At 45.3% G+C, this 116552-nt stretch overlaps 1 protein-coding gene and 1 long non-coding RNA gene across 2 annotated transcripts; one reads left to right on the top strand and one right to left on the bottom strand.

Annotated features, from left to right (window-relative positions):
* Window positions 1-1645: 1645 nt before the first annotated feature.
* On the top strand, window positions 1646-114745 carry ENPP6 (ectonucleotide pyrophosphatase/phosphodiesterase 6). The gene is made up of 8 exons (XM_025933109.2): window positions 1646-1952; window positions 57348-57527; window positions 81766-81877; window positions 88384-88525; window positions 89448-89627; window positions 92540-92677; window positions 106525-106648; window positions 111201-114745. The coding sequence occupies exons 1-8, from the start codon at window positions 1712-1714 to the stop codon at window positions 111404-111406; spliced, it is 1323 nt and encodes a 440-aa protein (XP_025788894.1). The 5' UTR covers window positions 1646-1711; the 3' UTR covers window positions 111407-114745.
* On the bottom strand, window positions 108011-111216 carry LOC147581471 (uncharacterized). The gene is made up of 2 exons (XR_015249941.1): window positions 110379-111216; window positions 108011-108125 (listed from the first exon to the last, which is right to left on the bottom strand). It is a non-coding gene; the product is annotated as an uncharacterized LOC147581471 (long non-coding RNA).
* Window positions 114746-116552: the final 1807 nt, after the last annotated feature.

The raw sequence follows: 116552 nt of genomic DNA, 5'->3' as shown, positions 1-116552 counted from the left end.
TTTGGACCCTTGGACAGGAGGAAAGTCTCTTTAATGTGTGTCATCACTGCCTGCACAGACCACCAGCTCATCAGTCCCTTTCCCCTTTCTTTTCTCTCTCCTTCCTTTTTTCCCCCCAGTCTTCTGTCTTTCCTGCCTGCCCACCTTCCCTCCCTCCTCCATCTCCTTTCTCTCTTTATTTCCCTTCCCTTCCCTTCCCTTCCCTTCCCTTCCCTCCCCTTCCCTCCCCTTCCCTTCCCTCCCCTCCTTCTTTGTTCTGTTTAGAATAACAGTAATAACCCACAGCTCAAAGAAATAAGAATAACATTATGTTTTCAAACTAACAAACATTAAGAAAAATCTCCCCTGGTTTTCTCATTTTTTTTTAATTGTAAAAATCACTGATTTTGTTAGAAAAATGAAGTCTGAACCTTGTCTAAGTCAGCTGAAGCAGGAATGGTAATTGGGCCGATGTGTTTCCTCTTTTGCTGTGCAATTTAGAAATGATCTCGTGACTCTACACGCAGTAGTACAGGAGAAGAGAGGGCACACGCCGAGGGCAGGGGTGGGGGAGGCATTTTAGAACTGACCGAGATCCGAGATCGGGTGGCTGGTGGCTGGCTACTGTAGGTCCCTGTAAAGCTTTGCCTGGGCCTTGCAGCGGAATCTGAGCAGTGTTGTAATGCTAATAACAGCTAGCATTTGTTAAGCTCTTACTATGGGCTACGCACGTTTAATAAGCCTTTCCATTTAATTTTCTGCCGAGTGAAAGACCCACCCTGGGGAACCCCGGCATCTGGATGGAGGCCTAGCCCACCTGCGCCTTGCAGCCCTTCCCTGATCTCCTGGCCAGCCTCCGAGTCCCTCCTCTGCCCAATCCTCCTTGTCATGAAGCCCACGTGGTTATATCTGCTTCTCCATCGTGGACTCTGGTCCTCCTGCTCTCTATCTCATGGCTGCTGTCTTGGGGCAGGGCTACCTCGGACCCATGTGATAGTAGCGGCCCCCTGTTGTTCAACTCTGGAACTTTTTCCTCTAGTTCCACAGCTCTGCTGAGCCCCACCTCCTCCTGCATATGGGTTTGAATACCAACAACTTGAAGAATACAACAATAAACATTTTGTTATAGATGCATTGGAAAAAGGTGGCTGAGACATTGACAAGTAATTTGTTTCTAAATGCTTGCATGACAGAAGCACTGCTGAAAAGTTCACAAATATGCCCACCTAATTTTATCATCTCTTGTTTATATACTGAATTAGGAGGTTCGTGTTCCTAAATCGTAAGCGAAAAGGGCAGTAGGAGAGTTTAAGTGGGGCAGAGACGTGGGATAGCAGCAAATTAAAAGATTGTTCTTCTTGGTTCCACCCTTTGGTTAGCCCAACTGCAAAGTTAGTGTTGACTTCTGTCATCTTCTAAAATTCTACCTATCTGTGGGTTCTTGTATTTCTGGAACACTTACCCAAAATAATAATGTTGCCTTCTCTTCCCCGGTGTTTATTCTGGGTTGTTTGGAGACTCAGAGGAGTTAGTCTCTGGTCTTTATAGTAAAGGGTGAGCATAGATGTTTTTTAAAGGGGGTGCTGTACCTTTAAATTCTGAAAGTGAACTTGGCTCAGGAAGGCCAGCAGTCAAGGTCCAGCCCCTAGAAGAGAGAATAGCTACAGATTCTCCATCCTCAGTCTTTGCAAGGGGACGGCTGTGCCAGCCGAGCGGGCAGGCTCCTGGCAGCATGGCAGCGAAGCTCGGGGCCCTCCTGCTGGTCCTCGCGCTCAGCCTGGTGCGGCCAGCCTCGGCTGGCCGGAAGCTCCTGGTGTTTCTGCTGGATGGTTTTCGCTCAGACTACATCAGTGATGAGGCCCTGGAGTCCTTGCCCGGTTTCAAAGAGATTGTGAGCAGGGGAGTGAAAGTGGATTACTTGACCCCAGACTTTCCCAGCCTCTCTTACCCCAATTACTACACCCTAATGACTGGTGAGTACTGTGTCCTCTTCTGGCTGGTGGAGCTCGGGGGATGGGGGGGGGTGGGGAGCTGGAGTCCAACAGGGAACGGTTAGCTCCTGGCATTAATGTCTTATTTAAATGTTCAGGTTTCCCTGGTCTTTTGGGACACCAAAATTCTTGGCTGAGACTTTTTTTTTGTTTCCACAGTAGTGTGGTTCTCCAAAAGTTATCCCAAGGACCTGTTTTGGATTCTCCATGTGGAGAACAGAGAACCACATGAATAGAGGATTTTAAAAGTAGTTGTTTGCTTTACAAACAAAAATTCTGGTTAACTCCGTACTTTCTAAGTTCAGGCTAAAAAGTCAACAGGTCCTTGTGTGTTTGTACCAAATTCCTTCTGTCCCTTTGCTCTGCAGTCATCTGTCATCCTGGAGGTATTTTAGCTTGTTTGTCATTGTGCTAGACTATGAAAACTATATGTGGGGTTCCAGGATTACTGAGAGAGAATTTTTAGGTTGTACATTGAAGTATTACTTAGCAATGCCGCTGGCCCCTCTTTTGTCTTCTTGGACCAGGTAAAATGAAGTGGGGAAGAAAAAAAATGTTACTTAGTTGAGATTCCCATCTTTAACTTTTAGTATGTGTTAAAACAAAACAAAAGAAAACAACCCTAGTCAACCCAGAGTGCGCTTGGGTTTGGGAAAGCTGATTTTTGCCTAATTGGTCTTCATCTGGGACAGCCAGAACGCCCAGTGTGATTCCACAAACTTGATCCTCTATGAGTGCAGTGGAACATACTTTCTGTTCACACAGTTGGATTCCCAGCGTCCAGTTTGTTTTTTTCGCTAATCTTTGTAAGGGCCAGCGAGAGGCTCTCAGAAAGAATTTAGCTAACTGTCCAGGGAGGCTGTTAAGAATGCACTGTGATTGCTGCTTATGCAGGATTTAGCTATATGCTCTGAGCACAGGGAGAACTCTATAAATCATGTTCATGGGAAGGGGATGAGAACTCTTGTATCTCACTATGGATCTCCATGCAGCGGCAAACCCAAAGGAGTCTGGAAGACAAACTGATATCTCTGACTTCATGTGCGGGTCCTGGATGCATGTGTATATAAAAATGCCATAAAATTAAGGTGGGAAGATACTTTGGAGAGTTAGAAATGAAAGCATGGGGAGAAAAAAAAATCCAGATGACACACAAGCAAGGAATTTATTTGCTTATTTTTAATCCCCCCCGCCCCGCCCCCGCCACAAACAACCAGCAAGTGTAAGATAAAAAGGATGAACAAAAGTCCTCTCGTCCTTGCTTGGCATGTGTCTCCCCTCGCAGGGAGTAGGTCTGCAGGCTGCTGGGTCACACATAGATGTTATTGTGTGCCACAGCCCGACCTCAGTTCTGTGCAGGGAGGCTCCCGCATGCAGGCCACCCCCACTCCTGTTGTCCTTCAGAGACTTGTTGGGAGGCCCAATTCATAAACTGCCACGTGCAGTTTTCTCAATCTGAGTGGAAAATGAACAAAATCCATTTGAGAAAGCCAGCCTCCAGTGAGTAAAAGGGGACCGTTACAGCCTCCCCATAGAAACCAAGCCAAGGACATGGCCTTTTGTTTGTCAGACCCACAGTCCTGATATTGGCACGGGGAATAATGGTTGCGAGGCCTCAGTCACGCAGAGGCGAACCTTCTTTTCAAGCTCAGGGTGTTTCCACTTGTCCAGTCATGACAGAAGAGACCTTCCCATGGTGGGATGGGCAGTGCCCATTGGCGTTTGGCAAAATTCTCACCTTCAGTCTCCCCCGAGGAAGCCACAAGGGCTCCATACACATTACGCTTACAAAGTTTTAGATGTTGAATGCATTACTTCATTTGAAAGCCTACTCGATGCTTACACTGGCTTTCCCACTTTTATAGAAGTGATATTGTACACAGAACGTGTCTAGCAAGGCTCATGTTCACGTGCACATGTCTCTGGGTTTGATTTGTCTTGTACCTACCGCATGAACGTGATGGCTTAGAGAAGGCACCTCTGGGAGGTGCCAGGCCATGAGGCTGGTATCATCTCCACCGCCCTGGAAGCGACTCGTGGCTACATTTAGATTACTCCTCCCAATATCATGTTTATTGTCCCACCTGATGTTGAAAAATCCCTCTGTTTTCATTTAAGGAAGGATATATCCATTGGGAGTTGTACTTAAACATACGGTTTGAGCATTTGAGCATTTTATGAATCAACAAAAGAAGTACGCTGGATCCTTTTGGTACTAAAAGATACGCTGTTATAAGGTTCATCAGCATTCATAAGAGAGACTATGATCTCACTTCATTACATAAATTACTGCCCATAAGACATAAAGCCCTTGGTGTTCTTATTTTTGCATAATGAGGAATATTAGGGTATTGGCCTTGGAGCTGGAAAAAGTTGGTTGGAGTCCTCTTGGGGCAACTTCAGGCAACCCACTGCACTGCCCTGAGCCTGTTTCCTCGGCTTCCAGGTCCGAGTCAGGTCAGGATCTCAGGGACTGCCAGATGCAGACATGCATAGGGAATTAGCCAAAGTTAAGACTGGCACCTCTTGGGAGGTCTAACTGTAAGAAATTAAGCAAATGACTAAAACTCTGTAGAGAGGAGAATTTTTTGTGAAGCCACACGGATGGTGATGGGGCATGAACAGTCACGGGATTTGTAAGCAATCTGGGAAATCATCTAGCCCAGTCACTGACACGAAGCTGCCATGGCTGATTTTTTTCTCCTTCAAAATATATCTGCATCAGGGCAAATGTGAACAACATTCAATAGTATCAGGAAGACCCATCGAGCCATTGATTGCAGGAGATACACAGAATCTTAAAACAGGGCCTTTCATCCAGGGAGCCTGCAGTCAGGTTGAGGAGAGACACATCAGGTACCTACTAATATTCTAAAATGCATGCAAAGGGCTTAACTGTTTCCCTCCAAAATTTCTGTGTTGAAGTCCAATCCCTGGTAGCTCAGAATGTAAAGTAGGTAAAGATACGGTCTTTGAAGAGGCGATTAAGTCGAAATGAGGCTGTTAGAGTGGGGCCCTATCCCATCTGACTGATGCCCTCTGAAAAGAGGAAGAGACACCAGGAATAAATGTACACAGAGAAAAGGCCATGTGAGGACACAATGAGAAGGCTGCCATCTGCAAGCCAAGGAGAGAGGCCTCACCAGAAACCAAACCTGCTGACACCTTGATCTTGGATTTCCAGCTTCTAGAACTGTTGTTTGGCTACCCAGTCTGTGATATTTTGTTATGCAGCCCTAGCAAACGAATACACAAAGGACCAGTGGGTGCTTTTCCTACTATGCGACAGAAGACCAGAAGGGAGGAGAATTTTCTTTCAGTTGGAGTAGGATGTGAAGCATTTTGAAAGAGGTGGGCTCTGAGCTGGAATAAACAGCCACAAGCACGGCACACATATCATTATATCTTACTTTATGTGTAAGCTCTCTTTCCAAAGAGCTGTGTCTGAATCAACTTAATCTTGGTTAAGACGCAACCACAGTGTAACTATTCTGCTTTCTGTTTTAATCTCTCTTACTGTGGATCTTTTCGGAAAGCTCTTCTCTGTGAGGTAAATCCACATTGAAGTGAAGTTTAACATAAAATCCATTGAAGAAAAGCAGTGATTCGGTCAATCCAGACCATGGGTAAGAGAAAATGCTGGGTAGTCTTAAGGCAGCATAACTTAGCATCATTTTGTCAAGGCCAATGGCAACATTTGTTTGTAATTCTTGAACACTCCTGATTAAGCACTTGGGGAAAGTAGTCCAGAAATGCTCTGAGTAGCAGGGAAACTGGTCTAGAATTTAATCTTCACTGAACATAATCTACCAAGAGACAAACATATGCTGAAATTAATTTGCTCTGCAATCTGTTATTATCAGTTCAGCATTTAAAAACTAGTAAGTAAAGTACAGGGAGGTTGGGCACTTCACTCCAGACACCAAAGATTGTCAGTAGCAGGACTGAGATTAGAGAACAGGCGTCAGGGACCAGATTCTCACACAGCAATTAGCAGGGCCCTGACCCCAGTCCTGGAGTTCCCAGGAAGTTGTGCATAGGACCTGGGACCCAGGGACTGAAGTCTCCTCAAGAGCAGTCCAGGAGGCAATAAGAGCCTGAATAAATGTGCTTTATTGATCTTCTACTGGGATCAAAGCCAAACCAAGGATGTTAACCATTAGCATTGATATTTGTGCCAACATATTTCCTGTTGCACTCCTAGAAATTACACAGAAGCAAATTCTCCCCAGATATCAAGGATCCAACATTCTGGAGGAGGAGATGGCAGGTTAAAGCATGCTTTTCCCTGCCTTTGCGAAAATAGCTGATTTAAATTAAAACGTCATTTGGACCAATGGAAATCAACGCAGAAAGTACTTGAGAAATCATGTTTTGAGAAAAGCCCACCTCCTCAGTCTTCTGGAGAATTCAGGTTTTACTTGTTGGGCTGCCTGCAGACCTGTGCACACCCACAGCATAAGCAGCGTGGACACGGCCTCCAGGGCTCCCTCTCCTCCCCTTCTCTGAAGATCGGCATCTGCTCAGGGACAGTCACCCCAGCATGTTAGCTTCCCCAGACTGAGATGCTCCTGGAATGCATGATGTCTAATATGCCCTCGACTTCTCCTCTCATTCTCTCCTGCTCAAAACCCAATCCCACTATTGTTTTCACCAAGGGCCTCCTCGTGGTCAAGGGTCAATCCTCAGGCTTTGATTTCTGGCCCAGGAACAGTGCTTAGCTGGACTATGCTCCTCCTCTGGACGGCTTTCTTGGGTTCCTCTTGTTTTACCCACGGCTCCTTGTCCCCTCTGTTGTCCCCTTGGTCCCCTCTGTTGTTCCTCCACCTCTTCCCCGCCTCCCTTTCTGCCTCAGCCCGAGTAGGCTGTACTTTCAGAAAGTTGGATGGCAAATCCTGTCCTCCCCTACCTCCATCCCTGGAGTCTGCACCCTCTGCTGCCCAGAGCTCCCCAACAGCCCCTGCTCCCTCCAACCTCTCTGCCCTGCCTTCTGCCTGTCTCCACAGACGACCAGAGTAGTCCTTCTACAGCATGTGTCCGATCGTGTCTCTCCTCCATTCAGACTCTCCAGGAGACTCTGCTTCCACACTAAGTAAAATCTGAAGTTCTCTGAGAACCCATGTGGCCACCCCGACCCTTTCCGGCCTCGTTCCTGACTCTCTTCTTCACCTGTTCTGGGTACATGGCCACCTCAGGACACTTCAACTTGCCATTTCTTCTGGCTGGAATGCTTTTAACCAGAAAGACCCAAGGTTTGCTCCACTGGTTTTTTTTCAGATTTCTTTCCTGAAGTCACTGGAGTGGATCTGCCTTTCTTGCCCTCTAACTGAAGAGCCCACATGATGCCGTCATTCTCTCCTTAATTTTCCATCTCTGCACCATGGTTTATTTATCCTGTCTTCTTCAAATAAAATTTATTATTGTGAAGCAGCATTATAATAATGATTAAGGGGCACCTGGGTGGCTCAGTTGGTTAAGCGTCAGACCTCGGCTCAGGTCACGATCTCACGGTTCATCAGTTCGAGCTCCGCCTGGTGTCTGTGCTGACAGCTCAGAACCTGGAGCCTGCTTTGGATTCCGTGTCTTCCTCTCTCTCTGCCCCTCCCCCTCCCGTGCTCTTTTTCTCTCTCAAAAATAAACATTTAAAAATTATTTAAAAAATGATTAAAACATTCAGAGTTTCAGGGAACTTGTTGATTATTCTTTTGGTTCCAGATACTCCTAAACCAATAAGGAGGAGAAAATACTGAAATTATGCTTTGCTTTAGGAAAGTAATTAACAGCCATTTAGGTGAACTGATTACTATTTGTTTCTAATAGTCTTAAGTATCTCAAAATATGTCTATCCATTCTGTTTTGAATTTTGACTGTAAGGTTGGGGCAGCAAGAGGGTTGAAAGGAGAGTCAGCCATGAGGAGGGGGCTGTGCCAAAGTAGGGAATCCAAGGCCTGGGGTGTTGAGAGGAGATTTAACCAGAACACTAGCCATCAGCAAAGCCCAAGAGAGAACCTAATTCTCGCCAAGATTGCTGAAGCCAAGAAAGCAGAGGCAACAGTGAAGCCTGAACAAGGCAAACGGTTCAGAACCATCTGAACTAAGAACATCTGTAAGAGGACAGGGAAGGCCAAATGTCGTGTGGTCCTGGCTGTCAGACCCTGAGACGGGTCTGGCAGGGCCATCCTTATGTTCTGAGCCCCCCATCCCAGATTGCTTAAGGAGCTAGGCTGTGAACACAGGCATCATGAGTCTCCTTAGATATCTGAATGCAGGAGATAGCACTGTGGGCTGAATTCCACAAATGTGTGTGTTGAAATCCTTACCCCCAATGCCTCATTTGGAGATGAGTGTCTTTAAAAAAGTAATTAAGTTAAAATGCGGTCATTCGGGTGGGCTTTAACCAGTATGACTGATGTCCTTGCAAGAAGAGATCAGGACACAGGCAGGCACAGAGGGAAGGCTATGTGAAGACACAGGGAGAAGACGGCCATCTAGAAGACAAGGAGAGGGGCGCCTGGGTGGCGCAGTCGGTTAAGCGTCCGACTTCAGCCAGGTCACGATCTCGCGGTCCGGGAGTTCGAGCCCCGCGTCGGGCTCTGGGCTGATGGCTCAGAGCCTGGAGCCTGCTTCCGATTCTGTGTCTCCCTCTCTCTCTGCCCCTCCCCCGTTCATGCTCTGTCTCTCTCTGTCCCAAAAATAAATAAACGTTGAAAAAAAAAAAAATTTTAGAAGACAAGGAGAGGGGCGCCTGCATGGCTCAGTCAGTTAAGCGTCCGACTCCTGATCTCAGCTCGGATCATGATCTCACGGTTTGTGGGTTCGAGCCCTGCATTGGGCTCTGCACTAATGACGCGGAGCCTGCTTGGGATTCTGTCTGTTCTTCTCTCTGCCCCGCCCTAGCTTGTGCGCTCCCTCTTCTCCCCCCGCGCCTGCCCCCCCTCAAAATAAATGAATAAACTTAAAAAAAAAAAAAAAAGAAGAGAGAAGCCTTTAGGAGAGACCAACTCTGACAATGCCTTGATTTCAGATTTCTGGCCTCCAGAATTGTGAAAAATAAATTTCCGTTGTCTAAGCTACCTAGCCTGTGGTGCTGTGTGATGACAGCTCTTGGAAATAAATACAGACGGGATGGTGACACCAGGCTGCTGACAGAAGAATGAAGTTATCCCTAGACAGACTTTTTCTATCCCCCACATGCAGAGAGTTTCCAGTGGGTTCTGCCCCCAAATCGAGGTGGCCATGGTGTGCTGCTGTCCAAGGGCTGCTGTATGGGTTACAACAAACAGGGTGGCTTAAAGCAACAGTTTATTCCTTCACAACCCCGGAGGCTGGTAATCTGAAATGAAGGTGTTGGCGAGCCTGCGCTCTCCCTAGGGGCTCTAGGGGACAATCTCTTCCGTGCTTTTCTCTGAGCTTCTGGTGTTTCTAGCAATCCTTGGTGCTCCCTGGCTTGCAGATGCATTGATGTGTCACTCCAGTCTCTGCTTCAGTCGTCACATGCTGCTCTCCCTGTGTGCCTCTACGTGTGCGTCTTCTCTTCTTCCAAGGACACCAGTTATATTGGATGGGGGCCCACCCTCAGGACCTCATCTTAACTTGAGTACATCTGTTTCCAGATAAGGTCACACTCACAGGTACCAAGGGATAGGATGTTTTGGGGGAACACAGTTCAACCCGTAAATGCATCATGTAGCGGAAAGAGCTGTCAGTTTGCTGCAGAAGACCTAGTTTCCTCTCGTCTGTCCCCTTTTACCTTTCAGAATTGGAACAGGTTCTTCTGTGTTTTAATATTATCTATCGGTAGAATGGCGAAAGTAACACTAAGCCGGTAGGCTTGTTGGAGGACAGAAGGAGACACCTAGTGTAAAGCCACCATTACAAAAACTGTACCTATTACACACTTTAGAACTAAGATTAAGCTAAATTATGTTGTAGTAACAAGCTGTATCAGAGGCTTACAACTAAGGTTTATCTCTCACTCATGAACATGGAGTTTAAATTTTTTTTTTTTCAACGTTTATTTATTTTTTGGGACAGAGAGAGACAGAGCATGAATGGGGGAGGGGCAGAGAGAGAGGGAGACACAGAATCAGAAACAGGCTCCAGGCTCTGAGCCATCGGCCCAGAGCCTGACGCGGGGCTCGAACTCACGGACCGCGAGATCGTGACCTGGCTGAAGTCGGACGCTTAACCGACTGCGCCACCCAGGCGCCCCTGAACATGGAGTTTAAAGATTAAATCTGCCCCACTTTCCTCTTCATTTTGAGACTCAGACAGAAAAAGCAACTTCTAGATGAGATGTGCTGTTCGTGTGGCTAAGGGAAAATGGCAGAATGACGTGGTGGTGCTTAAGACCTCTGCTCAAGGTGGCACATGTCACATCCCTCATCCCGTTGGCCAAAGCAAATTATATTGCCAGTAGGTCAAGGGTGCGTAATCCTCTGACAGTGGGGGCGGGAATTATCTCGAACACCGATGCAGTGTATTCCACACACTGAATGGATACTAGTTGCATTTTATAAGAAGCTTGTGGGTCTTACTGAAAAGGAAGGGCATAGAAATAAGTGTCTGCAACTCAGGGGCGGGAAGTATTATTGGCAGTTACAATGGACTTGAACGTTTCCAGGGAGAAGGTGGATCTAGAACTAAACATTGAGAGATGAGTGGAAAGATTTTTAGTAGGAGGTGAATCTTGAGCCAGATCTGAAGGAAGAAAAGAAGAAATCTATGAAGACTGTGAGACGTGAGGGCCATAGGCACAAGCAAATCAGAGAAGCACAACCAGGCAGGTGAAGAGGGGCTGAACCCATTCACCACTTGGTTGTGGGTGGAAGGACTAGACAGAGATGATTTGTTAAAAAAAAAACCAAACACATGCAGTTGATGGAAAATAATTGGAAGAACCAGTAAGCTCCTCCTTTCTTCCTCTTCCACTTCAAATGTTCAAGCATCTCTTCCTTGTGATGGGCTGTTAAGTGAGGAGTTGAGTTTGAAGAGCATCCTGGTGGCAAGGCTTGCTGGCTGGGCGATGAGAAGGCATGGAGGAACTAAAAGGAAGGGAGCCTGAATCAGCTCCACAGGCAGGAGGTATTCGGAGTCTGGGGCTCCTGTGTGCAGACACCGGGGAAAGTTTGGAGGGCTGTCTGTTTGGGGAAGTAAATTTTCACCAGAATAGATTTCACATTGGCGTAGGATATTCACTTGGAGTTGGCCCTTCAGGGGATCAGAGAAAGTGTCTTAAAGGAGAGTTCCAGAAACATGAAGAATAACCATGGGGGTAAAAGGGAGAAATTGCTCCTGTGGATCCCAGTGGACCCACAGTAAATGGACTTCTTATCTCTCTGCCTTCCCCCAGCCTGGGGAGGATATCTCTGACAGATGCACAGTCAAATCTGTCTTCCCAGCTGCATGAGCTTTGTCTACATCTCATCACTTACTTCCCGGGGACACTTAACCACATCTTCCCACGTTTCAACTTAAAGCTATGGTATGAGGGTGCTTGGGTGGCTCAGTCGGTTGAGGTCTGACTCGTGATTTCAGCTCAGGTCGTGATCTCACTGTTTGTGGGATTGAGCCCCATGTTGGACTCTGTGCTGACAGTGCAGAGCCTGCTTGCAATTCTCTCTCTCCCTCTCTCTGTGTCCCCCTCCCTCTCAAAAGAAATAAATTAACTTAAAAGCAACCTACAGTCTGTATAAGGTGTCCTGATTACGCTGCCTGAAGACGCAGGCTGGCTAGGTAAAGTAGAGGGCAACAGAAGCACGTAGAGGACTATTCGGCTCATGCTCACAGAAAAAAGTGTGTTCCAGGAATTCATAAAAATAATCTCTCCTGGCACGTCATTATTTAAGCTCCCATCAGCAGAGCTCTCTGCACCAAAGTGCCACTTTTCAAAAAGTATGTTTCTCTTGGCTTCCATGGTGATGAGAGAGAGTTCTTGTTACATGGCATTCAGCTGCTGGAACGTCACCCCCTGAAAGAAGGGAATGGTTAGGATGGTGGGTAAAGCTTAAAAATGTGGTGAAAGCTTTTGATTATAATAACAGCAAACCCTTTTCCAGAAGGTTCACCCACACTGAGCCACTGTGGTCTTCAAACCATGGCTGGCCTCCCCCTCCCCTCCCCCGACCCCAGTGTTGATTGATAGGACCATATGCCTCCTGCCAAGGCTTCTGGGAGTTTGGCTGAACCATGCTGCTCTCAATACCTGCTTCATCATGAATGATATGCCAAAAATGGGTTAGAGGACATTTAAAATTATTTTGGAGGGAGCCTGAGTCAGCATGTTAACATTTATTTCAAAGACACTTTAAACATACTCAAGTTTCAGAGTCCCCTTCCATGAATAGGGCCGTTGTGTCCACCATTTCCCAGGCGAGGACCTGGGGCAAGTCTGGGGCTCCTCTGGATCCCGTGTGTAGCATTTGGCTCTTGTTGGATATTGTGCTTGATCATAACCGGCTCCTACCTTCAGCCATTTCCACAGCAGGAAAAATGGGTCTGGCAGACAAGTCACGGAACCATGTGGCCCAGGACTCATTCGGACAAAGGGCTGCTCAGGCTGAGATCACAAACAGACTTTGGGTCGGGGATACTGCAGATATTTTAGTCTTTTTTTTTTTTTTAATTTTTTTTTTCAACGTTTATTTATTTTTGGGACAGAGAGAGACAGAGCATGAATGGGGGAGGGGCAGAGAGAGAGGGAGACACAGAATCGGAAACAGGCTCCAGGCTCTGAGCCATCAGCACAGAGCCCGACGCGGGGCTCGAACTCCCGGACCGCGAGATCGTGACCTGGCTGAAGTCGGACGCTTAACCGACTGCGCCACCCAGGCGCCCCCAGATATTTTAGTCTTGATGAAGTCACTCCCCCGGGGCGCCTGGCTTTAAGGGCGAGAGCCTCTGTGGCTGCCAGCTGTACAGCAGGGAGATGAGTGGCGTCACTGTGAGACTGCATGTAAGTGTCTGCAGCAAGGTGTCCCAACCTGGGTGCTATGGGCCATGAATGGGTTGTGGCTATGCCAGGAGACCAGGTTCCCTGCCCAGTCACTGGGTACGAGCAGCCTTGTGTATTCCTCCCACGTTGCCCAGCGAAAATGCCTGATGTGAAGCAGGTTGGATGCAGAGCACTGGGAGACCAGACAGAGCTCAGAAGGGAGTCAGGGTGGCACATTTCTTCTCCTGAGTGTGCCATGGCCCGCCGGGATGCTGGATAAGTCGTATCACCTTCCTAGTCCTGAGTTCCCACAGCTTTAAGACGACAGACCTGGGGAGAGAGGAGCCCTGGGGTCAGCTGGGCACTTAATGAGCACTGAGTATGTGCTGGGAATGTTCTAAGTGCTGTGTTCTAGGTGCTGGCAATAGTCATGAGGCTCAGAGGAGATTCTCAGGGGCCACGGTAGAGTGGAGGGAAAGGGTGACCTGACGGGGGTCTCGATGGCATTCCGCATTCTTCCCCTGTTATGGTCACAGTGAGTCCACTTTGACCTCTTTTCACATTTGAGGAAAGTAGTCTGCAGTTCATTCACCCCTTGAGCTGCTGATGGCCCCTGACAAGGACCCTGGCCTGATGGAGGTGGGAGGCAGCAGATGGAGGTCCCCACATCTATGGGTGTAGTGGGTAAGCCACCCACGGAGTTGGCCTGAGGGGTCCCTCGGCTTTGGCTCTTCTTCCGTATTCCACACACAAGTCTAATATGTTAGCCCACTGGCTCTGCAGCATGTCTAGTCTTCCCTGAAAAATTATATGTCTGTATAAGGATTGGCTTTCTCAGGTGGGCTTGGGAAAACATTCTGCCTTAATGGTTGAGGGCAAAAACCTTAAACAAACCATGGGTGTTTGGGAGAAAACCTCAAATATTGGGCTTCTAGTCATTCAGTAGCAGACCATAGGCCCAGCCTAGAACATGCTTCCCATGCCCTCCAGCCCCTGCCCCTGTAGGGGGTAAAGGTAATGGGAACCTACTCAAGGGCTAGCATGTCTGGTCCACCCTCATTGGCCATGAAAATTCCATTTCTAGACTTTGGTATGTTCTCATTTGTAATGGGGGTGGGCCCTCTCTAGGGTATACCCGTGGCCTGCAAAACAACCCACCAAGAGTCCACCAAAGACGGAAGATGCGAGGCTAGGCCACGTCAGGCCACGAGGGCACTTCAGAGAGGTCACCGGGGTCTACACTCCTGAAAAAGGCCCCTAAGTCACTCACCCTGAGATGTTACCAGAGGCCAGGCCATGTACTGTGTGTGAGTGGTCAGTTATTTTATTTTTAAAGTTTATTTATTTATTTTGGGGGGAGAGAGAGAGAGAGAGAGAGAGAGAGAGAGAATGAGAGAATTCTAAGCAGGCTCTGTAGTGAGGCTCTGATGCGGGGCTCAAGCTCACAAAGTGTAAGGTCACCACCTGAGCCAAAGTTGGACGCTTAACCAATTGAGCCACCTATGTGCCCCCAAGGGGTCAGTTTTTTTTTTAAAAACCCTTCACACATGTCCTCCCAGTCTCTGGTCACAGGCACTCCAAGGTGTAAAGGCAGCCTCTCTCCCACCCTCTATCCAGCCAGGCTCCACCAGGAGGCAGGAGACAACAAGAAGCCTCTGACGGGAGATAGCACCATTCACTGTCATTAGGGCCCAGCTAAGGACTTTTGCCAGTTAGGGGAAAAACAGGTCTTTAAAGACACATAAGAAAGTAGAACCATGGTTCCCTATTAGAGATAGATGAGAGAGAGACAAAGATGGGAGAGAGATGTCTTGTTGCCTTTTTGAACAATATGATTTCTCTATTAAAAATATTAAATGAAAAATATATCCATATCCAGTGGAGCTTTCTCATCTCTGGTTGAGTAATCAGACATTTTAATTTAACACTAAGCTCCCTGCTTGACTCCAGGCTGCTCTAGTAAAGAACCATAGGTTGGGTAGCTTACAAGCAATAGAAATTTATCTCATGCCGTTCTGGGGGCTGGAAGTCTATGATCAGCATGGCAGCCTGGTCTGATTCTGGAGAAGGTACTCTTTGGGTTGCAAATGACCATTTTCTCATTGTACCCTCACATGGCAGAAAGAAAGAAGGTGAGAGAGTTAGCTGGAGTCTCTTTAATAAGGGCTCTAATCCCATTCATGAGGGCTCCGTCCTCATGACCTAAATCACCTCCCAAAGTCCCAGCCTCCTAATGACATCACATTGGAAATCAGACTGCAGTGTAGGAATTTCTCAGGGAGACTAGCATTTGGCCCATTGCACTGCCCTTGTGATTTAGAGAAATGTATTCACATTAAGAGAGTTTTTAAAAAGATGTCTTGCAGCCTAGTGGGCATAAAGCAGTGTTTTGTGGTTTGGTCTGGTTTTCCCAGTCTGTATTGCAGGCTTACAACCACCAGCCGGGGCTCAGGGGACCCATAGTCAAGGCCACTGTCGTCATCCTTCTTTGAACACTGTTGCTGCATGGGAACTGCCATGCATCTCTGAGAACCAGGACTGAGGGCAGTCTGTCAGGCCCCACCTGTGTCTGAAGTCTTTCCATTCCCCAGGTGGGTCCCTCGAGCTGCCCGCGTAGACAAAGCCAGTCCACACAGCAGTCCACCCTGCTGTTGGTCTGCACTTGCTTGAGGGCGGTGGAGTGTGGGCAGTCCCTGCCTCTGGGTGCAGTGCTTGCTCAGAAGAGACACCCGATTCATGTTCGTTGGACCTCGCTGGTTCAGCCGGTACCTGGACTTCTGTCTGACCCCACTGCAGAAGCCTTATGTTATCTATCTTTTCGGTAGACCCTAGAGTTTCGTTGCTGAACCTCACATACTAAGGTTCCCCTGTCGTCTAACAAACCACCGGCACATTCCTAGTCCTGCCTTGATCTCGCTGGATTCTGGACTCCTTCTGGCCGCTCTCCATAGGCTTCTCCATTCCCTCCTTTGCCTTCACACTGGATGTGCTTCTCCTCCCCGGGGCCCAGAGCAACACCACTGCCACTGTCAGCCTGTCGTCCCGCACTCCCCAGCACCTGGGGCGCCTTTTCGCTGGGCTCGGTGGGTGCATCTGATTCCGCGTTCCCGTTACTCCCAGTCTAGCCCCCTCCCCTGCAGCTTGGCCAGCTGGCCTCGTCCCAGACCAGGACACCCCTCCCTGTACATTCACAGTCCATTTTAGCATGCATTTGTCAGTGTAAAATATAGCATGAAAACTATGTGGAATGAGCTGGGGAATATGTAACAAAACCCGCTGTATCCCAATCCAAAATTTCCTCCAGAGGCATTCAGCATTACAAAATGTAAAAAGCAGAAGCAGCCGTAGAAATGCTAGTGCATTTATCGCCTCGCTGCGCAGAACAGGAGACTGAGGCCTAAGCTTCAGACCCAGCTAGAAGAAGAACCTCACCAAGCACAGGTGTCCGAGGCCAGCCTCCCTCAAATTCACAGGGACAGAAGCCCAGGCGTCCTTTGCACCCCTTCCTGCCAGCTGTCAGTCCGGTTGACGTCCCTGCCTGCATTCCCAGCTTTGCTCTGGGCCTGCCACTCACTCACCATGGGGCTCCCCTGCCTGGGGGACTTTCCCTTCTCTTCCCTCCTTGTTCACATCTCCCAGGAGGTATCAGCGGAAATGGAAGGAGATTCAGAGAAGATTCGAATCTGTGTAGATTTCATCAAGGATCTGATCAAGGAGGAGGTGGAACCGCCTGGAAGATGGGAGGTGGTGGTGTTCGGACTCCTCCCCACCATCCTCCCTACTTCCCGGTGCCACGGATGATCATGGAAGTCTGGCTCCTATTCTTTAAGCTCCTTAAATAATCTCACCAAGTTCTCATGGAACAGATAAGAGAATCACGTTCCAAAGAAATCACTTAGACTGCATCAGCATGTATTGCAACATCTAGCTACCAGCTAAAATAATCACATAAAAACAAAAATGACTCTATTTACCCAATCCCAGCTGCCTGTTTGTTCTTTTGCAATGAGTCGCCAGCTGTGTGGGTGTCTTGAAAATTCACCTCCGGGGTTTCCCTCAATGGACATCGGACTAGTTCCTACCCTTCAAACACAGGGGATGGTCAGGGGCCTGTTGGCCTGTTGTGAAACCCCTGTTGGAATGGAATTCTGGAGAATGATCTCTTCACCTCTCCCTTGTCACCTCCCTGTTTTTATTGGAGGCCTCCCTGGGAACTGCTAGTCCTTCCCTTTGCTTATACTGCTTATTACTTCTGGAAGGGCTCTTTCATCCTCCCTGGAACCCCCAGGCCTCTGCTCCAGCCCATGTGCCAGCTTCCTTCTCATCTTTCTCTCTCCCGAGCCAAAAGATGTCTCTCTTCTTTTTTATTATTTTTATTATTTTTTAATTTTTAAGTTATTTATTTATTTATTTATCTTGAGAGAGAGAGAGAGAGAGAGAGAGAGAGAGAGAGAATGAGCAGGGGAGGGGCAGAGAGAGAGAGAGGGACAGAGGATCCGAAGCAGTCTCCATACTGACAGCAGAGAGCTTGATGTGGGGCTCGAACTCATGAACGGCGAGGTCATGCCCTGAGCCGAAGCCAAATACTTAACTGACTGAACCACCCAAGCGCGCCAAGATGTCTCCCTTCTTAAAGGCCTTGACCCAGAGATAGTAACCATTCAGAGCTGAATGATGCTTTGAGAACTTATTTTCATTCATATGCTGCTACTCTACCACTTACTGTCTGAACCACAGAATTTGCTAACTGCAACAGCTTTATATGAATATAATCTATGCAAGAATATATCGAACATTTACGATTTTATTTTATTTTATTTTATTTTTTTTTCAACGTTTATTTATTTTTGGGACAGAGAGAGACAGAACATGAACGGGGGAGGGGCAGAGAGAGAGGGAGACACAGAATCGGAAACAGGCTCCAGGCTCTGAGCCATCAGCCCAGAGCCCGAAGCGGGGCTCGAACTCACGGACCGCGAGATCGTGACCTGGCTGAAGTCGGACGCCCAACCGACTGCGCCACCCAGGCGCCCCATAACATTTACGATTTTAAATAAGCCACTGTTCTAAATTTCTTTAAAAATTTTTGTTTTAAATGTTTATTCATTTTTGAGAGAGAGAGAGAGAGAGAGAGAGAGCGAGCATGTGTGCACAAGTGGGGGAGGGGCAGAGAGAGAGGGAGACACAGAATGTGAAGCAGGCTCCAGGCTCTGAGTTGTCAGCACAGAGCCCGACGCAGGGCTCAAACTCATGAACTATGAGATCATGACCTGGCCGAAGTTGGACACTGAACTAACCGAGTCAGCCAGGCACCGTAGTAAGCTGCTGTTCTAAAGATGGCCGGGACATAGCGTCTGTCTTGGATGAGCGTGCAATTAACTGGAGCAACCAAGTATATGTTGAAATACGTATAATCACAGGACAGAATAGAACAGGCACAGGGGATACAGAGGCCATTTCTGAAAGTGTGTAGTGAAGAGGAAAGGCTCGCTGAGGTGCTGATATTTAAGTAAAGCCTGAAGGTTTTGGACAGGTTGAAACCTGGAGGAAGGGCCTTGAAGATGGACGTTATCACACAAGTCAAGGGACAGACGTGGAAATGAGGGGGAGCATGTGGAGAGCAGGACTGGGCTTTGGGATGATTACTCTGACATTACTGAGCAGTATGAGTCTGGGGGAGGCCATCCAGGTCTGGGGTGAGAATGAGGGGGCCTGGAAGTAAGGTCCGCAGTGCCGGAAGGAACCTGGGTTTGAGGATTTGAGAGGCTCTGTGGAGAGAGAATGGGCAAGACTGGTTGCATGTGGAGGACCAGAGAGAAAAAAAGTCTCAGTATCAGACAAGAACTCAAGCTAGTCTTATGGTAACAATGAATTCATCTGTGTATAAGGTGCATCCAAGTTCACAATCATGAATGTACAAGAAATAGTGTGTTTATTTTCTTTAAAAAAAAATCTAAATCTATGGGTGAATCTGAAAACATACTAAGTCAAGTAAGCCATAAACAAAAGGACAAATGGGATGTGATTCCACTTACATGAGGTGCCTAGGGTAGTCAAATTCATGAGGCAGGAAGTAGAATGGTGGTTGCAAGGGGCTGGGAAGGATGGGAAGTTAGTGTTTAATGAGAAAGAGTTTTGGTTTGGGATGAGAAAAAGTTCTGGAGGTGGATGGTGGGGATGGTTGCACAAAAGTGAATGTACTTAATGCTGAACTATACATTTAAAAATGATTAAAATGGTGAACTTTATATTATGTGTATTTAACCACAATTAAAAGAAAAAACTAATTCTGACTCTGACTCCCGTCCCACTGAGCTCAGTGGATTTTCAGTCTCAGTCACTACTGGGTGGTGGGTTGTGAGATGACTTTTCTTCCTCGTCTAGAGTTATGGGCCATGGTCCTGGGCCATATGTGGTCCTAAGGCATTGGGACAGCAGCTCTTGTCATTGGTCTACCCTGGTTCCCACCACATGCCCACATGTCAATCCATGTGGCTCCAGAGACCAGGCTCTGCTGCTTTGAGCTAGAAAACCTTGTGCCTTGACTCCAGCCTCCCCTGTTGTGTCTCTTGGATGTCGGTGGTCTCCATGGAGTTCTGCCACCAAGCAGTACATCATTTTCTGTTCTCATTGGACCAGCAAATCCTTCTTATCTCTCCCTGGTCTGCAGGAAACATTTCCACCAGGACTAGTTTCATGGGTATGTGACCTATGAAGTCACACTGGGCCCCATGCTTATAGGGACCTTGTGCTTGCTTTCATGCTCTACTGTCACCATGTTGAAATTCTTAACAATTTATGGACACAGGATCCCACATTGCCATGTTGTACTAGGTCCTGCAAATTATGTAGCCCATCCTGTCTGTCTTCCTTGCTTCCCTGAAAGACATGTATACCTTCCTTCCTCCTCTCCCCTTCAGAGACATGTACACAGTGTGTTCAAAGGAACTCAGTTTGAGATGATAAAAAGCCCCAGAGGAAGGAGTGTGTCCAGCAAGCAATATCAGCTATTGTTCCAGAAACACAGACCAACTCCAAGGACAAAAGGGGCCGGATGCCTGCTTGACACACAATGGAGGGGAATATATAGGAGGAGAACAGGCTAGTTAATATTTCAGTAAATATCTCAGTGCAGTATCTAAATCAGTTGTTTATATTCTCATACGTTGGGCACTTGCAAGATCATCTATCTGGGTGGTGATTTCTTTACTAGTCGTTTAGAGAAAGATTTCAGAGTTGTCCTCAGAGAGGTGGGGAATTATGCAAGCATACCAGGCCCCTTGGGAAGATTATGGCAAGAGAAGGAAAAGAGGTCAATATGAAACCCTTGAGGGACCTTACTTACATTTGGGGAGCATGATGTAGACAAAGAAACACCAAAGAAAACAAGGAAGAAGCACAGACCATTCTAGCAAAGACTCAAAATGAAAATCAGGAGTCAAAGAGGGTCAAAGTAATCAAGGAAAAACTAATTTTTTCAATAGGAGGCAGTCAGTACCATCAAGCAGAAGAATTAAAGAAAAGAAACAAAAGTCATTCTCTTGGGATGCCTTGTACATGGCAGTAGGGTTTGGAGACCACTGGAGAGATGGAAAGGAGGGACAGTGCTTTGTAGGTGAATTCTGCATGGAGGATTTGGGGGCTGACATTTGTCTGTGTCGCTGGGAATGTGGAAGATCTAACTCAGTCTGCATATGCTGACTTATGGATCTATCTATCTATCTAGATGTGATCTCAGTTGATCTTTTAAAATTATTACTGATGGTTTTGCTGAGGTATACCTTACATACCATAAAATCCATGCATTTATAGTGTACAGTTGAATGATTTTGGTATCTTTACAGGGATGTGCAACTATCACCACCATATAATCTTCGAGTGTTTCCATCACCCCCCAAAAAAACCTCGTACCCTGTGGTTGTTCCTCATTGCCACCTCCAGCAACCACATTAGGCAACCCCTGATCTACCTTCTTTCTCTAAAGATTTGCTTTTATCTGGGCATTCTATATAAATGGAACCATAGATGTGTGTGTGTGTGTGTGTGTGTGTGTGTGTGTGTCTGGCTTCTTTCACGAAGCATAATAATGATTTTGAGGTTCATCCATGTTGTATCAGCACATCATTCCTTTTTACTGGCAAGAAGTATTCTGTTATACAGATAGACCACATTTTGTTTATCCATTCACCAGCTGATGAGCATTTGGGTTGTTTCCACTTGTTGGCTGTTGTGAGTAATGGCGCTGTAGACATTCACATACAAAGTCTTTGTGTAGACATATGTTGTCATTTCTTCTGAGCAGGTACTTAGGGGTAGGATTGCTGAGTCATATTGTAATTCTATGTGTGACTTTTGGAGAAACTGCCAAACTGTTTTTCAAAGTGGCTGCCTCATTTTCCATTCCCACCAGCAGTGTATGAGGGTTCCCATTTCTCTACATCCTCAGTAACACTTGTCATTGTCTTTTTTCATCGAGGCCATTCTAGTGGGTGTCAAGTGGTATCTCACTGTGGTTTTGATTTGCATTTCCGTAATGACTAATTAGTGGCTATTTGATAACTTCTTGGGAAGAATGTCTATTCAAATTCCATTAGCCATTTTTAAAAACTGGGTTATCTATTATTAGTTGTAGGAGTTCTTTATACATTTTGGCTGTATGTTTCTTAGAGGATATACGATTTGCAAATATTTTTCTCTTAGGAGTTGAACTGTTTTTCCACTTTCTTCTTTTAATGTTTATTTACTTATTTTGAGAGAGAGAGAGAGAGAAAGGGCAAGTGAGCAAGCATGCTTGGAAGGGGCAGAGAAAGAAGGAGAGAGAATCACAAGCAGGTTCTGCATTGTAAGCACAGAGCCCAATACGGGGCTCGATCCCACCAACCGTAAGATCATCACCTGATCTGAAATCAAGAGTCAGGTGCTTAACTGACTGAGCCATCCAGGCGCCCCTTTTCACTTTCTTAATGGAGTGGCTGCAAGTGTAAAAGCATTTAATGAAGTCCTATTCATTGATTTTTTTTAATCACTTGTATTGTGTCATATGTAAGAAATAATTGCTTAAGCCAACATCATGAAGATTACTCCTGTGTTTTGTTCTGTTTTAAAATTTTTTTTTTCAAGTTTATTAGTTTTAAGAGAGAGAGAGAGAGTGAATGGGACAGGGACAGAGAGGGAGGGGAACAGGAGTTCTGAAGCAGGCTCTGTGCTGACAGCAGAGAGTCCAACATGGGGCTTGAACTCACAAACCATGAGATCATGACCTGAGCCGAAGGCAGAAACTTAACTGACTGAGACACCCAGGCACCCAACCTGTGTTTTCTTGTAAGAATTTTGTACTTTTAGCCCTTACATTTAGGTTTGTGATCCATCTTGAGTTAATTTTTGTGTATAGTGTGAGGTAGTCAGCTCTTTGTTGAGGAGTATTCCTTTCCCACTGAATTTTCCTGACACTTTTGTTGAAAAGCAACTGACCATAAGTGTTAGAGTTTATTCCTGGGCTCTCTGTTTTATTGCATATGTCCTTCCTTAAACCAGGACCATACTGTCATGATTACTTAGCTTTGTAGTAAGTTTTGAAATCGGGATGTGTTTTTCTCCTCCACTTTGTGTTTGTTTTTGAAGATCGTTTTGGCTATTTTCAGTCACTTGTATTTCCAAATGAATTTGGGGATGAGCTTAACAACATCTGAAAAAAGAAAAAAAAAAAAGAAAAGAAAAGTAAATCCAGCTAGTACTTTGTTAGGGATTGTTTTGAATTTCTAGAACAATTTAGGAAGCGTATCTCCCTGGCAATACATCTTCCAATTCGTAAACATGGGAGGTCTGTCCAGTTATTCGGGTTCCAAACTCTTTCAGTACTATTTTATAGTTTTCAGTGTGTAAGTCTTGCACTTCTTTTGTTAGCTATTTCTAAGCCCTTTATTCTTTTTGATATTGTTGTGAATAGAGTTATTTTCTTAATTTCATTTTTGTGGTATATGAAAACATGGTTGGTTTGGGGGTGTTGATCTTGCATGAATTTGTTTCATGCAACTCTGCTGAATTTGTTTATTAGTTCTAATAGTATTTGGAGATTCCATTGTATTCTATGCATACAAAAACATACAATACCATGTTTACTGCAAACAAAGACAGTTACTCTTTCTTCCTAATCTTGACGCCTTTGATTGATCTTTATAATCACCTTGCGCATTTTTGCCCAAGAGAGAACTTCAGGGTAGAGAGGGTAAGCAGCTTGCCTGAAGTCACCTAGGGAGTGAGTAATCAGGACCAGAACAGAGGACTTCTGCCCTCCATCCATCACTCAGCATTTTCACCACTCCGCTTCTGGTTGGTAGCGAAGACAATGGATGGCCTCTATCTCTACAGCACTCCCATTGTCTTCCAGATTCAGTCAAGCAGGGAGCAGAATGTACATTTCCCAGATGTCTGCAGTATTTGTGTGTCTGTATACCCTGTAGCACTCAGTGCTAGGTGCTTTCCAATACTAAGTCAGTCAATCCTCATAAAACCCTGTATGATAGGCATAGTTACCCCCATTTTACAGATGAGGAAACCAAGACTGCGAGGTAGTAAAACACTTGCCCAAGATCACAAAGCCCATAAAGAGTAGAACCATTAGTACAAAGTCCTGTGCTCTCCCGTGACATCATGCTACCTCTCCTTTCCTGCTCTCAAAGAAGTGGCTCTTAGGGCAGCTCCGTCCTGTGTGGCCATTTAAGTGTCCGTCCCTCAGACGGGGATCTCATAGTTGTGTTATGCACATGGCGTATGCCTGCACACACAGACACCCATAGCGCACGAGTCACTGCCTTTCCAGGCTTCCTCCAGACTAAGCAACCTCATGGGCAACTATGTTTTTAAATCCTCCTTTGTGAGTCTCAATGGACAATGTGAACAATAAACGCTTCTGGGGTTGAGTATAAAAGAGAGGATTCAGCCTCAGACACTTAGCTACTTATCTCAAATGGCCGAGGCCGAACAGTTGTGAGGGATGGTTTAAACAGACCTCTTTTGATAAGACACATCTGGCATCCTGACCCAGACCACCAAGATGCATCTCTGGACTATTGCTTCTAATCACACTTGGTTCTGGGGACCCGGGACGCCGTGGCAGCCCCTCAGGGGGGAGGGAGGCCGTGTTGCCCCACATCGCGCTCACGCTCTCCGACACTCGGTAAGAACTCAGTAAATGCCCCTTTGTATCTGTTTTAAAGTTACTTGGAATCCGCTTTATCTTAAACACTGGGCCAGTTTCTCTCTTCCCCATCCCACCCCCACTCCCAACAGAAAGGGAGGCCCTGTGGCCAGGCTGTCAAGAGGGGCGTTTTCAGTCTCACAGCAGATGAAATATCCCAACAGAAGTGGCAAAGATCGCCTCGGACAGGGCTCTACGGTTCCCTTTGCCCTCTTCTCCCCTAGGCCACTTCACACCCAACCCAGGACAGGCCCTAGAAATACAAAGCAGAAATGCGTATCATGAAGTATCTTACAAACTCAAATATTTTCAGAGGCGAGCAGACACCCAACTTAAAACTCTTATGGTTTGCCTTTTCAGTGAATTCCAAGTGGGTGAGTAAGGCAGTGCTGTGGTGATTTAAAACAACTGCTTTTGTATTCCCCAGAGGTCTCAGGTTTGGGAGTTTAAGCCATTTATAACAGAGAATCTGGAAAAGTTCTCAGAAACAGCAGTTCCCTCAGGCGACACGGTGTGAGGTAGAAGGTATCGTGCTTTAGCTCCGTGTCGACTTCCAGGTGGTTTTGTGGTCAGCAGGAGAATAAGAATTTGTTAATAACATGAAATAAAAAGGCAATGCTTGTGCCAAAATAGGATTGCTTTGTATTTTGCTTAGCCATATTTAATATTTTTTCAGTTCATTGCCAGATCCAACCACTTCTCCCCTCACATGAGTCCCTTCCTGTCCACATTAATAGCCCAGTGCTGGGCGTTGGCCTAGTCACTTCTCTGTCTCTTGGAGAGATCTGTGTGGAGTGAGCCATGGGCGGGAAGCAAGGTCCTAGTCCGGGCCATGGCACTATCTTGACTTTGTGGCCTCAAAGCCTTTGTGGGTTCAAGTTTTTGTTTTGTTTTGTTTTCTAAAGAGAGAGAGAGAGAAGGAGAGACTTGAGGGCTCTAAGGAAGTGAATCCCAATGCCCCAGCAAGGTGCTCTTTCTTAGCTGTTGTCGGGATCACTTCTGGTGGGCTTCTCCCTAAACTTTCCAACCCTGGCTCCTGCCAAAGGAAAGGTGATGCTCTTTGACCTTGTGTTCTCTCTTCACTGCCGTCGCTACTGAACCAAGCCAGAACTGCAGCTTTGGTTAGCATTTGAAGCCATGTGTCCCTACATTTACTTTTCAAAGCATGAATTTCGTTTTTACACACACCGTTCGTCCTGTTAAGATTCGGCGTTACGATTTTAAGAAAAGGGAAAATGGCCTGGCTTGAGGTAGGATTTGGGGGATTAGAAACCCAGGCCAGAAATTTCTAGTTAAAATCACATCCTTCACTAGCAATTTCCCAGAGGAATGAAGTTTAATTCTTTTTGGGGAAACATCTAATGGACTCTATCCCCTTCTGATTTCGCTGGAGTAATCCCCATGTCGAGTCATGGCGGTGAAAAGAGGGGCAGCCAAGGGAAGAAATCCCCCGTGTGACCGCGAGGAACCACTCATTCTCTCAGCCCCCACGTACTTCCCCAGCGCAGCGTGCAGGCTGGCTCGGCGCGCAGTGCTTCTGGGTTCCAAGCCTCAGCCCCCGAGACAGCCTGAAAGGCTGAGTGGCCACCCTGGTGGGTCACAGATGGAAAATCCAGGAAATTGAGTTTTGAAAGAATGGCAAATACATTTGTCTGCTGGATCACCTTATCTGTCCTGTTGATTCCTATCAATCTTTCTAGATTGATTTGGTTTCAAGTCCAAGTGATAATAAGGCCAGAGGTTGACTTCTGCATGGCGATCAGTACCTCTTCTATCACAGAAGGGAAAACATGAAATGCTAAAATGGCTTTATCAGTGGGCCCAGGGGATTAAGAGTGAATCTTGTGTTTGCGGTTTGATGTTTTTATTTTAAAACGTCTCCACCATTTAATTGGCAGTGTATTCTGAATCTTTTCTCATCATAATCGCTACTCCTCGGCGCCACATTGTTCATAAGTTTTCAGAGCTCTGGAGCTACATGGCCTCAGTTTTCACATGTGGCTTCTTTTGAACTCTTTTACCTCTTCCATGAGACGTCTGTCTCGGGTCCAATGTAGAGGATGCCTAGTGACCAGCAGCAAACACAGAGTGGCAAGACCAAGCTGAAGCTTGTATGGAAGGTTCTCGTCATGTACCTACTAATGACACCAGTAGAGCATGGGTTCCCACCTCTTTAGATAATATCGGGAAGAGCGAAAATGGCTGTGAATAAATGACCTTTTTCACTTGGGGCAGAAACCTCAGACAGTGTTTGATTTTGTTGAATAGAATTGGGTTGGTATTTTAAGAAAATGTTTGCTTTGTAAATCTCGGAATTTAGCTCACAGAAGCCAAGCTCAGTTAACGTTTTCATAAGGAGACACCATTGGGAAAGGCTTCAGGCACAAGGTAAACCAGTGCCTGACTTCTAGAATTAAAATATAAACTCCCGGATAAAAACAAAGACCGCTGGGCTTGTTCAACCCACGGGCCATGTTACATTCTTTCCTGGGATAGTCTCCTATAAAAGCATGTTCCTTTAAATTTTTTTTTTTTTTTACATTTATTTATTTTTGAGAGACAGAGAGAGACAGAGCACAAGCGGAGGAGGGGCAGAGAGAGAGGGAGGCACAGAATCCGAAGCAGGCTCCAGGCTCCAAGCTGTCAGCACAGAGCCTGGCATGGGGCTCGAACCCACAAACCGTGAGATCGTGACCCAAGCTGAAGTCAGCCGCTTAACCGACTGAGCCACCCAGGCACCCCCAAAAGCATGTTCCTTTAAAGTTAGCCTAAAGGAATTTATGACAAGATACCTCTGCTTTGCAAATGATCTGTTAGGCTCTAGCATGTAGTCATCGATCTTTTATTTTTATTAAAGAACGTATGCTCCATGACATCAGGGACTTTGTCTTGTTCAGAGCTGTATCCCCACCTCCTGGAAAGTGCCCAACTCATTCATTCATTAATAAATATTCTCAGAGCACTTGCTACGTGGACATAAGAGGTGTTCGTCATGCCCTTATCGTTCATTCAGAAAATATCCAGTGCCTTCCATGAGCCTGGAGATACACTCTTCTGAGCACTGGGGACACCCATGAACAAAGCAGGGTGAAGTTTCCACCCTCATGAAACATCTGTCCCTGTGAAGTGCCACAAATAAACCAACAACTAGGTTATAAATAATGCCAGGTGGCAGCGAATCCTATGGAAAAAGTTAAAGAAGGTTAAGGGCACTGAGAATGATGACAGTGCCATTTTTTACACAGAGTGGTCTGGAAATGCCTGCCTGATAAGACGGAATTTGAGCAGAGACCTACAGAAAGTAAGAGGGCTGGCCGCGTAGATATCTGAGGGCAAAGCATTGCAGGTAGAGTGAGTAGCAAAGACAGAGGCTCTGAGGCAGGCACACCCTGGGGATATTGGAGGCAAGTGACGGGGAGAGTGCCAGATGAGGTCTGAAAAGTAACAAATGGTGCGGCAGCCATGAAAATGCACTGTTCAGATTTCCTGCTCAGATTGCCAGATTTTATAGTTAACCCCCAGGCCACCACTGTGTTGGTGCCACAGGTCCACTTCTCACAGGCCAGTCCTGACCAATGACTGAGCAAGGCAGGGGTCGGAGGGCAGGCCCATTCTGCTGCTGCTGACTTTGGCTGAAGGCCCCCTCATCAGCCTGGCTCAAATTTCTTAGAATTGTGAGGTCCTTTCTACCCAAACCCTTTCCTTGTCCATCTCCGTTCACAAATGTCAGTCCTTCCCAAATAAAGGAGTTTCCTGCCTACTCCCATGTCTTCCCGTATGTCTGTCACAGATGCCTCCCCGAGTATGTTTTACGTGTGTCTAACCTTGGCTCAGTGTCCTTCTCAAAGGATCTGAACTGACCCGAGGTCACGTCAGGTCCCTGTGGGTCATGATGCCTGCAGACTTTGGATCTTATCCCGAGGACAGAGAATACCTGTGGATGGTTTTGAGTAGAGGAGCTTTAATTTTAGAAATCATGGAGATTAGGAATCCACTAGGGTCAGAGTAGAAGCAGGGACACTGTTCGGAGGCCTCCACTCAGACCAGGGTTGGGCAAGCAGATGAATGTGGATGTCTGCTCTTCCTAAGTTCACCCAAGACCTTCTAATAGCAAGATCCAGCGACATCTTTCAGCATCTCTGTGGTCTTTTACCTTTTGACCTTGCCCACTTTTTAGAGATTGTCTCTGTTGGCTTCTGAGTTTCCTCTCAATCTCACCTTCTAGTAACTTCCACTGACCTCTTTTTTGTCAGTTCCTTCACACCGGGGCTCCTCAGAGTATTACTTGTTCCTCTTGTTCTCTCTTCTCATCTCGGTGGTCCGATCCCTCACGCACGTTTGTTGTTCACTCCCATTTGTCACTCCCCCTGCCCCAGACAACCACTAATCTACTTTATGACTTTTTAACTTTGCTTTTTATGGATGTTTCACATAAATGGAGTCATTCAATATATGGTCTCTTGGGTCCTGTTTCTTTTATGAGCTGAATAATTTTGAGGTTCATTCACATTGTAGCATGTTTTCATGGTTTATTCCTGTTTTTTGTATTGCTGAATAGAATTCCATCCTATGGATAGTTCTCAGATTTTTATAATAAAAAATCTTAAAGCCGAAGAAATACAGAGAGTATTATGGAGTTGGGGAGTATTCATGTGCCTTCATTTGGTTCTCTGTTCACATTTAGAACGTTTGCTTCATTCTCACTTGAGAAATACCAGTTTCTGTTTTGTTTTGTTTTGTTTTGTTTTTGAACCAGTTGGAAGTAAATTGCCAACATCGTGACACTTCCCCCCTAAATAATTCAGCGTGTATAGAATCTTCTCCTATGTAACCATGATTATTTTCACATTTTCTCAATTGCCCCCAAAATATCCTTTATGACTTTTTTGAAATAAAAATTCTAATCAAGATTCAAACAGTACCTTTTGTTGCCATGAGTTTTGCTCTCTATAAGACTATTATCCTTGCCTTTTCATCTTGTTTTGTTTGAATTCTCATAATGTTAACGTTCTTGAGAAGCCCAGCCAGTTATCTTATAAGCTGGCTGCATTTTGAATTTGTCTTATTTTTTTTTTCATGGTTAGATTCAAGTTAAACCTTTATTGGGGAAGAATACTATTTTTTTTTTTTTAAATCCCAAATCAGGACAAGGTATCATGTAAGTTGGGAGAGGGCAATGTGTTTAAAAGGGTCTGAAGGTGTTGGTATTATTCTAGAAGAAGGTCACAAGTTTTCTCCCTGTGCTGCCCAACACACATGCTGGACCATGTGGCTCTTTGTAGCATTGGTTGGGTTGTTCCCAAAGGCTTCAACCTTGAGGTCCACGGGATACTTTGTCACTTAGTTTTGCTGTAGATGCTGTTTGCCTTTATGGGGGGATTGAGTGACATTCAAAATCTATGCAATCAGGACACTTTTGAGAATGAAAAAGGAGCTAAGAATCATTATTTTGGAACCATGGGCATAAACCATGACTATCTGGGGTAAACTCTACCAGTGACCAATAATTCTACTCCCAGGTATATACTTTGAAGAGAGGTGTGTTCTGCATTCTCACTACAGTTTGTTTTGATATGAATTTTGGTATTACAATTTAACCTGCTTTTTTTATATGCTGTGATTACCTAAATAAATATTCATGTATTTCATCAGTCGGAAAATTATCAGCCATTATCTCTTATAATATTGATTTTTCTCCAGCCTCTCTATTCTTCCTTCTGGGTCTCTTATTAGATGTAAATTAGAACCTCTCATTCTGTTCTTCTTATCTCTTAGTCCTTGTATTGGTTTCCTAAGGTGGCCATTAAAATATCACCACAAACTAGGTGGCTTTAGCCAACAGAAATTTATTCTCTCACAGCTCTGGAGGCCAGAGTCTAAATCAAGATGTAAGCAGGGTTGGTTCCTTCTAGATGCTTCTGTGGGAAAGTCTGCCTGTGATTCGCTCCTAGCTTCTCGTGCTGCCAGAATCCCTGGGCTTGTAGATTCATCACTGATCCCTGCCATCATCTTCACTTGGTCTTCTTCTCTTCTTTAAAAAATTTTTTTTTATGTCTATTCACTTTTGACAGAGAGACAGAGCATGAGCGGGGGAGGGACAGAGAGAGAGGGAGACACAATCCCAAGCAGGCTCGAGGCTCCCAGCTGTCAGCATAGAGCCTGATGCGGGGCTCCAACCCACAGACCGTGAGATCATGACCTGAGCCGAAGTCAGATGCTTAACCAACTGAGCCACCTAGGCGCCCCTCTCCTCTTCTTGTGAAGACCTGTGGGTGACCTAGGATGATCTTCTCTCAAGACCCGTAACTTAATTACACGTGTAAAGATCCTTTTCCTAAAAAAGGTCACATCCACAGGTTCTGGGTAGACATATCTTTTGAGGAGCCACCATTCAAACCCTCTACAGCCTTTCTGTCATATTTTAATCTCTCTTCCTTATATGCTGACTTCTGGGTCATTCAGTTATATCTTCCAATTCACTGTCTTTTCAGCTGTGTTTATTCTGCTAGTAGCTGATCACTAAAATTTTAACTTAAATGGCTCTATTTTTAATGTCCCCAATTCCTGCGGTTATTTTTGATAGTCTTTTGTTCCTTGACAGTTTTGATTTTCTTACATTAAACATGTCACAAATCTCATTTTATATGCTAGATATGGTAATCCCAAACTTTGAAGCTCCTGGTGCTAAATTTGAGTTTATTGTTTTTGCTGACTCTCACAAACTGATTAGTTAGTTAAGGTCAGACTAACTGCTGCCCACTTAAACTCCAAAATCTCAGTGGTTTAACATTCTAGATCCTTTTTTCTTACTTACATCATGTCAAGTTGGTGGATTGAGGTGGGACTTTGTTCTACACAGTCATTATGGGACCCTGACTGAGGAAGGCTATGCCACATTTGACATGTGACCTCCAAAATCACCCTGGGCATGAACATCCCGCTAGTGGATAGGGAGAGACTGCAGAGAATCACAGGGGTAGTGTCTGTGGACCAGGCCTAGAAGTTTTTACCACTTCTGCCTTCTTCCTGTTGGCCAAAGCGCATTTGTGGCTCCATCTAAATGTAAGGGTGGCTGGAAACTGTCATTGTTGGCTGGGCATTTGCTTCCCAGCAAGAGATACTGGTTGAGAACTACCTTCCTGTGCCACATGATTTATTTCTCTGTGTTTGGTCTTTTTTTTTTTTTTTTTTAAGCTCATATTTGATTGAACTTAGTCTGTAGGAAATCTGAGGACTTAAATTGGAACTTTCCTTGAGAGAAGATGTTCAGTTGCTTCTTCAGGAAAGGAGACATACTACTGATCTGGGACCATCTGTAAGCTTAGCAAAATTTTAAACACTGTGTGTGTGTGTGTGTGTGTGTGTGTGTGTGTTTGGTATATCTTATCTAGCATCTGGTAATATTGTATATTGTAGTTATATTGTAGAGGGAGAGCCCTTCAGAGTATCTAACCTGCCCAACTTCCTATCGGTTTTTCCTCATATGCCTGTCAGTGGTGGAAAGTATCTGTGCTCATAATATTCACGCTCAATGTCCTTCATTGGCTGTGCGATAGCTGGCAATCTAAAATTAAAAGCTATTCACTTATTTCTACATACTCAATATCTGCCTAATAAAATTGTCTATTCTGGTTACATTCCATTAGTCTGACAATCTAGTCAGTCTAGCGCTAGGAGGAAGCGTACCTCTCTCCGTGTGATAATATATACGAGCTTAACACACACATTGTACACACAAATATCACATCATGTTTCTCTAACACCTTTCTTTCATAGAGCTGTCAAACATCTTCATATTTATTAACTCGTGCATCCTTAGGATTTCTTAACTTGCTGTTCTCATATGGTTCTCATTGGTGCAAAGGGGTGAGATTCTTTTAGTCCCATTTTAGAGATGAGAAAGCTGAGCCTCAGGATATAGCTGAAGACCAAGTCTCTCAGGGCCAGATTCCATCCTCTTGCCCACATTTCCCCCATAGGTGACCATCAGGACCTGGCAGAAAAAATGGTGTGCAGACAGTATGTTTTGAGGTTTTCATAGTCTCTATGTTCATTCTCATCACGAAATTTTCTTAACTGAGTCACTTTGAAAAAGGTTCAGTAAACTCTAACAGGTTTTTCTTTAGGCCCCAGCAGCCGGAGAGTACCCAAGGTAACAACATTCATCACTCACAGATCACACATCTGTACAGTTGGTATGTAGAGCTCTGATCCTTAGCAAAGTCCTTCCCCTCCTGCCATTCCAGGCACAAGGAGATGTGCTCCCTGTGGCCCATGGAAAGGCAGCATGGCACGCCGCTCAGGAGCCATAACCCAAGTGAGATGGCCTCTGTGCATGCTTAGATCCGTCCCTAGTCACCTTGAGTGGGCCACTTTACTTCTCTGGGTTTCCATCTGTTCACCTAGATAAAAAGAAGATGATGATCCATCTACTTCACAGGGTTGGGGTGAGGATTAAAAACATAATACTGGGAATGCACGTTGTATCCTATTTGACATAGACTCCGTTTTTGGTGCCTGTTAGCTGGGATGGTGAGGATGACACTTGGCACAGCCTTGCTCGGTTGGCCCGGGGGCTGGCTCTGGAGTCAGACTCCTGGAGTTGGATTCGAGCTCTGCCATTTAACAACCACCCAACCTTGGGGTATTGACTCAACCTTTCCTTGTCTGTTCTTGGAGATTCCCATTTCAGAGCTGGCTTTGATTTTCCCAGTGGTGTGAGAAAATGCCCTCCTCTGCAGCAGTAGCCCAAATGAAGGGCTTTTCTGCCATTTGCCTTTGGCATCAACTCAGTAGTCGTGTTGAAGAGAAAAGAGCAGGGCTGTTATGAAACTAATAGCCGCCTTTAATTCGGTGACTATTATGCAATTCATTTACATGTATCTCTATCATCCCCTGTGAGAGGAAAAAAGTAACATGTGATTTATAGTCCTCCACTGATTTTGAGGGGGGTGTAGGTCCTGGTTTACTCAAGCGGAGACAGGTGTGGGTCTGCAGGTTTGGAAACTGGGACTCGTAACAAGCTGAAGGCCTCTGACCAAGGTTAAAGAGAGTTTAAGAGGCCTGGGGAGCAAGGGGACATATCTGGGTGGGAGGGAGTCAGGAACCCAAACTGAGCAGTATGGGGTCAGGGATAGGAGAGAGACGGGTCCTGGGAGGTGCCAGGCGAGAAGAGAGACTGAGAAGAGAGACTAGAGCGGTACATCTGTATCTCCTGGGGGTTTTGCATAGGTGCTGTGCACAGTGTATTGTTAGGAAATCTTCAGTAAAGGGCACATTGTTTCTTAATGCTTCTGTGGGAGTGGATTGTTTCCAGTGAGTGCACAGAAGTGCAAAGTTAGCGGGGTGGGGTGCATGGACTACATTACCTTCATCTCAAAGATGAAGAAACTGGGAGGCCCCCAAGGTGACCAGCCTGGATGATTGGTGGAACTAGACTGCAGCGTGGGGCTCCGTGGACTTCAGGGCCTGTGCGGTCACATGCTAAGTGTCACCACCTTTTCCCCTTCATGCCCCCTGGGAAATTCCCATGGTACCTGAGGACAGGAGCAGTAAACTCAAGGGCATGTACTCCATTACAAAATAATATTTTTAAATACTCTTGGGTGCAAATTAAATCTAGATTGGTTCCCATCCTGGCAGGGGAACTTACACAACTTACTTAACTGTCTGAGCCACAGTTCTCCCATCTGTAAACTATCTGCTCTATAAGGCTAATGTGCAGCTGTGATGAGATAATTCTGGAACTCTCTGAGCACTGTGCTTGGCACACAGTAAAAGCTTCTGTTCTCATATGGTTCTCATTGGTTGTTACTAGGTATGTTGCAGGCATATAATATCATGTATATTTCATTAGGTTGGCATAGGATTAAAGCATTAAGATCTCTTATATTATTTTGCAATCGATAGGCTGATCGACTGACACCCTTTTTTTTTTTTTTTTTAAGTATTTAAGGCCTCTTCTAAGAGCTTCCTCTTTCACCATCCAGTAGAGGGGTTCTTTATATCTTGCCCTTTCCTCCTAATTTGTCCTAATTTCGAACTCAATTGTAATTGCACTAGAGTCTGAGCCTCTGTCATCTCCTTTCTTCAGAGTTAAAAGAATTATAAACTGCAGTGTCCCTCAGACTTGACTAACCAATTGTGTCCCTGGGCGGATCTCCAATACTGGGATCGTGTCCTACTGATCTAGTATTCACAGCACCTAACATTGTGTCTTGAAAACAAATACTCCAGAAATGGGTATTTAAACCAGGATGTCTCTAAGACATTCTGTGTATTCCCTCTTTGTGAACCTAGATGGACCTTAGCGATAGCTTTGACCAACAGAGCACGATAGAAATGGTGCTGTGTGACTTCTGGGTCCAGGTCATAAAGATACCAGCTATTTCCGCTTTGCTGTTTCGGGTTTCTTGCTCTTGGAACCAGCAGCCACGCTTTTGAAGAAGCCAAGCAGCGATGTGGAAGGGCCACATGTGGCGTGGCAGCTGACAGGCCCAGCTCAGGTCACAGCCGACATCAGTTGCCTTCAAGTATTTCCAGCCCCCAGGTGTCAGTCACCCCCAACCTTTGAACTGCCGCTGCTCACGCCGCATAGAGCAGAGGATTTTCCTTTAGAAAGCCTACCCAGACTGCAGATTTGTGAGCTGAATACATCGTTGTTTTTAATCACTTAAGGTTTGAGGTCATTTGTTATACAGCAGTTGATAACTGATACATCCACCCACTTGATCAGAAGGGATATACAGGCCAAACAGAAATTCCAAAAATAACCTGTTTCCAGAAAATTGTTTCACTTAGGAAGGGAGGGGTTTTGCAACCTTTTTAAAAGGAATGGGTGTAGGTGATAATCATCAGTGATTGTTGCTAAAATCAGTAGACGAAGGTTGGTGGGAAACTTGATAGTAAATGGATTAGGCTGAAACCATCCAAACCCACAGATCCAGCTTATCGAAGAGTTAGATAAGCAGACACTATGAGTACACAATGTGAAGTAAGAGCAAGTGCCAGTCCCATCTATATCTTGCCTTAAAAAAACCTGAACCTGAATCTAATCAGACCTCTAGATTGAAATACTAGTTTTCAAGAAATACAGGAGATAAAGGAACATGTTAATAACACCACAAGGATGTGATAGGCCAGATCTGTAATATGTGACATTTTCGGGACAAAACACCCTGTTTTCTCAATTAAAAAAAAAAAAGGAGAATAAATAATAAATAAAATAGAGGAGAACTCTTGTAGGTTAAAGGAGACTAAAAGCCAAAACCAAAAAATGATAATGTGGTTTTGTGTGGACCCTGATTCAAAGAAATCAACTGCACAGGCATTTTTTGAAATAAGTAGGGAAAATTGAACATGGGCTGGGTTACAGATGATATTGAAGAATTATCATTTATTTTACTGGGTGTGAAACAATAATGTCATTTTTTAAAAAGTTCTTAACATAGGGGTGCCTGGGTGGCCCAGACTTTTGAGTGTCCGGCTCTTGATTTTGGCTCAGGTCATGATCCCAGGGTCATGGGATTGCCCCACATCAGGCTCTGTGCTGACAGTGCAGAGACTGCTTAGGATCCTCTCTGTCCCTCTCTCTCTGCCCCTCTATTGCTTCTCTCTCTCTCTCTCAAAATAAATTAATTAACATTAAAAAAAGTTCTTCAGTGTAAGAAATAGGATACAAGTATTTGAGTTAAGATACGATGTCTGGGATTTCCTTTAAAAATATTCCAGTGGGGGAGGGAAACATAAAACCAAGGCAGAATGTTCTTTGTTGTTTTTCATCCTACTGTTTTTGTACATTTGAAAATTTCCATAGAAGAGAGCTTTTAAATTTTATCTAAGGTCTTCAGAAGAGATAAACTTATATTTGGCCCATGAACACTTTTTATTTTTTAAATATAATTTATTGTCAAGTTAGTTAACATACAGTGTGCTCTTGGTTTTGGGGTTAGATTCCCATGATTCATTGCTTACATACAACACCCAGTGCTCATCCCAACAAGTGCCCTCCTCAGTGCCCATCACCCATTTTCCCCTCCCTCAGGCCCCCCGCACATCAACCCTCAGTTTGTTCTCTGTATTTAAGAGTCTTTTATGGGTTTGCCTCCCTGTCTGAAACTGTTTTCCCCTTCCCTTCCCCCATGTTCTTCTATTAAGTTTCTCAAATTCCACATATGCGTGAGTGAGCACTTTTTTAAAAAAATTTTTAAAGTTATTTATTTTTGAGAGAGAGAGTGAGCAGGGGAGGGTCAGAGAGAGAGGGAGACACAGAATCTGAGGCAGGCTCCAGACTCTGAGCTGTCAGCACAGAGCCCAATGCAGGGCTCGAACTCACAAACCACGAGATCATGACCTGTGCCGAAGTCAGACGCTCAACCGACTGAGCCACCCAGGTGCTCCGAGTGAGCACTTTTAACGCAAACTCGACTGTGAGATTGGCCGTGGGTGAGCGGGCTTGGGGGAAGGGGCTAAGCAGCCCTGCTGGGGCCTGGTGCTCAGAGCCCGGCACCACCCAGGTCCAGGGTCTCACTCTAAAGCATCCTGAGGTGGGGCCCTCAATGGCCAGGGCCGGGGCCAGGCGCTGTGGGTTCAGAGTGAGGAGGGCCACGTGGCCAGAAATGCACACAGAGCCTGTGTGACGACTTCAGGGAGACGATACCTGGAAATGGTAAAGGACCCAGGTGGTGGCAGTCCAAGGCTGCTGCTGTAGACACAGAGAAGGCTCTGGTGGCTCCCCCTGCCCAAAGGCACATGGCAGTGGGGCTGGGAGCAGAGCTAAGGACAAAACCCTGCCAGGATTGGTCTCCGTCTCCGCTGCTCCCCTCCCGTGGCCCAAACCTGCCTCTATTGCAGCCTGAGTTTCTCCTCCCAAGGAACACGTCTTTACACTGGGAACACTTCTTCGCGGCCTGGCCACCAAAAGGAATGGGTTCTCCTGCATGGGAATGCAAGGGCAGGTGTCTGATCTGCCCAGCTTGGACCTTGGAGCACCTGTCGCTGCAGTCAGGAGTGGGGTGCTCTAGCCCAGCTTGGGATAGGCGGCCACCTCCTTCCCACTCACTGTAGTCGCACATGTCTGGCCATATAAGCTCCTGCGAGGACCGCGTGTTGTGGGGAGGCGTTTCCCAAGGGCCAGGGGTAGCTGCTCCTGGCAGGACAAAGGGGTGCTGGAGAAGTTAAATGCCCACTGCAGTGACCGTTGCAAATTGGGGTTAAAAACTCCTGACCTGAATTCACCCAAAGAGAAAGGAAGAGGAGGGTGATAAAGGATAGGATAATAAAATACAGAGTAGAAGCAAAATTCTAAAAAGCAAAGCAAAACAAAACAAGGAGGATGGGAGGCAGGGTGGGTGAGGACATGGAAACACAACATGAGAACTAAAATGCGTAATGTTCAGACAGCGCGATCTCTCCCGGTTCTGCAGGTTCGATTTTGCTGTGCCGGCAACTGAAAGGGCTTCCCTGGGTGCATGGCCCCCGCGCCTCTGGCCTCGCTTCCTGCCTTGGCCCAGATTCTTAACATGTTCAGCATCTTCACAAGCAGCTTTAAGAATTCTGGGGTGCCTTCACATCGTGACATGCAAAACCAAAATGAGAGGCTGGCACAGGCACGAGGCTCTTAGCATCACCCTGATGTAGCTGTGGGTGGTGGAGTGTTTCATAACCGCCAGCAGAGGGCAGTGTTGGGCCAGGCATCCCCCCCGCCCCTGCACAGGAGAGGTGTTATCTCAGCCGTCATGAGCCCCATGGTTAGTTTCTGAATGTGAGATTCACCCCTTCCAAACTTTGCAGAGCAAGGCATCTATATGGCAGTGCTTCTTTTCTATTTCTTCTGCCTCAGACCGTGATGTGTATAAGACGAAATAAGACTCTTCTCTGCTCACACTCTTCTCCCTAGAAGCCATTGATAACTGCATGCTGTTTGATAGCATTGCCCTTTATTTTTGTTTACTTTTTAAATGTTTACTTATTTTTGAGACAGAGACAGAGTATGAGCAGGGGAGGAGCAGAGGGAGAGGCAGACGCAGAATTGGAAGAAGGCTCCAGGTTCTGAGCTGTCAGCACAGAGACTAGGCAGGGCTTGAACTCACGAACTGCCAGATCAGGACCTGAGCGGAAGTCAGACGCTTAACCGACTGAGCCACCCAGGCGCCCCTAGATAGCATGGCCCTTTAAAGGGGGATTTAGGTGGTGTCGTGCATCTACCAAATGCCTACTATGTGCCTACTGGCTGCTAATGTTCTACCTACCCAAATTATTTAACCCTACTTGAAAGTGTGATTATCTGCATTTTTCAGATGAGGAAATGAAGGCTCATTAAAGTTAAGTGACTTGTGGGAGCTCCCCTGGCAGGGGTAAGATCCCAGCTTTGATCTGGTGGGTTCCAAAACGCTTTCCCCTAGGCCACATGCTTCCCGTAGGTCCTCAGTTCCTGCCAGTTCTCATCCTGAATGAGCTTCTGTTTTTAACTCACAAAGCTCCTCTGTTCCAGTGGTATCTACTCCTTGACCTGGGACACTATCAGTACATCAAAAAGATACTGCTCACACTTAGCCGAGGGATGAACCGCTCATTTGAGTTACTCTTTCATCAGTAAGGCAAACTCTTTCAACACATTTTATGTATGCTAGGAGCACCTGAGGAAAGTTATATACACAAATCATTAGGTGAGGCATAGTGTCAACTCCAAAGCTGCCCAATTTACATGCTGATTGCTAGTGCTCATTGATCGGAGCAGATAAACTATGGCTACAGCGATGACCTAAACTGTTTTTCCTCCTGTGACTTGGGAAGTCGGTCTCACTTCTCTGTGGCCATACCTGGCCCAGGGTAGTGAACTTGGACAGACCAACATCATACCTCACACAGTCCAGCAATGACAAACAAAGCTAACCATGTTGACAAAAATGAGTTTTCTTCCAGCTGCTTTCTACCAAAAAAAAAAAAAAAAAAAAAAAGGCAACGGTGGGGTGGGACGGGTTTTATTTTTATAGATGGGTTGGTCCACACAAGATTGAGCCATTGACACTGCTGGTTACCTCACACCCCTGAACAGCTGAATTTGATATTTTTTACCAGTTTCTGGAATTAATGGTCGATCCAGTAATATTTTGATATCTGGTCCTTGGCATCAGAGGTCACCCATTGGTCATCCCGGATTCTACACCAGTTGAAAAGCTGGATTGGAAGATGTGGGCTAGATCCAAGAACTAAATGTACCTTTGTTGTTGTTTTGTTTTGTTTTGTTTTTGTTTTTGTCTTTACTGAGTTGAACTCTCCTTCCTTACGCCCCACCCCCGCCCCAGTCACCCCCTCCCCAACTGAAAAGCTGGAGAAACCCGATGCCCTGGCAAGAAAGAACTCCTGTCCCGGGTAAGAGGAGAGAATGCAAACAGGGGCCTCACACTGCCTGCAGGCAGACAGTGTGAGAGGGGACTCGAGCCTGTCTTATGCCAGAGTAACCACCCCATTAGATGTGACCGATCTAATGTCACCGGGTGGGGAGACACGGAGGGCTATATCACTAGAGAGAGGGTGGCTTCAGGATAGAGGTATTGGCTGAATTTCACTCACACATGGAAGAGTAGGAGCCAGGAATGAGAAGTTTCTCCCTCCAAACACCTGCCATCTTTAGAAGTCCCTGCAAGCACTCCCTAAAATGGGAATGTACCTCAAAAGAGGTTCCATCTTAATGCGGTAATTAATTCAGGCTTATTTCCAACTTTGCACGGAGGTGAGGATAGATTTAATTGTTTGGAAATTTCTTTGAGCTTTGATAAAAAAAATAGCTTTCCAAAAATAAAAAAAAAAAAAGTTTAAAATAAAGGCTCCAAAACGTACATTTTTGTCCTTACACAGGAAAAAAAAATTTCTTTTCCTGTATTCTAGTTGTTAAATAATTGCACCAAGCTAGTATGTGCCAGAAAAACAAAACTGCGTTGTTTTTTTTTTTTTTTTTTTTTTAGTCCAGTGACCTCAAAACTATGAGTGTGAATGTCTCTAATAAAAACTGTCTCTCCTTTTTAATGTTTGGGGTTATTTTTGTTGCAATCCCTACATTTCACACCATAATCAAATCAAAGCCTGTTATCTTGGTCTTGCAATATCTGTGACTCAGACTCTAATCATGACTGTGTCTAGCACATATATCAGCAGATACATTTAAAAAATGTGCAAATGTTGAGCTCTTCTTTTAACTTGATCTTGCATATTTCATTTGAAGCCCCTTCTTTAACATACCAAATTCTGTCTTAGAACAAGTTAAGAAAATAAGATGTATTTCCCAACGGAAGTTATCCTGAAAACGTTTCAACTTGTAAGGTGCTTTGAGGAATACATTGTTAATTCTTTCAAGTTTCTTGGGTATCAGGTAGTGTTTTGAAAGTTCACCCATCTAAATAGGGTCTAAACTATTCTCTAGAGCCTCCAAATGCGTAAGGAGAGGTGCTGAGAGGTGCCTAATAGTGGAAAAGTCTGCATCATAGCATTCTCAGGCTGCCTGGTTCTGAGTCAGGTATATAGTTACTTCTTGGAGCCACATCAATTTGAGGTGATGTATATACATTCAGTCTTTAAAATGTACCCATTGGGGCGCCTGGGTGGCGCAGTCGGTTAGGCGTCCGACTTCAGCCAGGTCACGATCTCGCGGTCCGTGAGTTCGAGCCCCGCGTCGGGCTCTGGGCTGATGGCTCAGAGCCTGGAGCCTGTTTCCGATTCTGTGTCTCCCTCTCTCTCTGCCCCTCCCCCGTTCATGCTCTGTCTCTCCCTGTCCCAAAAATAAATAAACATTGAAAAAAAAAATTAAAAAAATAAAAAATAAAAAATAAAATGTACCCATTAACTTGAGACCCCCAGATTTCAGACCTTTGGGAACCTCTCTTTTCACAGCTGGACTTTTTCCAGAGGGGGAGGGAATGCATGATCCCTCTCTGCTTTGTGAGTATCTGTTGTCGGGCAGCATTCCCTTCTTTAGAGATATTTATGATAATGTTTATGCATGATAGTCGATTATAAAAGACAGCAGTGTCTGGCCTTCTGGAGATCCGTGCACCTCCATGTGGTTACCTTGGTGAGACTCTCAGAAGCCAACCTGCGTTATGAGGCAATTTCTGTTAAAACAACCAAGTCCTGGTAGGCTGGTAAGCAACCTCGTGGCTGGAGGGGAGCGGCTGCTGGGAAGCATGAGGGCACTGGATCAGCGGGTCCTGGCTTTGAACTGGGGCTCTGCCCTCTCACCAGCTGTGTTCCTACTTTGAGCCTTAGTTCTCCACCTGTGAATGAGGATAATAGTAGCCATCCCTTAGAGCTATGTGGGAGACTAAGATGAAAACATAAAGCACCTCATTCCAGATACACAGGAGGTGGCCCAGAACTGGCAACTAGTCTCATTACTAAGCTGATCAGTCTTATTGCTGCATTTATTACCTGTCAAATGTTCAGACCTTTGGCCTTCAGGTGCTGAGCGCTCTTGAGTCTAACTTGGCCTCTAGCCCACCCATGCATTGCCCCCGTTAAAGTGTTTCCTGAATAGGCTGACCCCTGCAGCCTTATACCTGGACCGACTGGGGCCCCTGAAGCCATCCTGTGTTTGAGGGTGGAAGCTTTCCAGATTGCATAATAGCAAGCACAGCAGCAGCAGAAGCACCCTTCTCATGGACTTATTAAGTGCTGCGGATCGTACCGAGTGCTAGTTCATACGCTGGTGAACTAGCGTTAGTAGATTGTACTGATTAAGGGCGAGGACTCTGGGTCCAGTCTTCCTGAGTTGAATCCCGGCTCCACTACACTTGCTGGTGAGAGACTTCAGGAAAATTAACTCCCTGGGGCCTCAGTGAATTCACCTATCAAGTGGGCTAACAATAGTACTTATCGCCTAAGTTACTGCCGGGATTAAAGGCTGTATAAGTTTCCTAGAGTGCTATAACAAAGCACCACACTCTGGGTGCCTTAGAGGAGCGTGAATTGGAAATCAAGGTGTTGGCAGGGCCACACTCGCTCTAAAAGCTCCAAGGGAGGATTCTTCCTTGCCTCTTCTAGCTTCTGGTAGCTCTTGGTGCTCCTTGGCTTGTAGACAGCCATCTTCTCCCCGTGTGTTCACAGTATCTTCTGTCTGTGTGTGTCTGAGTCCAAACTTCCCCTTAGGCCAACCTAATGACTTCATTAAAAAAATTTTTTTTAGGGGCGCCTGGGTGGCTCAGTCGGTTGAGCGTCCGACTTCAGCTCAGGTCACGATCTCACAGTCCGTGAGTTCGAGCCCCGCGTCGGGCTCTGGGCTGATGGCTCAGAGCCTGGAGCCTGCTTCCGATTCTGTGTCTCCCTCTCTCTCTGCCCCTCCCCTGTTGATGCTCTGTCTCTCTCTGTCTCAAAAATAAATAAATGTTAAAAAAAAAATTAAAAAAAAATTTTTTTTAGTGTTTATTGCTGAGAGAGAGAGAGAGAGAGAGAGAGAGAGAGAGAGAGAGAGGGCATGAGCAGGGGAGGGGTAGAGAGAGAGAGGGAGACACAGAATCTGAAGCAGGCTCTAGGCGCTGAGCTGTCAGCACAGGTGTCCCTGACTTCATTTAGATGATTCTCTATAAAGACCCCATTTCCAAATATGGTCACATTTTGAGGTATTAGGGGTCAGAACTTGAGCATATCTTTTGTGGGAGGACACAGTTCAACCCATAACATATGAACTTAGAACAATACTTGGAACGTAGCAAGCATTGTATATGTGTTGACAGTTTTTATCTTTAATACCACAATCCAGCCAGGGAAGTACTGTTTTTCCCATTTTAGAGATGGAAAAACGAGGCTCTAGGAAGTTACGGATTAGCCTCAACTTCCACAGCTAGAAAGGGGGAAGACCCCTTAACCCAGACTCTGGTCTGTGTGAGTGACCACACGCTTGTCATCTTTCTGCTGTACCCATCATTTCCCAGAGGCAGACAGACTTCCCACAGCCTGGTTCAGTGTGCCTATCATACATGGTTGTGACACAGACTTCCAGTGGGTGGCCCCAGAGGACTGCCCGCAACTCTGGACTCAGCCTCACGAGTGCTGCCTCTGGGTGAAAATGTGTATGTTTTAAAACAATCATTTCCCAGATCTGTATTAGTATTTTGTAATCTGTATTTATATCGCCACGTTTCAACTAAATTGATGTGCCTAAAATGTAACTTCATTTTTCACTTTTCAATGAGCTGTGTTTTTTAAAAAAATTTTTAACATTTATTTATTTATTTTCGAGAGAGTGAGAGAGAGACAAAGCACAAGCAGGGGAGGGGCAGAGAGAGGAGGGAGACACAGAATCCGAAGCTGACTCCAGGCTCTGAGCTGTCAGAACAGAGCCCGACGTGGGGCTCGAACCCATGAACCATGAGATCATGGCCTGAGCTGAAGTCGAACACTCAACCAGCTGAGCCACTCGGGCGCCCCGAGCTCGGTTTTTTTAATATTTATTTTTGAGAGAGAGAGAGAGATGCAGCAGCAGCAGAGGGGTAGAGAGAAGGGGGAACAGAGGATCTAAAGCGGGCTCTGTGCTGACAGCAGAAAGCCTGATGTAGGGCTCGAACTCACAAACCATGAGGTCATGACCTGAGCCAAAGTCAGACGCTTAACCTAAGACTGAGCCACCCAGGCGCCCCTCAGTGAGCTGTTTGGACATTGATTAGACATGGCCACACTCATCTAATGAAAACACACACGGACCCCAGAAAAGTACAATGAATGACTTTAGAAATTCAAGATTAATATCACTTTGTAAAGATGATTATACATCAGAATTAAGAAAGCTTTTGTATAATAGAGAAATTCCTCTTTTGGTTCCTCATTGGCTGTGGAACCTGTGTGTTTTGTGAAATAATAGGCTATATGGTTGTTTTCTGCATTGTATTTATAGACATAAGTAAATGGTTAAAAAAAAACACAAAAAAACCAAGAGGTCCCCCTCCTGAAATCAGCATAAATGTATGTTCCAGAATACAAATATGACCACTAACTCTATTGTAGTCATGAAGAGTGAAGAGCAAAGAACATTCTATTGACAGACAGATAATCAGAGTTCAAGTTGCTTTTGTTCCCTTTGCGCCTACACCCATGCACCACTTATTAGCACTGTGACCTTGAGCAAAATATTCACCCCTTACACACCTAATGCATACATAACAGAGAGTTATTCCTTTCCTCTGAATTTACAGGTAGAGGATTAGATCAAGAGGCCACCTGTGGCCTTATGGTCCCTTTTCTAAGCTATATGTGGGACCATAAGCACTCACAAGGCCCTGTGGTGATAACATCAGACTCAGGTGGTCCCTAATATTTAGTTAAGGGCCTACTCGAGTGGTGAATGTGATTTTCTTTTCTTAATTTTTCATTTTATTTTAAGATTTATTCTTATTTTTTAAAATTTAAATTCAAGTTAGTTAACATACCGTGTAGTCTTGGCTTCAGGAGTAGAACCCAGTGATTCATCGCTTAACATGTAACATCCAGTGCTCATCCTGAAAAGTGCCCTCCCTAATGCCATCGCCCATTTAGCAACCCCCCCCCCATCCAACAGTTCTCCAGCAACCCTCAATTTATTCTCTGTATGTAAGAGTCGCTTATGGTTTGTCTCCCTTTCTGTTTTTTATCTTATATTTCCTTCCCTTCCCCTATGTTCACCTGTCAGTCAGAGAAAGATAACAATGTGATTTTTTGCAAAAAAAATCTGTCTTATGGTTTCCCTTGGCTGTTGTGCTGGGTCTTCTCTGTTTGTGTATTTGTCTGACTCCACCTCCTCTAGTGCTCCTGGAACCCCAGGAGGCTGAGCTTCTGGATGGCCTCAGCTGGACAGAGGGAGGAGATTGAAGTCACGAGAGTGGTCCTGACGCCCCTGCTCAGTGCTGGCCTCACTCCTCTCCTCCTTGCTCAAGCCTGGGTGGGGGTGGGGGTGGGGGTGCTGGCTCCCTGCTACAGTAATCTTGGGTTGCTTCACCGTCTGCAGTTGGTTCTCCCGAACCCTGGCCACCCCTTTGTTCCCTCTTCGGGGGCCTGGACCATCTGTTTACTGTGCCAGGACCTTGACTGAGTCAAGCCATGACTACCTTGAGTTGTACCAGCACATCGTGTCATTAAGAGCATCTCGCCCTGTGAGGAAAGTGAACACAGAGTGATAGAAAGTGAAATTCTGCATCTGACCTAAGAAGTATCCCCTCTCTCATCTGTTCATCATTTTATGCTTGCCATCACCTCGGTGCACATGAAAAGTCCTCCCTAGCTTTCAAATCCTAGCTCCTCTAGAAGCTTGCCCTGACTCCTCCAGGCCAACTTGGCCTGCCCTCATCCCTCCATTCCTGCTGGGCTCCACGGGTACCTCCTTTCGCGCTTCTCAGGCTTCACTGTTACTGCGAAACAGCAACAAAGAAAGGACGCCTCGGCGTGATGGTTGAGGGTTGCCAGGTAAAATATAGTGTACGCAGTTACATTTGAATTTTAGGTAAACAACAAATAATGCTTTAGCACAAGTCTGTTCCACAGGGTTTTTGGGACGTACTTACAGTAAAAAAAAAAAAAAAACATTGTTGTCTGAAATTCAAATTTAACTGGGAGCCTTCCATCTTTGTCTTTTTTTTCTTTTTTTCCCCTAAAATAAACCTGGCAACTCTAACTACAATGGCCTTCTAAAGTGGGTGGCTCCTGTTTAAAGAAACTTTTCTTTTTTCTTTTCTTTTCTTTTCTTTTCTTTTCTTTTCTTTTCTTTTCTTTTCTTTTCTTTTCTTTTCTTTTCTTCTCTCTTCTTTTCTTTCCTTCCTTCCAGCGTTCTATGAGCTAATGAGCCTGCAAATTTGGGAGTTGAGCAGGAGCTCTGGAGGGCTGAATTGCTTTTGAGAAAACTGAAGTCTGGAGAGAAATGTGGCCGGTAGGTGCTGTGGAGCAGAGGGTGGAGAAGAGGCGAATCAATGAGATGGACAAGGCTGGGACCTTTATAGTGAGGGGACTGAGGAGGAAGCCTGGGTGGGGGAGCTGAGCGGGCTTAGGAGAACTTTGTGTCTGATGCTCAATTTGAAGTTCTGCACATTGTTCTCCAGCCCCCACCCCCACTCCCCTGAATGCCCAGTAAAGTTCACCCCCTCGTGAATATTTTGTGTGTGGGGTTTCTTTGTAGAAATGTAACACAATGCAGTAAAAGGCTGAGCTCCATTTCTGGGGTGTTATGTATTATGGAAGCAGGCGTCTCGAGGTCGAAGTGCCTGCAGTTTTGTGGGGCTCCTGGGAATTTGCAAGAATCTTGGTGGAAATAGGGTTGGAACAAACCATGTGGAGAGCTCAAGAGAAAGGCGGTTCCAGCTGATCTCTAGATTACATTTGATTCTCTACCCTAATAATAACAACATAAGTTCATGTTAACAGCGCTTACTGTGCTGTGTGTGTGTGTGTGTATATATATATATATATATATATATATATATATACACACACACACATATGTATGTGTGTGTACGTATGTCCACGTATACACAAACACACCCCTCACTTTGTTCAGTTTGAGTAAACACAAAAATCCAGTTACCACAGTTTAGTTAAATAATACCAGCTTCCCAGAAAGAGGATTCTAACTTGAGTTGCCCCCTATATTAACTAAAATAAATATGGCAACCTTAACTGTAGCTCTCGTAACGTAAAGTGTAATTCACTGCTGGCTCCTCAGTCCACAAATCACTACGTAAATAACAAATGTGCATCATGATCAGTGACCAATCGTATCACCTCTTTCAAAGTCTGTTGGTAATTGGTTGTTGGACATGTTGCTTAGTTCGTGCACAGACAGCAAAACATACCACTGTTTTGCCTCCTCGCCTGCTGGTATAATTATAAACCCACATAATTTGACTTTAAATTAAATGCGACAGGTCACCCTCGTTCTCTTCCACCCTTGAATGAAGATGTGAACATTTCCTTTTGACTACAAAAACATTTTCAATAATCCAGCAAATCGATCAAGGAGCTATTTCAACTTTTTAAAAACCTATTTTCTTAGGCAAGCTTTTGACCAGCCTATTGATGCTACAGTGGGAGATCATGAAGTTTCTTTAGCTAAGTTTTGGAAGAAATATGACCTAAAACATGCAGCTGAAAGCATCCAAGCACGATGGAAGCAAGTAACGTGAGTGCAATGTGGCAGGAATATCCTGAATTGTGCAAATGACTCTGCAGGATCTGAATCAAAAGTCGTTGGAATCCTAGAGGAAATAGTTGATCACGGGGATACTGACACCAGCATCACTGGGACCTGTCGCTGTGCAGCCAGAGGAACTTACTGAAGGTGAACTTATTGACATAAATGAAGAAAGCAGTTGTAATGAAGAGGTTGAAGCTGTCCTGACGTGACACCAGCAAAAATTTTCCCATTAAAAGAATTCTCAGAGATATTTCATAACATGGAAACTCAAAGGATAAAATGTTTGAAGCTGATCCAAACTGAAAGGGTAGGACAGGGGCGCATGGGCGGCTCAGTCGGGTAAGCGTCTGACTCCTGATTTTGGCTCAGGTCATGATCACAGTTTATGAGTTTGAGCCCCGCATCGGGCTCTGCACTGGCAGTGTGGAACCTGCTTGGGATTCTCTCCCTCCCTCCCTCTCTGCTCCATGCTTTCTCAAAACAAATAAATAAACTTAAAAAAAAAAAAGGGTAGGGCAATTTGCTAAGGCAAGGAAAATATGCTCACTTGTATTGTGTTATATCTTGGGATGAAGCAGCCAAACAGTGTTCAAAACATTCTGATAAGTTTTTTGTATTTACAAAGACATAAGACTCTTTGGCTGTTGATATTTCTAATGTTTTAAATTGCAATGTGCTAGTAAGTATTAATTTTACTATTTTCTTCATTTCCCTATCATTACTTACAGTAAGAGTTTTTAATATTTAAAAAAAATTTTAATATTTTAAATACATTAAATTATTTTAAAGTTTTTAAAATATTTTAAAAATAAATATTTAAATATTTAAAAAAAATTAAAGGCGATGGAACAATTATAATTTTTCCCACTGATTATTAGGATAGTTTTGCATGGTTTAAGCTTGCATAGTCATTTTTAAGAATTTTAATTCCAGTTAATTAACATGCAGTGTTCTATTAGTCTCGGGTGTACGATATAGTGACTCAACAATTCTATACATTATTCAGTGCCCATCATGCTAAGTGTTTTTTTAATCCCCTTCACCTATTTCATCCCCACCCCTGTAACCATGTGTTTATTAAGAGTGGTTTTTTGTTTGTGTCTTTTTTTCTTTGTTCATTTGCTTGTTTCTTAAATTCCACATATGAGTGAAATCATATGGCTTTTGTCTTTCTCTGATTGACTTTTTTTGGTTAGCATTATTTTACCCTCTACATCTGTCCATGTTGTTGCAAATGGCAAGATTTCATTCTTTTTATGGCTAAGTAATATTCCATTGTATACATATCCCACTTCTTCTTTATCTATTCATCAATTGATAGACATGTGGGCTGCTTCCATAGTTTGGCCTTTGTAAATAATGCTGCAATAAACATAGGGGTGCAAGTATTCCTTTGAATTAGTGTTTTCATATTCTTTGGGTAAATACCCAGTAGTGGAATTACTGGATCATATAGTAATTCTATTTTTAATATTTTGAGGAACCTCTATACTGTTTTCCACAGTGGCTGCACCCATTTGCATTCCTGTCAACAGTGCACAAGTGTTCCTTTTTCTCCACATCCTCACCAACAATTGTTATTTCTTGTCTTTTTGATTTTAGCCTTTCTGACAGATGTGAGGTGATATCTCATTGTGGTTTTGGTTTGCATTTCCTTGACAATGAGTGATGTTGAACATCTTTTTATGTGTGTGTTGGCCATCTGTCTATTTCTTTGGAGAAATGTCTATTCATGTCTTCTGCTCATTTTTAATTGGATTATTTGTGTTTTTGGTATTGAGTTGTAGAAGCTCTTTATATATTTTGAATATTAACCCTTTACTGGATATGTCATTTGCAAATATCTTCTCCCATTCAGTACATTGTCTTTTAGATTGTTGATTGTTTCCTTCACTGTGCAGAGCTTTTAATTTTGATGTAGTCCCAATAGTTTAATTTTGCTTTTGTTTCCTTTGCCTCAGGAGACATATCTAGAAAAATGTTGCTATGGGTGATGTCAAAGAAATTACTGCCTGTGCTCTCTTCTAGGATTTTTATGGTTTCAGGTCTCACATTTAGGTCCGTAATCTATTTTGATTTTATTTTATGTGTGGTGTAAGAAAGTGCTCCAGTTTCATTCTTTTGCATGTAGCTGTACAGTTTTCCCACGCCATTTGTGGAAGACATTGTCTTTCTCCCATCGCATATTCTTTCCTCCTTTGTTGAAGATTAATTGATCAGATAATTAGGGGTATATCTCTAGGTTCTTTATTCTGTTCCTTTGATCTGTGTGTCTGTTTTTGTGTCCGTACCGTACTGTTTTGATTATTCAGCTTTGTCGTACATCTTGAAATCTGGGAATGTGATACATCCAGTTTTGTTCTTCTTTTTCAAGATTGCTTTGGCTATTCAGAGTTTTTCTGTAGTTCCATATAAATTTTAGGATTGTTTGTGCTAGTTCTGTAAAAAATGCTGTTGGTATTTTGATAGGGATTGCATTAAATGTTTAGATTGCTTTGGGTAGTATGGACATTTTAACAATATCTGTTCTTCCAATCCATGAGCATGGGATATCTTTCCATTTGTTTGTGTTGTCTTCCATTTCTTTCATCACTGTTTTATAGTTCTCAGACCTCCTTGGTTAAGTTTATTCCTGGGTATTTTACTCTTTTTTGTGCAATTGTAAATGGGATTATTTTCTTAATTTCTCTTTCTGCTACTTCATTATTAGTATATAGAAATACAATGGATTCCTGTATATTTAATTTTGTGTCCTGCAACCTTACTGAATTCATTTATCAGTTCTCATAGCATTTTGGTCGAGTCTTTAGGGTCTTCTATATATAGTATCCTGTCATCTGCAAATAGTAGAAGTTTTACTTTTTCCTTACCAGTTTGGATGCTTTTTATTTATTTTTGTTGCCTGATGGCTGTGGCTAGGATTTCCAGTATTATGTTGAATAAAAGTGGGGAGAGTGGACAGCCTTGTCTTGTTCCTGACCTTAGGGGAAAAACTCTCAGTGTTTTACCATTGAGTGTGATGTTAGCTGTGGCTCTTTCATATGTGGCCTTTATTATGTTGAGGTATGTTCCCTGTAAACCTACTTTGATGAGGCTTTTTATCATGTTTGGATGTTGTACTTTGTCAAATGCTTTTTCTGCATCTATTGAAATGATCATAAGGTTCTTATCCTTTCTTTTATTAATGTTATGTGTCACATGGACTGATTTGCAAATATTGAACCACCCTTGTATCCTCGGAATAAATCCCACTTGATAGTGGTGAATACTTTTTTTAATAAATTGTTGAGTTCGGTTTACTAATATTTTGTTGAGGATTTTGCATCTATGTTCATCAGAGATATTGGCCTGTAGCTCTCTTTTTTTGTAGTATCTTTATCTAGTTTGGGTATTAAAGAATGAATATAGAATGATTATGGAAGTGTTTCTTCCATTTCTATTTTTTGGAGTAGTTTGAGAATAATAGGTATTAACTCTTCTTAAATGTTTGGTAGAATTAATCTGTGAAGCTAGCTGGCCCAGGACTTTTGTTTGTTGGGAGTTTTTTGATTACTGATTGCTGGTAATTTGTTCAAATTTTCTGTTTCTTCCTGATTCAGTTTTGGGAGGTTATATGTTTCAAGGAATTTATCCCTTTCTTTTAGGTTGTCCAATTTGTTGATTTATAGTTTTTATAATATTCTTTTATAATCCTTTGTATTTCTGTGGTGTGGGTTATTCCTCCTCTTTCATTTCTGATTTTGTTTATTTGATTCCCCCCTCCCTTTTTTGATGAGTCTTGCTTAAGGCTTATCAATTTTGTTGATCTTTTTAAAGAACCAGCTCCTGGTTTCATTAATCTCTTCTACTGATTATTTTAGTTTCTATTTCATCTATTTCTGCTCTAATCATTATTGTTTTCTTCCTTCTACTGGTTTTGGGTTTTGTTTGGTCTTCTTTTTCTAGCTCCTTTAGATATAAATTAGGTTGTTTATTTGAGATTTTTCTTACTTCTTAATGTAGACCTGTATTGCTATAAACTTCCCTCTTAGAACAGCTTTTGCTGCATTCCAAAGATTTTGGATCATTGTGTTTTCATTTCCATTTGTCTCCATGTATTTTTTGATTTTCTTTTTGATTTCTTGGTTGACCCATTCATTGTTTAGTAGAATGTTATTTAACCTCCCTGCATTTGTGTTCTTTCCAGAGTTTTTCTTGTGGTTGATTTCTAGTTTCATAGCATCGTGATTCAATCTTTCTGAATTTGTTGAGACTTGTTTTGTGGCCTAATCTGTGATCTGTTCTGGAGAATGTTCTATGTGCACTGGAAAAAAAAAATATGTAGGGGCACCTGGGTGGCTCAGTTGGTTAAACGTCCAACTTCAGCTCAGGTCATGATCTCACAGTTCGTGAGTTCAAGCCCCACATTGGGCTCTGTGCTGACAGCTCAGAGCCTGGAGCCTGCTTCGGATTCTGTGTCTCCCTCTCTTTCTGCTCCTCCCCTGCTTGCACTCTGTCACTGTCTCAAAACTGAATAAACATTAAAAAAAATTTTTTTTAATGTGTATTCTTCTGTTTTAGGATGAAATGTTCTGAATATATTTGTTAGATTCATCTGATCCAATGTGTCATTCAAAGCCACTGTTTCCTTGTTGATTTTCTATTTGGATGGTCCATCCATTGATGTCAGTGGGGTGTTGAAGTCCACTATTATTATTGTATTACTGTCAATTACTTTCTTTATGTTTATTATTAGCACTTTATATATTTGGGTCCTGCATTGTTGGGTGCATAAATATTTATAATTGTTATATCTTTTTGTTGGATTTTTTCCCTTCATGATTATATAGTGTCCTTCTTTGTTTCTTGTTGCAGTTTTTGTTTTAAAGTCCATTTTGACCAATATAAGTATTGCTACCTCAGCTCTTTTCACTTCCATTTCCTTGATAAATGCTTTTCCATCCCTTAACATTCAATCTGCATATGCCTTCAGGTCTTAAATGGATCTCTTGTAGGCAGAAAATAGATGGGTCTTGCATTTTTATCCATTTTGTCGCCCCATGTCTTTTGATTGGAGCACTTAGTACATTTACATTCAAAGTAATATTGATAGGTATGTACTTTATTGCCATTTTGTTACTTGTCTTATGGTTGTTTCCATAGTTCTTCTCTGTTCCTTTCTTCTCTTGCTCTCTTCTCTCACGGTTTGTTGACTTTCTTTAGTGATATACTTGAATTCATTTCTCTTTGTTTTTGTGCATGGTCATTTTTATGGTCCTGCACTACCATGCAAAGGGAGAATTACATATCTATATGTATCTATCACCATAATTATTATCATGCCCATTAGATAAGAAAATTGATGCCTCAGAGAGTCAAAGCTACTTGTCCAAAGTCATACAGATAGTAAATAGTAGAGTTTGAATTTATACCTATGCAATCTGCCTCTAAGACTTGCCCCCTTAACCATTATGCCACACTGTTGCCCCCACCAAACTATGAGCACTTCAAATACAGAGGCCATAATTTGTGATCTTTAAATGCCTGGCATGTAAACATTTGAAGTGGCGTGAATGAAAAAAAAAATGAAATAAGAAACTATAAAAGGAATTAACATTTACTGTTTGAAAATAATGAGAAAACATTAAGACTGCTTGAAGATGAAGTCGTAGCAACAACCTTATAGATGTCCTTCAGTTATAGATAAAATGGACAGATCCACAGCTATCTCATTTGATGTGAAGGCCAGCCATTTCTGGGATGTCTGGGAACATATAACAGGTGCAGAGGATTATTCGGGTATTTGCCAAGAAACTTCTGGTGATGGTCATTACATCAGAACACACTTGACTGAGACTTTGAGGAGTAAAAAATGAAGGTTTCCTATCCTGCTCCTTTCATACAACAGTTCTAGGTGTGGAAACTGTTCCACGAGTATCCTCTGAGACAGGCAGGCAGTAGCCCCCATGTTTGCCACTGGCCTGAGTAGCCACTAGCTGCTCCCAGTTAAATGCAGCAGCTCTTAAACTGAGGTGACATCTATGGATGGGCTTCAAGAGTTCACAAGTCCTTCAGGTAGCAGGTTGATTGCCACATTTTGTGTTAATAAGTTTATAAACGTTTGGGTCTTAGGGATAAAGGAGGAGAAAAGAGAAAAACATTCAACTGTATTTGGAAATTTTTCTACCGGGAGCTGCCCTCATTTTCACAGTGAGTAATACACCTTCTGGAACAAATTTTAGAGCCCTACTTAGCTGTCACTTGGGATGAGCAGAAGTAGACCTTCTTTACACCATGCCCGAAAACCACCTGAGATTTGAGATTTGTGGTTTGTGTCCATGTCAGGAAAGTTTCTGTTGAAGTCTTGAGGAAAGGGTCCAAATAATGAAACTATAGCAAAGCTCTGTTTGGAAAGCCCAAACCAGAGGAAAACCAAGGAGAGTTGCAGATGTATAAAAATAGATGTGGGTCAGACAGAAATATGGAGATGAGAGCTTGTGGGCTGCAGAAGCCAGTACATTGTGTTTTGTTCTGTTCTGTTTTTATAGCCACCACATTTGCCCAGGCAATAAAAACAAAAGAGCGAGAGAGAGAGAGGGTAGGTAAGGAAACCAGCTTGAGTAAGAGCGGACTCATACTGTTACAAGCACAGACTGCCAGCCTTAATATATTCATGGGAAGAAAATCAGCTCATCTGGGAGAGAAGATTCAGAGCAGACATGAGATGGGAACATACAGCCTCCTGCTGACTTCCCAGAACAAAGGAATGCCCCTGGGGACTAGCACAGCATCTATAATTGAGCCTTTGAAGAATACACCTTCTCGTTTTAACTCAAGGCCCTAAATCCACCCAAAGAATAAAACCTACTTTCTAAACAGAGGTCCGAGGATAACCTCCTTGTTGAAAGATCTCCACTGACGGGGCGCCTGGGTGGCGCAGTCGGTTGAGCGTCCGACTTCAGCCAGGTCACGATCTCGCGGTTCGTGAGTTCGAGCCCCGCGTCAGGCTCTGGGCTGATGGCTTGGAGCCTGGAGCCTGTTTCCGATTCTGTGTCTCCCTCCCTCTCTGCCCCTCCCCCGTTCATGCTCTGTCTCTCTCTGTCCCAAAAATAAATAAACGTTGAAAAAAAAAAAAAAAAAAAGAAAGATCTCCACTGTTAACAGAAACCCATTAACTCATGTAGGGAGAACTACTGGTCCCCGGATCTTCCTTAGGTGCCCTTCACTCATAGGAAGTGAGCAAGAACCTCTGTCCCAGCACATCACTCCCAGCCTTTGGAGAAATGTTGACTTCCATGGGTCCAAGTTTCCTTTAGAATGGATGAACCACTCTGGGCCAGCCTAGACCAACCAGTGTGCTAGATGGGAGCAGGAACCAAAGCCATCCTTGGGGTCCTTGTGTTAAAGATGCCTCCCTAAAGAATGCTGTAATTATAAAGTTATTGGAGCTCCCTTGAATGAGTGGGCACCACTGATTCGACTGGTGTATAAAAGGAGTACCAAGGCTAATGCCACATCCCACATAATGGGGAGGAGAGAATATCCAACATGAAAAAAGCTAAAGGCCTCAGATAACCACAGGAAACAAGATATCATCATTTGAAAATTTAAAATATGCCAGAACTGTGTTACCTGCACACATAGATTCTGTCTCTCCTTCAGTGAGGCGCTATACATGTTTCCAAAGAAACGTGTGGAAGAGGTAGAGAATTTAATGTAACAGACATTCTCTAGAAGAATGTTCTCTCTCTGCCTCTCCATCTCTGTGTCTCTCCTGCACAGACACCTTCCACCATCCAGTCACATGGCAGCTCTATAATCCACAGGAGGCTCCTTATAAATTTTTACCCGGAAAGCAAAAGAAGGCAAGAAAGTTTCCACCCTTTACGGTCTAGACAGTTGAGTGAGAGTGTTAAAAAAAAAAAGAAAAATATTTTACCAAATGATATTGTGGCATTTCTGAGATATACAATAGAGGTTATAAGTACTTTTAAACATTATTTTTTTGTTGCTTCATCCTTCTCTGCAAGTAACACCTACTGGAAACTGAATCACATGAGGCCCCTGCTTAGATTTGGGTTTCAGGCATTTCTTCTAAAATAGTCAAAACAGTTCCAAACAAAAGCAGAGATTCCTACACCCCTCCCACTTGGTACCTGTCCCCATTATTCCCATACCTGATATCCCTAGCTTTTGCAGCCCTTTCCTGTGACTCACCTAGAAACTTCTCTTGGTTTACTGACTTCAGTAACACTTTCGACACCCCTTTCCAATTTTGCACCCTTGCTCAGTGTCTGTAACACCAGCTCCAGATGAGATACCCCTGCCCTTAGGAGGGCATTAGAGGACATCTACAGGGGAAGACCAGAAAGGGCACATTTCCCAATGAATATTGTCACAATTATCTTGCCTTGTGAAAAGGATAAGTGAGCATTAGTAGGATAATAAAAAACATTTTAGGTACAGGATGCAAGTTTTGGGTAAAGAAAGCAGGTAAGAAATTATACTCGTGAGAGGGTTTCTCTTGATATTATTAAACTTTGATACACTAAAAACAAAAAAAGTAACATGGTTAACCAATAATGCTCCTACTTTCAATGAGTTAGAACACACTAGGAATTATCCTCAGCAAAAGAGTGGGTGAGAATCCTTACAATTCTTAAGTTAAGTTGGCAGCTTGGTCCCCTTCTTAGTCCGGGCCCAAGGAAGCCTGTCTCTTTTATGCAAAAGGACCTCTGTTGAGTATTACATACAGGGCATTGGAGGATGGGGACCACATGAATTTATTTTGGATGTCTAAGCTTATCACAATGCAGAGCCCATAGGACCCTGACTAAATGTTAGTTGAAGGAATAACTAACCATTGGAGAAATTGCTTAACCACTGGAGAAATCTTAACCATTGGAGAAATTGCTCAAAGTTATTTACTTTATTTTTTAATTTTATCAGTCCACATGTGAAAGCTTTGGCCAGGGTCAAAAATCTAACTCTGTAGCCTTGGGTAAAAACCTTTTTGTCTGGATCTCTGGGCTTTAAATTCAAAGCATGATTTGTAGAAGGCCTGGGTTTCTGTGATGAAATAAAAGGTTTTCCTTTATAATATTTTGTGTCTCCAAATTTTCAAAATTGTATTTTATGGTTTCTCCTTGCTTTCATTCAAAAACAAAGTGTGTGTGTGTGTGTGTGTGTATGTGTGTGTGTGTGTGTGTGTGTGTGTGTGTGTGTGTGTGTGTTGGGGTGGGGTGGGGTAGGGGTGCTCGGGAAGAAAGAACAACAGCAAACAAACAAAAAAATCCACTTGGATTTAGCGTAGTTAGTGAGCTCGGTGAAGCATATTTCATCATGATGCCAAATGACGCTCACTAAAATTGCAGCAGTTTTTGATGCACTTGCCAATGTTTGTGTTATTTTTACTTTAAAGATGTAGCAGATTGCTCCAAAATAAATAATTTAAGCCTAACGTTTCAAAAGAGTCCAAGCACTTGCGTCTTTCACTTCTGGCTTCTCTTCTGGGACTAAGCTGTGCCCAACAGAAGCAATCCTCATTTCTATATAACACTCCATTTGGAGGGTTGTTTTCTTGCTTTGTTTTCCAAAGTTGAATCTATTTTTCACCATTCTGTTCCAAATGTCGTAGATCCTATCAGTGCTCTGTGCTGAAGCGATAACTCCTCTTATCCAGGGAAACAAGGGAATAAACCCCCCAGCATCTAGATTCGTGACTGTGTGGGAGCAGAGCTTTGGAGGGGTGCTCTGGGGTGAAAAGCTAAACCAAGCCCTATGGGAATCTACAGTTTTCGTACTGATTCATATTTAGATTTCAAGCTGTGAACAATGGGTCAATTTGTGCACACAATGTCCTCAGTGTAATTTAAAATAGCTTGGCAAGTTAACTTCACAAAAAATGACCCCATCCTCAATTATTAGACTACTCATTGGATTGTTCTTGTGGTACAGTCTAAGAGAGAAGAAATATCTATGATGAAAAAGTCAAAAGAAAATCTTCATGCTGTTCTGTACTTAACTAAATGTGCATGAATGGCTTTTATAAACAGAAAAGAGAAAATGGCTTTTATAAAAAGACCAGAACAATAAACTGACAGCCTTGTGTTCTCATTAACATAGGCCGCCATTGTGAGGTCCATCAGATGATTGGAAACTACATGTGGGACCCCAACACCAACAAGTCATTTGACATTGGTGTCAACAGAGACAGCCTGATGCCTCTCTGGTGGAATGGATCAGAACCTCTGTGGGTCACTCTGACCAAGGCCAAAAGGAAGGTCTACATGTACTACTGGCCAGGTGAGTGTGTTGGCCTCCAGGCCCCTCTAGCCTTCCAAATCTCAAACACCATGGAGTCTCTGAAGACAAACGACGTAATTGTCATGTTCTAAGACCAAGCCAAGGTTTGGAAAGTGGGAACACTACAAGAAATATGTTTTATGGGCATGGTTTTTAAACTTTTGTTTTGAGCTCTCTAGCATTGGACCAGACACCACGCCATTTCCTGATTTCCTTTGTTCAGCAGTACTGCTGCGGTATATCCTGCTTTTCCATGTGCAAAATTGTGGATATACAAAAGAGATAAATTAGGTGTTGCTTCTCTGCTTTACAAAAGAATCTGGCATACTGTTTCTATGGATTTTGAGCTCCCCTACAATGCTGAAAACAGGACTCAAAGCTCTTCCAACTTTTGGGTACTATAGTAAATGAAGTCTCTCTGCATTTATATTCCTCCTGTACATAGTAGATCAATGAGAAACTAAATTACTTTACTTACTGCAGTGAGGTAAGTCATTGTGCAAACTACCCTGACTCCTGTGAGAAGTCTTCAGAATACTCTAGTCTTGGCAGTCAAAACCCTTTCACTACGGATGAGAGGATTTAGTGATAATAAAATAATCAACTTACAGGTGTCTTCCCATTGGTGGGATTCGTTCTTTAGGTGAGTGGGCAAATTGACCTTCCTATGTACGTGGCCATAGATGCTTTTTTTTTCCCAAATTCTTAATGGTGTTACACTGCTGATTGCCGTCATGGAAGAAGATATCAGGGGAGGCCTGGAAGAAATAAAGGGATTAATGGGGAGAGACAGCTAGGGGAGCTCACTGGCAGCAGCCTGATAAAATTGTGAGAGCACGGTGGGTTGTGGGAGACCATGGCAGGTGGAGGTGGGGGAGGACGGAGAGAAGGATGAGTAAGCCGAGGCTGAACCACAGATGGCCCACATTGAGGGCGTGGGCCTTCAGCAGGAGTTTGGAGAACGCTGGTTGGAGGTGGTCACATGGAGAGCTGCTCGGGGCACTCAAGACTGTGCCAACTCTTAGAGGAGCATAGCACACAGACAGATGGAGACTGTGGAAAGCAGACCCCCAGCCGAGCTGGGGTAAGCGCCCGGAAAGCTGCCACAGAGCAGAGACTAACATCCGTAGGTGAGCCCGTGAAGGCCAGAGCAGACCGCATGAATTCAAACTGGGCATGAGAACCAGTATACACAGGATGGCTCTGCTGGCAGATGGAATTTCAGGGGAGTACTGGAGTTTCTTCAGAAGACACCTGGGATTCTGCCCATAGCAGCTACTCAGCTGACATGAGAAGAAGCTTTCAAGCAAGGGAAGGGTTTAAGAGGACTTTATTACCTTAAATGGAGACCCAGCTTTTCTCAGAGTTGGACATGAGATGAAGGAAAGAAGTCAGTGCCTCAGCCAAGCTAATCAGAGTTTCTAGAGGATCCAAGCTCACGGGTCAGTCCAATGTGATGAGGTCTCAAGCCAGAAGATGCACTTTGAGGTCATTCTTGGAAATAATTATCAACAAATAAAAGGGCTCACATGCATAGGCCTAGGAGAGGGAACAGACTGGGCATGCGGCCTTAGGGGCCACCTTCCACAATCTAAGGGCAATCAAGATACATGTCGCGCCACTGCCGGAAGGGCCATCTTCCATGGTACCTGGTTAATTTAACTTCCTATGTCTTGGAACTTGAGCTTTTCATATGCTCTGAAGAGCACATCCCGCATAATCTCTCCCCAGCCCCTCCACACGGTGGCCTTTCAGATAGCCGTGTCTGGCAATGCACACGAAGATGGGGACATGTCCTGAAGGGAGACAGGACCTCTCTCTGCAACCTTGAAGAGCATTATTCTCATCCTGGGGAATCTGGCCCCTTCATGCTAATAGACAACTTGAAGTTATATATCCCTGAATATCCAAAAAAAAAAAAAAAAAAAATCTCAAAGCTAACTTGCACGTAAAACGTCGTGTTGCTCCTTCAAAACAGCTCCTTAAGGGCAAGAAAGGGCCAATCACTTCCTTTGATTCATGGTTCAACAGCTAATATGATGTGACAAATATGCCTTAAGATCAGTTTATAGTGTTAACTATTAGGAGGAAAGAAGCTAAAAAGAAAGGCTCCTAGAATTTTCTCAGCAACCCAAATGAAGATTAGCTAAAGATATAGCCATGTCGAAGCCTTGACAGAAATTGGATGTAAAGTCTCTTGTTTTTCAGACACTGTCCAGTCCTTCTAAGCCGGAAACCCAAATAAAGGCTCTCTGAGAGCTAGGTGTTTCTGAAGGGCTCTTTCTCGCACCCTCCATTCTTCCCGGCCGACCGCTGAGGGATTAATGGTCACTTCCATCCTTTCTCCCTCCACCTTGGTCCTCTCCAGCCCCTCCACAGCTAATAGCCCCATGAGTGTTCATTTGTCTCTGCGAGATTAAGTGAAGTGCAATGGCATTTCTTCTAAACATGACTTGATTTTATTTTTCTTCTCAAATCCTCCTCTTCCTTCTCCACTTCCCACAGGACATTGTACAGACCTCTGGATGAGGCCTGGAAAATCTTCATTCCTCCAGTGAGCTGTGTTATGACACTTTGAGTCTCGCCATGAAGTCAATATTTAGAAGTGCAATTTAGAGATGGCAGTAGTTCAAGCTTTCCTGTCAGGTAGATAAAGCAGCAGACGGAAAAATTCATCAGTGGTGAAGAGTCCAAAATAGCCCACCTCAAGTCTCAAAGGAATTTAATATTGTAAACAGACCCTTTATTGCCCCACCCAGTGATGCCATTGAGTTGTGCAGGGAGAAGTGCACCATGGGAAATGATCCCGAGCCCTAAATCAAACATCTCTTTGGGAAGCCCAAAGAGATCATCCAGGAACTGCATAGCTGGGGCCTAGTAATGTTCTGGAAAGGACAAGAGCTGAGCATGTGTCGTTCACTAACTGTATCCCCTACTCCATCCCTCTAGTTTGAGATCAAAGAAATTTTATTGGGGGAAAAGGAAGAGGCTCCAATAGTCACTTCATATTAAGGGGAACCCAAAGCAGAGGAGGAGGAGAAATGAGGTGAAAATGGCAGGATAAGTAAGATACCGTATGGAAACTGAGTTTGAGCTCCTTGGACAGTCAGTGCTGCCATACGTAGTGGCAGTGGTTTTGAAGTTTGTTCTTATGGCTCTCATGAAATACAAAAAAGGAACAAAAATTAGCAACTTTTTAGGAGTCTATGGCTATAACTCTTTGGAGTGTTTGAAGACTCTAAGCTCTACGTCATTTATCATGCGTTTTGCAGTGTTAGCTCCCTATGGCCAAGGACTCATGGGGACTTGAGAGCAATCAAGTCAACTGGCCCTGGGCAGTGTTGGGTGTAGGTCTGGGCTCTTCCTGTCCTGTACAGGTGTTCAGATAAACAGAGTACCTTCTGTGTGGGGAAGGACACATTTCCACCTGGCCTTCCCTTCCCTACTTGCCAAAGGTGGGCTGGGTGGGGGCTTTATGGGTGGGTATCTGACTCAGCTCCTGTTGACTTTCAGTTGTTACAAGCAAGGTGATTTCATCTGCAGGTGTAAAGAGACCCGTATTGACTATGGATGGAGGATTGGGGATTATTTACAGCATCTTTCCCTTTCCTGTTGGGCTGAACTTAGATACATACACGGCACAGGGAAAATTAGGGGCCCAGCATCAATTCTACAAATGTGTGAGTTAACATTATATATGGCTCAGTTCTTTGACTCTATGAACAGGACTCCAAATTACTGGATAAAAACTGAATTTTTTTTTTTTTTCAGAAAATACTTGACATTTAAATGCAAGGGATTCAGAGTCTCACTAAATTTTCCAATAACATCACCAATTTAGCATTACACTTTAAGATGTATGTAAGTTTGGAACCCAGAGAGGCCTTAGTATGTAGTTCGCTGATTCCTACACTTGTAAATGAAGACCACATTAGGAAAATGACCAAAACTATGGATCCCCTTTGCAGAAAAACACACCCGTGCATACCACACTGATAATTTTGTGCTCATGCAACCCAAGTGACAATGATGAGGACTGGTAAGTGGTCTTTGACATAGCAACACGTGCACATCTAATCTATATCTAATTGATTTGATTTTTTTCATGTGATAGAAACATATGTTAAACATTACCACAGTACCAAGTGAAATCTGGGGCCCTGTAATTAATCTTGTTTGGCCAGAGCGGGCTTGGGTCACAATCCCGTAAGGCTCTTTGGGTTGAATTCACCTTGAGTCATTTCCTTTGTCTGTCGTAACTTTGGTAAGGTCTGCATCACTGATGTTTCTGTCTGTGTCAGCAAGAAAAAGATTACGAATTCTCATTTCAAGTCGGAGGTTGTCTTAAGAAGTGATCTTCAAAAGCATCCTGCAGGGTTCCTAGGCGTCAACCACTTGTGCTACAGAGAAACTGAAGAGGTGGTGTCTCTCTGGACCGCTGCCCGCAGGAGCAATTCCTCCAGTTCTCATAGCTGTCCAGCCGCATCCAGTCTCCTTCTGCAGGCTGGCGTCTCGGCCAAAAGGGCTCGTAGTTTCTCAGCAGCATCCATTATGGTAATTAGAGAGCCTGAAAGAGACATCCAGGGATGAACTTCTATTCATCACAAGTCGTGGCAAATCTGCTTCTTCATAAAACATCTTAAAAGGGTGTGACTCCAGGCCCCGGAATCAGCTCTTAGGAGACAACTATGAGGAAAACCAGATACAGGCTCTCCTTACTCCATCCTCCCCTCCCTCCAAGAACTCACCATCCCGTGGAGGAGACAGATGATAATCTTATACTTGGCCAGATAAATGCGTATAAAAACCCACTTGCTAAAAGCATAATAGTGAAGAGTGTATTGCACTGTGACATCATCTAATAAGAGAGGGTGACACCTTGGGTAAGTTGGGGGATCGATGGGAAGGAGCATGCAGGCTGCGGGAGCAGCAGTGTGAAGGTCTGGAAGGGACGGGAGAAGCGTGGCAGGCCCAAGAAATGGACAGGGAGGATGGGTGTGCCGTGGATGAGGTGGAGAGAAGGCTAGGCCAGGCCAGGTTCTATGGGCCAGGCTGGAGAATTTATTCCTACCCTGAGAGGAATAAGAAAGCACTGGAAGGCTTTAAGGAGGAAGGCAGCAGTGTCATCCTTGCATTCTGACAAGACCACTCTGGCTGCTACGTGGAGAATGGAATGTGGCACCCAGAGTGGATGGAATAGTCTGGAAGCTATTGTGTGGACCTCGGAAGGAGGTGAGAATAGCTTGGACTAGCGTTACAGAGGTGGTGAGAAATGGGATGCCTGGGGACACATTTAGGAATTAAAATCACCAGGACCCGGTGATGAATTGGACTCGGGATTGAGCAGTGACAGGCATGACCCCTGCTTCTGGCTAACAGAACTGCAGGGATGGCAAGTCGTCACTTCAATGGGGAAAACTGAAAGAGCAGTGATTTGGGGGCAGAGGCCTTGGGTTGACGCTGAGACATGTGCAGTGGGCACGTCTAGAGCTCAGGGAAGAGAAGCTGGAGGCACAGAGGTGTGGTTCGGGGCGGAGGCATCAGGGGTCATTGACGCTGTGGGCCTTCTGGAAGCTTACCCAGGGAGACAGCAGGGTGAGGAGAGGAGAGGGTCCCAGACACAGCCTTGAGGAAGTTAATGATAAAATGGAGGTGGGCCTGAAAAAGAAACAAAGGAGTAGCTTGAGAAGCAAGAGAAAAAACAGGAGTTGTGAAATGTCTAATAACAGTGAGGGGGCCTGGTCAGGCGTCGGACTTTGGCTCAGGTCATGATCTCATGCTTCGTGAGTTCGAGCTCCTCATCGGGCTCGCTGCTGTCAGCACAGAGCCCACTTTGGATCCTCTGTCCCCCTCTGTCTGCCCCTTCCCCCTTGCACACTCTCTCTCAAAAAGAAAGAAATCTTAAAAAAAAAAAAAAAGAAAGAAAAAGAACGGTGATATTCCTTTTAAAAGGTGCCTAATAAGGGACTTGATCTCGTCTGAGAAGGCAGGGAAAGGTGTCACTGAGAGAGTGACTCCAGCTGAAATCTGTTGGCACATGGAATACAATGGCTTCAAGATGGGAATGGCCATCGTCGGTGCTCACTTTGGAGGCATGATAAGTGGCTTGCAAAGAGAGCATCCGGGTTTATTATCGGGGATGTCCCTGGCAAGCTCTGAACTCTGAAGAGTTTAATCTCCTTTAACATTTTCTGATTTAGACTAATAATAATTATTAATAATGCAAGGTGTTCTTTAATTTCTATCTACTGCAAGAGAGTCCTGACCTTAATAGTGACGATGATTTTATGATTATGATACTTCATCTGGAATTGGTTTTGAAGAAAACAAAACATACAAATAATAAAATTTGCCACGAGTTTTCCCACAAAGACACTTTTCAGTTAAACAGGAAAAAAGTTATGAAAAAAAAAAAAAAACCCAACACCTCTTTTTTCTGGTTAGTGGCTGCTTCGAATGCCATTGAGGAGTTGGTACGTTCTAATGAGAAATGGGGCCTATTTCCTTGGGTTGGGAGGCAGACAGGAAGTCGGTAGTTACCATACACCGGGGATGTTGGGATTATAATAGACGTAAGGTATTGAATGATCACGTAGGCCAGATCTCTAGGAGCATTTGAGGCAGAGGAAAGGATTGCATGCTGGGGTTCAAAGGCAAAGCAAGCAAGGGCATGTCGTCCTTGCAGATCTGCAGAGCAAAACAAGGTTGCAGCTGATTGACTGAAGGTGGGCGTGAAGAGACAGAAAACCAGCACTGGCCAGATCTTTAAGTACCTTATATGCTATGTAAGGCAATTTGAGTCTAAGGGACTATTAATACGTTAGGATCAATGGCAGACAGATAAGCCCCCAAGTGTCAGTGGCTTAACCCAGTAGTTTACTCTTTGCCCACAGAAAGTCCACAATGAGTGTTCCTGATCAGCCATTGACTCACCAAATAACCATGCAGACACTGCCGGGGACTGAAATATGACACCCCCCCCCCATTTTGTATCTTGGATACAATCCCCAGTGTGATGGTATTTGGGGGTGGGACATTGGGGAGGCAATTAGGTTTAGCTGAAGTCATGAGGATAGGGCTTCCGTGCTGGGGTTAGTGCCCTTACAGGAAGAAGAAGAGACCAGGGCCTCTCTCAGCCACACAGTAAGAAGGTGACCATGTACAAACCAGGAGGAGGTGCCTCACCAGACACCAAATCTCCTAACACCTCGATCTTGAATTTCCCATCTCCAGGAAGTATGAGAAAACGTTTGTTGGCTAAACCACCCAGTCAATGGTATTTTGTTACATCAGCCCAAATGCACTAAAGCAGAAAGGAAGAGGGAAGATGAAAAAGACGATCAGGAAGAAAAGAAACATGAGAGACAGACATTACCCCAACATTTGTTAGACCAAGTGAGGAGGCAAACAGGCCAGAAGGCAAGCCTTCGGATTAACTGCAAATCAGAACAAGGGCGAGGGATTTTCAGGGCTCCCATTCCTGCCATCATTGGGACTTGTGAAGTGCGGGCGTTCATCCTCAGAGCACTTACCCTCCTTCTCCCGGGGGCTCAGGGCTGCCCGCCATACTCCACCTGGCCTGGCCTCCCAAGCGACACAACAGCCTCAAGGCTCCCTAAGCCTTCTCTGACTCACCCTGTGTCCCACCTGTCAGTGTCCCTGCTGCCAGCTGATCCCATCAAGAGATTTCAACGAAGGCTAATGATGGGGCATCTCAGGGCAGACAGCATTTTATTCTAACATCCCCCGGTGCCTTGCTAATTTGAAGCAATGACTAATATGGGAATTGTAGCCTACAGGGTAGGAGCCAGTGAGGAAGAAAGTTTTGTTCTGTGGGATCAGAATTGCTGACCTCTCTCTGGGCTGATTCTGGCATTCTGCCAGCTCCAGAGCTTGTTCAGGGTCAAGGTTAATTCCCACTGAGAGCTCCTTCTGGCCCAGAACTGATGCTGGCCCGTCAGGAGGCTCAGAAGCTCTGCAGGGCCTCACCACCTCCGTTTGCTTTCTGCATTAGTCTGGGCGCCGAACTCCCATCTCAGGCTGTCTGGGCAGGCTTGGCCTCCCTGGGGGTGGCGGGGGGGGGGAGCCTTCTTCCTGCCACGGTCTCATTAGAGAACTTGAGGGGAAAAGCTGCCTCCCCTCCCATTCAGGGCGACGTCTGGGTCCAGGTTCTTTCCACATTTAGTTCTTTCCGCGCTCACCCAAAACACCAGTACCATTGACCCTCTCTGCTCCCTGTTTGCATCCTCCTTTCCTGCACGTTAAGAGGCAAATTTGTTGTTTTTAAGTTTATTTATGTATCTTGAGAAAGAGAGCAAGCGTGTACAAGTAGAAGAGGGGTAGAGGAAGAGAGAGAATCCCAAGCAGGCTCCGTGCTCAGTTTAGAGCCCACAAAGGGCTGGATCCCATGGCTCTGGGATCATGACCTGAGCCAAAATCAAGAGTTGGATGCTTAACTGAGTGAGCCATCCAGTTCCCCAGAGGTAAATTTATTTTGTAAGTTTCTGTCCTTGTTTCTCCCTCCTTAGGAGAGATTCTTCCCTCTGGATACAGGTAAGAATCACATGAGGCTATTATAAAACACCAGTGCCCAGGCTGCCCTCTCAGGGGTTCCAGCATAACTGGTTTGGGGTGAGGGCCCTGCATCAGTGTTCTTGCGAGTTACCCCCCACCTTATTGGTTCTGCTGTGCAGCTGGGTGAGAACTGCAGCCCAAACATACTTGGCCACTTGCCTGGTGCCTGTGACCCAATGTGTCGTCTCTGGCCCCTGTCACAGCCCTGAGGCTAGTTAAACTGTTGTGGGAATCCTCTTTCTCTGCCCCGGTCACTGCTGGGGAACCCCCCAGGGCCACTGTCCTCCGGCATGTTTGAAACCAAGGCGCCTTAGCCTTCTCTGATGCCGACAAGGAAAAGAAATGTGTGGGCCGGACACCTAAAGTGAACTCGGCACGTCACACACATACTTTTATTTAACTGTCGGAACAATCGTGAGAAGTTACTCCTCTTATGCCCACTGTACAATGGAGGAGGGCTGGCTCAGTCGGTTGAGCGTCTGACTTCAGCTCAGGTCATGGTCTCGTAGTTCACGGGTTCTCATCGGGCTGTGTGCTGACAGCTCAGAGCCTGGAGCCTGCTTCGGATTCTGTCTCCTTCTCTCTGCCCCTGCCCCACTTTCTCTCTCTCTCTCTCTCTCAAAAATAAGTAAGCATTAAAAAAATTAAAAATAAAATAAATAAAAAGGGATCTTCAGTTTGGACCCATTTTAATTCACCTGGAGGAAGTCCTCAGATCCAGGTCATTCTTAGCCCAAAAGCAAGCTGCAAGGTCACATCAAGAATTCAAACATACATTTGCAGCAAACACCATAGAGTGAAACACAAGCCCTATTTTGAATCACTAAGAGAATTCTGGGACAGGTCGTCAGGTCAGCAAGGAAGAGGAGGGGAGTGTTTTCAGGAAAGGGGTAGATAGAGGGGGCTGACCACTGGGTCATCAGAGAAAGAAGGGACAGAGCGCGACTGTTTGGTGCTTCAGGGCTCGGAGGCAGAAACCAGGGACAGGGTTAGCCATACACAGGACCACGAACAGAGAAAGAGGCTAACACTGGGCCGTGTGGCCACTGGACTGGCCCCAGGCTGTTGGCCCAAGGATTGCCGAGAAGTGGTTTTGCAGAGCCCACACACACAGCACTCAGTCCTGATCCCAGATGCTCCTAGGAGTGGCTCAGAACCACCTCAGAGGTTGGGGAGACCCATGTTCCCCCAGATACATGGGGGAGAAAGGGTGGTTTGTAAGACTTGAAGATCACAGCTTGGATTTGGGGGTCGGAGGGACGAGGGGTCCCCGGATAGGTGCCAGAGTTCTAGCAAACTCGCGGACAGGGCTGAGCTGTGCAGTAAAGGGCCTGTCAGCATCTTGCATCCTAAGTAGGTCCAGTCTGCTGCGACCTAAATGCCAGGAAGGCGCCTGTTCAGAGGAGGAGACTTTGTTGGGGAACACCATGCGCTGCAGAAGTCAGATGGCTTCCTTTGGGGGGATCGTGATGTCACTGTAATCATGTAATCATTGCAATATTTAGATCATCCTGAAGCCTGTGCCCCAGACCCAGAGCTGATAGTTTATATGAGGGGGTCCCAGGGGTGTCGTTCCAGTTGTGGTCATTCATTCCTCGCCTGATCCCACTTGGGAGGAGTGCAGTCCTTGACCCTGGGCCAGAGATTTTCCCCATCTAAAGCTAACTAACAGATGCAGAGATTAAAGCTCCACCTCTGGCTTCATTATGCCTTGCTGTGGTTTCACCACCGCCTTCCTAACGCGCAGACTCAGCTTGGGTTGGGCATACATTCCTTCTCACCTTGGTTTCCCATTAGTCGCTTTTTATGCCCAGTGAGTCATTTTCAGTTGAGTTTTTGGAATCTTCTCTAATGGATGAGTTGTTTCTCATCTCCTTTGTCTCCTGGGCTTGCTCTCTACCCCTGCACACAAAACCATCTTCGGCAGCATCCTGTGCTAAGGCCAGCCCACCGTCCTCTCCCTACATCAGAAGAGAATGGCCACCAGAGGTCTCCTAGCTCTGTGGGCCAGGCCAACTCTGGGCACAGGGTCTCTGAGATCAAAGGCCATGCTTTCCCTAAGGACTTGTTCCCACAAGTTCCTGTGCCTCAGATGTATTTTCCTGGAAAAGGTTACATGTTTCTAAGAGAGTTAATTGGCTTAGCTGTTTTAATAAGCTCTCTTGAGACATGTATTCAACAGTTGTACACCTGCCTCCTATCACATAAAATGCAGCTCACAAGGGTTATTGTTACACTATGTGTCAAAGTTGGCAAATGGCTGCACTTAGAAGGCAAGACCCACGCTCTTGGAAGTTGGAGAAATGTGATTTTTTTATGGGCTCAACTTGGTGGTCCTTGGAGAGAGTTGCCAGGAAGCAAGGATCATTCTGGAAAGCAGTGTGTGTTGTAGAAATGTACCACGGCCAGGAGAGATGATTACTAGCTGGCAGGGAGACCCTGGGACATTCACTTCTCCCATCTGAGACCCTTGTTTTCTTTGTAAAATTAAAGGGTTTTGATGTACGCCTGCCACGGACGGCTCTGAAAGCCCTGAGCTGTGCTAGGATGCCACATCCGGGGGGACATCGCTCACATTCTAGACATCGTGACTCGCATATTTATTTTGACAATGTTTTGGGCTATGGCAGTCAAGTGTGATCGTGACAAAACAGGTATATTCAAATAAGTTGCTGTTGGATGGCAGTTAAGTGTTTTTAAAAAGAAATGCCTTTTTAAAGAAATCAAGCATGGGCTTAGTGGTGGCCCTCTTTGCCCTTTAAGTTCCCTTCAACTCTGTATTTTCTACTCAGGATGTTTTCATTAGGTTGTAGAAGGAGATTCTCACCCAGCCTGAGGTGGGAATATCCAGCAAGAAGGTGGAGTCTAGGCAGAGGTAAGATGAAGTCCTAGAAAATGAACCCTAATTAAGGGCAATTCCTTTCAAAGGTCCCTGGGAACAGTGAGGAAACAAGATGGAGTAAAGCCAAAACATGCCCTCAGAGCATTTGTGAAACCAAAATCTTACTCCATAGCTCCCGGTTGATCTTTCAGACTGTGAGATCCAGGCCATCACCTTTGTTTCCCTGCATCCCAATGCAGAGATCCAGAAATCCTGCTTTCCTCAGTCACGTTGAGGCGACCTGCAGTGACTTCGGTTGCCCAGATTCCATGCTCCCCCTGAAGCCATGGAAGTGGACTGGAGGAAGCAGACTCAGAGCCGGAGCAACGTACCCACTTTCACAAATTGAGCACATGATCGATCCAGAAAGGGCCCATAGACTCCTGATTAGAGAACCATCTCGTGGGATCCACACAGCACCCCCACCACCAGTCTGCTGATTTCCATCAGATAAAGACTAACGAAAACAAAGCAAAGTACCTACACTACTTCACCTAGGAATAATGAGCCTTGCTCTCCTTAAACCTACAAGTGTCACCAATTTCACGTTACACTGCATTGTGGCTGTCCTTTCTTGCTAGCTGTTTCCTTTGCCAGTCGTTTATTCATTCTGGGTTATGAGATTAGAAGTAGGGTGAATGTGTCTGCCTTTTGAGATCTCACCAAGAAGAGACCATTCTGGATGGAGAGGGCAGAAGGATTACACTTGTCCCTGTTTCTGCCCACCTGGGTGCTAGTTTAATCCCTTCTCAGGGGCACATGAAGGTACATAGCTTCTATCAAAATGTACTGTGTTTGCAGGACTTGGATTCAGGGTATCTCTGATGGGTTGAGCTATGATCCTTTCACCCTATCATTTGGCTCTCTCATTACCTGAACAGATAGCAAATGGTAATGCCCCATTTGCTCTGCTTATGAAAGTTCTTCCTTTCCCTCTGCTCACAGGGCTTCAGTTGTGGGACAACCCAAAAGAGAATAAATTATACAACCGTCAGTCATACTCCCCACACCGCTTTATGCCCAGCTGCTTTCAGAACATTACAGTTTCCTTAGAGTAGAGCCACTGCTGCCTGGTTTCCTAGTTCAGGGTTCTTCACGTCGGGTTCCTAGGGGTTTACAAGGGCAAGGTTGCTTTTAAGGAAATCAGTTCTAAGATCCTAAACTTCCAAGTGCATTGAAAATATTGGCTTGATGAAAAACATGCCCTTTCCATACTTTACCTAAGAAGGGAATATCCCTCAGCCATCCAGAACCTTACTAAGGTGCATTGCTCTGGCACATGAAAACCTCCAGGTACCAGATAAAGGGACAGTTCAAAATATTGGTGTCGGTGTTGAGAAAGTGAATACATCTAGTGATAAAACAATAAAACTTAAAAAAAATCAAGTATTTTCCACTGCATGCTTTAAAATTATTTAGGAAAAACTTAATTGAGTTGTCAGATGAAACATTATTTCAAAATTCATGATGGTAGATCACTATGTGAAGGTTGGCATTCAAGCAAGGCAGCAGTTCAAAGAATTAAATGACATTGGTACAACAAATGATGTCTATTTCCATCTACTTATTTACGTGAACAACTCTCTTAGTACTTCGACTTAACAAATAAGAATAGAATGGATTCTTAACTTGTCTTATTCTAGAGATCAATCATATTCATCCATGGATATATAAATTGATTTTTAAAAGCATCCCTATTCCTTTCATTGTGAGGTGCATTTCTAATAAAATGGAACTTTTTATGTTTAAAAATTATTTATTGAAATTTGGTGTTTCACTTGGCACGATGACAGGCTGAGTTGCATTTGAAATAACTCTTATCTCCAGCAGCAATTAGAAAAGCCGCTGGACTATGGGTGTATGTGTAACGTGCATAATGTATCAGACACATATCAAGACCTAGAGAAGGAGGTATATCTGGCAATTGGTACCATGTCTCCTCTCTAGTGAAATACTGATCTCAAAAGCAGTTGAGAGGCTAGTAAACTGAACTGAGCTTTTGACAGATTCACAGGATGAGAGAAGCAACAAAAATTGAAGTTCATAGCCCACCAAGGAGAAGAGTCATAGTAAATGTCCCAGAACTTTAGTTGGACAATAAAGGGCAACAGTTCAGCAATAAGAATGAACTAGATATGGGCAAGGGTGTAGACTTTTTGAGGACTGAAGCTTTCATAAAGACAGAGGTGAGGTTTGAATCATCTTTACCCACTGTGGATTGAAATGGTCTGCCCATAGCCTAGGTGGCCATCACAAGCAAAGCATTTACTCTCTAGAAGAAGATGACAGCATATGGAGGGTCAAGTAAATTAATAATAGTAATAATAATAATAATAACAACAACATTTGGATTAAAAATCCATAGAGAATTAAAATATATGACAACAAAAAAAACACAGAAGGCGGGAGAAATGTAAATTCAAAGTATTCAAATGTCTTTGTATTTTCTGGGAAGTTACAGAAGTACAAATTTGTATTAGACTTCAATAAATCAATATTCCCAATTTTTGGTCATATTTAGGGCCCTATGCCAGGAAGAGATTAATTAAAATGTATAAATAGTGGGGCACCTGAGTGGCTCAGTCAATTAAGTGTCTGACTCTGGATTTTGACTCAGGTCATGATCTCATAGTTTGTGAGAAAAAACCCCACATCAGGCTCTGCACTGACAGAGTCTGCTTGGGATTCTCTCTCTCCCTCTCTCTGTGTTCTTCCCCCACTCACCCTCTCACTCTCAAAATAAATAAACTTAAAAAAAAATATATATATATATAGCAAGCTAATAAAGGCAGAGAAATCAAACAATAATCCATACTTAGTCGAAAAGAAATCAAGAAAGGAGAGAAAAACTATCAAATGTATAGTGAATACATGACAGTTAGATGGCTGATTGAAACACAAAGATATCAGTAAATACATTACATGTAAAAGTTTACTTTTTTACTAATATTTTACAATTCCAATTACTCTGAGTTTTTCTGGTTGTATAAAGTTCAAAAGCAGGTGAAACTAAGCCACATTGTTAGAATAGTGTTTACACTTGGGAGAATAAGGACAAGAAGGTGCCGGTGTGTGACAGTAATGTTCTGTCTCCTGGTCCGTGTGCTGGTTACACAGCTGCATTCACTTCATAGGAATTCATTGACCTGTATAATTATGATTTTTTTAATTTTTTGTCTATGTTAAACTTTAGATATTTACATTAAAAAAACTACCATCAGACAAGACAAAAACCAAAACTGATATATGCTGCTTATGAAAGACCTACATTAAATGTAAGTATGTGGAAGAGTTCAAAGTAATAGCATTTTTAAAAGATGAGTTTAAAAAACTAACCAAGAGAGAGCTGGTGCATCTATACTACTATGAATCAACGTAGACTAAAAACCTAAACTATATTTTATTTTAATGTTTATTTATTTTTGAGAGAGAGAGAGAGAGAGAGAGAGAGAGAGAGAGAGAGACAGAGCGTAAGCAAGGGAGGAGCAGAGAGAGGGAGACCCAGAATCCGAAACAGGCTCCAGACCTTAAGCTGTCCCCACAGAGCCTGATGCAAGACTTGAACTCATGAACCATGAGATCATGACCTGAGCTAAAGCCGGATGCTTAACTGACTGAGCCACCCAGGCTCCTCTAGACTATTTTTTAAATAAAGAACACGTCAGGGGACCCCTGGGTGGCTCAGTCAGTTAAGCGTCCGACTTCAGCTCAGGTCATGATCTCAGTTTGTGAGTTTGAGCCCTGCGTCGGGCTCTGTGCTGAGAGCTCAGAGCCTGGAGCCTGCTTCGGGTTCTGTGTCTCCCTCTCTCTCTGCCCCTCCCTCACTCGTGCTCTGTCTCTCTGTCTCTCAAAAAATGGATAAACATTAAAAAAAAACTAAAAAAAAATAAAGGACACTTCATGTTGATATAAGGCTCAATCCACCAGGAAACTGTAACAATTCTAAATTGTAATGCTACTAATTGTACAGTCTCAAAATAAATAAAGCAAAAATTGACAGAACCAAAGGAGGATTGGTAAATTCATGATATTAAAAGATTTTAAGACCTCTTTTTCAGTAACTGATAAAATAAGAGAACAAAAAATTAGAAGGGTATAGAAAATTTATACAACAAATTAACATATTTACCTACTTGATATTACCAGAACACTGCACCCGACAACTGATGAATACACATTATTCTCAAGTGCACATGGAACATTTGTAAAAAATGACCATATGTTAGTCATAAAGCATTTCTCAACAAATTGGAAAAGTGTGAAATCATACAGAATGTGTTCTCTAACTACAGTATAATTAAAGTATAGTCAATAACAGAAAGAAAATTTTAAATCTTCATATATTTGGAAAACAATCAGAGACTTCTAAATAATTCATGATTCGGAGAAGAAGGTACTGTGGAAATATATAGGAAATACCTTGAATGGAAGGTTAGTGAAAATACTGCATATAATGTAGCAGGATAAATGGAATGCAACTAAACTCATGCCTTAAAGGAAATTAATACTCATATATGCATGTATTAGATAAAAATATTGCCTGAAAATCAATAGTCTAAGTTTCCATCTCAAAGAAAATTAAATTCCATCACATGGAGAAAAACAAGAGCAGAAGTGAAGTAGAAACCATACAAGAGAGAGGATTGATAAAGCCACATTTGTTCTTATAAGAAAAACCTAATAATACTCTCCAGTTCCATTATGCTAAGTGAAATTAGTCAGAGAAAGACAAAAATCATATGACTTCACTCATATGAGGACTTTAAGAGGCAAAACAGATGAACATAAGGGAAGGGAAACAAAAACAGTATAAAAACAGGAATGGGGACAAAACAGAAGAGACTCATAAATATGGAGAACAAACTGAGGGTTACTTGGAGGGGTTGCGGGAGGGGGGATGGGCTAAATGGGTAAGGGGCACTAAGGAATCTACTCCTGAAATCATTGTTGCACTATATGCTAACTAATTGGGATGTAAATTAAAAAAATTTTTTTTAATTAAATTAAAAACTAATAAAATGTATGAAATCTTGACAAGGCTTATCAAGAAATAAAAAGAGGAGACAAAATAACCAGTAATAAAATGGACAAGGGGGCATCAACTTAGAACCTACAGACATTAAAAAGCCAGTAAAATAATGTTATGAAAAATGTTATGCCGATGTATTTGAAAATGTAAATGAAATAGACAGATTGCTGGAGAAAAATTACCAAAACTGACAAAAAGAAATTGAAAGTTGGAATACTTCTATATCTATTTTTAAGTTAAATCTTTAAAAACCTTCCTTAGCAGAATGCCCCAGTATTAGATGCTTCCACTAGTGAAGTTTTCAAACATGTAAGGGAAAAGTAACACCAATCTTACACAAACTCTTTCAGAGAATATATAATGGTAAATCACATCCATAACAAAGTCAGCATAAGCTTGATACTAAAATGTGGCAAGGATATTAAAAGAAAGTCAAGGGGCGCCTGAGTGACTCAATTAGTTAAGAGTCTGACACTTGATTTTGGCTCAGGTCATGAGTTAATGGTTCATGAGATCAGGCCCCATGACCAGCTCCATGCTGACAACACGGAACCTGTTTAGGATTCTCTCCCCACCCCCCCCAAAATAAATAAACTTAAAAAAATTTTTTTAAGTCAAATTACAGGATAACCTTTTTCATGAACATAGATATAAAAATTCTAAACAAGAAATTTATACACTGAATCAATCAATACATAAATAGAATAATACATGCCAAGCAAATTGGGTTTATTACAGGAATAACAGGTTTAATATTTTAAAATCTCTCAATGTTATTCACAGCAGCAACAGAATAAAAGTAAAAAAACACATTTGATCATCTCAGTAGATAAATAAAAACTATTTGATAAATATCAACAATTCATAAACAAATTCTTAGTAAACTAAACTGGAATTTATTAGAATAAACTTGGGAAACTAGTAAAATACCTCCTTAATCTGATCAAGACTATCTACCAAAAACCTTATAGCAAAGATCATAGTTGCTGGTAAATGAGTTCAGTAATGAGATAAGGATGACTTCTACCATGACTTCTATTCAAAATTACATTTAGAGGCCCTATCCAGTTAGGAGATGTGGTGGGGAGGTCAGGGGTAAAAGTTTTAAAACAAAAAGAAAAAGAAATTGTAATTATTCACAGATGACTGCTGCTGCAAAAATCCAAAAGCACTCACTTTTAGAGTTAATGAGATAAGTCTTTTGATATAAGGTCAATATTTAAAAATTATTGTATTTATATATGCTAGGAAAAAAAATTAGAAAATGACATTTAAAAGCCAGTATCATTTCCAATAGAATCAAAAACACAAAAAATAAAGGAATGAATCTAACAAAAATGGCTTGAGAACTTTACATAGAAAATTATTTAGAAAAATATAAAAAGACCTTAAAAAGTGGAGGAATATGTTATGTAAATGAATTGGAAGCCTTAATATGATATCAGTTTTCCCAAAGTTGATCTATAGATTCAGTGTAGTTGCCATCAAAATTCTAACAGTTTGTGTGTATGCATTTGTGTGAATTGACAGGTCAATTCTGAAATTTATATGGAAATGCAGAATCAGGAATAGCAAAAACAATCTTAAGTCAGATGAACAAAACTGGAGGATTTACTCCATTAAATATAGACATTTAAAACTATAAAAATGAACACAAAATGGTATTTACATGAGTAGACAAATAGACTAAAGGTTAGATATTCTTGAAACAGCCCCACAAATATACAGTCAATACCTGATTTATGACAAGGGAGACACTTTAGAGAAGTAACAAAAAATGATCTTTTCAACAAATTTTGAAAGCTCTATTGAATATATACATATATATTCATGTACATATATATATATATTCATATACATATATATATATCCAGACTCCTATCTAACACTATCCATTAAATTAATTCTAGGTAATTCCAGGTGGATTGTAGATCTAACTGTAAAATGTAAAACATAAAGCTTCTAGAAGAAAACATAGGTGAATATCCTCATGGTCTTGGGTAAGAAAAGTATTCCTTAAACAGGAAAAAAATAGCATAACAGGGTATTCTAGTGGTCACTAAACATAGGTAAAGTTACTCAACATCATTGTTTTTTAGAAAAATGCAAAATAAAACTGCAACGAGATAACTCTGCGTAACTGCCAAAATGGAAAATGGTTAATTTAAAAAAACTGACAAATCCAAGTGGTGACACGGATGGGGCAACCGGAAGTCTCATAATGAGCTGACGGGAGCCAACTAATAAAAGAGCTTTGAAAAACTCTTTGGCATTATCTAATAAAGTTGAGCATATGCATACCCCAAATCTAGCAATTCTACTCATACACATATTCCAACAGAAATGCAGGCCTAAGTGCATCAAAGAACATGCACATGAATGTTTATAATTTTTTAAAACTGGATAGGGATACAATAGAATTTTTGTGTCCTAATCTGTATATTAGAAGGACTGTATATATATATAGTCCTGATCTGTAACTTGGAAGTTATCAGTAAAAAATTCATTTTTTGGTTTCCTATTACAAAAAAATAACGTATTTATTTTAATAAACTTGGTTCAATTCAGTAAACAATAATAATTTAATGTCAACCACAATCCTTCTGAATGAGTCAGGAATTGTCTGCTGGAAGTAATAGAAAATCTAGCTAACTGAACAATGGATACACACATGGGAATTCATTTGTATCATGTTACAAGGAATACTTTATGTGGTTCATCTGCTTAACCTCATTTTAATTATTTTTTTTTATTCTTTAAAAAAAAATTTTTTTTTTAATGTTTATTTTTGAGACAGAGAGAGACAGAGCATGAATGGGGGAGGGGCAGAGAGAGAGGGAGACACAGAATCGGAAGCAGGCTCCAGACTCTGAGCCATCAGCCCAGAGCCTGACGCGGGGCTCGAACTCACGAACTGTGAGATCGTGACCTGAGCTGAAGTCGGCCGCTCAACCGACTGAGCCACCCAGGCGCCCCTCATTTTAATTATTTATTTTAATGTTTATTTGTTTTGAGAGAGAGAGAGAGAGAGAATGCATGCAAGTGGGGGAGGGGCAGAGAGCTAGGGAAAGAGAATCCTAAGCAGGCTCTGCACTGTCAGCCCAGAACCCAACTTGGGGCTTGAACTCATGAAGTATGAGATCATGACCCAAGCTGAAATCAAGAGTCAGATGCTTAACCGACTAAGCTACCGAGGCACCCCAACAACCTCATTTAAAAAACCCAGGATTGTCATACCCTTTGACTACATTTTCGCATATTTACTTTTTAACGAAATACATGTTGCCTCATAGTTTCAAGATGGCTTCTGTGACTCAAGGATTGTGTCATCACAACCTGCATTCCAAACTGGAAAAGACAGAAAGAGGCAATGCCAGCAAAGCACTTTATCTTTCATCCGGGAGCAAAGCTTCCCACCCTCAGCTCCTCAGCAGATCTCAGTTTTCTGAGATACTAGGTCACATGACCATTCCTAGCCACAAAGGGCTCTGGGGAAATAAGAAGGCTTTCCTCCTTCTACCATAAAGTGATGGAAAGCGAGGAAGGAGTTCAGAATGACTTCAATTAGCCCACAAAAGTCTACCAAACCAGCCACTAAATTTACCTTTTCTTATACTCAATTTATTTTCTTATTTTAATTTCCCACATTCATATTACATTCATTGCCTCTCTTTTTTTGGACACAAATATGCTTTAAATATTTTCAAAAATGAGATCATCCATTTACATACTATTTACTAGCCTTTCACCTAAAATATTATGCTAGTAAATACAAATGACATAATGATTTTAGTGCCTGCATGGTACTTCATTATATGGATATACCATAATTTGACCACATCTCTACTTTCAAACATTTAATTGCTTTATTTATTTATTTTTAATTTTTTTTTTTACATTTATTTATTTTTGAGAGACAGAGCATGAGTGGGGGGAGGGGCAGAGAGAGAGAGAAGGAGACACAGAATCTGAAGCAGGCTCCAGGCTCCGAGCTGTCAGCACAGACCCTGACGCGGGGCTCGAACTCACAAACTGTGAGATCATGACCTGAGCCGAAGTCAGACACTTAACCGACTGAGCCACCCAGGCGCCCCTAAATTGCGTTTTAACTTATATTATAAATAACAGCATAATATAGATGCTTATATATACAACTTTCTTAGAATATGTTCCTAGAAGTGGTTTGGTAGGCGAAGCATGCATACAATAAATATTGTGTGAATATTGCCTAACAAACTTCTTCTCAAAGGACAGGAGGGATTCAGGAATACTCAGGTACGTGGCTCATATCAGTGTTTTCCAAACACAAGTCTTGATCCACAGTGGACAGTAAAATCAATTTATGGATTGCTAATCAGTATTAAAAAAAACACCTAGAGTAGAATAGAACAAGAAAGTATTAGTGTGCGTTGTTCATAGTTGGGTGAAACTTCTGTTTCTGCCGTGAGTCTGTTTTTTGTACTGTATCATGAAGAAATATGAGTATTTTGCCACGAGTTGCAAACAAAAAGTTTTAAAAATGTTCCCATAGATGAACTCTTCATGCATGCCTTCTGATTTGTAGCACTCCTTATTTATTTCTATTTCTTGTTAATTGCCTTGCTAAGAAGTTTTCTAACAGTAATAAATTGCAGTGGTGACGGCAACATTCCTGATCTGCTTCTGACCTAAATGAAAACGCATCCCATGAAGTTTTGAAATGTATAATTTTCACTGTGGTTAATATCTAGCGTGAAGGTTCAGTGAAGGTTTCATTTCCTCTTTATGTCAAGTTACATAAGGGTTTTCTTTTTCATTCACAAGGAGTTGGATTTATTTTTAGTTAACTGTTATGATTAATTCCTAATTTCATTACCTCTGGTCAGATAATATGCATGGTGGCCTATAAAATTTCTGCTGTTTGGAAATTATTGAGATTTTCTTTGCGGACCAAAATACAGTCAGTTTTTCTGTTAAGTTTGATAATAATGAATATTCTACAACAAGAAGATAAAATTTTCATTGTCTGTTGAATCCAGCTTATTAACCTTCAAATCATCTATGTCTTTATATAGCTATATCTTAGATATCATTTATTCTTTCTTTCTTGAGCTGTCATTGAAACCTTCAACCAAGATTTCAATTTTGCACTTTATTTTCCCAAGACTAGTTACTGTGTGTGTGTTGTGTATATTAATGATATATAAACAATCATGCCCATTCTTTTTTATGTTTATTTATTTTTTATTGAGATATCATTGACATGTAAAATTTTGAGTTTCAGGTATACAACAGAATGATTTGATACATATATAGTGAAATGATTATCACAATCAGTCTAGCTAACATCCATCACCACACATACTTACAAATTATATACAAATATTTGTATATATTATATTTTTCTTATGGGAACTTTTTTTGCTTTATATAGTCAATAATCTCTTAAAGAAATTTGTTTTATGTTTACCCTTTCTGGCCAACATTTGTGACATCTATAGATCTGGTTCTGTTGAATATTTTTCTCTTAATTATGACGCACATTTTACTGCTTCTTAGTACATCTCATGCTTTTTTTTTTATTATATGCCAAGCATTGTGTGAGAAAGAACAATAGCAAATGATATTTTCCCTGAAAAAGTTCATGCCTCTTCCTATGTCAGGCCTTTAGAGTGGAGGCTAAGTCATTCTAATCTGTAGTTGAGCTGGATCTGGGCGTTTTTGAAGCTTTAGATTTAATTTGCCACTAGTTACAAGTGTCATGAGGGAAGATAAGGATTATCTCTTTAGCAGGTTTTGGAATTTGTCCAGTATATAGCTCTCTGTTCTTTACATAGAAAGTTTATGCTACTTTTTTTTTTTTTTTTAACATTTAAATGTTTCTTTATTTATTTCTGAGAGAGCCAGCACAAGCAGGGGAGGAGCAGAGAGAGAAAGAGAGCATAAGTGGGGGAGGGGCTGAGAAGGAGACAGAATCTGAAGCAGGCTCCAGGCTCTGAGCCATCAGCAAAGCTGCAGAAAGCTGAGGACAATGCTGGAGAGAAAAAGAACTCGGTGATTCAAAAAGTAGGCAGCGTTGGGACACTGGGTGGCTCAGTCAGTTAAGTGCCCAACTTCGGCTCAGGTCATGATCTCATAGTTCCTGTGTTTGAGCCCCGTGGGGGAGGGGCACCCCTTGTCTGGAACTTTCTTTTGCATACAGGTCTCCACGCACACCTTACTGTTATTCATCTCTGAACTTTTGCTTCTGCTGCTCTCTTTGCTTGGGATGTCCCTTTCTTCCCTACCTCCATCCCCAGACACACTGACCAAATGGGAATGAGCCCAACCTGGAGATTCAAGGAAGGCTTCCAGGAAGAAATAATCCCTGAAGTAAATGCCCTGCACCAGCAAGTGTATGTCATTTTAGACTTCACAAATTACGCTGTTTTCCTGTATGCCTCCTCCCGCTAGACTCTGGGATGCTCCAGGATGGAGACGCTGACTGACCTATTTTTGTTTCTGCTATGTCTGAACACAGTGACCAGTTCAGAGTAGGTACCCAATAGTACTCCACTAAAACTGAGGCTGGCTCATCCCTCTCCTGCCCTGTATGTTGATAATAAGGTTCATGTCTCTCTCTCAGAGCAACTACTTCTATTTGTCCCAGGGACCGGGGCAGTGAAGCTAAGGCCATCGCAGCTTCCAATGTCTGAATGCCCTTAATCCTTTTACTTCATTTTGGAAGAGGCAAGGTCATGTCTCAGAGTCCTTGCTTTGACCTACTGATTTTTAGGCCTTGCTAATTTAGTGCAGTGTCTATCTCTGAGTCCAGTTGGACTAGTGAAGTATTTATTTTATTATTCCTGGACTAATCAGATACTACCTACAACTTGACTTTAGAATGGACAAAGACACGCTAGAAGCCTTAGTAGTTATGAAAAACCTATAGAAAAAAACTTTTTTTTTCTTTTTTTTTTTTTTTCAACATTTATTTATTTTTGGGACAGAGAGAGACAGAGCATGAACGGGGGAGGGGCAGAGAGAGAGGGAGACACAGAATTGGAAACAGGCTCCAGGCTCTGAGCCACCAGCCCAGAGCCCGACGCGGGGCTCGAACTCCCGGACCACGAGATCGTGACCTGGCTGAAGTCGGACGCTTAACCGACTGCACCACCCAGGCGCCCCTCAGTATACTTGTTTTTTGTTTTGTTTTGTTTTGTTTTTGTTTTTTTTTTTTTCAACGTTTATTTATTTTTGGGACAGAGAGAGACAGAGCATGAACGGGGGAGGGGCAGAGAGAGAGGGAGACACAGAATTGGAAACAGGCTCCAGGCTCTGAGCCACCAGCCCAGAGCCCGACGCGGGGCTCGAACTCCCGGACCGCGAGATCGTGACCTGGCTGAAGTCGGACGCTTAACCGACTGTGCCACCCAGGTGCCCCTAGAAAAAAACTTTTAATTAAGACCTTTCTGTGTACTAATTAACTTTTTGTTTCAAGTTGGGAAAGACAAACATTAATGAAATTTTACTAGTCCTTGTCATGGGACACGAGTGTTGCTTAGGAATGTATTTTGAGAACCTCTGCTCCAGTTAAACAAAATTTAACTATAATTTTATAATTATATATATATATATAATATAATTATATATATATTATATATATATACCAACTGTCAACAATAGGTTCTTCTATTTCATGAAAATGACTAATGGTGTTTGCTTCCTGAAATAGGCTCATAACCCTACCTTAATTATTGAAGAAGGTAACCATTTGCCATCTTTTTCCTTCTTAGGCTGTGAGGTTGAGATTCTTGGTGTCAGACCTACTTACTGCCTAGAATATAAAAATGTCCCAACGGATATCAATTTTGCCAATGCAGTGAGCGATGCTCTTGACTCCTTCAAGTAAGTGTCCCAAAGTCTTAGTCATGCCATTGTTCTTCATGGTTTTTAGGACTGGTAATGAATGCTAAAGTGAATTAAGAAGGTTTGGCATGGGTGGAATAATGTCTTAGAAACGTGGTGAGCCTCTTGCATGGTGAATGTTAACTACTACCAGAGAATAATTGTGAGTGAGTCATTTCAGGTAGGGGCACTCTATGTAAATGTTGAATTGGGAGCAAGAAAGTCCCCGAGGGTTTGGGACTTTCTTTTTTATGTTGATGGACAAGAGAGAAGCAAAATGAATATCAACATCTCTCTAATTTAAGATTTAAGGGAATACTTGTATTTCAGAAAATAATTATTTGGCAAAAAGGAAGGATCTGTGGTGAAATAAATTTGAAAAAATTGCCTACTCTACCCTCTTCTTGGTAATGTACGAAACACATTAGCATATTAGCACATAGAACCTTTTCTTCCGCTCCCACATGGAACAATGACACAGAACTTTAAAAGTGTAGAAATAAGTAATGTTGTCCTGAATAGCACATAAGAGTCCGTCAGAGACAGGGCACCATCAGAGAAGGGGCACCTGGGTGGCTCAATGGGTTAAGCATCCTACTCTTGATTTCAGCTCAGGTCATGATCTCATGATTCGTGAGTTTGAGCCCTGCGTTGAACTCTGCGCTGACAGCACGGAGCCTGCTTGGGATTCTCTCTCTCCCTTTCTCTGCCCCTCCCCTGCTCAGGCGCGCTCGCTCTCTCTCTCTCTCTCTCTCTCTCAAAAATAATAAATAAACTTAAAAAAAAAGAAAAGAAACTGATCAACACGAAAGGTCAGGAGAAAGCTTCAGGTCAGTCTCAGAAGCTACTAGAAGTGAAAGTCAAGATGGGAGACCGGGTGGGGTCTACTTGAGAAATCAGCAACCAAGAGGCTAAAGATGCTGGGGGCTCTCAGACTTCTAGGGCTGGATTTGAGATCCCCTTGGCTGTTGAATGAGTCTCCTGGGTGGGATCAAGGCAGAGGGCCCGTAGTAATCAGCGTGGAGACCAGGGAGGGACATTTATTCTCCCAGGAGGAAGAGCCAGGTTCCAAGCTTGCAGACCCCGCGAGCCAGCATATCCTAGGTGCTGCGTACAGCTCACTGGCACTAACTCCATGAATTGGCCCAGAGCTGAGATTCCCCAGGTGTAGAGTTGACCGATCAGGAATCCCATTCTTGCCATCACCACCTAACCATGGCAGAGAGGAGCAGTCACCCCCACGGAACTACACGGGGAGAAAACAACACCCCTGCCTTCGTTGCTTCTTCGAATAATTCCACGTCCATGAAACCCATCAAGACGGTCTTTTGAGGCACAGGAAGTTTCAAGCTCTGACATATTGGAGAGGAAATAGGTTTGAAATACTTTAAAACTGAGATGTAACAAGTTTAAAAGTTTAGATTTTTTTTCTGGAGGGAAGAGGGAAAGGGCAGGGTCTGGGAGCTTTAAATAAATATTATGAAATATTAAATAAATATTCTTCAACATATGGTTTATAAATCATATGTGTTATATGATTCTGCCTCCTACCTACTCTGCTTTCTTTCCCTTGCCCACAAGGGCTGGAAACCACACACATGATGAATTGGAATATCGAGTTGCAACCCAGTTTGTGCAAAGCCAAACAGCACCACCCGCCCAGCGGCTGAGCAGAGCTAGAACTCTGGAACAGCTCTGTGTCTATACAGTGCTATTTCCAACACATCCGAAATGCTAGCCACGCCCCCCCACCCCCCACAGCCTATTGCTGTGCTGAATATGAACACGCGAAGACCTCCAAATAACCCAACACTCTATACAGGAGTGTAATCTTTTACACATTCGTTTTGCTTTGACAGCTGAATGGTCCCAACTGCATACAACCCAGTGACTCACAGGTAGAGAGTCACACAGTCACAAGAGACTCAGATTAGCCCTGGCCTGCAAGCTGGCCCCTCAAGCAAAGTGTCTTGTCCCGAGGCACACCAGAATGCAGGACGAGTCGGTCCTGCACTCTGTTTCCCAGAGAAGTTTCTGTTCCTGTTTCTCTGTTTCTAGAGAAGTTTTTCTTTTCTTCTTTTCAGGCAACATGACAAAGCCATGGAGTGCTGGGGAGTAACATCTTTACCTTAGAGCACAGCATTTAGAGAGGGGAAAGATGGGGGTGGGGGTGGTTTTGTGTGTGTGTGTGTGTGTGTGTGTGTGTGTGTGTGTGTGTTAGCAAAGGCATTGGGCTCCCCTAGAGACAAGAGGCTGCAAAGAACTGGAGTCTAGGAAAGTGGCCCCAGGCCCAGCCTCTACCTGGTATGACCTGGTGCTACCATATTGCTCATCTTGGCACCACTCACACTGTAGTCCACATAAATGGCCTTGAGCTGCAGAGGGTGGCATTCGCATAGTCTATAATGTGAATGGCGCTTCTGCAGTTGGGCAGTGGAGGCCCGGGCAGGATGGACTCAGGCCAGTGCGGTTTTCTTGTGGGTTCTTCACACTGCCAAAGTTAACAGGGCCACCAGAAACCCTCCTGGGAATAGTGGTTGGAAAGGTGGAGATCCACAATTTCTAAAACTAGTCAGGGCTTGAAATGAGAGAGAGAGGTGGGGTGGGGGGGGAAGAGAAGAAAAATAATATTCCAGACGTTGCTTATTGCCTATGGAAAGCAGTGAGATGATTTAGGCTCTCTTGCAAAGAAAAAGAAGGTGCCTCCTTCAACCAACCTGTGCGTTTTGAGAACACGTCTCGCTGCTTTCTTACAAAGTAGACTAAAGGAGTGACATTTGTGGACCAGTAGTTGTCCAGCCTGGAACAGTCTGGAACAGTTAAGACCATCTTGCGTGTAGCAGCTTGTTCATAGAAGAGTGTGACTCAAAGGAATTATGAATTTCTCATGGTATGTGTGTTTAGGCAAAGATGTATTATTATTTACCTTTCCATCAGATAGCCCCCAGAGAAGGAGTAAGTTTAGGCTCCCTAGCTCACCTCTTGGTTTCTGCTCAGTTCTATCTCAAATTCCTAGCTATAATTGGAAGAGTACTTAGAGTTCTCACACGTAAGTGTGCAAACACAGGCACACACGTTTCTCCTGATCAGCACTGCTGATAGAGTGCCTTCGTCTTCTCTGCTGTTTAGTCTGAGGAGCAGAAAGAAAGGGATACAAGATAGATAGGCTTTTACAGAAGGCGGTTAAGATGGACCCAGGGACAGCATTTCAGCAAAGGGTCCCGCTCAGCCAAGAAGCTGCATGTTTCTGTAGGAAGGGCTAATCCAACTTCCGTGCTTGACCTGGGCGTTGCCATCCAGCGCTCATGAGGCTCTAGGGATCCAAGTCGTATCCGTGGGAGACGCCACCTTAGCACCTGGAGAACTTCCAGTGTGGAGGAAAAGAGAAGGAGAAGAGGATTAATTGTCCTCAACAGCCAACTGCTAGCACTGTGTCAAAGGCCTCATTGCCATCGGCCCATTTTGCCACGACCTCTACTGTGTTACATAGATGTCGTTCTCCCCCCCTGCCCTTTTGAGGAGGCCAGTGACTCTCCCAGAGTTACGCACCTTGCCCCGGGGTCGCACACAGCTAGCAGGTGGTGGAGCCCGAACCCAGTTCTTCATGAGAAGTGCCTGAACGCTTCGGAGTCGACTTCACAGCTGTCCTCCTGGTCTACACCCTTACCTGCAAGGTGCGCTGAAACCGCATCAGATGGAGAGGATGTAGGGGTGGTTCCCTTGCAAGCCACCCCTGCATGGCTGCGCCGGGCCTGGGGCTCACGAAGGCCCGAGACGGGATGGTGGCCTCGGCCTTCTGTTCGCCATGTGACACGTTCAGCAGCACGCAGCCCCCATCACGAGCGACTTCTGCACCACGCACCGCACCTGGGGCCTGCGAGGCCGCACCCCTGCCCCACAGCCACCACAGGAAGCGGTTTGTGACCGCATGACTGAATCCATCCTCCCAGAAGTTCTGATGGTGGCACAGGCACGCTCCCGCGGACAGAAAAGAGGGGCGTGAGGAGCTCGTCCGGGGGGCAGGGTCAGGGCAGCACCGTGTGAGCCGTGGCAGCCGGAGGCGGCCTTGACGGCTCCCGGGCTGGTCCCGGCAGACTGCCTGATGCGGCCTCTCCGAAGGGCTGGTCAAGCGACAACCGGGCCGTGGGAGCGGTGCACGCGGCTGCCGTCCGTTGTCAAGCTCCAGGCTGTGCAAGACAGCTCCAAGGGAATCCTTTTGGGATCCCGGGACCTCAGTGCCTGCTGGTGCCTAGAAAGGACGGCCAGAGGTTCTTTCCACAGGCCACGAGGCGGCTGGTCCAAATGTCCCGGCCTTCGGCCCTCCTCCTCGTGGACTCTGAGGGAAGGGGCTCAGCACACAGGGAAAAGCCATCCGGGGGCATCTGGAAGGAAGAGAGGCATTTCTCTCCCTTTTGCCAGGCGTCAAGCACTTTACAAACCTCAGCTCATTTAAAACTCAGTGCAGCCCTTTGTGGAGGTTTTTCACATGGCAAACTGAAGCCTGCAGATATGTTTGCTTTTCTTCTGAGACCTCCAGGTTAGTGAGGTTCACATCTTTGAACCCAGATTTGTCTAATTCCAATTCCCTATCAAAGTATAATTTTCAAACCTAAGCCTCTGTCATGTGCTCAGTACATACGAATGCGAGAATTATGCCAGAGTTCAAATTACTTTATTGCTGAGGGAATCAGGAGATGACAGGGCTGGTTAACTGGAGAATATGAGAAACGCACACACTCGAAGAAAATGAATGATGGAGGGTGATGGGATGTGATTATCGTTAGATGCAGAAATGCTTAATAACTTAGAGGACAGTCAAACCATGATCTTTGGGACTGTTTTCTCCATCAGGCAAATGGAACCTTCATCTTGCTGCTTTCCTGCAGGTTAACAGCTAAGTTTACACAGTCCGGGCTCTAGTTGGTCATAAAGTCTGGTGACCTGTAAGCAAGTTTACTAGACCCCATTCTTGTAGGACACAGGAAAGACAGGTAGCTGGTTTGGGGGGCCTAATTTCTAAGTTTTGGATCATTTTTCATAACTGTTGATAACTCCAACCATTCCTTTGAATTGCCCCCCCTTCCACCCCTGTTTCTGTCTCCCTGATTCTTCTCTTTCCAACTCACTTCAGTAAGGAAAATGGATGTGAGATTATGAACTTTTACACGGAGGAGAGATCTGGACAGCATCCTGAGATGATAGGGGATCTGAGTGTCCCTGAAACTCCAAGGCTGGGAGCCCCTTGCAGATCTCAAGTACTGGGCTGACAGCCACATGTCCTTTTGGCTCCGTTCCTGGACCCCTGAGCTGTAAATTATAAATGGCCAACAACAGGTCTGCAGGCATTTCCAACCATCACTCCTCACCCAACTGCTCCGTTACAAATGAGCCGACCTGTGATGGAGACCAGATCCATGTGGAAAACAGCTGGCGACCAAGAATTTGTCCGCTAAACTCCAAACAGGCGAGAGCTCTCAGCCCTTGAAGACCCAGGTCCCTAATGAACTGATGAAACTCCAACCTAGAAATCTTTCCCAAAGGCACATTTATAATCCCTGAATTGCCAGCATCCCAAATCCGGTGTTCCTGGCACCTGGGGTTGACAGTTCCCTGACACAAAGCCATCAGCTAAATCTGTGATACTTACCGGCTTTCTGGTCACATACAGATTTGTGAATTCGGTGAAAAGCCTGAAAGAAACCAGCCAAGTAGCTGCGGTATTAAGGGAGAGGTCTAAAATGCAGTGACCTAAAAGCATTCCGTTGAACTTTAATGCAACGGTCAACCTTGTTTGTGAAATTTCCCCCACCGTGCAAGCCACACCTTGGAAGTGTGTCCACTTGAACACAGGATATACGGCATGAATCTGCACATTTGGGAAGCTACGGATGCAAGAGCATAAAGCAGCTAGAGGCTGAGGCTTAGCTGAGGGAATGATTTTATGGAAGTTTCCATTCTGTTCATTATTTCATCAGTATAACGAACACAGGCCTCAAACAAGTTTAGGGATGTGTATGAAAATGCCATTACCTAGTGAGAACTTCCACCCACTGCCCACACACTTATGGGACCCTGAAGTGACTTTAAAAAAAATGGTTTTTTTTTTTTTTTTTTAATGTTTACTTACTTTTGAGAGAGAGAGAGAGACAAAGCACAAGCCGGGGAGGGGCAGAGAGAGAAGGACACAGAATCTGAAACAGGTTCCAGGCTCTGAGAGGTCAGCACAGAGCCCGACGCGGGGCTCGAACGCACAAACCGTGAGATCATGACCTGAGCCGAAGTCGGACGCTTAACCGACTGAGCCACGCAGGCGCCCCATGGCATGTCTCGATGCAGTAACTGTGTCTCTCCCTTGGAGGTCACCTTGTTCATTCTAAGGTGTCGGCTTTGCCTGGCCCACGGGTCAGGGTTTGGAGGATACACCAGTGTCGCCGCTGCTGGGCAAAGGGGGAGGAAGCTGGTGGGAGTCCCCCTCGACTTCACCTCTCTCCCCCTGCTCCCTCCAGGAGTGGCCGGGCCGACCTGGCAGCCATCTATTATGAGCGCATCGATGTGGAAGGCCACCACTACGGCCCCTCCTCACCGCAGAGGAAAGACGCCCTGAAGGCCGTAGACAGCATCCTGAGGCACATGACCAAGTGGATCCAGGTAAGCCCGAACCGGGCCCACTAGGCCAGTCTTCCCTCTCGTCACTTTCTTTCTGTTTGCTTGGCTGTCATAGCGCTCAGCATCTTCCTTCTTACTGTCATTAGCTGGCGAGGCCGGCACAAGGCTGCGACGGGTCTCTTTTCTTCACACGACCCCTCTTCAGACACCAAGAGATCCCTTGTTTCGCTGCCAGGCCCGCAGGACTGGAACGACCAGATCTGCATTATTACCTGGAGCCGGCGAGATGGCCCAGTCCTTTATCAGACCTAACAGGCCTGGTAACCGGGTTCAAGTGGGCATGGAAAACAGACCTGGGTTCTGTCCCTGATTCTGCCACCCCCTTGCTGGATGACTTTAAGCAAGGTATTATTTGTTAAAACCTTCTGAGCTTTATTTTCCACATTTGTAAAAATGGGTAAGTGACAGTCCCCACAGTACCACACAAGCTTGTTGAAAGAGCCAAAAGGAAATGAAAACAGAAAAGGTACCTGGAGAGGCAAAAGCCCAGTAGGAGTGGGGAGCGTGCTCTCACAGTCCCCCTCCTCAAAGTGCTTCTGTGGTGATTCTGAACTGCCCTCGTCAGGGCAGAAAAGTACACGATTCAGTTTACAACTGAGGACCTCTCCTTTCCCCTGTAACTTACAGTTTAAAACACTTCTTTAGGGGCCGCCTGGGTGGCTCAGTCGGTTAAGCATCTGACTCTGGATCTCCTATCAGGTCTGGATCTCAGGTTCATGGGCTCATGGGATCGAAACCCCGTGTCAGGCTCTGTGCTTGGGATTCTCTCTCCCGCCCTCTCCCTCCCCCCCCCCCCAATAAATAAATAAACTTTAAAAAGCCCACTTCTTTACACGATTTCCGGAGTGAGAGCGTCTTTCCGTGGGCCGAGGGCACTGTCCTGACGGCCTTTGTCCGCCCACAGGAGCTGGAGCTGCAGGACAACCTGGACGTTATCATCTTCTCGGACCATGGGATGACTGACATTTTCTGGATGGACAGAGTGATCGAGCTGGACAAGTACGTGAGCCTGAGTGACCTGCAGCGAGTGAAGGACCGAGGGCCCGTCGTGAGCCTCTGGCCAGCCCCCGGGAAGCACTCCGAGGCAAGGAAGCGCCGGCCGTGGGCGGAAGGGCGGGGCCGTGGGTGGAAGGACGGGCGGGTCCCATGAGGGGAAGGGAGAGCTCCACGCCCTTCTTCACCGTCGCTCTGGGCCCCACCTTCGCCCCGTGGCCCTCGTGCTGAGGTAGAGCCGAGCCAGGAGCTGGGCCTCCGGTGGCCGTGCCACTCACTTGACCTCTGCCCAGTGGCTCGCCCTCCTGCGTCTGCCTTCTCTGAAGCGGGCACGATGGCACGTGCCGCACGCCACGTCGGTGGAAATTCAAGGAGGCGAGGGGTGTGCAGTGCTTAGCGCGTTAAGCCCTCCGCCCTCTGCCAGGGCTGTTTTATGACTGGCCAAGACGCAGCACTTCCCAGGCCACCTTGGGGGACAGCGGATGCGTGCAGAGAACGCTCTTTCTCTGGAACAAAGCTGCCAGTCTGATCTGTTTTCACCAGGGACGTGGAGATAAGGATGTGATGAACGAGCAGAGGCCGAGGCCCTGTGTGCCACGGGTCAGCTCCTTATCCAAGGAGCCACACTGCTTGGGTGCAGATCCCAGCCCTGGCGCAGACTGCTGTCCCGCGGCCCCCCTGACCTGGCCCCGCTGCAGCCTCTGTGTCCGGGCCCATGGTGGTGTCGTCACAGCCGCCTCCCGGGCTGCTGCAAAACACACGGAAGCAGGCTGCACCCACCCCAGGGACGACGTACATGTCACTTGTTACGGCGATCACCATCACGAGGGGTCGTTCTCAGGGGGGCGTGTTGAGGCCCCACAGCGTGCTCCCCACAGGCACCGCCCTCCAGGAGCTCAGCACCCAGAGAGGACTGGACTTCTCCTTACCCTGCTCCGCAGTCATTATCTGGCAGTTCTTGCTAAATCACGATGAGAAAGTGAGGAGCAAGCGGAACCGTTGGCCGACTGCTTTGCCCCACGTCGCCCTAGTCCCCTTAAGTGTACGCGTTGGGGCTTCTGCCCGCTCCCAGGGAGAACTTCCTGCTCTGTACCCGGCAGCGGATCTCATCCTCCGGGGAGGCTGGGACCGCTGCCGGTGGAGGTGCCAGGAACAGGCATTGGGCGGGCCCCGGTGCCTCCGCCCACGGCAGGGACGTACTTGGCGATGGACGGTCATCAGTATCGATGGAGCACTGCGCACAGCGGGCCGGGGTCTCTCCGCTGGGCCCCTTGGTCCCCTGCCACATACACGCCCACTATCTGTCTGTCTGGGGGTTGCCAACACCGTCCCCAACAATGCCACCCCTCTCCAGCCTTGTCCCGTTTCCTAGGTGGACGCCCCGTTTTGTCAAGTTCCGTGCGCCGGAGGCGGAGGTGCCCAGCCGGTTTGCCGTGTCCGCACGAGCTCCCTCGGTCTGAAGCTGTGACACGTGCTCCACACACTGGCAGGTCCCACAGCAAACGGCTTCTTGCGAGGAAGTTCTGCTTTCTTGGCAAGGAGGAGCATCCGTAGCTCCCATCTGGCGCCCAGGGACGTGCCGCCCCCAGAACGCTTGCGCGCCGGCAGCTTGCGGGGCCGGGAACAGCTTCTTCCAGCGCGGCGTTCGAGCCAGGCAGTGCGAGCCGCCTGAAGCAGTTGGTGGATCATTTGCGAGTGGGGGCTGTGTTTGGGTGACGGCTTGTCACGTGATGGACACAACAGTTTGCGAGTTCTGCTGTATGTCATCAGATTTTTCGCTTATCCCAAATCTGTGTGCAAACGCAACCACTTTCCTTAAGAACCGTGGCTTTTCTCCAGTAGGAAGTCAAGTGGGGTCATCAGAAACCCTCTGCTAAACAGCCTGAAGGCTAATTATACTCCAGATTTGCGTTGATAAACTCAATTCTATATTCAGTTCTGCCCAGGAATATATGCCCGACTTGGCAAAGGGCCAACAAGTCCAGCTCAACCCGTTGATTTGGATGTTAGCCATAAACGTTTCAGCTGCTGCTAAATATTGGAAATATGTACACAGTTTACACCCTCATCATGACATTAGTAGCGTAGTGAATGGCAGACAATCACTAGTACTTTCAAGATTCAGGTGGAGGTAAGACATGCTCTAGGTCAAGTCAAAGAACAAATCCTCTTTCTTTGATCTTAGTGGTATTTAACATCAAGCAGACCAATTCCTCACTTGCCTTTTAATTTTACTATAGAGTTTTGGACATACACAAGTTTTGTAATTTGTGTATTAATTATTGAGTAGGCAAATTAGTATAAAATTATTATAAAATATCAAAGTATAAAGGGGCACCTTATGTTCACATGACCACTGCTCATGGTATCTCCTGTATGTCTTCCCAAGCCCCATCACCCTTTTTTTGCCCCCTCAGAGGAAACTCCTCTCTTAAATTATAAGGTGTCATTTCCTTAATTCTCTGTGGTTTTACCATAGATTTCTTTAGTTTTAAAGTTATTCGGAGTTCAGGTAATAATAACAGTCCTGTCTGTATTCATCTGCAGCTTGCTTTATTTTCTCAAACTGAGATCCCCGAGACATCTCCAGGTGTTCTATGTAGCTACAATCCATCCATCTTCGTTGCTGTATAGTATTCCACTGCAGACCCACACCTCCATTCATTTTCTCCCTTCTCCTGTCACTGGCCATTTGGGCTGTTCCAGTCTGCAGCATAAATCCCTCTTCCTGTCTACAGGTGCACAATTATGAAGCGTTGTCACTAGATCTCTAGAGCTAACTTGGCAGGTGGGGGGTATGTGATCTTCAGCCTTACTAAATAAAGTCACCTTGTTTTCTGAGACGTACAGAAGTTTCTCATTTTTATGCAGTCAGACCTGTCAAGTGTTTTGGTAATTTCTTTCTCTGGTCTATAAAGTTCTCCCTCTCCCCCAGGTCCAGTAGATACTCACATGGAGTTAAGAGAGAGAATGCAAAACTGGCCATTCTTGTTATCTTTGCAGGTATATAACAAGCTGAGAGTGGTGGAACACATGACCGTCTACGAGAAAGAAGCCATACCCAGCAGGTTCTATTACAAGAAAGGGAAATTCGTCTCTCCTTTGACCTTAGTGGCTGATGAAGGGTGGTTCATAACTGAGGTAATTATAAAATTATGGCACTATGTTCATTAGACAAATTCTATCAAACAGCTGACGGTAAATAATTACTCAGCTTTTGCACTTAAAATGTTTTGTTTTCACTTAAGTGTCCTTCATGGCATTACTTTAGAGACTCCAAAGTCTTGGTCAGGTGACTTTGTGGACACAAACCGTAGACTTGGACCCAGAGGCACATTTAGACTTCCTGGCTCCAGACTTGCTATATTTTAACAAACTAGCCTTAACTCAATTACCCAGGCTTGCACTGTAACCTATTCGGTTTAAAGCAGAACGATTACTGTGAACCAAAGCAATCGCTTTAGGGCGGTGAAGACCAAGGAGGGGCTCAGCTTTGCTTTCTCCTTTAAGGGAAATGTTCGGCAAACAAAACTCCACAGATCCAGGTCCCCAGTTGGCCAACTTGATTTTACCGAGGAGATGACCTTGCCTTTGGGGTCCAAACTCTGATTGCCTCGTGCACGAATGACTTCAGCAGTTCCTGCTCGCTGGCCTGGACTGCAAGCTCTCCAGGCTCTGGGATCAGCTTCTGATCTCGGGCCAGTGTGGGAAGGCTCTGGCCTTCAGGGAAACCAAGGTCAAGACGTGTCTAGAATCAGTTCGTGAAGAGGGTGTGCGTGGGTTACCACAGACATTGAGTTTGAGGATGGCTTGCAGACAGCCCAGACTGCAGGGCAAAAGAGACTGGCAGGTGTTGGCACATGGGAGCCGTTGGTTGACATCAGTGAAGTATGAGGACGCACGACTAGAGTTACCTGCCGGAGAGAGGGCAGGCGGTGATCAGCAGAAACGCCGGTCAGGCAAATGGGTGGAGGTCTAGGGACCTAGGTGTGGGAAAATGGGGGTTCCCTGGCATGAAAATCGGTGACTCAGGAGGACTGAGTCATTCCTGTGTGCTCTCAAAGAGAAGCATCTGGTCGCCGAGGAAACAAAACAGACCCAGTTAGAGATGTCAGTCTGCACGGTCCTGAGGCCAAGCTGGGCTGTCTAATCACACTTTGGCTTCCACACCATGTGATTGTAGAAGTTTCCAAGAAGGTCCCTCTACCTCCTCCTGCTCCCCTCCTCTGGGAACCAAAATGCTTCTTTCTTCACTTTATCACACCGTTTGACATTTACCTGGAGCGCGATTCTTCTAGGCTTCTGGCATTTTCATTTGTAATGATTTTCTCGCAGCTTTGCATTGAACACACATGCAGCCAATTGGGTCAGCTGGGTGGGTGCCTGCACGACTTTATTCCGTAAAGCCAACTTGGCAAGCCACTCACAAGAGCTTACAGTTTGAAACTCTCTCAATTTAGGAAATTCTGGTGGAATTGCTGAGTTTTTCAAACAAAGAGATGATGACGGTCCATCTGGTTATCTGTCACACGTGTCTTTGCATGATTATTTGCATCTGTTGTTTACCTTCTCATAGTTAGCTGAAGGCAAGGGCACTGAGAAGCTGGCTCATGGTAGGGAGGGATTACCGAGGTGATCTGGAGTAATTTACGGGAAGACAGTCTTAGTGGGAAGAGTGGGGAAGCCGGAGACACTGCCCAACTGCCGAGGTACCGTCTCAGTTCCAATGGGGGAGGCTCTGAGCCCCTCCAGCAGGGTAGGATGGGCAACAGTGAAGCTGTTCTAGCTGTAATTGCTTTCTAGAAGGTGCGCATCATGGCAGTAGCACATCCAGCAGGCAGATGCACGTTTCTTCAGTGAGTGACTAAAACATAGCGATGGGGGGACCTGGAGGTATCGGCACGATGCTCTTGGTTATAAGCCACAGACCGCTTGAATAACTGTGCCTTAACTAGTAAAGACTTCCTACCTCACATAACGGTAAGTCTGGAAGTAGGCGGTTCTAGGGTTGGCTCATCCAGCAGCTCAATCATGTCCATCATATCAAGGCCCCGAGTCAGCTCTTCTGTGATTCTTTTGGCTTTCCCTTCAGGGTCACAAGACGGCTGCCACAGCCCCGAGCATCACATCCCTGCAGGTTCTCCCAAAGCAGGAAAGAAGGGGTGTAGCTTCTTGTATGTCTCCTACTTTTATTAGGGAGCAAAAAATACATCCCAGAATCAGAGGCAGATACTGGTTTCATGGGACTCTCACAGTTATAAAATTTGGGGGGGTGTCTCTCTTTAAGAAAAGAATACATAATTATAAATGTAAAATTAGGTGTAGGGACTTGGAAGAAACCCACGAGAGTGAGAAGCCTTGATGCTTAAGCTTCTTTAACTGCACTGTACATCCGCTTCTGCCCAGACCCCACTAGCAAGCCTCCCCCTGGGTCTCATCCATCAACTCAGCAGCGTGGCTAGAAAATTCCTGCCTTGAGTCCGCTTTGGTCCTGAGGTCTAACATATGCTGCAGTGTGGACCAGGGCACCACAGTCGCAAGACAGAAGTGATACAGAGGCTCTGGAATGAGGCGCACGAGTCCCTGAAACTTAGATCACAAGGAAGAGGAGATGAGAGGAGAATGAGGACAAACTTGGTGACTAGCTGGCGGTGGCCCGCTCACAAAGCCCGGTGACAAATCTGATGGGGCCTCATCACCGCCTCCCCGACCTCCCAACACCCCTCCCCTCTGCACTGAGGGTCCAGGTATCTGCTCTTCTGCAGGAAGCCGGTCAAATCACGTGTCTTCTGAGGGCGAGCCACATGGTAATTATGCACCATATTGCATACTATGTTACATTATGTTATATTTTGTACATATCACATGATTACACACATACGCATACATATGTTTGTGTAAATCAGAACTAAATCAGTTAACGGGCCACCCAGTGTTTCACTGTATGCTTTTAAGAAGTGGCGCAGTCGGTTAAGCGTCCGACTTCAGCCAGGCCACGATCTCGCAGTCCGTGAGTTCGAGCCCCGCGTCGGGCTCTGGGCGGATGGCTCGGAGCCTGGAGCCTGCTTCCGATTCTGTGTCTCCCTCTCTCTCTGCCCCTCCCCCGTTCATGCTCTGTCTCTCTCTGTCCCAAAAATAAATAAACGTTGAAAAAAAAAAAAAAAAAGAAGTGGGGGAAGAAGCCACAAGAACAGAAAGGAAGAATGTCTAACGATGGACAGTCGCTTGAAAACCTTTTTGAAAAATACAGAATTATTTCCAAAAGGAAATTTGAGATGATTTTTTAAATATTTTGAAGCAGAGAGTTTTTTTGTTTTGTTTTGTTTTTTTAAGAATGAAATCGGAAGTAAGATAAACAGGATGTGAAAAAAAAAAAAGATCCTGGAAAGATTAGTGTTGACTCACCAAATACAGGGACCATCACTGTTAACTCACCCAGCTTTAATCAGTACTGCGGTCAGGAATCGACATTGACCACGCCTGGTTCACTAGAAACTTTACAACGAGTCCTCCCCCACAGTTTCAAGGACATGAATACAGTCATTGCACCTTTTGCAGGTAATAAACCCATGAAGAAAGATTTCTTCTTAAAATTTTGGTCAACAACAATAATAACAGTTATCTTTTTATTTTTTATTTTTTTTTAAATTTTTTTCAACGTTTATTTATTTTTGGGACAGAGAGAGAGACAGAGCATGAACGGGGGAGGGGCAGAGAGAGAGGGAGACACAGAATCGGAAGCAGGCTCCAGGCTCTGAGCCATCAGCCCAGAGCCCGACGCGGGGCTCAAACTCACAGACCGCGAGATCGTGACCTGAGCTGAAGTCGGACGCTTAACCGACTGCGCCACCCAGGCGCCCCAATAATAACAGTTATCTTGAATGAAGTACCTCCTGGCTACTGCATCTGTCCCTCCCGATGAGTCTGCGTAGAGGATATTGTTAGTCCTGAAAGTAACGCACCACAACATAACGTGGGACACTAACGTCACTCTAGCTTCCTAGCAGCCAGCTCAGAGATGGTGGCACACTCAGTTACCTTAGTGTGACTTACAGTGTCTGTGAGTAACGTAAAAACATGAAATGTTTCCCTGGCAAATCATGGTCGTCCCTGAGTCCTGAAAGAAATTAGATGTCTCTCAGTGACTCCTTTTTGTACCTCAGTTTCCTAGATTGAATGAATGCCTTCATTTTACTCCCCTCCTTGAATTTGTGGATGTTTGTCCCAAGACTCACAGGTGAAAATTAGAATTTCTGATTCTCCCTTGATAGAACATAGGGTTTTATCTCTTTGTTTTCTGAAAAACCTTAAAGACGCATGTCCATCCGTTTCCTTGTTGTCTTAGACTTTCTTCTGTTACACCTTTCTGTTGTTTGTTACACTTCCTTGACTGCAGAGAATCGAAAAACTCCATTCTGTATCTTTGCTCCTGCTCAGAGCTGGGCTGTCGCTCTCCCCACGTGGTAAAAGAACGTTGTGTTTTGCTCCGTCACCTGCACGGCAGCGTGGAGGACAGATGATGACGTTTCTGAGCTAAACCCCACTTGGCGTCTGCAGCAGGACCAGCTTCTCAGCCCAGAAAGCCGTCTCCCTGGCTCTGGGTGTGGATAGCAGAGGAGTCTTTTTTCTGGTTTAGACACGATTAGAAAAACAGCTGAGTCAGGACGATTGGTGCTGGTTGGGGCCAGTAAAATAGAGCCGCATCTCCCCATCCTGCCTGTCTTTGGCCACCATGCCGCAACATGCAAGATTTGGCTTCCCTGGCGACACTGCCCCTCCCATGTAAACACCGACTTTTTGCTACCGATGTAAGCCTTGCAGACTCTAAGGCAGCTGCTCTAACGGGAAGACTTAACTGAGTTCATTTTTTTAACGGTCACTTAGAGAGCTGTCACTGAAAAAGATAAAGACGGGAACAGATTTAATTTGTCACCTGGAATTGCACAATTACCCAGTGTGACTGCTGTTGCTGCAGCAGAAAAGCAAGCTCCCTGGCCAGTGGCTCCCCGAAGCTTGCTTCTGCTCCTGCATTCTTCAATATCTGGACTGGATTTCCGACTACAGCCAGTCCTTTCCCCGGCTCTCCTTCTGCAAGGGCGGAGAGGACCGACTAAACACGAAGAGGAGAAAAATCCAGGCCGCCTGCCGAGGTCCAGCCCTGGCCTGTCACACCTGCCAGGCTCCTCTCTTCAAGAGCTTCCTAACTGATGTCCCCACCCCCTCTGCTCCCTAAGACCTGGTCACTGTCCCCTGGAAACCTCTTGGCTTGTGCTTGCCAGGGGTCAAAGGCCATAACCCTTCAGGAGCCCCCCCACTGCCCAGTCCCCAGGTTTCACTTACCCATGCTCCACCCCCATCTCTCCTCCAGGGGGCGCCGGCACGCAACGGATTTGGTCAGACAGGGTCGTCCCACTGCCTTCAGGAGGCAGGTCCAGTGATGCTGCATGTCCTTGGCATATGGGAACGTCAGGAACAACACGGGAAAAGGCAAAGTGGGGAGGTACTGAGGGTAGTTTCCGCCGAGCTCAAGTGCATCTTTCCCCCCTCCACGTCCGTTCCTCCGTCCACATGCAGCTTTGCCCCGCTATCCGGAAGCGGAGCGTTCCAATGAAAGCTTCCGTAAGCAGAAATGGCACAAAGCAAAGAAGCAATTACCATTAATTTATTTGGAAAAATTTATGAGCTTTCCCAGGCCCCCCCAAAATGACCTCTCTCAGGCTTTTCTGATACCTTAGGTCACCTCTTGCTAATGGACGCACAAAGCAAATCGAGACACAAAGCCCAGATGCTCACAGGAGGGGTTCAAAGCTCTGGTGGTTTCCAGGGAAGGAGCTGTTCAGGTACGCGCTGCCTCTGTGAAGGCTTACTGCAAAACCGATGCTGAACACTGTGTTCGCTTTCCGTCTTTTTTTTTTTTTCTTCCCAAAACAGAAATCCTCCTTGAATATCTTTCAGTCAGCAAAAGCAGGTTACTAATGCAGCTCTTTTCGTAAAAGCAAAGTTGTGTAACTCGAACTTACAAAAAGCAGGGGATACCTGTACCTAAAAGATCAGCCTGTACTCAGCAGGCCCCGGTAGCATCAGTCAGAGCCCCTGGGGTGCCCTCTCCTCCTTGACTCCCACCTGTCCGTAAGCTCAGACACCGGCTGTCCCGTGAAACACCCGGCTCCCCCCTAACTTCCTCCAGCGTGGAATTCTCGTAAAAGCCGGACTCTCTCCCCTGCGTGCTACATTCGTGTGTTTGCTTTCGGACTCTTCCTTCCTGGAGTATAAGCTCCTCGCAGGCAGGCCTGTGGCGTCTTCACCTCCCTTTTCTTCCGTGGAACCCGGTACATGACAGGCTCAGTACGTGTTTGTGGAATATGAATTGACAGATGAATTACTAAATACGAAGACCATTGATTCCGGGCTGCTTATCAACAGGCTGTTCACTTCATAGGTAACCAAGTAAGCAGAGAGGAAGGCTGAATCAGGAAAGCCTTTCCTTTTCGCTCTTTAGTAGCTGCCCCTGGAGAGACTTCAACAGGGAAAGGGGGTTTAAACCAGTGATGGCTGTTCTGCTAGCTTCAGCTAGCCCACAGCTGGAGCCCAAGTGTGGGATGCAGCAGCAGCTCTCGCCAACCCCTCCCCTTCAGGGCTAAGTCCTGTGGCCTGTCCTGGACAGCGTCTACCTCATGCCAGGGTGCTCAGAAAGGGGGGGGGCGGCCCCAGCCTGGTGAGGCACCGTAAAACATGGCACTTCGTTGCCGATCTTCTGGGCTCACTCCTGTCCGAGTGGAGAGAAATACAGGTAATCCGGGCCCGAGTGTCTAAGGGAGGCCAAGATTTGTCTCCAGAGGAAAGATTTATTTTGAAAACTGGCGAAGGATGTGAAATGCCAGGCTCAATTCTAAGGTCTTCGGTCGAATGGCAGTTAGGCACGGCCCCAAAATATGTTGGGAAATCAAGACAATCTGGAAAACGTAGCTTCTGAGTTTTAGTGGCAGCTAAGAGTGGTGTTGTCCAGGCCCGACCAATTGAGCTTCAGGAAGTCGGCTGTCGAGCGCCGGGAGCTGCTTACTTTCTGGTGGGGATTCGGGTCGCCTGGGGGCACACGCACACCCTCCTCACCCTTGGCACACTTCAGTAAACACGGCCCTGGGGGGAAAGGAAAAAAGGAGCCCGATCCGCTCTGTGCTGTCCACCCCTTCACTGTCCTCCAGGGAATTCTGCTTCTCTTGACCCCTGCTGGTTTCGCTCCCTGACATTTTCTGTTCAAAGGATTAGGCTGGGTGTGGCCACAGGGCTTCCCAGGGTCAGAGCAGGGCCTGGGGCCTGAGCAATTAAATTCTGTCTTAGGAAGAGGCAGCCTCCTAAGATGCAGGGAGAGAAACTGGTAGGGAGACCTCTTTGCACTGCTGTGTTCCCGACCACCACTCCCACAGGCCTCCAAGGAGTCGGGCCAACAGGAAGCCTCTTGGGAGAGCCACGGGGGAAACCCAAGAAACGGGTCCATAGTGGAAACCGTGGCTCAGACTTAACCCTAGCAACGAACCCACCCGAGCCAGCCAACCTGCTGTCGCCTCCACAAGAGTTTTAAGTGAAGCCACCCCTGACTTGGACACCATCGGCTGCCTCTTTCAGCCTGAGATGATGTCAGAAGTTTCTAGTCTTTTCTGGCACATGGGAGGTTCCTCTTACAATTGTGTCCTAGGAGAATAAAGTAGATTTATGTGTATTAGGCCATTCACACACTTCGGATCGGTGTTCACATTTTATTTACGTTCGTCTGACCAGATTTCAGTTGTGTTCTCCCAGAGCCCCGGAGATTCAGTTGAGATGCCTCATCGGGGAGAAACTTGGGTGTCCAACCCCACTTCACTGGAAGAATTACACTTTCAGCGGTTGAGAGGAGGGGTGGTAGTCAAAAAGTTTAACCACCGGTACCCCACAGGCCCCGACCAATGAGACTGGATGCCGGATGAAATCAGCCGGCAAGGCCCCACTGGTTCCTGCAATCCTCGGTGAGCAGATTGCGTGACTGACTCTTTTCGCCCTGAGACCCTGCATTCCCTCCAGGAGGGGGGCCCTAGGCTGCTAGGCTCAGAGGGCCTGAGACACAGACTCGGACCTCAGCACGGTAATCCAGTATGAACAAGAAGTGTCCTTAGAAAGGAACGGGTACTTTAACGTAGCACAAGACAGGTGCTGGGAGAGTGGGTTTCCAGACCTGACTGTGTGTCCCAACCACGTGGGGAGAGATTATTAAGTAGAGACATTCCCTGCCTCACCCTGACCTACTGAATGCAAATACCCCAAAGTAGGTCCCCATAGAAGCTCAGGGCGGTCTCTGCAGAGCCAGGCTTGGGATCCAGCAGTGTAGACAGTGAGCGCTCCCAAGTTTCAAGGTAGGAGGGTCCACTGTGGCCTCCAGTGGGGGAAGGCTGGACAGGAAGTCAAACAGAGCAGGAGGAGCCGACAAGGCCCTCAAACGGTCCCCTGGCCTTGGGGGAAACCTTCTGCGTCCTCAGCCCCCCCACACAGTCATTTTGGGGTGCACGGCAAGAGCTGGGGCCCAGATGCTGTCCCAGCAGCTGGTGGCCCTCCTGCCTCCTTAGGAGTATTTTTCTGTGTGGTTTCGCAACCATTTTCTGATCTATACCGAGGGGAAGTCGGAAGGAAGAGGTGAGAGGTGTACACGCCAACGTGTTCCGAAAAGGCAACGATAAAACACGAGTAAATGCCTTGAGATTTTGCCAAAGCAAGTGCCTTGGCCACGTGCAAACAGAAGCTAATGATACAGATTGTCCAGGCTGCTCCCTGCTGCTTCTTGTCCTTCTATCCCTCCTTCTGCCTTCACCCTCATTCCCAACCCTACCCCCGTTTCTGATTGTGTTCCCTGTACCTCCCAGCTCAGCACCATAAAGGACTGAACTCGCCATGAAATGGCAAATTCAGAGATGCCTCCGGGCGTGTGTTGAACAAACTTCATCAACTGGCTTGCTGATTTGGGAGTAAACAGTGCACGTTACTTTTTTTTCTTTTTTCTTTTTTAATTCTAAGGATGATTGAGACAAAGATGTAGTCTAGAGACTATAACTCTTATCTCATAAACACTCCCCTGGCTTCCCGAATTCAAGCAAGCTGATGACAGGCATTTTCACGGTGAGCCGGGAGCAGGGTGCAGGCGCCCAAATAAAAGAATACAAGTCTGCAAACATAATAACCATTTCTCCCGGTGTTTCCCCATGTGGGGCTACTTCTGGTTCCTTCCTGTTAGAAATGATTAACTAGCTTAATGGCTCATCAAAGAGGGTCCCCTCCCTGCTACCTACCCATGTATAGAGGAGGGGTCCCGTAAAGCTCTGGAATGTTCTGAACAAATCACACATAGTGAAGATTTTATTTAAATTTCCAAGATAGTGTTCACTGTAGAACGGCCAGCATATCTCCGTTCGCCGAGGACCGTCCTGGTTTTAAAACTGAAAGTCTTGGGGTGTCTGGGTGGCTCCGTCGGTGAAGCATCAGACTCTTGGTTTTGGCTCAGGTCACGATCTCACGGTTCACGGGTTCGAATGCCCTGTCTGGCTCCGTGCGGACAGTGGGGAGCCTACTTGGGATTCTCTCTCCTTCGTTCTCTGCCCCTCCCCTGCTTGCACGCTCTCTCTCTCTCCAGATAAATACATTAAAAAGTAAATAAGTAAAAGGAAAGTCTGCCAGCCCTGGTGCTGGGCGAACCGCAGTGACTGGCACAAGCTGTCGGCACTGAGAGCGGAGAACTCCGGGTCCTCTCTCCTCCTCGCTCCTGCCAACTCTTCTCCCACGGCCGCTTCCCTCTCCTGCTCCTCCCGTCAGAGGCTGTCCAGCTCTCCCAGCCGGGAGGCCATGGCCTTCCCCGCTCCCGGAGCTCCCGGGGGGGACGGGGCGGGAGGGGGGTAGGGACGGGGCGGGGGGGGGGGCGTGTGGCCGTGCTCCCGCGGGCACCCCGGGCCCACACTGTCAGAGCCACCCGCGGCCGTCACCAAGGCTCCTCCGCTACACGCACCCCGCGCCCCCACGGACAGGAGTCCCACGGCCGGCTCTTCCTGCCTCCGCTCAGGCCAAAGGCGCCCCGGGGCCGGATCCGCCTCACCGCCTGTCCCTGTAGGCGCGGGCATCGGGACAGAAGCCGTAGCCCCTCTCCTTTCCTCGCTGAAGAGGAGCTCCTTCAGGTGAAGGAAGGCGTTTCACCCAAAAGCCTAGCAGGGTGGCCGGAGCTCCGCGCCTGTCCCTCGAATCGCAGGACGGACGGAACGAACAGCCTCTTAAGTCACTGCCTTCTCCCACACGCGCGGGGACAGGGACGTGCCCACCCTTCCCTGCGGCTCCCCTCGCCAACAGTACCCTGTTCCTCCGTGGCCTTCGTAGAGCGGATTCCCTCCCTCACCTGTTCATTAGGGGGAACTACCCTGTCCGGGCGGGCGCCTTGTTTGGGCCCTCCCGCCACCCGCTGCCGCGGGACCGGTGTTCCCCGCGGCCCTGGGAATCGGCTGCCCACCCTGCCCTGGGCCCAGCTCCCTTAGTGACCCAAACTTAGCAGTGCTCCCCTCCTCCTTCCACACGAACACGCGCACACACACACACCACTCCTCTACCCCCGTCTCAGCTTTGGCCAGGTCTGGAGGGCCTGGGCACCTCCCCAGGACGTCACTAGGTGGTACTATGTGGCAGTCCCTGGGCCTGGTAGAGTCAGGACGAGGTCCGCTCTCCTCAAGCAGGACCTTGAGGACGTGCTGCCTGGGGGTTTCTGCTCTGGAGGCGCAGAGGCCCGTGACACGCATTTGTCAGCGTGACCTCATATGTATGCCTCTGGGATGAGGAAGTGGAACAGAGACAGTGAACAGAGACAGGGAAAGCCACCAGGGAAGGGAAGGGAGAAGATCATCCACATGCCATTTTGAAGTCAAGGCCACGTACGCAACGTGATCCGTCCCGTCACTTAGGGGACATGGTCAGCTTCTCTCATAAGCTGCCAGTTTGTTCTTACTTTTTCAAATCAGTAAGAAGAGGTGTTTCACTGGACAACTTTGTCACTTTAATAAAAAAGAACGCACTCAACCTGTGATCAGACAGAGCCCCGGTGACCTTCAGGCCAAGGCTTTCGCGGCTGTATGTTTGTACTTGTGCAATTTGGACTGGAATATTCTGAAATCAGGTAATGGGTCTGCATCTCCCTTTCATCGGTCCCTTGGTCATGGGGCACACATGTCCTGTGGGGGTCATCAACCGTGACGTCCTTAGTAACAAAATGTGCTACCTGGGGCAGCAGGAATCACGGCCTGGTAGCCTGACGGGGAAGCGACACCTCACATCAGCTGACGGAGCTATGCTGGATGTGCTGCGGTCATCGCTGCAGACCCAAGAGCAAACACAGCACAACAGGTTAGAAGTGCAGTAAGTTAATAAAAACATTCCCATGCAAAGATACAAGCTACAGCTGGAGAAGGAGGCGGAGGGATGATGGAAATTCAGGAAACGGAGAGTCAGTGATCTAGTGTGATTTGGAAAGCGGTCATGCCAGGGAGCGATTTATGGGGTGAGACTGGATGTGTGCGCAGGGCGATATGACAGCTGAATAGGCAGAGGGGACTTCGGGGCTCGCAGCCATCACTGTCCGGCCGCACAGGACCAGAGCGCCTCGCCCCGCAGCCAGCGACATCTGGCGACCATCTTGCGGCTACTTACTGAGCATCTATTATGTGTCAGGCATGTAGCACAGTCATGACCTCCTCCCAGAACTCTGTGAGGCAGGTATTATCACATCCAGTAGGGAGCTGAGAAAAGTAGCTCGCCCAGGGTCATGGAGGCAGAACGTTGGCAAACTGGAATCCCCTTTTAAAACCTCTTTTCTATACTTTGGCCACTACTCGGTGAAGAGGCAAGGGACAGGGGCCACCTCCTTGTCAGTGCCGGCAGGAGCACCGCTGCGGTCTCTGGCTGTGGGGTGGTGGGAGAGGCACAAGGACCAGGAGACAGATGACCTGGGTTTGATCCCAGCCCTGCCTCTCAACAGCTGTGTGACTTTAAGAGTGACCCTTACCCTCTCTGTGCCTTAGTTCCTTCAACTCTACGGTGGGGAAAATGACATCATCCAACACCGGGATGTGGCGACGACGAAGTGAATGTCAGTGTAACCTCCTGATTAAGTAAATAGATGGTACTGTTACAGGTCTTTAATTTTTTTTTTAATGTTTATTTCTGGGAGAGAGTGCGGAGCAGGGAAGGGAGGGGCAGAGAGAGAGGGAGACACAGAATCCGGAGCAGGCTCCAGGCTCCGAGCTGTCAGCACAGAGCCCGATGCGGGGCTCAAGCCCACAAACCTCAAGATCACGACCTGAACTGAAGTCAGATGCTCAACCAACTGAGCCACGCAGGCGCCCCCAAGATGGTACTATCACAGGTCTGACGCACCAACCTATAAATTGCTGGTACTGTTGGGTCCAAGCGTCCTTCATGACCAGTCGGTCTACTTCCTGCATTTGCAATGTCTGTGGTATCGAACCCTGTTCCACGGAAGGTGACTGGAATATCAGGAAAGAATGTTTAGTCTGCAGTGGAGGGCTAGGGTTCTGTCCCGCTGGCCGCAGCCTCCTCAGGCCCCACGGAACCTTCTTTAAGCCGTTGTCTCAGAAGTAAGCGTCTGTGGTCCAAGAAAACTTGAGTTCTGAAGGGAAGAAGGGTGACAGAGAAGTGACGACTCTGGAGCCCATCCCAGATGAAGACTGTTGGAGGAAACGTAAGAGCCCTGGCTAAGAGGAACAGAAGTGTCATCTTCAAGTGTTTGAGGGGAGGGGATGAATTTATCCCAAGTTGTTCCCAAGGGTGGAGCTAGAAAAACAGAAAGATGGGGTGGTGTGTGGGGTGGAAAGGCCTCTGGGTTTTGTCAGGTTTGCTAGAGAAATGAGGTGATTAGATTAGACTCTGTATTTTCCAGCAATTCTCTGACAGCAGTCGGGTGTCCTGCAATTCAGCCCAGTCCTGACACTGACCGTCTGGAGTTGGAGCGGCCCCCTGCACCAGGGGGCTCAGTCCCACCGGGCCGCCCCCTCTTCGCACCCCACACGCGCCCCGGGGTCCTGGGTCCCCGGGCCACCCATACTTATGTGCGATTGGCAGGTTCTCACAGCCCTTTTCAGGTTTGATAATTGAGTGGAATGAATCACAGAGCTCAGAAATGTGCTCTGTTTATGATTAGTTTCAGTACAGAGGATACAACTCAGGAACAGCCAATCGGAAGAGAGGCCTGGGGCCGAGTTTGGGGGGGTGAGGCATAAGGCCTCCATGCTCTCTTTGGGGTCACTGCCCTCCCAGCACATCAATTTGTTCAATTACCCAGAAGCCCCCTAGGCCACAGCCCTCCGGGGTTTTTACACAGGTTTCTCGGCACAGGCACGAGTGACCATCGTTGGCCACAAGCCTGAATGCAGCCTTAGCGCACAGGGGACGGGCTGAAATTTTTAACCCCCCCATCACGTGGTTGGTTCCTCCAGTGACCTCCTGAAGCTGCCCAGCCCCCCACCGCAGTGAGCCATCCCATTACCATGGACTCGGCTATGGGAGAAAGGGGCTCATTATGAATTCCTGTCACTCGGGACACGCCCAGGGTTTTGGGAGCTCTGGGTCAGGAACATGGGACCAAAGCCAAATATACCTTTTACTATACCACAGATACACTTTAACATCCCTTCCGTCTCTAACATGGTATATTTAGTGGCTCTAAAACTGATCACAAGGCACAGTTCAGCTCCGTGTAAGGAAAGACTTTTATAACTAGAGCTCTCTGGCAATTTACCGGCGTGCCTCCAATGGTCTGAGCTACCTGAAGAAGGAAGTGATCCAGCTGAGGCTGGATGACCCCAGTGGAGAATGTTGAGAAGGAAATCCCCACACTGGGTGGTAGTCTGGGCCAGATGCTCACTCATCATGATGGTTGGGACAAAGGGTAATGTAACTGCTTTGCTTGGTTTCAGAATCGAGAGTCACTTCCATTTTGGATGAACAGCACTGGCAGGAGAGAAGGCTGGCAGCGTGGGTGGCATGGCTATGACAATGAACTCATGGACATGAGGGGCATCTTCCTGGCCTTTGGACCCGGTAGGCAAGAGCTGACCAAATTCTTTTAGTCCTCCGTTCCCAAGGAAGTGTCTCCAGTAGGGGCTGATAGAACAGTAAAGGCTGAAGCGATTTCTTTATGGACCCTCTTTATGAGCAAAGCTGAGCAAACCCAGCTGGTCTCCATGAAACATCTTTTGCTGGCTTGCTTTCAAATGCTTCTTAGGTTTGGCAAATGTGGCCAAATACTTTTCCTTGTAAATTTTAAATCTTGAGTGCAGTGAAGAAAATGTATTCCACATGTTTGTGATTCGTTTTTTACTTAATTCATCAAAACGTTATTTCACAGTTATCTGATGTCCAGGAAAGCTTATCAGACACCAGGTTGCTGACAGCTGTGAGTCTCAGAGTTGATGTGACCACTTCACAGGGTCTGAGCCTTCCAGGGTTCCTCCCTGTCTAGAGCACCCACCCCTGTGGGGGTCATTCGGTTTAGGGCCCAACCAGAAGCTGGGATGTGCTCAAGGCCAGGCTAGGAAATGACCTTGAGACTGACTTTGAGAATGAGCCAGAATGACTTTCTCTTCCTTGACCAGATAAATTCCTAGGGATGGAAGAGAGGGGAGATGGAGAGGGTCTATTTGGTCATTTGCTTTAACTGACAGAGGACTGTAACTTCACATTTGGGGAAAGTTTATCACACACTCTGGAGATCATACTGTGACCCAAACATCCCCTTCTTTCTTAAAAACAAAACAAAAAGTGGAGGGAGAGAAGCATTCTACAGCCATCAGCCATCAGTTGACTGGCTTATAAGCTAGTCTTTCTTACTACTGTCCACTTTCCTTATTAAATATAATAAACCTACCCTGGTATCGTATTCCAAATGCTGTTTTCTAGATATAGATCAGAATGTTTCAGCCCATGAAAGTCCACACTTCCCTTTCAAATTATAGGTTAGAGGTGTTGCCTAGACGGTCTGCTCGTCTTCTTGTAGCAAGACGAAGATGTAGGTCAACCCAACTCATTTCATCTGCCTTGGGCCACTCTACTTCCCACAAAAGAGAACGATGAGACATCAGTTTCTGCATCCGCCACAGGAGCCCCTGGCCTCCTGAGCTTAGGGAACACATCAGTCCAGATCCTTTCCCACATGTGACCCAAGTTCCCACATCCTGAAGCATCAGAACCAGGAGCAGCAAACATTCATAGAGGGCCAACCAGGTTCACGACATTGGCCTAAAAGAGTTCAGAACATGCCCACGCAGGTTGCCATCAACCAGTGGTAGCTGGTGGGTGTTCTGGTCGGCCAAGCCTCACGTCAGATGTAACCTCTTATACTAAATTCAACATTAATTCTCTAAAAAGCTTGAAAACATAGCAAATGAGGGATGGAGCCTTAAGGACTTGGTTGAGGTCAACTGTTAGATTAGGTTGGAGACATTCCAGGGTCATGGCCTTTATACGGGAGAACATTAAACATCAGGGCTTTCATTCAAAAGCATCTCCTCCTTCTTCCCTAGAAGACAGAAATAAGATCGGGAATGCAAAAGCAGTTGTCAGTTGAAGGAGTGTTTATGAGCAAGGGTCTCAGGCATATTTTAAAGCAGAAGCAAATCTAGCCTCAAACCAAAATTTTAAAACAAAGTACTCAAAGCTGCATTAGCTTAAAGTTAAATTCAGTGGGGAGAGTTTGTCCATCAACAAAGGCCTCCATCATATGCTCCTTTAAAACTAAAAGCCTAAGTCTTTTATAGACAGATAGATGACCCTGATGAAAATGGACTGGGCCAATTGCAAAAATGTTTCCAGGCAGATGCAGCCTTGAGAGCCGCCCGCAAACCATCACGTTTCTGGCTCCAATTCTCATGAAAGATTGAACAGCTTTACACACTGTTTACTCAGAAGAAAATTTAAGAGTGAGGCCTTTAATGGCTATCTAGCTGCACATTGAGATAGAGGTACATCCCTCCTGATTAATTGTATGCGCTTCTCGCTTAGGGAGGAAGCTGGGCATCATTGCGGCTGCCCAGATTCAGCTTTAGAAGTCAGTAAGTCTGGTCCAGCAAAAAGAAAAGGAAATAATTCTGGAAGATAGCCTCTCTCTGGTTAATCCCAGTTTTCTAATTTGAACAACCTAATCTTGCCCCGGAGAGCTCCACGTTTCAAGATAAGACAGCAGGAGTGTGATTCAGTGAGCTGCCCGTGAGCTAGCAAGCCTCACCCGGAAAGCAGCCCCAAGGTGGCCAGGCGTGGCGTGGGCCTACAGAACCTTCTGTCTTCAGGAGAAACAGTTTTAGTATCAACAAAATTTAAATTCTTGGGACTACCTTGGATTCCCAATCCAGGTTCAAAGTGCCACCTTGAGTTAGTGGAGCTTGGCCCCCACGTCCTCCCCAGCTGGATCTGGTTTTGCTATTTCGGAATTTTCTAGAAGCTCTCATGCTAGCCTAGATCATCTCTTCATCGGGTCCAAAGTCCCAGCACTGCCGAATAGGAAGCCATGAACCAGATGGAATGGAAAAGAAAACCCAATACTCCTTCCTGCTTATGTGCATAGGATTTAATTTTGTATTTTTGATGTAAAAATGTAATCTTTTCTAATATTTCTTTGTCAGTAGAGCTTGAGCTCAGTTTTTCCTTCCACGTGTTAAAGATGCGGATGCTTGGAAAGGGAAGGCTAGGGAAAGAGAAGTTGGGTCTACTGATGTCTGCCACCCACACACGTGGAAAGGATACGGGTACCATGCGGTGGGGCAGTGTGGCCATCACATCCAGGCCCCTGGCAAGCTGGAAGGAGGGAGGGGAGTTGTTTCCACATCACTGGGACAACCTTTCCATTGATTTCTCATACTTTAGCTGATTCTTCTCTGGGGACGTCTGACCAGACACCTACCTGTAATTGCCTTGTACTAAGAAGGGCTGGGATTCTGGGGCAGTCCTGATCCTGCCCTCCAGGGAGGCTCTGGATTTTAACTAGTTTTTACCATGAGGTGATGCTACCTTATCCCTTATCCTTTCTGCCCCAAAAGTAAAGTGAACTCTCCAAGTAATGTACTGGGTGCATATTTTCAATCCATAGCTTGCCCTTGCTGGGTGTTTACTCTACATGTTTACCAATAGTAACGACTACCATTTATTGAGCATACAGAACGTTCCTGGAGCAATGGTTTACATACCATTTCCACACCCATTTCCAGAGCTTCTCCAGCTACTAAGTGGCTGTGGGCTGATTGTAGAGCCTATTAACCTTATATACCGAAGTCAACATTAATTCTCCCAAGTGAGCAAAAGCCATCACCGGGGAAGTTGCCCTGGCTCTAGCATACTCTGTGGCAGAGTTTTCTGAATAGAACTTCTTTCTGTATCTGTAATTTCAGGGTTAACATAAGAGCAGGATTTGCTGTTGGCACTTCTGGACTATGTTGCCATTGGTGTTTGTTCGCTTTTTAAATACAGTATGTGGGATCATTTTAGCACAGCAATTATAAAGGACTATTTTCTAAGGTAGGAAACTTGGCTTCACAGCCCCCGTACGACCCATTTCTTTTCCAAGTCTTGCGTGGTTTAAAAGCTCATGCAGAGAGGCCTTTACTGATGGATGAAGTCTCCTTCTTGAATTCAACCTCAGTGTAGCTCTGGTTTGGGGCCCGAAAGGGAAACTGCTCTGTACATTACTGAACTCATATGCTCACTCTTTGAACATTCAGCATCCTGTTTGCCTCCTGTGGAGGAGAAGGTGCACTCTCCACTGAAATCCCTCTGTACTTACCATGCTGCGAAGGGCCAGCCCTACCCTTCACATTCCCGTGTCCCTGCTGGAGTTTGGTGCCGCCTCTGGGTGGAAGCACAATACTCTTCTCCATTAGTGCCCTCGGAGGCTTCGCGTGGGTCCTGAACCCCAATACCAGTTTGCTTGCTTTCCACTCAGCTAGGGTATTTTATCTGCCGGGGAAAGGCTCCCACGGAATGTTGAGTTGATCTTCCGAGCTTTTTAAGAAACCATTGCTTAAGAAACTGTTGCTTCTGAGTTAGCTAGCGCAGAGGAAACCGTACAGTTTCACATTCCATTAAGCCCTGGGACCTCAGTGGGGCAGGAAAATGAAAAACAAAAATTCTTGAGTGGCTATGGGGCCCCCTGTCCAACCAGTCCCTGCTAGACAGATGTTCTGGAAGATAAGCATACCGTGTAATTGGGTTTGGGGAGCTCAGCAAGACAGTCAACCTTCTGCGACCACACCTGCTCTCCAGTGCTCTGCAGAAATGAGCAGCAAAAATGGAGATGCCCCGCTGCCCCCCCCCAGGATGGCTCTTGTCAGAAAGGCACCACAGTTATGCACAAGGACAGTCTGCTGACTTGTCTTTTAAAGAAACTCATCTCCATGAGCCATAGGAAGAGACATCCTCTTGTAAGCTCTACCCCTTCCACATCTCCTTCCAAGGTCACAGTGACTTGGCCACGCCCCATTGGCAGAGCTGATTTCCGGTCCCAAAGCTGCCTGGAGCCTGAGTGTCATTCCTCCGTATTGTGACTCGGCCCCTTTCTGCCCAGGGAGTGGCTGTGACAACTTGTTTGCTTGCTTTTCCCTTTCAGATTTCAAATCCAACTTCAGAGCCGCTCCAATCAGGTCCGTGGATGTCTACAACATCATGTGCAACGTGGCAGGCATTGCTCCCCTGCCCAACAATGGGTCCTGGTCCAGGGTGATGTGCATGCTGAAGGGAGAGGCTGACTCAGCTCCGTCTGTCCGGCCGAGCAGCTGTGTTCTGGTCTTGATTCTACTCCGACTGTTTGCATAGACGCTGCTATCGTTGTCCCCAAACACTCAGCCAAGTGTGCTCCCCGGTGCAATGGTTTTCATTTTCTATTTGAATAACAGCTTCATTAACACAATCGAGGCCACAAAAATTGTAAATATACTGCTCTTGGATGATTCCATACATAAAAGTCCCTACTTCTTAAAAAAAATTTTTTTTCTTTAATGTTAATTTTTGAGAGAGTGTGACCAGGGAAGGGGCAGAGAGAGGGAGACACAGAATCCGAAGCAGGGTTTGGCTGTCAGCACAGAGCCCAACACGGGGCTGGAACCCACGAACCTCGGGATACGACCTGAGCCGAAACCAAGAATTGGACGCTTAACTGAGCCACCTAGGTGCCCCAAAAGTCCCTACTTCCTTAAAAAAAAACCACCAAAAACCCCAAACTTTATTTCTTCTGGAGATAAGGAAAACCCCAGCTTTTCACTGGCTCAACGGTCTGTCCCTTTCTGCATTGTTCTCATGCAGCTACTCGGATGAAGCGAGCAGGAGCCTGCCCCCGCGGCAGACAGTGGATATTGCATGGAGTCTTGGACCTTCCTGTGTCCTGCCTTGCACAAAGCAGGGCCTTGTCTGTGTCGTGTCCACACCCAGGAGCCATCCTTGGGGTCTATGGCCACAACCCTGTACTGCTTCTTCCATCCCAGGAAAAGGAAATCCCCATAAAATCAACAGCTGTCTTCCGCTTGTGACTCTTTTTCATTCTACGCCAAGTCCCGGGGAGGGCATATCTTAGCTTGGATCGCCAATCAAAATTACTAAGGATTGAAGAACTCATAGAACAAGGTGGAAGATGTGGGTGCCCTCCCAAGGTCTTGAGTGCACAAAAACATCTCCCTCGCCTTGAGGAGGAAAGCCTGCTGTAGCCCTGGGCTTCTGTGACATTTCTCCCAGTCTGTCACAACATGGAGCCTTGCACATGGCAGGCCCTGCATGTGTGGGTGGCCTGATGGATCACCTGCCATGCTCTGGATCCCCAGAGTGTTGGCTGTAGCAGTACCTGACCTATCATCACAGTCTGATACAGTCATTACGCATCTTGCCGAGGACATGTGGACATGTTTGCAGAAATCTCAGTTCACTGCTTGGAATGGTAGCACATTAAGCGTAAGTTCTATGCACCAGTAGTTCTGGAGCAAGTCTGGTTGAGCACCAGCAAAGTGGACCCCGAGTGACCCAGAATCCTGAGGAAAATCCCAAGCTGGGACCAAATCCCAGTCACTAACCAATTAGCCATTTAATTAGGAAACAGTTTGGTCAAAGTGCCACCTCAGGGACCTACGTTCTTCGGAAACTCCTAAGAGCCACTGGGCCTGAGTTGAAATGTTCTTAGTCTTCTAGATTTGCTGTAGGAAATCTTGTGAGACAAAGGATCAATGCGCTTTCAAATGACTGGAGTCACATGCACATATGATTGCATTAACAGTGAGTTGGGGCACATTTACAAAAGAGACTTCTGTCCGGGAGAGACAGCACATGGAGTCTCAGGATGATGAAGCCCTTATATATATATAGTGTTTGCCTTGAGAAGTGAGTGTCAACACTGTGATTCGAGAAGGCTGGCAGCATCTCTGTGCCTGGAATCACCAGAGCAAAAGATCACTACTTACCATCACAAAAGATGTCTGAGGATTGACGTAATGTGTTTTAAAAGTGCCAGCAAGCCATCGAATCAATTAGAAAGAAGGCAAATCGGCCTTTGTTATATGGCTGAAAGTAAATTGGTGCTTTCAGAACATTGGCAGTGGCTGTTGAAACAGGCATCCGTTGTTCAAAAGTTTCTTTTCTCCTGAAAGGATGGCGATCTAATGAACTGAGTGATGCCCACCTTCCTGAAGGAGGGATCCCTAGAAGATAGATATCCCTAGAAGATTAAAAGTGGGTCATCAAAATCAAGAGAGTGAAAACATGTACACGGTCTTAACACTTGTCTTTCCTGCTCTACCATTATTCCCCTCACTTATCCTTAAATTCTTCAAGTTGCAGAATAAAACTTCAGTTATTTGCCTGACAAAGTGTAGTTAATAAATAATCTTGAATAGATGAATGAGAGTAAGATACTTTTGGAGTCGTGAGTGTTGGTGAATAATAAAGAAATTTCACTAAATGGAGAAAAAAACTTTTCCCCAAGATAATGCATACGTTTTAGTGGCTTAATTATTTGGCTACAATTTTTTCCCTTTGATTTTTCTTTTAAAGTTACATTATTTTCCCCAGGAAAATTCTTTCTCGAAATGTGTTTTGTTCCATCGGAGTAAAATCTGAGTACATATAGACACTTTTCTCCTGGATTATGCTGCTACTTCACTGCTCATTCTAGGGGGAAGATAAGTGGATGGACGTGAAAATACCGAAGGTAAATGAAAGGAAGGGTCCTTACATTAAAGAGGAGATGAATGGCTACTTTTCCCCGCCCAATTTCTAATCTCCAGAACCCAATTCAATTAAGTTCTGAAGAACTAAGCATAAATTAGAACAGGCTCAGGGAATTCTTTCTAGCCGCAAAGAGTCCTGATCATAGAGCCCCAACTCTTTTTACTTTTAAAGAGAATTTGGTAATCCACATGGCATCATGGCCATTTGCAAACTTCCCAGGGTTGTAAGCATCATCTGGCCTACTTCCAGAGATGCAGGTTCAGGGGATCTGGGTGGGGCCTCAGCACTTAGAGGTCACACTGACCTAAGGTCTGGATCGACTTACGGAGAGCTGGGTTCTGTTTTGACCTCGGTAGACCTGAGACTCCTGACAGCAATTTCAGAATCCGCCAGTTTCTCCAGAGGCCATCGGACTGGCATCGGCTACCGGTCCCAGCTGGGTCAAGCTTCCAGCTGTCTCTAAACCACAGCAATTCTGCAAGTCCCTGGGGGGAAAGGCACCCCTGGGGGCAAACTTGGCTTCTCCACACCCCATTCCGGTGACTCTTAAGATTCCCAAGACTGCTGTCAAACAAACTCACTGTTCAAGACATGTGGCAATTTCATGAATTTTCTAAGAAAGTTTTTGCATTTCTGTAAATGTCCAGAGATGTCCAAATGTGACTGTGTGTTTAATCTTTTTAAGCAATTTGTGATAGACCAAAGTCAGCTCTTGTAAACTACTTGCTAGAAAGGAGGGAGTCGTAGCCTTGGCAGACTGGTTATTATAAAACATGGGAAACTTGGTCTCAGGTGCACGCTATGAAAAATACACTCATGTGCGTGTTGCTTTGAAATCATAAAATAGCACCTAGTACAGTTCTCAAATGTGTAATGAATGTTCCATAAATATGTTTTGAATGAAAAAAAGAATAAATCTCATTAAAGAGACTTGCTTACACCTCAGATATTCTTTGTAGTTCCACAAATTAAAAGAATGTTTCATTTTTGGTTTTCTATCATTTCTTATCACCCAATTGAAAATATAATTATACTTCATTCCATGGATTAAACATATTCCATCTCAGGTGTATGAATTTGGTGACGGATGGAAGGAAGGAAGGAAGGAAGGAAGGAAGGAAGGAAGGAATGATGGGAGGAAGGGAGGGAGAGGAAGGAAGCAGGGAGATTAGATTTTGAATATATCAAACATATTTACTTTTAGAATAATAGCTTTGTCAAGATTTAATTTATATACCATACAATCTATCCACTTAAAGTGTACAATTCAATGGCTTTAGTCACAGTTGTGCAACCATCACCCCAATCAATTTGAGGACATTTTTATAACCCCAAAAGAACTCCATATTCACAAGTGCACCAGCGGTCAGTCCCCATTTCCTGCCCTCACCCTGCCTCAGGCAACCGCTGAATTACATTCTGTCTCAGCCAATTTGCCTATTCCAGATAATTCATTAAAATGGAATAGCAATATGTTGTCTTCTGCGGCTGGCTTCTTTCACTCAACAAAGCGTTTTCAGCATTCCAGCATGAAGCAGTCCTTCATTCTTTTTATTTCCAGATAATACTCCATTGTATGGAGCGGCTACATTTTACCCATTTAGTTGATGGACATTTGTTTTTTCTCGCTTTTGGGAGAGTACGAATATGGGCGCTCTGAACATTCATGTACGAGTTATTGTGGACCTTGCATTTATTTGGGGAAGCTACCTGGAGCAGAATTGCAGGGCCATATGGTAGCCTTATATCAAACTTTTGAGGAACTACCGGACCGCTTTCCAAGTTGGCCTTCCCACCAGCGGCGTGTGAGGGTTTCTCCACACCCTCACCAACACTGTGATCGTGTCTTTTTTTCATTATAGCCATCCTAGCACACACGAGGTCTCGTTGTGGCTTTGATCTGCGTTCTCTACTGATGATGTTGGGAAGCTTTTCGTGCTCCCATCGCCCATTTACCTATCCTCACGAGTAAGCGTTTGTCCAAATCCTTTGCCCCCTTTGTAGACTGGATTTTTGCCTTTTATTATTAGGTTGTGAGAATTTTTTATGTATTCTGGATGCAATCCCTTATCCGATATATGTTTGGCAAAAACTGGTTTCTTTCCCCCATCCCCTGGGTGTCCTTTTCAGTTTTTGGTAGTATCCTTTGTGGTACAAGTTTTTCATTTTGACAAAGTCTGATTAATTTCTTTCTTTCTGTCAGTCGTGCTTTTGTGTCGTCAGAAGGCTTTGCCTAACTCAAGATTATGAAGATCTACTCCTCTAATATATCCCAAGAGTTTTACAGTTTTAACTTACACTTAGGCTCTATGACCCACTTTGGGTTAATTTTTTGTGTATGATGTGAGGAAGTGACGCTACCACATTCTTTTGCCTGTGGATTTCCAGTTGTCCCCGAATTGTTTGTGGCAAAGCATACTGACTTTTCAGAGAAATGTGAAAATGATTCTGTTGGACATAAACACCTAAAACAGTAACACTCCAGAAACGTGAATTTTTTTGTCCTTCAGATTACACAACACCAGACGTGTAACACAGTGCTGTTTCCTCACCCTCCCCTTGACCAGGTTAGGCCCCTGCTCTATACGCTCCCTCCACGCTAGCTACACGTAACCCCCCTGTGGTTCTGTCATATGCTAACCAAAATTCTAATCACATAAATAAAGTTATTGTTTAATACTGTTTTTCTCACTGGAATTTCCACTGAGAAAGGTGGTGACAGTGTTTCTTATTCACCTAGCAAAATGCCTGG

Source organism: Puma concolor, chromosome B1 (assembly GCF_028749965.1).
Source record: "Puma concolor isolate L17-30 chromosome B1, mPumCon1.1.hap2, whole genome shotgun sequence".
Lineage (NCBI taxonomy): Eukaryota > Metazoa > Chordata > Mammalia > Carnivora > Felidae > Puma > Puma concolor.
This window is presented reverse-complemented; position numbering and strand designations above follow the sequence as displayed.

What these genes read in the sequence shown, in the direction of transcription:
- ENPP6 (XM_025933109.2), top strand. Translation starts at nt 1,712, where the DNA reads ATGGCAGCGAAGCTCGGGGCCCTCCTGCTGGTCCTCGCGCTCAGCCTG. An exon ending in CTACATGTACTACTGGCCAG is followed by an intron (nt 57,528 to 81,765) that starts GTGAGTGTGTTG and finishes TTTCCTTCTTAG; the next exon opens with GCTGTGAGGTTGAGATTCTT. An exon ending in CCCCCGGGAAGCACTCCGAG is followed by an intron (nt 89,628 to 92,539) that starts GCAAGGAAGCGC and finishes TTATCTTTGCAG; the next exon opens with GTATATAACAAGCTGAGAGT.